Below are 144179 nucleotides of genomic sequence, written 5' to 3'. Positions count from 1 at the left end.
AATAATTTCTCTGCCAAGCATACCCCCTGTATTTAAGTATTTATGAGCATGTGATAAATGTGCACTCTAAAACACAAATAGAATGTGTTTTCTTACATATTAATGAATATTTTGATTAACTAAGCAGATATTAGAATTGCACATCACTTCGGGGTTGTTTGATTCAGAATAGCATCTGGTTTCAGTGATAAAATGAATCATGAAGACTACTTATAAATGTGCTCTTGTGTTTTTCTCATAATTTCCTACGGAAAGTAAACAAGAACTGTTAAAAATGTACCTAGCACTTCTCAGGGGCTACTGTTCTGGCTTCGTCCAACTCTGGTCATGCAGGCATTTTTCCTTTTAAGGACAATGAAGTCCTATCTGTGCAGGCCATAGTGTTACTCATGCTCCGGGAGGCCACAGAACCAGGAAGAGCTCTGAGCCCTGAGCAGATTCAATGTCGCCCCCGTCAGGAGCACCGCTGCAATGGAAAAGCTTCAGTTACCATCAAAGGATGCAGTCAGGCCAGAGAGAGAACTGCTATTTTCAAACACAAATGAACAAAACTACAAAAATGACAGAGAAGTCATTGTTGTCTGTCTAAATGTGAGCCCCAAACAAATCCTCCCTGATTTAATATGAAGTTTCTGGCGTGACCCCAACACTCTCCCTGATGTGCCTTCTACACGTCTGTGAGGCAGCACTGTCTGTTAACAGTGTGTGTCAGATGCAGGGACTTTTCCAGCTGTCTCATGACTCTTAGGCAACATTGCCTTTTCCTGGGACTTTTAGCTGGGCTGACTACGGTCTTTTTAGATTTAGCTTTGGGAAGCTGCCCCCTGCTGGACTTTGGTTGGTGGGAATGGCCTGGACATAGGAAGGGGCACTGCTGTAGTTGGCCCTGAATGGACCCTGGACTTTGGAGCCTCCCGGATGACACAGTTGCTTACCCTCGTATTATCAATCTGAAAAACCTCATCAAGTGATACATTTCCAATCTCCTGACTGTCCTGTGACTTACTTGATAGTATTAAGCAAAGCTCAGGTCAGAAGGATTGTCATAAAATTGTTGACTGGACTCTTTCTCAGGAAAAGTTTAGCATATCCTGGAAACTTTTAGGCTCACACCACTAACTCTGAGAGGTCAAGGGTTTTATGTAGAATAGTAACCTTCTTAAAATTGAGGTTTTAATAAACAGAGCATAGCAGACTCATCCTTGATCTTACAGAAAGGATGTCAAATGGCTGAACCATGTGCTTTCTCAAAGTCAGTGACAGCAGGGATGAGGAAGGGATCGATGATGTAAGAGAGAGCTGAGACAAAGGCCAAGTCAACACCAAATGAGTTGTCATTCTCACTACGCTTTTCATACACACACAAGCGTTTCACTCGGGAAATACCAGAGCAAAAGGAAGATAAATGTTACATGTAGTTCGTTCTGATATAACGGTCACTAGCACATGGTGCACACGCTGCATGAGAACACTTCTGTTTCATTAATCATGCTCTTTTGAAAATGTGACTAAATGTAAGTGATGTCAATTTCCAGTGCTGCTTTTGCTTTATAAGTAGACTTTGAGGATTTAACCCTATTTGGTAGATGCTAATATTTCTGTGTTGGCCATGAGAAAAATTATTATAGTATGCAATGTAGTAAAATATTTGTCTTATGTAAAGAGAGAAATACTCAATCATTTTTATTTACATTCCTGTGCAACTCGGGTCAGTCTGCCCTAAGGAGTTTTATTTTCTAAAGAATAAGCCTATGAAATGACTTTATCGTAGATTCAAGTAACAGCATGAAACAAACACAGCTTCAGGATTTTGGCTATGTGTAGTCCCCTTAATTTTCTAGAATAAGACAAGACTGTTGTTGTAAATAATTTGATAAAACTCTGATTTGTTATTTAATTTTAAAGACCTCCCAGAGTTTGAGATAATCAAAACAAACTTATTTTGTTCTCAGATTAAGAGCAAAATAACAAAATTAATCTACTAGTGATGGGCTTTTAAATGCAAATTAAAAATAAGATATATATCTTTCAAAGACTGATTTTCTTCTTGTCATAAATGACAAATTACTGAAATGCCTTTAGGGATTTATATTTGTATATTGCATTTATAACAGTGATAAATCTCAATTAACAATAGAAGGTTAAATTATGTCTTAAATGTAGGAAAATATAGGAAAGGTAAGGATATTTTTATTTTTATTTTGTTTTAAGGAACCAATAGGGCAGAAATTAGAGTGGCCAGCAGGGGGCTTCTTTTAGGTTTCTTTCCCTTTCCCATAAATTAAAAGCTAATCTAAAAATATAGTTTACTCTTTAGTTTTATAAATAAGGAATAAAGAGAAAAACCAGGGCTGCTAGATTTTCATTGCTTCCACTAGTTTAAGCAGGACACATTTTACTTCTCTTTAGTTAATTCTTCTCTCCTACTTACTTCCTAACACTATTTTTTCTCAAGACCTATAAAGTGATCCCTGCAGTCTGGATTGGCCAGTGCTGCCTCTGCCCCCATCCTCAACCAAAGTTCTATCTTTGCAAACCTTCCAGGGAGGATTTTAATGATGAACTCCCCACCAAATAGAAATCAAAAGTAAATTAAGAGCAAAGAAGAATATTCTGTTTTGATGATTTAAATGGTAGTCATAAAATCTAGTTGCACTCTGAACCTCCTTTTGAGAGGGACTTTCTGAAATCATGGGCTTGAGTATAGTAGTACAATAGGCGGTGAATGGCCATGTAACATGACATTTTAAAAGAGTGCTGTGTTTTCCCAAGAATTTGAGAGTTTGTGAAAGACCTCCAGAATTAGTAAGCAGATGCTGACTCATTTTGTAATATCGCTCCAAATCATCTTTCCATCCTTTCTTACATGCATAAGAAATGAATGTAAGAACCATAATTTTTACTTCCTTTTTGTGCCCATTTTATAAAGGTAGGCTCAAAACCTTGATGAGGGAGCAGAGCAATTAACCAGAGAGTGAATTAAAGGCAAATTGTGATAGTCTGTGTTACCCAAGTGAAATCTCAAGAGAAATTGAAACTGACATCATGTAACTTTAAAAAAATAAGAATTAGGTCCTGACAGAAAAAAAGTGATATAACAATTTTTGAAGTTCCAAGTAAATAAAAAGTCAGAAATTCCAAGTTCGATATGTAAGACAAAAAATTATGTTAGGATTTTGTTTTAATATTGATATGGTTTGGCTGTGTCCCCATTCAAATCTCAACTTGAATTGTATCTCCCAGAATTCCCACATGTTGTGGGAGGCACCCAGGGGAAAGTAATTGAATCATGGGGGCCGGTCTTTCCTGTGCTATTCTCATGATAGTGAATAAGTCTCACGAGATCTGATGGGTTTATCAGTGGTTTCCGCTTTTGCTTCTTCCTTATTTTCTCTTGCTGCTGCCATGTAAGAAGCGCATTTCACCTCCTACCATGATTCTGAGGCCTCCCCGGCCACGTGGAGTTTTAAGTCCAATTAAACCTCATTTTCTTCCTAGTCTTGGGTATGTCCTTATCAGCAGTGTGAAAATGGACTAATACAATAAATTGGTACCAAGAGTGGGATACTGCTGAAAAGATACCCAAAACTGTGGAAGCAACTTTGGAACTGGGTAACAGGCAGAGGTTGGAACAGTTTGGAGGACTCAGAAGAAGACAGGAAAATGTGGGAAAGTTTGGAACTTCCTAGAGACTTGTTGAATGGCATTGACTAAAAGCTTGAAAGAGATATGGACAATAAGGTCCAGGCTGAGGCTGTCTCAGATGGAGATGAGGAACTTGTTCGGAACTGAAGCAAAGGTGACTCTTGTTATGTTTTAGCAAAGAGACTGGTGGCATTTTGCCCCTCCTCTAGAGGTTTGTGGAACTTTGAACTTGAGAGCAATGATTTAGGGTATCTGATGGAAGACATTTCTAAGCAGCAAAGCATTCAAGAGTTGACTTGGGTACTGTTAAAAGGATTCAGTTTTGTAAGGGAAGCAGAACATAAATCTTCAGAAAATTTGTAGCTTGACAATGTGTTAGAAAAGAAAAACCCATTTTCTGGGGAGAAATTCAAGCCAGCTGCAGAAATTTGCATAAGTAGCAAGGAGCCTAATGTTAATCCTCAAGATAATGAGGAAAATGTCTCTGGGCCGTGTCAGAGACCTTCATGGTAGCCCCTCTCATCACAGGCCCAGAGGTCCAGGAGGAAAAAGTGGTTTTGTGGGCCAGGCCTGGGGTGCCCATGAAGTGTGTAGCCTAGGGACTTGGTGCTCTGTTTTCCTGCTGCTCCAGCCATGGTTGAAAAGGGGCCAATGTAGAGCTCAGGCTGTGGCTTTAGAGGGTGGAAGCCCCAAACCTTGGCAGCTTCCACGTGGTGTTAAGCCTGCAGGTGCACAGAAGTCAAGAATTGAGGTTTGGGAACCCCTACCTAGATTTCAGAAGATGTATGGAAATGCCTGGATGCCCAGGCAAAAGTTTGCTGCAGGCGTGGGGCCCTCATGGAGAACCTCTGCTAGAGCAGTGTGGAAGGGAAATGTGGGGTCAAATCCCCCACACAGAGTTCCTACTAAGGCATAGCTCAGTGGAGCTGTGGGAAAAGGACCACCATCCTTCAGATCCCAGAATGGTAGATCTATTGACAGCTTGCACCATGTGCCTGGAAGAGCAACAAACTCTGAACACCAGTGCATGAAAGCTGCTGGGAGGGGGACTGTACCCTGCAAAGACACAGGAGTAGAGCTGCCTAACACCATGGGAATCCACCTCTTGCATCAGCATGACCCGGATGTGAGATCAGGAGTCAAAAGAAGTCATTTTGGAACTTTAAAATTTGTCTACCCTGCTGGACTTTGGACTAGCATGGGCCCTGTAACCCCTTGGTTCTGGCCAATTTCTCCTACTTGGAATTGCTGTATTTACCCAATACATGTACCCCCATTGTATTTAGGAAGTAACTAGCTTGCTTTTGATTTTACAGGCTCATAGGTGGAAGGGACTTGCTTGTCTCAAATGAGACTTTGGACTGTGGAATTCTTGGTTAATGCTGAAATGAGTTAAGACTTTGGGGGACTGTTGGGAAGACATGATTAGTTTTGAGATGTGAGGACATGAAATTTGGAGGGGCCAGGGGCAGAATGATATGGTGTGACAGTGTCCCCCCCACCGAATCTCAACTTGAATTATATTTCCCAGAATTCCCACATATTGTTGGAGGGACCCAGGGGGAGGTAATTGAATCATGGGGCTGGTCTTACCTGTGCTATTCTCGTGATAATGAGAAAGTCTCACAAGATCTGACGGGTTTATCAGGGGTTTCCACTTTTGCTTCCTCCACATTTTCTCTTGCTGCTGCCATATAAGAAGTGCCTTTCACCTTCCACCAGGATTCTGAGGCCTCCCCAGCCGTGTGGAACTGTAAGTCCAATTAAACCTCTTTTTCTTCCCAGTCTCTGGTATGTCTTTACCAGCAGTGTGAAAACGGACTAATACAAACATAGAGAAAACGAAACTTTGATTGTTGGTATAATACAAGCAGTGCAGCACAGACTGGCTTAGGATCATGTTTCCCAAAATGGAACAAATGGCAGTGGGATATGGGTTATTGAAACCACAGGATGAGCCTGCAGCTTATTCCTCTTGTGCCAGTTTACATGTGGACTGGGAATAAAAGATTAGAAATTCCAGATGCCTTTATGCTATCTTAATAGAGTCACATTATGACGTAGAATATAAAATGATTTTAGTTGTGGTCTGACATTTATGTCCAAATTGTTGAAATCCTCAACCCCAAGGTGATGGTATTAGAAGGTGGGGCCTTTCGGAAATGATTAGGTCTTGGGTGGGGTGGGGGGACCCTCACAAATGGGATTAGAGTTCTTATGGTAGACATCAGAGAGAGACTCCTTACCCCATCCACCATGTGAGTACATAGCAAGAAGATCTCATTGATGAGCCAGAAAGTGGGCCTACACTAGACAGCAAATGTGTCAGTGCCGTGATCTTGGATTGCCCAGCCTTCAGAACTATGAGAAATAAATTTCTCTTGTTTATAAGCTACCCTATTTATGATATTTTGTTATAGCAGCCCATACAGACTAAGACAACTTTTAAAAGATGAGTCTTCAAGACATTTTGAATATGTAAAGGTCTGCTATAGCTTGACTCCCTTAGGTATATTAGTTAAATAAATGCTTCAACAGCCCAACTATGAGATTTCTCATCTTGGCAGAGTGGTTGATTGAGGTGACCTCTGATAAGTCAGTTAGTTTTTCATGCTTTAGTCAAATTGGTCATAACTTTTAACGTAGTTGGGGAATTATTAGAAAATTAGAATTATAGAGTTGAATACCGTATTACTTTAAATGATTCATAAAGTATAAAGGTATAAACATCGCTGTAAGTGTGTTCATTCAAAGTTTTAGGATCTACTGCAGAGGAAAAGAAGAGAGGGGCTGGAGGCAGAAATATCATGACCTACTGCAAAAACATAACTGTGATTTATATGAGCTTACGTAGCTTTGTCCTTTACCATACCTTAGTTCTCAGGGTTATCCTTCAAAACAGGGAAGAAATGCATTTTTATTACTGGGTGATTTAACCAGTGGCCAAGATTATGACTTATAACCTTGGATTTTAAGATTGTCTATGGGCATAATTTGAAGATGAAATTTAATAGGGTTCCTCTAGAGTCCTAAAAGAAGAAGTCAATAAGGGAAGAGTTCTTTTATCTAGTAGTGGTTTATAAAACAGTTCCTGGGCATGACATCACAGTGCAATGTACTTGGTTCAGACTACTCCTCACTATCTATTAGTACAGCTACACCAAACAAAAGATGCCCTTTGATATTATAATGAGTCTCTGATGGGCATTAAAGGAAATGTGCAAAAATAAAACCCTCAGTATTCTTTTTTTAAAAAATACTACATTACTCCCCTTTTCTCCCCATTCATGTTTCTTTTGCTCTTACTTGAATGGGAATGAGAAGTGAAAATTAATGTATGTAATCGTACATACATTACATACAAAAGATAAACGTAGTTATCTTTTGAATTTTCCTTGCTTGGTTATTATATTTTGAAAAACTTTGACAGAAAAATGTTAAGAGAAAAATGCCTGAAAGGTAGATCAGTCAATTGTAAGGTACTCACTTTTAATTAAAATGTTTCTGATCTTTTTTTCAAGTGGGGGCTTTTCATATCTAATTACACTTATTGGCAGAGAAGAGGTAGTTGATTTTCTTTCTCTTATATTCCCTCCTCACTCACAGTATATTTTCCAATATTTTGTGTTGCATGCCTCTTTTAAAAAACCCTACACTCAATTATATGCTGAAAAGCAACTTTAAGATTATTATAAGGTGATTATACTAATGGATCTAATTTTACATGCCTTTCTATTTCATGCCCTTTGGTAGTGACCTCCCTATTCTTATTCTAAGTTGGCTATGTGACTAGAACAATGGGATTTTAGTGGAACAGATGCAAGCAAAAGCATGAAATGTGTTTCTGCATTTCTGCTTTCTTTTGTAGACTCCTGCCCCTGCCATGAGAACATGCCCTTTCCAGTTTGCAGGAGAAATATAAGAGAAGTCCAACGAAAGAGAGCTGAGTTTCCCCAATGATGCCATCAAGATGAACTAACTACAGTTAACCAGCCAGCTGATAGCAGATGCATGAGTGAGCCCAGCTGAGAGCAGGTGAGCATGGCCCAGAGCAGCAGAACTGCTGAGCCAGTCCCTTAGTTGAAACAAAATAATAAGTGATGGTCTTCAGCCATTCAGTTTAGAGTAATTTGTTGTTCAGCAATAGTGTATTGATACAGGATCATTTGTTCCAGAATTCCCATATTAGAGACGAGAATACTGAGGCTGGGAATCTACATTTTCCCAACTTAAGAGAGCTACCAAAGTCCCCAAATTTTAGAGTTGACAACTTGACTTATAAATTATATAAAAGTCAGAGCACCTAATTATTGACAAACTTCTCAATCCTTACCAGCTAATTCCAGATGATAATGTGTAAACAATATTTCCTGGATTTATTTTGATTAGTATTACACTTAAGGTTAAAGATTTTGTCAAGCCTAAGCATTATAGAAATTGTCATTCATGTGAAGTTATTCTCTTGTGCAATGGAAAAGCTTCATTTAGTGTGCTGAGTTTGTAGTTGCGTTTGACGCTTAATGGGGTTAGCCCTGTGAAGCATATTGCAAGTGTCCTCTAGAGACTGGACTGGTTTCCAACTGATTTCAAGTTGCAATTCAAATCCTTGTCTTTCACAAATAGCAACTACATTGTGTCAGTTGATGACCTCGCAAAAACTACTGTAAATAAAATCTTAAACTTTAAAACTACAGTAAAGGTTACTCTGTAATATATGTGAGACCAGCAATCATGAATTAGGAGAGTTTCCTTTCAATTTTGAGTCAAGGTTCAGGATCCAAAATATAGAATTGTTTACTGAATTATAGCTTATGGCATTGTATTTGGATTGAGAAGTATAGAGATTCAGAATGATTTTCTCCTCTAATAGCTTGCTGTTTAATGGGAATTTTTTTTATTAAGCATAAATCTCATTTTCTTTAAAATACTTTAATATCCTAGTATAGTAGATTTTTAACAGTCTAAAAGTTTTAAGCTTTTTAATTTTGGTCTTGGAGACAGACAATAATTAACACTCCTTAAATGCATTTTTCTTTCTTCTAATGATGACTTGCCTTTGAGGACCAGGTTCAAAACATACAGCACTGAAATTGAATCACTCTGATTTTCATTTATTTATTAAGTGTTTGCCTTTGTGCCAGTTTTGCATTGTCATCAATTGGCTACAATAAATCTATATGTGCTCTGAAGAAAGTTGATTTCTTTAGTCTTCCTCTCCCAGACTGTTATTTTTTCTGTGTGATAAGCTTTAAAGGACTTAAAGGGATAAAATGTAAAGAAATTGTTTTGAGCAGAAAAGATATGCCTAATAGTTTGAAGACCTATGTTCTTCTGTTACCCAAATTCAAAAGAACCAATATGGCTATCATTGTAATTATTTTGTTATTCTTAAGCATAAGTTATTGAGTCTTTCCATGAGACAGCAATTCATCTTAACATAGTCTAAATCTAATAACAATCTTCAAGTCTTTATTTCAGATCACTTTTCCCTCCTGCTTGGATATCTTTCTCCTCAAATGTTGATATTCATTAGGAAGAAGAGAACAAAGACAGAGTTCTTTAATAAGAACGTGATAAACTTCCCTTAGGTATAACTTACCTTACACAAAGGGTGGATTTCTGTAAACTAAGGTAGAAATTAGATTTTTTATGTGTGAATGGAGAAATCTGTAAACACATTTTGGGGACATATTAATGTCTAGATTCCAGAACAACTCCTTTTAAAAATAAATATCTCTTACAAAATTTTATTCTTAAAAATTAAAAAAATTGAATCTACAATTTACTATTGCTAAAACCATTTACTTCAACATTTTAATTTTCCTTTTTTCTCACTATTCTTGAACCTATTAAAAGAGGAAAAATCAAACATGTTGGAACAACAGAAAAAATAAGGAAAAACAAAAATCCCTAAGAAACAAAATATCTAGTGTCTTAATTATATACTGCTATGTAATAAATTTCCCCAAACTAAATGACTTAAACAGCATACTTATCTCACAGTTTCTATGGACTGGAAATGCAGGTAAAACTTACTTGGATTTTCTGCTTAGGCTCTTCCACAGGCTAGAATCACGGTGATATCTGGGGCTGAGGTCTAATTGCAAGGATCAACTGTGGAAAGATCCACTTCCAAGCTCACTCACTTGGTTGCTGGCATAATTCAATTCCTTGCAGGCTCTTGGTCAGAGGGCCTCAGTTTCCTGCCGACTGTAGACCAGAGGCTAACCTCAGTTTCTTGCCACCTGGTCACTTCTACATAGCAGCCTGCTTCATCAAAAACAGCAAGAGAGAGAGAATCTGCAAGCAAGAGGAAAGTCAGTCTTTTGCAACTTAAGGACTGAAATGACATCCCATCACTTTTGTTATATTCAATTCATTAGAAACAAGTCATTAAGTCCAGGGCATACTCAAGGGAAAGATATCACACAAGGGTATGAGATTATATAGGAGGCAGGGATCAATGGGGCCTGTCTTAGGAGTCCATGTATTACAGTTAGAGTGGTTCAGTTGTTATTGTTTTAATATTGTCTCCCTTTCATAGAAATACTTAAAAATATTTTGCTTATCTATCACATTTAATTACATACACTATACCGTTACAGCCAAATGTGAATATTGTAAGGTATGTATGCAAAAAATTACAAAAAATTTGCTTGACATGGTTAAGCATCCTCTCTAGAGTACTCTTGCAGGGTTGGAGTCCAACTGTGTTGGGGAGCTGTTTTCAGGTTTTGCCCTACCTGTGCTTTGTTCTTAGCTATGAAAAGAAAAAGTGGGTTATAACTTTCTGCTGTTCTCAAGTATGGATCAAATATGATATGGAAAGCAATAAAACTGAGAAATAAAGAGATGCAAGGCTCAGCATTATTTGTACTTGCAACTTTGGAGGAACAAAATTTTTAAATTCATTGTGTGTAGCATTGCAATAACTAGAGCTGTAGAAAGAGTTAATATTCTTTGCATGACATCTAAATGTGAAGAATTTCATATATCGAGAATTCTCTGTAGTTAACAATATAGGCTCTGGTAACACAACGAGCAGGTAATTTCAACACACACTGGCACAGAAGAGCAGATCTGGAACTATGAAGGAGAGGAATCTAGACCCATCAGGTAAGAAACATTTCTTTCCACCCTTTCTGACAAGATTTTCATGGACTTCCTAGTATGAAGCTAAGGTAGACATTAAAATGCTAAATTCAGTGCTGATTAAAATCCAGTTCTTCTTCCCCTTCAGTCTCATAGGAGGTTACACTTGTCAACTCTCTGCAGTTTGCAAAATTATATGACTTCCTAGCCAATGGATAATGAACAAAAGTGACATGTGTTACCATCTAGACCAAAGTACAGAAGAATGGGTCTGAGCTCTCCATATACTTTCTTCTTACTGCTATGGTGACCAGTGATTTTTCAAATAGTAGAGTCTATGTCCACCTGAGTTCTTAAGTGACTGTATAAGGAAAATCCCCTGCCACTGACCAGTGATGGACATGTGGCATGTCAAAAGTGGTAACTCTTTTTTATGTTAAGGACCTTTATCTTAGTTTCCTATTGTTACCATAACAAATTACCATGAACTAAGTGGCTTAAAACAAAGCAAATTTATTATCTTATAGTTGTGGGATCAAGAAGTTCTAAAATCAAGATGTTGTCAAAGCTGTATAGTGCTACTAGATGCTCTTGGGGAGAATCTATTTCCTTGCTTTTTGCAACTTCTACAGGATACCAGCATTCCTTGGCTTGTGGCCCCTTCCTTCATCTTCAAAGCTAACAGCATAACATCTTGAAACCTGTGTTTTCCTCTCTTTGTCTCCCTGTTTGCTGCTTCTAATTTCACATTTTCTTCTCTCACTGTGACCTTCTTGCCTCCATCTTATAAAGACCTGTGTGATTACTTGGACCCACCCAAATAATCCAGCATAGTTCCCCATCCCAACATCCTTAACTTAATCTTCCAATCCCTCTTGCTAAATAAGGTAACATAGTTACAGGTTCTTGAGATTAAGATATGGACATCATTGGAGACTATATTAGGCCATTCTGCATTGCTATAAGGGAATACTTGAGACTGGGTAATTTATAAAGAAAAGGGTTTATTTGGTTCATGGTTCTGTAGGTTGTGTGAGCATGGCACCTGCATCTGTTTGGCTTCTGGTGAGGCCGAAGCTTACAGTCATGGTGGAAGGCAGAGAGGGAGCCAGTACATCAAGTGAACTCGCAGAGTGAGAACTCATTCACTACCATGAAGACAGCACCAAGCCATTCTTGAGGTATCAGCTCCCATGACCTGAACATCTCCCACTAGGCCTACCTCCAACATTGGAGGTCAAACTTCCACATGAAATTTGGAGAGGACAAACATCCACGTCATATCAGAGATCATTATTTAACCTACCATATCCTTGGAATTAGGGGTTTATGTGTTACTGCAGCATAGTTTAATGTATGCTGAGGAATATGGAAGCCATAGTAAGTTAATACTAAAATCTCACTGGACATTAACTATAGAAGTATGCCCAAAGTAGCTATTTAGTAGACATAATCAGCCTCAACTTTTCTGTGTCATCATGAGGTTGCAAATTATAGAACTTGCTTACGAAAATTATATGCAAAATGCAGAAAACTGAGAATTGTCTATCACCCTCTGGTTTCTGGTTTCTAGGATTTCCAGGCAAGAGAAACACCAAATGACACCAAAATATGAACTATTCCTATTTGAGTATTTATATATCACACATTACATGTGATGAAGTCACAACATGACTTAGGATATTAGGTATAAGATCTGAAACAAGTGAAAATATCTTTCTAAAGTATATCTAATGACAGCAATAATCACATTTTGTTTATCAGATTGTTTTCTATCTGGACAAAATTTTTTAAATCTATTGATAATACCTTATATGGCATTACATAATATAATTACATAATGTAATTATGTATGTTCAACTGTACTATTATTTTATGTTCTACTAGGTGGAATCTTATGATATGCAAGTTTTCATTTAAAAAAGCAATTATTTCTGTGTATACGTCTATATAAGACATAAGCAGATCAAGACAGATGATTAGGATATATGCAGCAAGACTACAATAAAATTTTATGGGTTTGAGTATTATCTCACATATGAGAAGAAGCTAATGGGTATGGAGCTTATGCTAATATTTTATCATTTCAACTCCAGAAGATCATGTACTCAAACACTGATTTATTCATGAATCCATCTATCCTTTCAACATTCCTTCACTATCAACTAGGAAGATACTGTAGCTCATCAGTAAGAATATATAGGTTTTGGAGAGAGATTGACACATAAATTTCAAACTCAGCCTCACCACTTACTACCTGCGTTGAGCTAAGTAAACACAGTCTCTCTGCCCCTTAGTCAGATATAAGTTTGATAATAATGTTTACAGTTAAGGATTATTGTGAAAATCAGAGATAATGTATATCAAACACTCGGTATGCTGTAACCATTCAACAGATGATAATAGAAACTCTGGTTGTTATTTGCCAGAAATCAGGCTGTGAAGATGTAAAACACATAACTCCTCCGTCTAAATAACAAAAGTGGAAGCAAATGACTACAGTGTAGAATAGAGTTACCAATAAGCTACGGATCAGAGAGAAGAGAACGATTCAGTTTTTGGGAGAGTCATAAAAGGTCTGCATGACAGATGACTTTTGAGATGGCTTAGAAGGAGTAAATTGGGTTTCTGAAAGAGGAGACATTTTAACTAGGAGCAATATGTGTAGTTATGGGACATGTGAAAGGAGAGAGAGAATAAAAGAAACCTGAAGTAATTCGGTTTATCTAGAGCAGAAAGCTTTTCAAAACTCACTTTTCAGGTTTCACGAAGAATTTAATGCAGATCTACCATCAACCAGGCAATCCGATTTCCAGTATATACCCAAAGGAATATAACTCGTTCTAACAGAAAGACACATGCACCCATATGTTCATGCCAGCACTATTCACAATAGCAAAGACATGGGATTAATCTAGATGCCCATCAATGGTGGATTATGAAGAAAATGTGGTACATATACACAATGGAATACTATGCAGTCATAAAAGAAAATGAAATAATGTCCTCTGTTGCAACATGGATGAAGCTGGAGGCCATTATCCTAAGCAAATTAATGCAGAAACAGCAGACCAAATACCCCATGTTCTCACTTATAAGTGGGAACTAAACATTAAGTACACATGGATACAAAGATGGGAACAATAGACCCTAGGGCATACTTGAGGGTGGGAGGATGGTGAGGGTAAAAAAACTACCTATCAGGTACTATGCTCACTACCTGAGTGATGAAATCATTTGTATACCAAACTCCAATGACACACATTATAGCCATGTAACAAGCCTGCACATGTACCCCCTGAGCCTAAAATAAAAGTTGAGAAAAAAGAAACCCTTCCCTTCCTCATCATTCTGTCCTTTCAAGAGTGCAGTGTGGCATCAGAGGGCCTAAGAATCAGAAAAGTCACCCCCTCATTCTCTAATGCTTTGACTGTACTGAATATATATATCCTAAATATATAACATCTACCATTTTTGTAACCTTTTTTGTTTGCTTTTCCTCTTTACTAGGTTGTAAGTTTCACAAGTTTAGTGACCATCACTTATTCATCATTATATCTCTGCCATTTACCAGAAGAGATATTAGGTAATTATAATAAAGATTTCTCGAATGAATGCATAAATCTTGTGGCCATGGTAGAAGACTAGAAGAAGTCTGAGTGAGTTAGCTAAGCAAAAGATTTTATTTTGTTCTTATATTGTTAACAGAGAGACATATTCAAGGAGAAGATTAATTGAGCAGCTAGGAAGGGGGCTGTAACCTGTAAAGCCACAGGGACAGAGCTGCCCAAGATCATGGGAGCCCACCTCTTGCATCAGTATGACTTGGATGTGAGACATGGAGTCAAAGGAGATCATTTTGGAGCTTTAAGATTTAATTACTGTGTTGCTGATGTTGGATTTGCATGGGGCCCATAGCCCTTTCATTTTAGCCAATTTCGGCCATTTGGAATGGGTTATTTACCCAATACCTTTACTCCCATTGTAACTAACTAGGAAGCAACTAATTTGCTTTGGTTTTACAGTCTCATAGGTGGAAGAGACTTGCCTTTTCTCAGATGAGACTTTAAACTTGGACTTTTGGGTTAATGCTGGAATGAATTAAGACTTCGGGGGACCATTGGAAAGGCATAATTGGTTTTGAAATGTGGAAGAAACATGAGATTTGGGAAGGGTCAGGAGTGGAATGATATGGTTAGACTTTGTGTCCCCACTCAAATCTCATCTTGAATTATAATTCCCATAATCCCTAAGTGTCAAGGGAGAGATCAGGTGTAGGTAACTGAATCATGAGTATGGTGTCTTTCATGCTGTTCTTGTGATAGTGAGTGAGTTCTCTCCTTATCTGATGGTTTTATAAGGGGCTTTTCCTCCTTTGCTCAGCATTTCTTCCTGCTGCCTTATGAAGAAGGTGTCTTCCTTCCCCTTTGCCTTCCACCATGATTGTAAGTTTCCTGAGGCCTCACCAGCCATGCTAAACTGTGATTCAATTAAACCTCTTTCCTTTACAAATTACCCAATCCTGGGTATTTCCTTATAGTAATGTGAGACCAAACTAATACATAGACCCTTGGTCTTGGACTTCACAGCATCCTGAAATGTGAGGAAATAAATGTTTGCTCTTTATAAATTACTCAGTCTCAGATAGTCTATTGCAGCAGCACAAAACAAAGACATTCTATTACAAGGAGAACAGATTATTATTAAATTTATGCAAATAAATATATTTACAGAAAAATAAAAATACTCAAAAGTATCCTCCAATTTCTGACAGGATTAGGTAGAGAGAAAAAGATAAATGCTTTATTTTTGTTGACAAAGGTTTAATCTACTTAAAAAAACTTAAATTTAAAGTCAGGAGGTACATGTGAAGGTTTGTTACATAGATATATTGTGTAGTGGTGGAGTTTGGGCTTCTAGTATACCCAGAACCTGAACAATGAATATTGTACCCAATAGGTCATTTTCCATATCTCACCCCTTCTCCCAACATCCTCACTTTTGGAGTTCCCAGTTTCTATTATTTCCATCTGTACATTCATGTGTACCCACTGTTTATTCCCCACTGATAAGTGAGAATGTACAATATTTGATTTTCTGTTTCTGAGTTATTTCACTTAGGATAATGGCCTACATCTCCATCCATGTTTCTGCAATAGACATTATTTCATTTTTTTATATGTCTGCATATATAAAATGCACACTATATAATATATATATATATAATGCACACATATATAAAATATACACTATTTCATAGTGTATATATAGCATATTTTCTTTATTCAATCATCCATTTAGGGTAGATACTTAGGTTGATTCTGTGATTTTGCTATTGTGAACATAATCTACCAAATTGTTTTGATTTCTAGATAGATGGAGATAAAAGAGAAAGATTCCTTATGTCCAGAAAATAGAATACTAAACAACTAGCAATATTTTGAGCAAGAGTCACAAGCAAAATCAAAATAATTTTTCATCAGTTCATTCAATTTCATGTAATTCTTGTTTTGCTTGATCTTGGGTTAGTGATTTTATGTACCTATCAGCATCTCCATAACTTCTGAATTTTTCTTTACTTAGGTGAGTGGTATAATCTTAAAGTTATTTAAGTGATGTCATCAGAAGCCTGTACCCCACAGTATCTCTCACAGTCCTTTCTAAGGTTCTCTGAGGCAGTCTCTTTTGTTAAAGACACAACACTTTATGGCTTATACCTGATTTTTAAAAAATTGTTTCTTTACATCTAAGGAAGAAGATTTCTAACTAAGCTACAAATAAAAAGATTTATATGTTCTAGGGCTTCTCGATTTAGAGTTATGTGCCAATTGTTTTACACCGGCTTTGGGATGAGTCCCTCCTTATGAATACACAGTTCCTCATTAGTCCCATAAGCCTTCAGAGGGAAGGCTTCTAAAATAACTCCCATCAGGTCCTGTGTTAGTCCTTTTTTATGCTGCTGATAAAGACATACCCAAGACTGGGAAGAAAAAGAGAATTAAATGGACTTACAGTTCCACAAGGTTGGGGAGGCCTCAGAATCATGGCGGGAGGTGAAAGGTACTTCTTATATGGTGGTGGCAAGAGAAAATGAGGAAGAAGCAAAAGCAGAAACCCCTGATAAACCCATCAGATCTTGTGAGACTTATTCACTATCATGAGAATGGCATGGAAAAGACTAGCCCCCATGATTCAATTACCTCCCTCTGGGTCCCTCCCAAAACACATGGGAATTCTGGGGTATACAATTCAAGTTGAGATTTGAGTGGGGACCAAATCGTATCAGGCCCTGAATATCAGCCTCCAAATCAGCCAACTTCTGATTATTTACAGGAAGGCCTAGAAAAGGGTCTGGCCATTTGTTATGTTGGTGAGGAGAATTTTTTTCAGGGGGCCATCTGGCTTGTGGCACAACTACAGAATAACTGTCAGTGGAAGGGTTTATGGTCTGTGTGGATTTCAATTTTTGTTGTAAATGTGATTTCTGCCATTTAGTTTTGCCAAAGGATCCTTTTAGGCTCACTGTGATACTTTTCTTCTTCTTTTGACTTCTCCATAGGTACAAACAAGACATTTGTTTATAGTGGGAGCTCTCTAAAAATCCTTTTAAATACAAAAGCTTTTGCAGATCACAGGATCTGTCATCTGCCCATTCATGATTTAGGATCTCCAAAGGTATACCTGTTCCAAATGTGACTAAAAAGTAGTAAGACTTTTTGTGGCTTAACAATGGACATAAGAGGTATTCCCAGAAATGGTGCAGAAGATACAGCCCCTATAATCTAAGGTCATTTCTCAAGTCACTTCTATAAACACTTCTTCTAAGTCTCTTTCTCTGATGAAGTTGCTGAAAAGTAGCAATGGTGGGTATAATGCTAGCAACAAATGGAATGCCTGGGCTACCCAGATTTTTATCCAGCTAACTACAAATTCTTGGGATTCCAATCTGATGTTTGGCCATCTCTTAGCACAGACTTGGCAACCTGTACTCCTGGCAGGCAGAAAACCAGAGAGAGAGAACTCTCTTACTAAATCCAAGCCAAACTTTCAAGACACAAAACAAGACAAACAGGGCACAATGACTATCCCTGTGAGCAAAAGGATCTATAACAAGAGCACCCAAACTAAAAGTCATAATACCCAAATAACTATTTCCCATAAGTGTTTGCTCCATCTAATCTAAATATCGTAAAGAAAAGACAATGATATGGTAGGACTAGGAAGGGAAGACCATGGTCCCTTTAAACGATATGGAAGGGGAGAGGGAAGTGCGGTGTGGGCCCTGCTGAGGGTTGTACCCCCACGGACGTGGGCGATGACAGGCACTCCTGCTTTTGTGCCCAAATGTTCCATTTTCCAAGACCACCCTGGCCTGCCACGCCCCCATCCCGGGTCTGTAAAAACCTGAGACCCTAGCAGGCAGACACACAGGCGGCCAGATGTGGAGAGGAGCACATCAGCGGAAGAGGACACAAGCACCTGGATGGAGACAAGATGTCCAGGGGAGCACGCTGGCGGAGAAGAGCACGCTGGCGAAGGAGAGCACCCTGGCGGAGGGGAGCCGGTTGGCGGAGGGAAGCAGGCCGGCGGAGGGGAGCAGGCCGGCAGAGGGGAGCACGCTAGCGCAAGAGAGCAAGCCGGTAGAGGGGAGCACGCTCGCGGAGGGGAGCACACCGGAGGAGGGGACCAGGCCAGCGGAGGGGAGCACGCTGGAGGAGTTGAGCAGGCCGGCGGAGGGGAGGAGGCCGGAGGGGAGCACGCCGGCGGATGGAGAGCTGGCTGGAGGAGGAGAGCAGGCTGGAGGAGGAGAGCAGGCTGGAGGAGGAGAGCAGGCTGGAGGAGGAGAGCAGGCTGGAGGAGGAGAGCAGGCTGGAGGAGAAGCACACCAACAGGAGTCAGCAGGCCATCTACCAAGCAAGTGTGGCAGAGTTTGGTCACTTAGACGGAGGAGAGCCAGGGCTGATGAGTGGCCCAACTCCAGTGGAAGACCATCTGCTTTCTGGCTGCCCCATCAGCAGACAGCTACTTCCACTCAATAAAACTTTACACTCATTCTCCAAGCCCACGTGTGGTCCAATTCTTCCACTACACCAAGGCAAGAACTCAGGAAACAGAAAGCTCTCTGTCCTGGTGACAAGGTAGAGGGTCTGACTGAGCTGCTTAACAGAAGCCCTCCATAGACGGATGGCAAACGTTTAAGCGCCCTGTAACACCGCCCAGTGGGGCTTCAGGAGCTGTAAACATCCACCCCTAACAGTGCCGTGGAGTCAGAGCCCCACAGCCTGCCCATCTATAAGTTCCCCTAGAGGTTTGAGCCGTGAGGCACTGAAGAAGCAAGCCACGCCCCCATCACATGCCCTGGGAGGGGACAAGGGAATTTTTCCTGTTTCAACAAAGACGAGTTCTTACTGCACGCACTCAACTGGACACTGAGCAGAGATCAGCAAGGAAATTTCTCTTTGGTGTCTTCGTCAAGAGATCCTGAGATCTCAGCTGCAGTCTTCAGAGTGACTGCGGAGTCCCAACCATCCCATCTTCATTGCCAAAGTGTTGGGGAGGGAAAACTATTCTTGGACTCACTTATGTTCCTGGCTTTGAGGTCTGCAGATTAAACTGACAAAAGGCATTAGCAGGAGAAATAAAAACTAAAGTTTATTTATTTCTGCGTATGGGAGCACACAAAAGCAGTGACCTCACTAAAAAGCTAAAGTTAGGGGCTTATATGCCTAATTTGAAAGAAAAAGTGAAGGGGAGAGAAAAGGCTTTGATGAGAAGAACATACATGTTTAGGAAAGACACATAGATTCTTAGGGGAACAAGTGGGAGGAATTGTATTGTTTCTGTAGGTGCAAGTGGTCTTTTTTTTTAACCTTTTCATAGCATCAAACTCCTTCAGAGGGGTATTCATGATAGTTGAATTCTTTTGAAAGTTTTTACTTCTAGGTAGATAAGGAGAATTCAGAAAAAGGCTTCGCAGTTGTATATCCTGGATCTCTCCACCACAATCCTATGACAGCTATTACCCATTTTCACTTCTGGGTTTGCTATACACGTAATACATTTGTATACATAATATAAGACATAATTCCTGAAAGTCTCATAACTAATGACAGTGATGCTTTATGTATTAAATAAAGCATATATTATTTATATTTTAAACCATGGGGTAGTTGAACTAATTAGATGTTTTAGTTATGTTTATCTTTTTTAACGCATTACATGCCATAGGGAATGTGTGAAAGAAATCAGAAACCATGGCTTACATTTCAGTTCCTCATGAAGCTGTGTAATCTTGAGTCTGCTCTTTGAAGTTGTTTTTGTATTTGTTGGTGAAATGAGAATAATGATAATCTTCTTGCAGGGTTGATGAGATATAATGAGATAAAAAAAGATGAAAGAGCTTGGCAGACTGCTTCGTGCATAGTAGGCATCCAGTACATTTCAGTTGAACCTAAATCTAGTGGAATCCAACTTCTCACGATGGCAACAAACTAAGCTGCCTATATTTTCTCTGGTTTCCATTAGATCCTTGTCTTACTTATAACATACTTTTAATCATAGAAGGGATGCACTAATGTATGCTACCTTTTTTTTACCAAACATTTGATATATCATTATTGTACACTAGAACCATGTTATCTGTTTTAAGGTCACTGTGCCATGCTGTCACTAAAAATCAGTCAAGTGGAAACACACCATCATTTACAAGCGCTAGATAGTAGTTTGGCAAGGTGGAAGCTTATACATTTAGGTCATAAATTAATAGCTAAGTTAATCTTCCTTTTTTAATTAAGAAAAGTCAACCAAGCATAAATGTTGATTAAACAGATGATGGTACCAAAAGCAGCATATAGGTAATATATGGTACACAAATTATTCAGCCCGCGTCTCTCCATGAAGAGCAAAGAAGAAATCAAGGTGATTATCTAAAAGATATAGGCATAAAATCTAATAAACAATTTTTTACCTCAGCCACATCTGTGAACTTTTTGCATGAATTATCTGTTTAATTCCTTCAATAATCCACTTAGCTCTAAGAAGTTTTATCTAAACCCTGTTACTGTCAGTCATTAAAAAATGACAGTTTTTCCCTTCACTATTTTATACATGTGAATATTAAGACAGTAAACGTCAAAGTGACTACTAAGCTCCTTATAGGAGATACTGAGAATAAAGGCAAAATATGAAAACAAATTTTCACACTGCTCACATTATTTTGGTTGGGAATTTTTCTGTTGCTCTTGATCAATATTTCTTAGTCTTGGGCAAAACCTTAGCGAACCAGCATCCTAAATTATTTCTGTAGGGTGTAAATTCATCTGCTGTTCCTCAAAATAAGTTATTTATTTTCAGAGAAAAATCAATGTTGAATTTGCAACTTTATCAGGTTTAAAGGCAGGTTAAATTCAGTCACCAAAGTATTGTTTCTCATTTATATTCTCTGTCTATTTCAATTCAGGTATCTGTGAACCTTGGGAAATCTTTGCTTTTTTTTTCTCTCACCTTCCTTCTGGTCTTTCAGTCAGAGAGGAAAGGGATGTAATGTTTATTGTCTAAGTGCTACACATAAATTGAATCATTTCATGGGCTCAGACCTAAAGAAAAGAAATAGACTTCCCAAAAGAAAGGAGTCATCTTGTTTCTCTCCAAGAACAAAATAGCTTGTACTCTGTTTATTTGGTATTCTACTCCATTTGGTAAGTGCTCTTTTCCTCTGGCTTTCAGTTTATGTTCAAACATCTACATGCATTTATCAGATTGCCTTTAGAGACTGCCTGTGAGGACAGGCATTTGCATTCACTTTCAATGATCCCAGCATCTTGGTATAGCAAACATCCACACTGTTAGGAAAAGCATCAGTCTATACTTAAAGTATACAAGTGTCACTTGAAATCTAAGCTCTTAAATAAGAGGGAAAACATCTGGCCTTACTCCTTGTTCTTATACTCCCACAGTCTGAAGACTTGCAGAAAATTTCCTTAGCAAGTAACCAAACAACTATGAAGTATAATAAAATGTACTCACTAATGGTGGATACTCACTAATGTACCCACCATTGATTTTAAAAAATGTAAAGTATCCTTTGAGTACTATAGTTTAGTTTAAAATGATCAATTGTGTAATGCAAACTTGGAAGAGCTTAGAAAAGCATGAGTAAGGGTTAAGTGAACAATATTTTCAGAGGACTTTTGCCGAGTTTCTAAAAGTATACAATGGTTTAAAGGATATATAATTCTGACTAATTCTTTACTTGAAAGTGGAATGAACTTGACTCTCCTCAAGCCAGTCCCAATTAGATCATATTAATGAAGGTTTTCATTGTAAATTCAGTTTTCTGTCAAGGATACTACTTTTCCAGATACTTATGTGACTTTCTTCTTTATTTTCCTTTTAAGTTCCCACTCAAATAACACCTAGATATAATAGAATCCTCACATTCCAAGAGCACGCTTTCATTCTCACCCTCGCTTTTTATTATTTTCTCCTTAGATCTTACTGCCTATATGACATATTGTGTATTTATTTGTTTGTCTCCGGTCTTCCACTAGATGCAAATGTTATGAAAGCAGAAAATTTACTGATTTTGTTCATTCTTTTTTCCAGTGCCTACAATAGTTCCTGGTATATAGAAGGTATATACTAAATATTGGGAGAGTGAGGGAACAAATGGGATTTGCTGCAGAAGACTAAGGAAAAGACATAAATGAATAAATAACTAGTAGAATGTTAGCACAATCAGAAAAAGGGCCATTTCTTTTCATTTGGATGTTTCAAATCTATTTGTTGTTGTTGTTTTTCTGGCTGGGCTTGAAATGTAGGCATTCAGCCAGGAGGCTGTATGCTGACTAATGAGATAGCGATACCCATTTAGCCCAGCAATATTCATACATTCTATATGCATTCATTTTTCTCTAGTGACATTTTAATATATTTTGGTGAAGATATTCCCAAGATAATGAAGATATGTTGAGTGAGCCTTAAAAGTGATGAGTCTTTTTTTCCATTATCAAAGACAAATACAGGTGTGTAATGTATGCAGAGAATTAGAAGTAGGGAAAAAAATGAAGGAATCCCAAATAATGAAAAGAAATTAAAGCTCTCCAATAATTGAAAGAAAGGCCAAACTGAAAACATAAATCTCCAGGCTCTGCAAGGATTTATACTGATGTGGGGCACGTGGACCAATGGCTTTCATGATGTGATCCATTTTGAAAAAAATGTCATTTCCATTGCCAAGTAGAGTTCATGGTTTAGTGAAAATTTCATCTTCAGTCTAATCACATGAGCCAAATTCTGGCCCTATATATTCTGATGTGAGGAATGAGTGTTTTTAGTTTATTTGTGAGATTCCAAGCATAATATCCAGGAGGGTTAGTCACATCACAGCTAAGGTAAGATTTTGTTAGATTTGTGTTAGACCTTATTGTAGGCACCAAAATTTCTTTGTAACATTACTTGAAAAGGCATAAGAACTGTTTAATAAAAGAATGCTTTGGCTCTGCCCAAATGACCAAGAAAGACATTAACTCACGTATAACACAGTCTTGATGGTCAGACCAAAAGGTATGTGATTGTCAGTTATTTTCAGCAGAGACTCATAGAACAACAAAACAGGGAAGAATCTGAACAGGGATTGGACTTTAAAGAACAAGTATCTTTGATCAGTTTTTTAAAAATGATCATGGGCTGGCCACAGTGACTCATACCTATAATCCCAGCACTTTGGGAGGCCGAGGTGAGAGGATTGCTTGTCTCTCCAGGAGAGACCAGCCTGGGCAATATAGTGAAACCTCATCTCTACAAAATGTTTTAAAATTAGCTGAGCGTGGTGGCAGATGCCTATAGTTCCAGCTAATTGGGAGGATGAGGTAGGAGAATCACTTGAGCTCGGGTGGTGGAGCTTACAGTAAGCTGAGATCATTCCACTGCATGCCAGCCTGAGAGACAGAGCAAGACCTTGTCTCAAAAAAAAAAAAAAAAAAAAAAAAAAAAAAATATCATGATTCAGTAAATTAAATTAAAACTTTTCTTCTAATACTGGCTATATAGTAACAATCAGAGCAAGTAGTTTACACCGTTTCTACTCAAGGGTATTGATGCTTAAAATGAATCCAGCTATTTTATTGGAGGATGGGGGAATCTGTCTAGATAGTAAGTTAAGCAGTAGTAGCTAATGCAACAAATACACAGTGTAGGTCATTCTACATTTGTAGGTCTGCTATATGTTGGGTTCTATGTGTTATGCAGTAAAATTTTACTTCAGCCTTTTTCCAAAATTCAGGGGTTGGGCTGTTTAATGCAGTAACTAATGAGTTGATGTCCAATTCTTCTGAGTAAGTGAATATTCACAGAAGCAGAGGTGAAAAAAATGGAGGCCACAGAGTAGGTGTAAAGTAGATACACAGATCTGCATTGTGGCGGTTCTTGTTGAGCTGATATTTGGATCAGCAGTGAGACTGCTTGGTACCATTTCAGAAGACAACAGCCACCTAGCTGGTCTTCTGTTGAAAAACTCTCTACTTGATCATCTGGAGGAAGAGACTAAAAGCTGCAAAGTTGAGTCAGCAGGCTTTTCAAAACTCAGGAGGTGAAGTTGTTATACTCAAGAGGAATGTATTTTTTAAGTTTAACAAGATGGATATAAATCATAATATCACTCTTGAGAGATCATCTACACGTGTGTCTGCCTACAAGTCTCTCAATTATTGTTTTAGATTTAACCAGGCTTTGTTTGTTTGTTTATTTACAGGAAGTGATACATATACAAATTGACATAGGAAAATGCCACTTGTATAATGTTGTAGCCAGTATTTTCATCTGCTGTTGTCTGAATTCTCCCAAAGTGGTTAACTTCAAAATGCAAACTTAAAGCATGAAAAAATAAAACAGTAATCTGAAATAAATACACATTTGAAAATCTTATCCTTTTACCCTATCAGATGGTAAAATGTTTGCCCAGATATGTAGAATAAGTTTTCTAATATGATATTTAATCAGGGTACTATCTTATTTTGGGTTAAATTAATATAATTATACTATTTATTTGGAATGAGATAGACAGAATTCAGAATTCAGAATAGAAGACCAAATATAATTAGGTCCCAGTGAACTCCCAACATAATTTTCTCTAACAGTCGCACATGAAAAGGAAAACCAAAGCAATATAATGCTTGTTTTCCTGAAACACCATCTGTTATTTTGTTTGAATTAAGCTCAGTGCTCTAAAGGTTATGGATACTGTGCAGTAATTAGTACCATTATGGGGAATGTTCTTACTTCTATGTATTGGATTTCCCCAGTTTTACAACGATATAATTCCAAATTGGTCCTTCACCAGAGGTGTAACTAAATTTCTTTCTTGTTCTAAAATATAGGCAACACATATTGTGTTATCAATTTGCTTGTTCTGGAATGCAAATAAAATAGAAACTTGTTTTGTCTATTTTCTAGATAACTGTTGTTTTCTATATACCACATATATAGAGACTTTGAAGAAAGTGGTTATCAAATTGTTATTAAATATCTATACTTACATTAATTTCTCTAGCTGAGAGAAATTCTTTCTTTTTAATTATAAGAGAATTAGATTCCCTTCCCCAAAGAGAGGCCAACAAATTTCAAGTATTTTTATATACTGTATAAATATAAATGAATCTTTGTACATCATTTCGCTCCCTGTAGAGCAAGGCTAAAATGCCCTTTTGGAACAGTTGTGCAGAAATATTTAATTGCATGGCATGTGGTTATGGATATTTTATATAGAGGCTATATCTATCTCTTAACTTACAATTAAAATGATAAATTTAAGATTCATATGTCTCAAGTATTGTTCTTATAATATTAAAAACATTACACTTGAAATAATAAAAAAAGAAACTAAATGGTGTTTATATTAGACCAAAGCAAGTCAAAATCAGGGCTTTTATCCTGACTATGAATTCCAATAAAGTAGAGAGTATCTACAAATTCACAAGACTCTGTAGGATAGGGCAGTGATCTGGCCACGAGCTTCATCAGAGTCAGTGCTATGTCATTGGGCTCTCTGGTCAGTGTCAGAGATTGCCACCTGGTCAATTCATCTATTGGCAATAATGATAATAACGTTAAGTGTATACACAGTATGTACCGAGTACTTTACATAAATTAACTCATTTAATTATGACAACAAACTCCTTATGGTAGTAGCATTATGATCTCCATTTCACAGGTGAGGAAATTGAAGAAAGATACTCAGTGGACCTGAGGAACTAAGTGGCATATCCAAACGCAGGCAAGAGAATGCCTTAAGATGAGTCTGTGCTACTAGGCCCTTCCTAGAAAAGGCAGTCGGCAGTTGAGATTTGCCTTGTGATTGCCTTAAAGGGCAAGCTTCATAAAGAAAGACCAGTACACAATCAAAGGCTTGGGCTCTATCATAATAATAGCAAGCCCTCAGATGGAACTTGCTGTCTGTCAGGCACTTTACATATAGCAATTTATTTAATCTTCATAACACCCCTAAGAGATAAATAATCTTTCTATTTCATTTTACCGTTATGGAAATTGACACATAAAGAGATTGAGTAGCTTGACTACGAATGCTATAATGACAAAGGCAGGCTTTGAACTCAGGCAGTCTCATGCTAGACTCCATGTTCTTTGCCATTATGGGATATTGTGTCGTATTTGGGGAACTGAAGATCTTAAGTAATATATTAAGGTTTGGAAGAAAGAAGAGGAAATATAGAAAATGCCTTTTAAAATTAAAATTCAATAAATGAGAAAAATATATCAAAAAAGTATTAATGACAGTAATTAATGGGCATGCTATAATTGAGTCTATGTTTGCGCTCCTGTTTAGTTAGTACTTGCTATGGGTTAGATCGTGCCCACACTTCTCCACTAATTTATATGTTGAAGTCCTGTCCTCTGTTGCTTTAGATTATGACCTCATTTGGAGAAAGGGGCTTTACAAAGGTAATTATGCTAAAGTGAGGTCATGTTAGGGGACCCTAATCCACTGACTGGTGTTCTTACAAAACCAGGAAATTTGGTCACGGGCAGGTACAGAAGGAAGGCAATGTGAAGAGACATAGGTAGAAGAAGGCCGTCTACAAGCCAAAGACAGTGGCCTGGAGCAGATCTTTCCCTCACAGCCCTCAGAAGCAATGAACCTTACTGACATTATTTCAGACTTCTAGCCTCCAGAACTGGAAGGCAACACATTTCTGTTCTTTAAGCCACCTGGTTTATGATACTTTATTGTGGCAACCCTAGCAAACGAATACAGTATTCTTGGATGAAAATTAGCAGAAAATAATTTCAAACAGCTTAGCCAAAAATTCTGATTGAATGGAAGCGTACTGGGACACCTCATAGATTTTTAAAAGTTTGAATAACCAACCTTTAGTGTACAGAGACTGGAGAACATCAGGATCTCAGGCCACAGACTCAAGTCTCTCTCATTCTCTTTCTGTCTCACAGACTCTCTCATTCTTCTCTTTCTCTTGCAGATGGTCTGACATGGTTTGGCTCTCTGTCCCCACCCAAACCTCACGTTGAATTGTAATCTCCAGTGTTGGGGGAGGGACCGGGTGAGAGGTGATTGGATCATAGGGACAGATTTTCCCCTTGCTTTTCTTGTGACAGTGAGTGCTCATGAGATCTTGTTGTTTAGCGGTGTGCAGCACCTCCCCCTTAGTCTCTCTCTTGTTGCCATGTGAAGATGTGCTTGCTTCCCCTTCACCTTCTGCCATGATTGTAAATTTCCTGACACCACCCCATCCATGCTGCCTATACAGCATGTGGAACCGTGAGTCAACTAAACCTCTTTTCTTTATAAACTATCCAGTCTCAGGTAGTTCTTTATAGCAATGTGAGAACAGACTAATACACAATCTTTCTTCACTTTTTACTCATGACTACTTCAAAGGAGATAGGTCCTCACACACTATCTAGCACTTACAAGCAAGTTTAAATCTCAGTTCTAAACTCATAGGAGACAGGATCTGATAGGCTTGACTTAAGTCAAGGTCTATCCCTATTCCAGCCAGCTATGGCCAGAGAAATAGGGCCACAGAAGACAAACACGATCTAGGAACAGGACCATATTATGACTTTTATGGGCCCGAGGCACTTTTGTCCTCATGGGCCCCAACCTCATACCCACACACACAAAAAAAAACCCTAAAACTTATGTTTTATCATGACATTAATATAACAATGTTACTATATAGTAAAATATTCTCTTTAACATGAAAGATTTTTTTTTTCATGTAAAAGAAATTAAGACATTTTAATGAGCCCCTGAAGTATTGTGGACCCTAGGCACTGGGCCATCTGTTCCTAATGTGGCTTTTTTGGTGAAGTGGACTTTTTAAAGAACAAGGGGATTTATATGGATAGCGACGTGTTCCTATTTACTTATACATTTGTAAAGCCTTTTGCTCCCACTCTCTTTCTATGAAACATTTGTAACTTGTCTTGTTGACGATGATACAAGTAATATCAATGCCAGAGAGGATATTTTTCCTTTTCCGTTCCTCCATCTCAGTGCCTTTCATATTTACAACTTAAAGTTGTTGACTTCCACTTCCTGATTACCATATGGTGTCAAGGGTATTACTTAAATATTTATTAGGGAAAAGGCTTGGGGTAACCTAAGTAAGCTCCTGGACTGAGTATTTTTTGCTTATACTGGAGTATTTTTTCAAATCTTTCTCCAATACAGGGTTATGTTTTACCACCTATGTCCATGATAACTTGTCACTGAAGCACATGTTACATTACTCTATTTTCATAAGTAAAATAAATCAAGAAGCCTGCAGCTTCACTGGGAAATATATATATCTTGCTTTTAAGATGATATTTAATTGTGGGTCAAACTGAACAATGGTAAGGTGCATTTTCTGTCCTGCAGACATGTAAGGGACTTCTAAGACATATTCAGCTTCCCTATTATGTGCCATTTTTGAGTCCTTTTATCTGTGCTAACAATAATGATATCAAGGAAATAAAGGCAGGATGACAAGTCTGCAATTATTTGCCGAGTTTCAAGTTGAAAAGGTTGGACAGGTGAATAGATTGAGTATGAGCAATACACCTCAGAGACTGTTTTCTGGAACTTTCAATGGGATTGCCATCATATGACTTGAAATACCAAGTGAAGCATACCTTTGGGGGAACAATCACAGTGTTTACAGAGTTGTGGGTTACAGAAGTAGTTTTATAAGAAATTGGGTGTCTTATTTGGAGATATCAAATCAAACTAAGGCTCTCCAAAATGCCACTGCAGCTACACACTGGAGCCTTTGCCACTGATAGTGGCTACTGGTTTCCTTGCACCATTTGAAGCTGTGCACACAAATGTGCACTATATTCAGCCTGAGAACTGCCATTTTAAGAGCAAAGAATCACCTTCATTCAAATGGGTAAAATATGGAGCAGAATTATTACTGCTTGGGGCTCATTTGATCTGGAAACATGGTAGGTATGATGATTCATTTTATGTGTCAACTTGGCTAGGCCACAGAGTGTGTAGATATTAGGTCAAACATTATTCTGGGTGTGTCTGTGAGGGTATTTTTTGATGAGACTGATGTTTGAATTGGTGGACTGAATAAAGCAGATTGCTTTCCACAATGATGGTGGCCCCGACCCAATCAATTGAAGGCCTAAATTATAGAACAAGGCCTCACCTTCCCAGGAGTAAAAGGGAACTCCTTATGTCTGATTGCTTCAAGCTGGGATATTGGTCTTTCCATTCTTCAGACTTGAATTGAAACATTGGCTCCTCTTGGGTTTAGAGCCTGTAACATATAATATTGGCTTTCCTGGTTCTCAGGCCTGTGAACTCAGAGTGGAACTTAACCTTGGATCTTCTGGTTCTTTACTTATCGACTGCAGATATTGGGACTTGCCAGCTTCCATAATCCCTGGGCCAATTCCTTATAGTAAATATATCTATCTATACAGACATCTTGTTGGTTCTGTTTTTCTCTAGATCCCTAATATAATAGGTACACTCTAAGCCAAGCTTAGTCGAAGTTTTTTCTTTGTAACACTTCAAATATTTACCTTTCATAATTTGACCCAAGTGAACATAACACGTTGTAGGCTCTCGAAAGGATTTATTACCTGGGAAAAAGGTGAAATAGTAGAGTTAACACTTCCATGATCAGGAAGCACTTCAGAACAGAAGTCTTTGTTGCAGCTTAGCCATCCTATTTTGAAACTGGACTAGTTTAGATCTTCCAAACTAGTGAGCAGTAGCATACTTCTGTGTGGTGACTGGACTACCTGAAAAGTTGAACATTAAATGGCAGAGGAAAGCATGTGGGGAGGGTGGGGAAGAGACTGTGGATGTGCCCTGAGGGCCTCCACAGGAAGTGGTATCTTCCCTTGTCTGTTCTCTAGAAGTGGGCATGGTGCAGCCACCCATGCGCCATTGTGTGGCACTCCACCCCACAAAGATGAACTTGTTAATCAATGTGAAGCTGGCCCTGAAGCTGAATAAAAGGCAGGCTGATATTGCAGTGGCCCTAAAGCATCCTGTCCTCTGTGTACAAGGACAGCTCCTGCATCTTCCTGGGAGGGCTTTGTTATGGACTGACTGAAGGTGATGTCATCTGTGCAGCCTCTCAATAAGGGGCGATATATGAACATTAATCTTGTACAGGACAGGAAGGCAGGAATGTGTCTAGAGGATTCTGTTTTGCCTGCTATGAAGACCAGAGGAGTACCATTTTGGCCATTGACAATTTTAATGGAATCAAGATCAAGGGAAGAACTAACTATTTGAGCTGATCAAGAATGAAATTACAACTTCGTGCCTCCCTCCCTCGCGTGACCCAAAGGACTCAAATGATGCCATGAGAGAGTTCTGGGAGAAGGGTTGTGGGGCCCAGAGTCCCTCACCTAGTTCATCTGAAGGCTCCAGTGATTAAACACTCTCACAACAGCACAGCTGAGAAAAACAGGAAAACAAACAAACAAACAAAAACAAAAAAACAAAACAAAAAAACCATCAAAGAGAAGAACATCATTTGAGTTAAAGACAAGGAGGGACAGAGAAGTCATCATCCACTCTGCCCGCCAGAGACCAGATGAAAAAAGATAAGGACACACAAAGTTGCAATAAGCACACCAAGATGGAATTAGAGTCCAGATAGGGGCCGAAGCCCTAACTAAGTCGTTCTGTGTCCAGGACAGCAGCTGCAGACCACAGCTTCCTGCGAGCACAGGAGGACCTAGAGAAGGGGTGAGAGGAAGGATAGTCAGGATTCTGAGCCCAGTGCTTTGGCGGTGGCAGGATGAGAAAAGAGAAGAGCAAAGATAGGGACACATTTCAGTTGATTTGAAAGCATAGCCACACGAATTCTCCAACCCCAGGAACCATAAGCCAGACCAGGCTGCAGCCTGCTCACATCCTCAGATTTTGAAACGAAGTGTGATATTTAAAATGCAATGGGATGGACCTTGTGATTTTATAATTTCTGTAAATAAAGTATCTGGGGCAGAATTTCCTTAAATTGAGATTTTTTTTTTTTTTTTTTTAATGACTATTTAAAATTTGCAATAGTTGAAATTCCATTGAAGAGTTTATATGGCATCTTTTGTAAAGTCTCTGAAATTTTGATGGGTAAGATTTCTTTCTTTCCTTCTTTCTTTTTTTTTTTTTTTTTTTTTTTTTTTGAGATGGAGTCTCACTCTGTCGCCTAGGCTGTAGTTCAGTGGTACAACTTCCGCCTCCTGGGGTCAAGCGATTCTTGTGCCTCAGTCTCCCAGAGTAGCTGGGATTACAGGCATCTGCCACCATGCCCAGCTAAATTTTTGTATTTTTAGTGGAGATGGGGTTCCACCATGTTGGCCAGACTGGACTCAAACTCCTGACCTCAGGTGATCCATCTGCCTTGGCCTCCCAGAGTGCTGGGATTACAGGCCTGAGCCATCATGCCTGGCCTAACATTTTAAGAGCAATGACCTATAGTAGTTCCCACGTAGTCATTCCTTTCCCATAGTATTCTGCTTAAATATTACTCTAAATATTACTATTTTTGACGTAACAGGACATGCAAAAGGTGGGAAATACTGGACTAGATAATCTCTACAGTTTTTAATTTAGTTCTAAGCTTCTTAGGCCATGAGGGGAGAATGTCAGCCAGCATAGTGGGAAAATACTGCTACCATACGGTTTAAGTAAGGACTAACAAATATTTAGGCTCCTGCTCTTGTATGATTTTATAGATCGATAAAAATACAAGATTTATTGTTTTTATTTTTTCCACTGTAACTTTAGCTAATGATAAAATCAAAGGCAAAGTATATTTCTGTGGAGAGTAGTATCAGTTGAGATACATGACAAATCATGGCAGATTAAAAAGATAATATCTCTGGCTGGGTGCAGTGGCTCACTCCTGTAATCCCAGCACTTTGGGAGGCCGAGGCGGGTGGATCACTTGAGGCCAGGAGTTCGAGACCAGCCTGGCCACATGGTGAAACCCTGTCTCTACTAAAAATACAAAAACTAGCTGGATGTGGCGGCAGGCACCTGTAATCCCAGCTACTAAGGAGGTTGAGGCAGGAGAATTGCTTGAATCTGGGAGGCTGAGGTTGCAGTGAGGCGAGATAGTACCATTGCACTCCAGCCTGGGCAACAGAGTGAGACTCCATTTCAAAAATAAAAAAATGAAAAGGGAGTTTCTCTGATAACACATTCCTTCTACTCTTCTCTTTATATATTTTTAACTATATATAGAGATATATACACAGATATATATATATAAAATATACATAAAATCTAAGAGAGCATAATATTTTATTCTCTCTCAAAGGGTGTTTTATCGGCCAGTGATCTTGGGATATGTAAAGTGATATAGAATAATTGGAAATGCAAAGTGTTTCCTGGATTCTGTTAGTATTTGATGTTTGATTGATGAGCGTTTCATTCCCATTTGCAATTTCACATTCTGCATATAGACAGAGCTGCATATATGAGCTCGCAAAGGTTGCTACTTAGGATAGAAACCTCAAACTAACCTTTTGGAAATTGCCTGTTCGTTTTAAATAAGAAGAAAATCACCAAATTATAATATCTTAAATGGTTTGAATATATCGTGACTTTGGGCGAATCATTCTCTACACAGGAAATTTATTTGGCCTAAAAATTGTTTTAAAAAGTCTACTAATTTTTCTCTAGTCTATATGAAAGTTACTGGTAATATAAGCAATGAGAATATTGCTAATCAGCATTTACTGATCAATGAAAGTAAAGCAAGCATTTACTATAGATTTTAAAGATCTTTTATTTTGAATTGTAGTTTGCTCAAAAATTAACTTAAAACAGAAAATACTTATTAGAACTTAACTGTTTTTACTTTCCCACATTTACTTTTAATCTATGCATATTTCACATAGTTGCAAGTTCTTTATTAATTTGCTTGTTCATTCATTCAAGAAATATTTTCTTAAGTTTCTATTCAGTACCAGGTGCTATAAAATAGTTGGTATTACAGAATGAATATGCCTGACCACAGGTTATAGGCGGTGAAAAAGATGCACACATAAACCATTAACTTAGAATAATGTAAAGAGTGCTTTCAAATTTATGAAAGGGAACACAGGAGAGTCAATGGGGCAAATGAGGTGAAAAATAGACCAGACAGGGCTTCTGATAGGTTGTGGAATCTAGGGGAGGTGCAAGTAGTTCCATGTGAGAAAGAGTACGGGGTATGCTGCATAACGAAGAGAAATGAGGCTATAGAGAAAAGGAGGGGTGTGAGAAAGTTCTTGCATGCTATACAAACTATTTGAGCATCTCTTACTTTGAAGGAGTCAATGATTTTAAAGAGAAAGTGACATGATCAGAAATAGATTTTTGAAAAGCACATGTTAGGAAGGTAGAGGATGAACTGGAAGCAGATGAGGAGGGTGGCAATTGCAGTAGTTTAAGGAAGAGATTATGAGGGCCTGAACTAAGACAATCTGGTGCAGGAGATAGAGAGGAACTCAAGATTTAAACAGATATTTAGGAGATAATTTTAGGGGGAAGGAGAAGATTCCCAAATTTCTGACTCAAGAATACGAGTAAAGGAGCAAAGTATATGTGATTTTGGGGTGGGTGGGGGAGAGGGAAAGGAGTGGTAGGAAGTGAGGGAAGGGAGTGTGGTGGCAGAAATGGTGACTTTTGTTGAAGTCACCCAAAATAACCATTTGACAGTGGCACAGAATTGAACAATTAAGGGATTATTGGTGATCAGAAGATTAGCAATTCACAAGAAGGATGAGAGAGAACAGATAGCACTGAGAGGTGAGCAAACAGAAACAGCAACTTCAAATATTGTCTTTTGCTTATTTCATATAACAATATACACCTTTCCATAATTTTAATAGCTATATAATATGCCACATAATGAATATAACATAATTTAGCAAACATGTAGAATTATTTTTCTCTTAAAATTATTAGTAATGTATTGAGCATGTTTATACATATGTTTATTTTGATGCTGTTGTTTATTAGTTTCTTCAGATATTTTCTCAGGAACTGCACATCACTGGGTGAGAGAATATGAGTGTTTCCACTTTTTGTTTTTTTCCAAACCATTTACCATCATTTATGCATATGATATTATGGAACATATTCAGTCTTATGGAATATGGTGAGTGAAATAAAATGACAGAATTCTGAACTTAAATTCGTAGCCATGGTAAATATGACTAGATACACATTTTATTTGGTCTGAGGCTAATCATTTTTCTCTAATGTCATCCATTTGAAACAAAGATGATTCTAGAGTTAGACTCCCAGCAAAAGTCATTTCTTGATTTCATAATGCTATTGCTTGGGTGCACACGTACATTACTTGTTATGTAGAATTCTAATAGAAGGAAGCAAAGTACTCATTTAATCAAACCCTGGGAAAGTTAAATTTTATTCTTGCTTCTGTTAGGTGAAACTGAAATTGACTATATCATTTGAAACTTCATCTGTGAAGTCCCTGGTGGTTTCCTAGATGGCTTCACAGTTGAGTTGCCTCTGATTGGAAGAGCAGGCAGGTTCTATTTCTGATGCTTTTTATTTACATGGGGGACTCCATTTATTGTCTAAAACGTGGGACATTAAAAAACTGCAGTTTCTAAATTGAAGATAAGGCATAAGTTAAATACAGTATCTGTTATCAAAGATGCTTACTTTATAAGAATATATAATTTTGGGCGAGTCCATGACATAAAATTCAATAATTTGCGGTGAAATAATTAAGTTGCCTTGACAAGCCCAATGTTGATTTTACTGTCTTCTCTTTCCCCTAGTTTTTTTGTTTTTCAGTTTGTACAAGACGAAGAAGACACACGATATGTGTTTGGCTCATGTGCCTGAATATGGCTCCACAGGGAAGACTTGATACAGCTGAAGCTATTGCTTTTTAGAGACCTTTTATTTTTGAGCAGCTGCCTTAACAGCCTTCGTCTTGTTCCACACATGAGATATATCTCTGGAATAGGAAGAGAAAAAAGACATGCCTGAGCAATAATTTTTGACTAAAATTTAAAATTGCAAAACCAAAACCAGAGATAGATGTCCCTGAAGTTGTATTTTTACAGTACGTGAGACACACAATTTTCTTGTCCTAGTTTGAAGGCATTCCTTTGGTCCCCAGGATTTTTTTTAGTTTCATTCACATAATCAAACTCTTTTTTTTTTTTTTTTTTTTTTGCCATAGACTAATGCATGTTGGTGTAATGATCTGAGCCCCTATCCAGAAGGCATCTAGAAGGACCCATGTGCAAAAATAGATTTCAGGGTTAAACATTCTAAAAGACAATTGAGTGCTTCCTTTCTTCTCCCGCCCTTAGATGTAAATGAATAGCCTCTGTTCACCAACTCTTAATGTAATATAAGGGATAAATTATGCTTGTTTATTTAATTGTGCTTAACCAGAGTACTAGGTTGGAGTCAAACCACAGATTTATTTGTGAGAGGTGACAAGATGTGGCTTTTAGCCTGTAATACCCAAGTCATCTGGGAACATAACTGATGACAGTGCCAACACCTTTCAGGAATTCTGGAGGTGCCTTTGAGTTCAGAAATTCATAGGTTCTCTAGAAGCAACAGTAGCATACTAAATTTACACATAACATTTCAAGCAACATTTACATCATTGCAGTGGTTATAATTAATAAAAATTATATTAATTGCCTGTTTTACTCCTTATAGCTGATTGGCTGAATTTACCAGTGGGTTTGGTACGTTCAACAAATGATCCAAATTACCTTTTCGTTTCAGTTAAGAAACTAGTCAAAGCAAATACACTTTGATTTGCTAAGAGGCAGAGATTCTCCCTAAGTGACAATGTCCTTGGCCTTCTAAGCTAAAACCTAGATGGAACTATAATATATATTTTGATGCTTTATCTCACTTGAGGTTTTTATTCTTTAACTGAAGGGCAGACTTGGACCATAAATACATAGAAGATAAAAATATATTGAGCTTAGGAGTTTGGTCTGCTCAATGGATGAGAATTTTATATTTTCCCTTATAAGCATAATTTTCAAAGAATTGCCTGTAATAAATGTGATAATGGAAACCAATACAGGGGAAATGTGGACTGCAACTCTGAAAAGGTATCAAAATACCTGATAGTTCAACACAAGGGCTAAACAATATTTCAGGGATGTGGCCTCTCTTCAGTGGCTTGGTCACTCTAGTGAGACGAAATTGGAAAAGGATAGGCATAGAGAATCCCCCTCTGACAGGGTTTGCCTTTGGGGTCTGCTTAAAGCCATGTTTGCTAGTAGAAATCTTGAGTAACCAAATATGTTTTATAATGCTATGTCATATTTAAATTCTGATAAGATTAACATCTTTAAATAAGCTTGGACACAGATTGAATTTGTACAGGCAACTAGACTGAAGAATAATCATAGAGCAGAAATAGATTTAGATGTAGTATTTTTATATTATAAGCAGTTACTTCTCAGGATTAGTATTCTAATTCATTTGATTTAATTTGTAATAGGTAATATTAAAAATAAAGACTTTATACTTCAAAACTCCTTAACTGAATATTTTCATAGGAATAAGCATAGTTTTTGTCTTTAGTAATTTTAGTTAGTAAGTAATGATTAGCAGACAACATGGTAATTATATTGAAATATTACATGAGTGCCAATAACAAAGCTTTCTGATCAAATGCTAAGAAATATGTTGTGTAAAAGGATCTCACATTTTTTATCGTGGCTTTTTTCTACAATGTGGTTGACAAATATCTGGCATATTTTGTTATATTCTTTTGAATTTTTTTCAAGCAAGACTGTTCAGTATTTTGTTAGCATTGATATAAAAGGAAGCAGACCATTGTTAACATTAAAATGTTACTGAGATTTCAAAGGTAGAGGACATTATTGTTTCTTATTTTCCTTTATGATACAGTGTTCATAACATAGTGCTCCTAAAACAGAAAGCATTTTTTGGAAAATAAGTTTAGTGAATAGCCAATTTCTTACATAAAACTTACAAAAGTCATGCCATCTAGGCTAAGCTATTAAAAATATCAGTACATCAGTAACTACTCAGTATATTGACCAACCAGAGCTTATCCATTTTTGGCCATTCTCATCTAGATATACACTTTCAAGCTAAAGAGAGATTTCCTTCCTTTTTCAATTGGTTGTGAATAGAAGTCATCAATTTTTTCTGACTTTCATCTTAATGGTTTGAAATAAAGAGTCAGATGCATGGCTTTTCAATTTCTTTTACTACTTTATTTTATTACTTGATTATTTTAAGGTCAAAAGATTTCCATTTCCAAAATACATAATAGAAATAATAAAGCAGTAAAATTTGGACTTAAAATAATATGGACATTTTTCTTACAAGTGTCAACATGATTTACAAATTATTAAAAAGGCAGTAAAATTTGAACTTACACAGCATAAACTTTACTTAAACTGTCAAATACACGGTTTTAAAGCTATTTTATTAATCTATCACTAATAATTATTTTTCTTATCAACAGAGAAAGTGAAGTTTCGTAAGCCATCACTAGAATTGGAAACACTAGATTTTATATATTAATTTGTTTTCATTGACCTAAATTCCACATTTCTGCTGTGTTCATCTAAGGTCATGTCCATATAGTCAAATAGCTGAAGGAAAGGTGAGATTTTTTTAGTTAAATCAAACTCCAGCTACCGTTTTTATCTAAATTATCTGGAGAATTGAGTAAAGATTTTTTTAAGGCTGTCTGTAGAAGAAAATTACATCAATTTTTCATTTAGCTGGAGAGGTCCTGACCACGGTGTCTTCTGTTGAATTTCTGCTCAAGGTAGGATTCCAAAATCCCTGTGAAATGTGAAAGAGAGTTCCTCATATAGGTAATTTAGCATCTTCACAAAAATTCTGTCATGATTCATTTGGAAAAGAATACCTTCTCATGTCTAAAGTAGTTTTTCATGAGAAAAGTGTTGTATAAGAAAAAAAAATGGCCTGATCTTAGAGGAAAATGCTATTAAAAATTGTGTTATGGAAACAGATAACATTTTCTTTATCTTTGTGAGTTTTTTCAACATAAATTTTGGTCAGAAAAATCTTCTCAAAATAGAATAGAGTCACAAATAATCGGTACAAAAATGGTTTTGTTGAGAACTGTTAAGTGAAAAGGCACAAAAGAAGCCTTCATCTATGTTTGCAAAACTGTTCTCATCCCTAAGAAGCTTGTAGTGTTTGGTTTTTCTAGAAAGCTACCGCAGAAGTGGTGCTGTAGGGGATTGTGAATTATTTTTGCCAACTGATATTCCTTAATGGCAGCAGGCTTCTCAGAAAAAAGTGGAAAAATAATAATTATATAGCATGTTCTACATATCATCACTCTATTCTCTAACACTTAATGTTTAATGTACATGAAGAGTAGCCAATCGTGATATTAACAAACTTATTAACACCTGTTGACAAAGATCTTTGAAGACAAATCTACACATAAGCTTTTTCGTTAGCCAACAACAGGAATAGTTTCCTTAAAAGGATACAGCTATTTTGAAATTTCCTCAACCATTCCATCCCAGTGGAGGGAATTCTTACATGGTAGGACTGTTTGGCCAAAGTGCTTGAAGCATTAGGACACAACAAAGATGGTTTTGAAATGTTTTCTTGCTCAAAATACATTTGTGGCTAGGACACTGCTAGTACTCATTTACGTTCCATGCCCGAACTGTTTAAAACACTGTATTACAGATTTCTGATTCTGTGTTGGTCAATTTGGAAATCCATGTGTCAGTAGTAAGTGTGCTGATTAGTAGAGTGGGTAACTTCTGGGAACTCCCCTTTCTATTATTGACAATTTCTTTGTAAAGCAAATGCTAATCCAACAGGCTATTAATAAAGACTGGAACTCCCTTGTTCATTAGACACGCAGTAGGAAAATGGGTAACATAGCTGTAGAAATATATTTGCAATATGTTCTCTTCACACAATTTGCATATAAATACTGCTTCCCTATTTACTCAAATTAGCGATGTGTAATGGAGCACTCATAGTCTTTTTGTAGGTTCCCATGACCTAATTGGCACTCATTTCAGACAACTGCCATTGTAGATATTGCTATCGCCATCTTTTGCCATTAAGTTTCAAAGTTTTCATCATGGCACTTTTAATATTTAGAAATTTCTTTTTTTTAATCTTTGGCTTCCAGTTGAAGACTGTTATTCACCCCGGAGAACTCATCATGTTGGGGACTTTCAGTTGCTACTTTAAAAAGGATGCTTCACTGAAATAGGTCTCATCCCATCGGGAACACAAGCAGCAGGCCGGGCGCGGCGGCGCAGGCCTATCATGGCAGCTACTCGGGAGGCTGAGGCAGAAGAATCCCTTGAACCCGGGAGGCGGAGGTTGCAATGAGCCGAGATCGCGCCACTGCACTCCAGCCTGGGCGACAGAGAGAGACTCCGTCTCAAGAAAAAAGAAAAAAAAAAAGAAGAAGAAGAAAAGGAAAACAAAAGAAAAAAGAAAAACAAGCAGCTATTTATGCATCTTTTGGCTTAAGCCAAAAGAACCTCAAATGAAAGAAACAAACAGATGCCATTAGAAAATGCACTAAAGACATGATGAGAGTTTATCAGAAATAATAATAAAAAGTCAAATGTAGCACATCCTACGTACCTGGCACTGTTGTAAGAGCTGTGTCTATATTAACACATAAGTGTTTGAGGTAGGTACTGTTATTATCCCTATTTGCCAATGAGAGGAAGAAGGCAAGAGAGCTTAAGGAAGTTTTCCTAATTTCCCAGCTAGAAAGCAAGACAGGTACAATTTGGTGCTAGGTGATTAGGCTTCAGAATCATCCCTCAGTCATCATATTTAATTACAGGCTTCATGCCATTAATGTTTTTGCTCCAAAGTCTTCATTTGATTGTTTTTTTTTCTAACTTGTTATTTTTTGAGCAAACATTCTTATGAACTTTCTTATTTTTAATCTTCTTTATTGAGGCTTAAAAATATTTTTAAAAAATAGTAAAATGAATTTGCTACAAAACTGAGCACTAACTTTTGAGAGGTTCTAAGCTTTCATTTGTTTCTGGTCTGAATCATCAGTCACAAAAACTGTATAAGACTGATCTTATATTATTGCCACGTTCAGGTCTCTAGAAATAGCTATTGTAGGACATGACCTATCATTCCTATGGATTTTATTGAATGATGAGCTCAGCTGCTTGTACAAATCATTTTATTGGCCTTCTCCTTTAATACTTTTATCAGCAAATTAGGAAGCAGTATTTCATTTTGTGGTGTTACTCAAAATAAGAGGATTTTACATTTGCAAAATACGTTTTTATATCTTAGCCCATTATCTATTAAAAACAAAACCGCTAAAATTTTGCCATTTATAATGGTTTTCTAAATCGGAATTATTTTCCAAATCAATAAATGTGATGTTATCACTGTCTTAAGATGCTTTAAAAAAATGAAGTACAGGAGACACGCTACAGCTAGAATTTAGCAAATAGCAAAGGGAAGACAATGACCTCTTGATTGTTAGATCAAATGCAGTTGAATTTTGACCTATGTGTGATGGCCTTGTCCACAGTCAATGGCTAAATTGATCTATTTTTTGATGATTTTGGGGTTTTTTTATTAGCGTTGAAGATCAATTTTTGCCTTATTGCTCAGGTTGTCATGTAGTTTATTTGATTTTGTCATTGGAAGATAAAGGATTGCTCACTTATCAATCAAGGATATGTCCCAGATAAAGATAGACAATAAGGGTGTTAGATAATGTAGTTGAAGAAATCGCTGATGTTGAGGAATATAACTTATTGGTATTTAACCATCTTGGCTATTATGTTTACCACATTTTGTCGATAACAATGTGCAGCACGCGACTTGTTAAATGTCTCTTGGTATATGACGATGCTCTAGAGTCTGTGCCTAGTCAGGCAAAGAGTCTTATAGCTTTGGGTTTATAATCTGTGACAGAGAAAGCAAGCATAATTTTAAAATGTAAGTTTAAATAATGAGTATATTTATATGTGGAAAGGTATAGTGATAAGCGCACTTTGTGGTACCAAGGACAGTTTGAGAATATCTAACAAAGGGAGTTGGAAGAGGTCACGCTGCCTTCTAGCTAGTCAGAGATAATTCACTGATGGAGGCTATTTTCTAGATCTGTTAGAAAGAGAGGGAAATAACTGGTAGTTGGCTTTATTTGAGATAAGAAAAGGCATTCTAGGAGTAGCCTACAACACGGGAAAATACAGATGTGGAATGCAATGCAGCACAGGAGGCCAAGTAAAATGTGGACCTGGAAATAGACATCAATGAAAAGAAGATAGAGCTAAAAATTGAAGACTTACCTTAATTCTCTGAAAGAAAGCGGCCTTTGAATAAAGCCAGAGAGCTGTGGAAATACTGTTTGTAGCTGGAAATAAATGTATAGAATATGTTAGCTTTAAATTAAAGTCTTATCCGGTAACACATTTGTCATGAAGTATATTCCAGAGCACTTTCTTAACCTGTGTTTGAAGTACCTGGAAAACACTCATTAAAATTTTATTTATACTTGGTGATAGGCAGATTATTCCCTAGAACATTGTCTAAATGCTGCTGAGAGATGTAATTTGACTAGTAAATTAATGGTTTCTGGTGATCTTAATGTTAACATCACATTTGGAGGCATTGCTCATCAGGGGTGCAATATTGTGTGTCACAAGATGCATGAGACAAAGGCACTTAATGAGTTTTGGCTGAGCTGCACATATTGTGCACAATTCTGTTCAAACTGTTACAGGCTTTCTGCCAAGCTATGTAGGAGAAATTGTCTAAAAGAATAGTAGAAGAAATGGTCCCATCCCCTGCTGTGCACCCTTGTGATTGGTTTGCCAACAGTTGGAGAAAATTTTGGTATAGGCAGTAAACAGTTAGTGTCAGTTCATAGAAGAGTAGTCCTCTCAATAAGATTTATGAACAGGAAAATAGCGACTCTGGTATAGGATTTCCTTCTTTGTGTAAGTGCGGTTTTAATAGGTAATGGCTACTCCTATTATTCATTATTCATGCTTATTCACATTCTAAATAAATATTTCCTGTGATAAATTCCATTTGATATACTTCTACAAAATGAGATGGCTAGATACATTGCAAGTTTAATATTCCATTTTTGTAATATGTTAAAAATTTAAAATTATTCATATCTTCATTAAATTTTAAACATAAATAAATAACAATTAAAGTTGTTGCCCATTAATAGTCTGCAAATGAAATGTGGCAAAGGCTGTTCTCCTGCATCATCTACTGCTTAGAGGACATACATATATAAGCATTATTCTTCAGCTGAAGAATCATTGTACAATAGAAAGATAAGTTGTCTATAAACCTTTAAACTTAAACAACTGGAATAGTTTTCTTAAAATGTTTTTGCAAATTCTTCAGCATATTTTATTTGCTCTCATCAGCACTTGTGTATTATCTAAAAAATAGCTATCCCTACTTTATCCATGTATACGTATTTTACATAGTAACAAAACCTCACATTTTTGTAATATCATTACAGAATACATTAGCTGACATTTACTTAATGTTTGCTATATGCCAGGAACTATTCATAGTGCTTCACATACATGAATTCATTTAAATCTTATAAAGATCCTATAAGGTAATTACCATTAAACGCATCATTTTGTAGAAGAGAAAACTAAGAAACTTGTCTAACTCTCAGCTAGAATCTAGTGAAGTGAGGATTTATTTCCAGTAGCTAACGACTGAGTCAGGCTGGCGCACCACTATGTATACCAACATTTCCAGATTACTGGAAATAAATGTTTGTGGTAGGTAGAATTGAATAGTCAAATGTTTCAAAATGAGAGAATCTTTTTAAGAATGTATATGTTCTACCTGAAAGAACATAATAGTTGAACTAAGATTTGAAATAATTATTTGCATTCAGTACTATTTTTTCTCTTTTATCATTTAAACATTTTTTAGTAGACAGTTCAGTAACATTAAGTACATTCACATTGTTTGGCAAGCATCACCACTATCCATCTCCAGAAATTTTGCATCATCTCATATTGACCCATTAAGTTCCATTGTACCCTCTGTGTAACACCATTCTTCTATTCTGCTCTCTATCTTTATCAATTTGTCAATACTATTATAAAGCGATTAAACAGTTTACATTCATTTCAAATTTGTTAGTATGCTTATATTTTCAATTCTCATTCAGAGTACAAAGGTAAAATTTAATTCAATTTCTGTCTGGATAGACACAAATTTCCTATTAGTAAAGTCTGATTAATGAGACTTTACTAAGAATTCCAAAATGTTACCCTCCTACAGTACTGCTGGTGGTGACTTGGATGTTGGTGATACCATTTGGGCATCTGATAACAAGAAAATTCTTCTCCTATGACTTGTCTTGACCTTCAGAAATATTCTATTGAGTCTGGCAACACTTGCAAACCTATTTTGAGATTCTTTCAATCCTCTTACCTTTTTGATTACAAGCAAACACCATGATTACCAATCAAGAAGCAAACGATAGATGTCAGGGATTCTGGCTGTCTCCCCCTGATATGTCCTAGACCACTTTTGTTTTATTTTGCATTTTTGTTTTCAGGAATGATGAGTGCTGGCAAATAGAGAAGGATGTTTATTTTGAACCAAATAAAGCAATAAAGTTGGAAATTACTGCCTCAAACCACCTAAGAAGGATGTCTTTATTTTATTTAAGAATATAGTAATAATGGTAGCCACATTCATGTCCAGTGAGGAGAGCATCCTCATATAAATACATAGAGTCTTACTTGGATCCTCCACAAATTTATGTGAGATTGAAAGGAATATTATCTGATAAATTCAGATATCATTACCTCATCTCGGCTAAGCCAATGAACAAAACACCAATGATGAAATGAGTCCAGGATGTGAATCAACAGACCAGGTATCTTCCAGGGACCATTTTTTGGGGCTTGGGATTTCCTAAGTAGTCCATTTAGTGGCCCTGGGAAGTTTGCCACATCCCATGTGAAAGCAACATGGTCTCATGGGCCCGATGTAATAACTGACACATAATCCATTCCTGATTTCTTTTCTGTGTAAGAAATTACAAGAGGAAAAAAAAATGAAATCTGGTAATACTTTACATAAGTATACTATAGAACATCCCTGACAATAATGTTTCTTAGTAGGGAAAGAGTAAATAATAAAATTATAGGCTTAACATAGAGTAATCTCTACTAGCTCACTACTACGAAGAATGAAATAGATAATTGGTTCATCAAGATTCCAGTGGAGTGTATAAGTTTGTGTGTGTGTGTGTGTGTCTGTGTCTGTGTGTGTGTGTGTGTTGGCAGAGCTTGGAGAGTTGGGATATACATATCAGAATTACTTGTGAGACATATTCAAACTATTCTTTGCTACTTCCCACTCCAGTTCTCTAGGAAACAATCTAGAATCTTTTGGGCGTGGGAATCTGTATTTTTTGTAGAAGTGCTTTTAGTGGTTGTGGCACTCCCGCAAAACATACTTTCACACATTCTTACACGCTGACACACATAGGCACTGACATCCATTGAGAACCATTGCATTAACTACACCAATGTAAAAGGAGAGAAAAAGAAAGGCTAGTCAGCGGCAGGTCTAGCCTAGTTACTTTGCTACACATTTGGAAAAATAGGAGCAGGTCGAACTGGGGATCTCAAGTACATTTGCACCAACAGTCTTAGTAATACTGAGAACTAGAGGAAGTTGTGGTAGGTACGAAAAAAAGAGAACATGCTGAAAACATGCACAGAGCCATGCTAGGAAGCATCAGTGGGCCTATGACTGGGGCCATAAAGACACAACCTGTGGATTTAACGACATTAATGTAGATCCCATGAAACTAAGTAACAAATCAAGTTAATATGTTTTAAGGCAAACATTGAATTATTTTGTTTTCAGAGATTTGCTATTAATAATTTATTTTTATAATTGTTCGATTAAAATATATCTGTATGATTCATTCGACATGTATGCCTAGGATCACCAACTTGTCATATTTTGCTCAGAAACTGCCCAGTTTCGCACTGAAAATCCCATGTCTCTGGAATCCCTATAGTTTTGGGCAATCTGTGATGGTTGGTCACTTTAAACTAAAGACACATTATTTATAACCGTAACTTTAGATGTTATGAAACACATATTAATGATGCTTTTCTCTTGTGTATTTTGTCTGTTTCCAAGTTCAACTATAAGAAAACAAGTAGTAAACAATATGGTAAACTTTCTTTTGAATTACAAAACTATAGTTTTGAAGCAGATATTTTTACTTTCAAAGGAAGGAGACAAAATGTTATTGCAAGTAGTTGCATTTAATGCTTAAAGTGATAGTTCCTAAATTGAATGCCTGGCTGGTGACCAGATGTTCTAGGAATGGATCTTAATTGATTATAATGTCTGGCCTCAAAATGCACATGCATGTGTTTGGTAAATCTGTCTTTTGGATGTATGTATCTTCCTTACAGATAATTAACTCTGATGGAAAGGAAAAAGGAAGAGGTGTTAGAGTCATTGTTCTTAGACAACTGAATGAAATCTGTTTCTTTTTTTTTTAATGGAAGTGTTTTACACCATCCATTGCACTTCAAGCATTTCTTTAGAACCTTATACATTTTAATACATTAGGTTTTAATTTTTATTCAACTTAAAACATGTTCTAATTTTATTTTTAACTTGCTCTTCGCATGAGATATTTAGAAGTGTATTTTTAATCTCCAAATATTTGTGGTTTTACAGATATCTGTTATTGATGTATAATTTAATTTTATTAGAGTCTGAGAAAACACTTGGTATGATATCAGTCCTTTTTAATTGGTTAAGGTTTGTTTTATGTCTATCTTGCTGAATGTCCACTTGAAAAGAATGTTTAATCAGCTGCTAGTTGATTAAGTCAGATGATATTGTTATTGAAGTCTTGACTCGTAATGATTTTCTGTATACTTGTTTATTCAATTACTGAAAAGGTTGTGTTGAAATTTTAATCAATAGTTGTGGACTTGTGTATTTTTCCTTTTAGTTGTATCAGTTTTTGCTTCATGTTTTTTGGAACTCTTTTGCTAGGTGCACATCTAGGATTTTTATGTCATCTTGGTTATCCTTTACCATGATCAATTTTCTCTTTATTCCAACTCATATTTCTGTTTTTGAAGGCTACTTTGATATTAATATAACCACTCTAGCTTTCTTTGGAGGTGGGCTTGCATGGTAGATTTTCTACATCAGTTTTCTTTTAACCTTTCCATGTTTTTATATAGAGAGTTTGTGGTATACAGCATATATTTGGCTCTTGTTTTATTATTTAATTTGACCATCTCTGTATTTTACTTAGTATTTTTAGACCATTTGCCTTTAATGTAACCACTTTTATGAGGTCTGGTTAAAATCTGCCCAGCCTGCTAGTTGTTTCCTATTTGTTTCACCTGTTTTTTCTTCTTTTCTGCCTACTTTTGAATTTTTATTATGATTCTGTTTAACCTGACTATTGGTTATGATTTAGACCTCTTATTACAGTAGTACAGTCTTATCCATGATTCCACTTTCTGTGGTTTCAGTTACCTATGGTCAACCATGATCTGGAAATATTAAATGGAAAATTCCACACATAGATAATTTTAAGTTGTGCACCATTCTAGGTGGCGTGATGAAATCTCACATTGTCCAGCTCTTGCTGCCCAGTATGTAAATCATCCCTTTGTCCACCATATTCACCCTATATATCTACCCACCTGTTAGTCATTTAGTTGCTGTATCAGTTATCAGATGGAAGAACACAGTTTATACAGGATTTGGTATATCTGGGGTTTCAGATAGCCACAGGAGGTCTTGGAATGTTATCTCCTGCTGATAATGGGGGACTACTGTAATTAAATTATTTTTAGTGCTTTTTTAGGGTATAACAATATAAATCTTTATTTAAATATTTATTTTATTAAATATTTATTTATTTACATCAAATTATAATTGTATACATTTATGCAAATTGGTGTTTTGATATATGTATACATTCTGGCATAATTAAAATAGCTAATTAACATATTCATCACAGCTGGGCGCGCGGTGGCTCATGTCTGTTATCCCAGCACTTTGGGAGGCCAAGGCAGACGGATCACAAGGTCAGGAGATCAAGACCATCCTGGTTAACACGATGAAACTCCGTCTCTACTAAAAAAATTAGCCAGGTGTGGTGGCGGGCGCCTGTAGTCCCAGCTACTCAGGAGGCTGAGGCAGGAGAATGGCATGAACATGGGAGGCAGAGCTTGCAGTGAGCCAAGATTGCACCACTGCACTCCAACCTGGGCAACAGAGCAAGACTCTGTCTCCAAAAAACATATATATATATATATATGTATATATATGTATATGTATATATGTGTGTATATATATATATCCTGTTTACCTATCAGTTTTTATAGTGAGACATTCAAAATTAACTCTTAGTTATTTTGAAATATGTAATACATTGTTATTGACTATAGTCACCTTACTGTGCAGTAGATCTGAAATCTTTTCTCTTCTCTGTCTGAAACTTTACATTCTTTGATCAACAGCAACTTCCCATTCCTACTGTCCCTTTATTACCCAGCCTCTGGTAGCCATCATTATATTCTCTACTTTTATGAGTTCTAATTTATTGGATTCCACATATAAGTGAGATCATGTGCTATTTTGTCTTTCTGTGCCTGGCTTATTTACTTAGCATAATGTCCTTCAGATTCATTCATGTTGTCACAAATGACAGGACTTCTCTCTTTTTAAAGGCTGGGTAGTATTCTATTGTGTATGTGTACCATATTTTTTTTATCCATTTATCCACTGATGGATATTCAGGTTGTTTTTATGTCTTGGCCATTGTGAATAATGCTGCAATGAACATGGGAGTGCAGATATCCTTTTGACCTATGAATTTCAGTGTTTTTGAATATATACTCAGAGGTAGGATTACTGGATTGTATAGTGGTTCTACTTTTAGTTTTTTAAAGAATTTCCATAATATTTTCCATAATGGTGGTAGGATTTTACGTTTCCACCAACAATATTTGAGTTCCCTTTTCTTCACATCCTCTCCAACACTTTTTGTCTCTCAAAATTTTTATAAAAGTCAACAGGTGTGAGGTGATATCTCACTGTGGTTTTAATTTGTATTTCCCTAATAATGCTAAGCATTTTTAAAACGTACCTATTGGCCATTTGTATGCCTCCTTTTGAGAAATATCTGTTTAGGTCCTTTGCCCATTTTTTAATTGGGCTATTTGTTGTTGTTGCTTTTCTATTGAGTTTTTTGAGTTCGTTATATATTTTGGATATTAACTTATTAGATGCATGGTTTGCAAATATTTATATTTCCTCCCATTTTGTGGGTTGTTTCTTTTGTTGTGCAGAAACTTTTTAGTTTGATGCCATCCCACTTGTCTTTTTTGCTTTTGTTACCTGTCTTTTGGGGTCATATCTAAAAAACCATTGCCCAAACCAGTGTCATAGAGCTTTTTCCTATGTTTACTAGTAGTTTTACAGTTTCAGTTCTTATATTTAACAGTCTTTAATCTATTTTGAGTTGTTTTTTGCATATGGTATTATATTAGGTTCCAGTTTTATTCTCCTGCATATACAGATACAGTTTTCCAGCATCACTTATTGAGGAGATTATTCTTTCCTCATTGTGTGTTCTGGTCACCTTTATTAAAAATCTGTTGATTGTAAATAAGTGTAATTATTTCTGGGCTTCTATCCTGTTCCATTGGTTGATGTGTCTGTTTTTATGTTGGTACCATGCTATTTTATTACAATTGCTTTATAACATATTTTAAAATCAGACAGTGTGATGCCTCCAGCTTTTTCTTTTTGCTCAAGATTATTGTGACTCTTTAGGGTCTTTTGTGGTTCTATAAGAGTTTAAGGATTATTTCTTCTATTACTGTGAAAAAAGACGTTGGATTTTTTTTTTTGTTAATGTGGGAGACAGGAGTTTTATTATTACTGAAATTAGTCTCCCCAAGAATTCAAGGAGCAGAGTTTTCAAGGATAATTTGGTGGGTCGGGGTGAGCCGGTGAGCCAGGGTGCTGATTGGTTAGAGATGAAATCATAGGGAGTAGAAGCAGTCTTCTTGCACTGAGTCAGTTCCTGGGTGGGGGCCACGAGATTAGATGAGTTAGTTTGTTGATCTGGGTGGTGCCAGCTCATCCATCACATGCAGGGTCTGCCAAATATCTCAAGCACTGATCTTAGGAACAGTATAGAGAGGGTTAGAATCCTGTAGATTCCAGCTGGATGACTCCTAAACCATAATGTCTAATATTGTCACTAATGTTAGTCCTACAAAGGCAACCTAGTTCCCAGGCAAGAAGGAGGTCTGCTTTGGGAAAGGGTTGTTACTGTCTTTGTTTAAACTATAAACTAAGTTCCTCCCAAAGTTAGTTCAGCCTACGCCCAGGAATGAACAGGACAGCTTGGAGATTAGAAGGAAGATGGAGTTGATTAAGTTAGCTCTGTTTCACTGTTTCAGTCATAATTTTGCAAAATTATGGTTTCAATCCCTCCCTTTGTGTTTTATAACAATTTAATCTTAAGGTGTATGCTTTGAATATGGGAAAAGGCCATCGATCGCTCTGGCCACAAGGTGAGAAGAACGGAATTGCTTTGCAACTGTCTGAGCATACTCATGCAGGCATGGCTGGGCTTTCAAGGCTAGCATGGTAAAAACATTATTATGTCCATCTACAGTTTTAGTACAGTATTTAAGTGAACTGCATACTATAAGGTAAATAATGAGTCCTAGGATGAGGAGTACAATTCCTAATTTTAAAAGCAAAGATTTGAAAGCATTAGCTTGGAGACTTCTAACCTACAAAGAATTTAGAATTTAGTCTAAATGACAGGAAAAAAACTTCAAGAACAGCTAACGACAGTGTACTATAGTTTTTCCTTTGAAGCATGATTTTTTTTTCTCTCCAGTCTCCATTTAAAAAAAAAATCATGATAGAATTGATTTACAGTTTATAAAATAAAACTTCAGCCTTACTGTACTTGGTCTGATTATTTGCATAAAGTGCAGCAAGAATAATTATGTTTCATGTAGGCTTTAATTGGCTTTGATGGAACTCTATTCTATGAAGCATCTCAGATAAGACTTTTTAAAGGCCAAGTCCAGCCATGGGTCTGTACCCTCGAATATCTTTGAGTTGAGCAAATTCCTCTCCTCTTGAGGTCCCAAGATAACTTGGGGTTCCTGCATCTGTTAGAAAGTGACATTCTTTACTTATCACAGGTCAGAAACCTTGTACAGGGACTCTGTGCACAAAGTATGAGGCCAGATTCCCCAATGGGCTCTAATTGGCTCTATAAGTCAATTTTGATCTTTGATTCTTTAAAGGGAGCATGGCATTCCAGTCAAAGCCTTGGTAAAATGACCAATTTCTCCAAGTGTGTCCTATTATAAAAGAAAATAGATTCTTGTTGCACTTGCACAATTAGCTATACTACCATAAATACAGAATATGCAGAAATAGTTCCCACATTCTGGATAAATCAGGTAGAGAGAAACAAATATGCTGTAAATTTTGTTTACAGGATTATATTATTTCACTTGTTAAAAGTTGCCAATAGCTCTAAAGAAATAAGTTATCTTGACTCTGAAAACAAGAGATTTAGCCGTGTTTAACACACTGGTTTTCTGTGAGAGTCCTAGAAGTTTTTTTTTTTTTCCTGTATTTGAATAGCACAATTTTTAAAGTATCAGGGACCTGTACTCAGAGTCTTATATCTGATTATAAACTGCCTTTTGAAAAGGACCAAAGCAAGACAAAATGTTTGTGGATGACAAAATAATTAGGATAGCCACTATTAAAACTATGACTGACTAGGAATTTTGGTTACTTTTGTGGCATACAACAATTTTACATGACAATATTAATTATTAATAATGTACACTAAATCATATCAGAATTATAGAAGTTTCCCATAATTTTTGGAACATGTACTAATAACATATTTATACAAAATGTAGTCCAAAGAAAACCAAATACCATTTACTCTTCTATTTGGAAGTTTTTCCTCTATTCTAATGTCACAAACTCCAGAGTTAATAATCACAATCCTGAATTAAGAGCACCTGTTAAATTTTATAGCTGATTATAAAAACGTATTTTAAAGAGGACCAAAAGACGATAACAATTGTCTGTGGATGATAAAAACATTTTAGGATAGCCATACTAATAGGTGTGGTGATAATTCATTGTGGTTTTGATTTGAATTTCCCTGATGACTAGTAATGTTGAGCACCTTTTCACAAATTTGTCAGCTGTTTGTATATCTTCTTTGGAGAAATGTCTATTCATTTCCTTTATCCATTTTGTAATTAGGTTTTTTTTTTTTTGGTTTTGTTTTTCTGTTTTGTTTTGCTATTTAGGTGTATGAGATCCTTGTATATTTTGGATATTAACCCATTTCATAGGTTGCTATTTTCTGTTGCTTATAACAGAATACCTGAAACTGTGCGATCTATTACGAAAAGAAATTTATTTCTTAGCGTTATAGAGGCTGAGATGTCCAAATAGAGGGGTATATCTGGTGAGAACATCTTGCTGGTGGGGACCCTCTGCAGAGTCCTGAGGTAGTGAAAGGCATCACATGGTAGTGAGGGGACTGATCATATTTGCTTAGCTCTCTCTTCCTCTTATAAAATCACCAGTTCCATCCCCATAACCCATTAATCTATTACACCACTAATCCATGAATGGATTAATTCATGTATGAGGGCAGAGCCCTCATAATCCTATTAACTTTTACAGGCCCCAATTTTTCAATACTGCCATATTGAGGATTAATTTTCTTACTTATAAAACTTGGAAAACACATTAAAACCATAGCAGTTGCCTTTTTGTTTTGTTGTTTGTTTCCTTTGCTATGTAGAAGCTTTTTAGTTTTACATAACTCCCACTTGTATATTATTGCTTTTGTTTCCTGAGATTTTGGTGTGATATCCAAAATATTATGGCCAAGATCAATGTCAGTGAGCTTTTTTTCTGTTTTCTTCCAGTAGTTTTATTGTTTCAGGTCTTACATTTAAGTCATTAATCCATTTTGAGTTGGTTCTCCTGTATGGTATAAAACAAACACTCAGTTATATTATTTTGCATATGGATATCTAGTTATTCCAACACCATTTATTGAAGAGACTGTCCTTTCCTCATTGTATATCTTTGGATCCCTTGTTGAAAATTAATTGACCATACATGCATGGGTTTATATCTGGGTTGTGTTTTCTGTTCCATTGGTCTATGTCTCTTTTATGCCAGTAACATACTATTTTGATTACTAGGGGTTTGTAACATAATTTGAAATGAAGAAGTGTGATGTCTTCAGCTTTCTTCTACACTTGCTCAAGATTCTTTTGGGTGTTAAGGGTCTTTTGTAGTTATATATTAATTTCAGGATTTTTTCTATTTCTATGAAAAATACCCTTGGAATTTTTGATAAGGATTACATTTAATCTGTAGATTGCTTTGGGTAGTATGTACATTTTAACAATATTAATTCTTCTAATCTGTGAACATGGGACATTGTTGCATTTACTGTGTCCACTGTAATTTTTTATTATTTGTTTTGTAGTTTTAGTATGCAGATCATTCATCTTCTTGGTTAAATTTATATGCAAGCATTTTATTCTTTTCAATGCTTTTTAAATGGGACTCTTTTCTTAATTTTTAAAAGTATAGTGTGTGTTGTTAGTGTATAGAAATGTAACTGAATTTTGTATGTGGATTTTGTATCCTGCAACTTTACTGAACTTGTTCGTTAGTTCCAACAGTTTTATGATAAATAATCCATTAAAAAGATCATAACCATAACCTAGTTGGATTTATCTGAAGTGAAAGACCTCTACAATAAAAAGTTTAAAATATTAATGCAAGAAAGTAAATAGGATACAAGAAGAATGGAGAGATAGTCCGTGTTCATGGATTAGATGAATTAGTATTGTTAAAGTATCCATACTAGACAAAGCAATCTATAGACTTAATTCAATTTCTGTCAAAATACCAAGGATTTTCTTCACAGAAATAGATAAAGCAATCCTAAAATTTATATGGAGCCACAAGAGAACCAGAATAGCCAAAGCTATGCTGAGCAAAAAGAATGAAACTGGAAGAGTCACGTTACCTGACTCCATGTTATACTACAGAGTTATAGTAACTAAAGCAGCATGCCACTGTCATAAAAAGAGACACATTGACCAATGGAACAGAACGGAGAACCCAGAAATAAATACATACATCTATGCTGAACTCTTTTTTGACAAATGTTCCAGGAGTATACTTTGGGAAAAGAAGTCTCTTCAACAAATGGTACTGAGAAAACTGAATATCCATAAGCGGAAGAATAAACCTAGACCTCTACCTCTTGCCATATAGAAAATCAGATCAAAATTGGTTAAACACTTAAATCTAAGAACACAAACTATGAAATTACTACAAGAAAGCACTGGGGAAACTCTTCAAGACATTGAAGTGGACAAAGACGTCTTGAGCAATACCACACAGGCATAGGCAAACAAAGTAAAAATAGACAAATGCGATTATATCAAGTTAAAAAGCTTCTGCATAGCAAAGGAAATAATCAACAAAGTGAAGAGAAAACCCACAGAATTAGAGAAAATATTTATAAACTACCCATCTGACAAGGAATTAATAACCAGAATCTGTAAGGAGCTCAAACAACTGTATAGGGCAAAAAAAACCCTAATAATCTGATTTTAAAATGGGCAAGTAATTTGAATAGACGTTTCTCAAAAGAAGCCATACAAATGGCAAACGGGTATATGAAAAGGTGTCCAAAATAATTGATCATAAGAGAAATGCAAATCAAAACTAAAATGCAGTTATCTTCTCACCCCACTTAAAATGGCTTATATCCAGAAGACAGGCAATAACTAATGTTGACGGGAATGTGAAGAAAAAAGAACCATCATACATTGTTGGTGGAAATGTAAATTAGTGCAACCACTATGGAGAACAGTATGAAGGTTCCTCAAAATAATAAAAATAGAACTACCGTGTGAACTAGCAGTTCTGCTCACAGTTCTATACCCAAAATAAAGGAAAACAGTATATTGAACTGATACCAGCCTTTCCGGGTTTATTGCAGCACTATTTACAACAGCCAAGATTTGGAAGTAGCCTAAGTGTCTATCAATAGATAAAGAAAATGTGGTACACATACACAGTAGAATATTATTCAGCCATTAAAAGTGACATTCAATCATTTGCATTACTAAGTTATTAGTAATTATGTTATTATGGATGGAACTGGAGGTCATTATGTTAAATGAAATTAACCATGCACAGAAAGACAAACATTGCATATTCTCACTTATTTCTGGGAGCTAAAATTTAAAACAATTGAACTCATGGAGTTAGAGACTAGAAAGATGGTTACCAGAGGCTCTGAAGGCTGGTTGGAAGAGGGGATGCTATGGAGGAATGTGGATAGTTAATGGGTACAAAAATAGTTAGAAAGAGTAAGTAAGAACCGGTATTTCCTAGCACAACAGAAAGACTATAGCAAAAATAATTTAATTGTTTATTTAAAAATGACTAAGTGTAAAATATGATTGTTTGAAACACAAAGGATAAGTGCTTGAGGTGATGGATACTCTATTTACCCTAATGTTATTGTTACACATTGCATACTTGTATCTAAATAGCTAACATGCCCGATAAACATATACACCTAACAAGTACCCACAAAAATAAAAAAATAGAAAAATTAATTTAAAAATCCCTTTTAGAACTGCTTTTGTTGCATCTCATTAGTTTTGTTATGTTGCATTTCCATTTTTGTTTTTTTCCAAGATATTTATAATTTTATCATTCAATTTTGTAATAAAGGACCCATTTGTCCTTTATTTTCAGCTTGTGTGTGTCCTTTAAGCTGAAGGGGAGTTTTTTAGAAGTGGTATGTAGTTAGGTCATGTGTTTTGAAAATCCATTCAGCCACTATATGTATTTGATTCGTGAACTTAATCCAGTCATATTTAAAGTAAAAATTGATAGGTAAAGACTTTCTTCTAGATATTGTATTCTCGGTGATCTTTTTTCTTTCAGAACTTTAAATATATATCATCTCACTCTGTCCTGGCCTGCAAAGTTTCTGCTAAGAAATATGCTTATAGATTTATAGTAGTTGCCTTGTATATGAAGAGTCACTTTTTTCTTATTGCATTCAAAATTATCTGTCTTTGACGTTTTACAATGTGATTATACTGTGTCCCAGTGGAGACCTCCTTATATTAAACATATTTAAGACTCTTTAGTCTTTTTGAATCTGAAAGCTCATTTCCCTATACAGATTTGAGAAATTTTACATCATTATTTTTAACATAAAATAAGTTTTCTCTGCTTTTATCCTTCTGTAGCCTTCATAATGCATATATTCATTTTCTCGATGGTGTTTCTTAAGCCCTGTTTTCTTTCTTCACTCTTTCTGATGTTATTGTTCTTCTGATTGGATAATTTCAAATGATCTGTCTCTGAGTTTGCTTACTCTTTTTTCTGCCTGATCAAGTCTTCTGTTGAAGCTCTCTATTGTATTTTTCACTTTGGACACTGGATTCTTCAGCTCCATAATTTCTATTTGATTCTTTTTTATGATTACTATTTCTATTGAACTTATCATTTTGTTCATGTATTGTTTTCCTGACATCGTTTATTGTCTTTGTTCATTTGTAGCTCACTGAGTTTCACGACAGTTACTTTGATTTCTTTTTCAGGCAATTTGTGTATCTCTATTTCTTCGGAGCTAGTCATTCAAACTTCATTTTTTTCCTTGGGTAGTGCTTTATTTCCTTGCTTCCTCTAGTTTCTTGAAGGCATACATTACTGTCTTCACATTGGAAGAAGTAATAATCTCCTCCAGTCTTTACTGAATGGTTTATGGAGTGAAAGACCTTTGCCGGGAGATGGATAAAAGATTCTGGGGTCTCTCAGACCTTCTGTGCAGATGCATCCATTTCTGCTGCACTTCTCTGGTTCTTCTTGAGGGGAAATTTTTGTGTCATGTACCTTCTCTCAATCTTGCAAAGTCAGGCCTGGTTCTGAGAGTCTCTCATTTATTTTTGCTAGGCCCATGCACTGAATTGTTCAAGGTTGTACACCATTTTCTAATCTACCACTTGAGCCAGCTACTAAGATCTGTACCTGCTATTGTGATCATGTGCTATCACACATGTGGGAACATGCAGGTACCATGAATGGTGATGTACTGCATGACATCTTCCAGAGGGGTACATATGGAGTGCTGGATGTATATGTTGGCTTATTGGATAAGTTCATAGGCTAATTGTCGTGTGGGGTTCATGAACAGACCTCTTGGTGGTGTCCTTATGTGGGTTAGCATTATCTGTGGCTAGCTATTGAAATTAGCATTTCATTTGCTATGATTTCCTACCCCTTCTCCCTACTTCCAACTTCCCCCAGGTAATTCAGTTGTTCCTCTTCCCTCAGTGTTTTGGTGGACAACATTCCCAAGGTTGGGGAAACTGGACACTTACTTCTCTCTAACTTTTCCATGTTGGAGAAATTGTGGGCTGAGGGTGCCTCTCTTATCACCAAACTGTGCTACATTTGGAGAGAGGTCATGTGAGTAAAGTGAAACTGTTCCTTGTACCCTTCTGATTGGGTTCACTCGGGTTTTGTGCTCCACTGGAGTTCTGGAACCTTTCACCTGGACTTTGGGGTTCTCACAGAAGTATTCTTATCTGGGTTGTTGCCAAAATTGGCATTTCTTTGTGGGGCATGAGGGTTGGACCTTCTAATTCTTCCATCTTCCTGATGTGACTGGCTACTAACTTTTGAAGTTGATTCTAATAATTTCATGTGACTGATGTCACTATGGCTTCATGTTATGTGGAAAATATTAACATACATTCTGTGCAAGTAACCTATTTATTATCAACTTCCTTGAAAAATACTTTGTTATACATTAAAAGTGAGAATTCTGAAGCTATTACTGTTGAATTTTTTTGAAAAATAAAAGTGTTTACAAACAATAACTAAATAGCCTTATTATTATACCATAAAAAATAGCAAAAAACCATAGCAAGCGTTTTCCTATGCTCTATGGCAGCATTGCTCAGCCTCGAGTACATATAAATTTCACACACCTCTAATCTATCATTTTGCATGTTTCCATTAACCTTTCTTGTGAGGCCTTATGGTTAAAACTATACATTGAATATGAATTTTGTTGGTCATATAGTTTTTAATTCAAAAATACGTATTTGATTTTTTGCAAAACTTCTTCTAGTTTTCTGTATTCTGCAGATATTTTCAAACTTGGTTTTAATTTCTTTAAACATTGTAAACATCTGTGTCTGATAAGCTTATATCAGTATTTGTATAGATTTATTTGGGTGTCTGTTTTTTCTGCAGGTTTACGCTCATGGTAGTGGTAGTGGTGGGGTGTGTGCATGTGTGGGTGTACTTAGTTTAACTCTGTGTTGTTCATTGGTTTTGAAATTCTATGAATGAAGAGTTCGAGTCTCAAGGTAAAAATGTATCCTCTAGAGAAGATGTGTATCTGTTTCTGACAGGTATATCAAGACACTACCACTCTGGAAAGCTAAAAACCAAATTCTCTATTTAAGTTTTTCTCATTATTATTATTTTTTTAATTTATTTTGTTTTCTTCATCACCCACGTGATATAAGTTTGAGCCATAAGTGCCCAAGAGGTTGGCTCGTGGCTTCAGATTTATAATCTCTGAGGACTGCTTCCTTTTTCTTTTCTCTGCTTATTCTGTTAAAAGAAAAAAAAAAAACTTATTTTCAGGTCCTTGGGGGTGGGGGTGTTTACTTTTATTTCATCTTTATCTTGGTAGTATATTATTTTGGTATACTTGCTTAATATTAGAGTGCCTTATTAAATTTCAGCATTTTGGGTAAGCCCAGACTTTAACTTTTTTTCCTCTCACCCTATGAGACCATTAAAACCAGCTGAGTTTATCACCAGCTGAGGGTTTATACCCTGGTTACTTCTATGGTTGCTCATTTTAAGTTCATGTTTTCTTTTTGTAATTTTATTTTTACAGTGTGTGCCACCAAGCCAGGCTAATTTAATTTAATTTTTTTTTGTAGGGATGGGGGTCTTGCTATGTTGACCAGGCTGGTCTTGAACTTCTGGCCTCAAGTGATTCTCTCACCTTGGCCTCCCAAAGCACTAGGATTATAGGTGTAGACCACTATGTGTGGTCACATTTTAGCTTAATGCTTAGTATCTCGTTATTCCTTTTGATACTTTTAAGATGTTTTTCATTTTTTAATCTTGCCTGTACAGTTTATAACAATTTTTAAAAACTGGTTTAAATAAACGACTGCATCATTACCTTATGATCTATATATATTTTTGGAGTGATTTCTGTTGGCAGGGAAGAGTGCCAGGGCTGGGACTTTAGGATAACCCTTCTCTCAAGGGCTTATAATGTATTCTTGTAAAGTATAAATAATAAAGATGGTTAGTTTTATTTAATTTCCAAATATGTGGTTGGTATAAATAAGGGCTATTGGCATTCAAAGGAAGACTTATTCTCCAAGGGAAATGACATTTTAAGTAGGTCATGTGGATGGACCTTAAAATGGTGCTAGGTGGGTGGAGACATTTCAGGCAAAAGACGTGGGATAAAAATAAAGTGTAAAAGCAGAATGAACATGGGATGTTCTGGGAAATAATGAGCACGACACTTTGTCCCTTGCTTAGCATGATACTCAACATATAGTTTGGCTTAATATTTCTTGACAGTGAATGAATGGCTAAATAAATGAAGTCTTATGTGGCTTAGAGAAACTAAAGCATATAAACAATTTCAGAGAACAGGTAAAATCAGCTTGTCAAAGACTGACTTCTGTCTTGAAGTTAAGAGCATTGTTAAATGATTTAGGGTTCGAATTCTGGTAGCAAATTTCACCTCTGCTACTAACTAACTGTGTGGCAAATTGTGTAATCTTTCAATGTTATTTTCCTTATGTGTTATATGGGGATAATTATAACAGTACTTAATGGAATTATTGCAAATGTAAAATAAGATAGGACATGTACAATTCTAAGCAAAATATTTGGCACATAGGGTATACTAAAATATTTTTAATTGCAAATACTTGGAAGTGCTTTTAAAATAAGGGATGATAAACTTGTATAATTAAAAATTTTAAATGTGAAAATCTCATTAACTTTTAAATAGATATTTACAACTATTGTTATTGTGTTACTAAAATTATTAAGTATCTTTCATAATATTTTCAAGATTAATCATTATATATTGAGGACATCCTATAAAGACAGGTATTTTCATGTTCATTCTTTATTCCAGGTTATTACTTAGAAATATATCTCATAACAGTAGATAGGGAAATATGTTTTAAACAGCTTAGATTAATAAGCAGTTGAACAATTACACAAAAATTATTTTTTACGCCGGGCGCGGTGGCTCACGCCTGTAATCCCAGCACTTCGGGAGGCCGAGGCGGGCAGATCACAAGGTCAGGAGATCGAGACCACGGTGAAACCCCGTCTCTACTAAAAATACAAAAAATTAGCCGGGCGTGGTGGCGGGCGCCTGTAGTCCCAGCTACTCAGGAGGCTGAGGCAGGAGAATGGCATGAACCCGGGAGGCGGAGCTTGCAGTGAGCCGAGATCGCGCCACTGCACTCCAGCCTGGGCAACAGAGCGAGACTCCGTCTCAAAAAAAAAAAAATAATAATAATAATAATAATTTTTTACTCTTTCACTTATATGTGATTTACATTTGAAACTTTTAATTAGTTTTTTGTTATGTTTGGTGATTTGGACTTTTTGACATCATTGCCAAATATTCAATCTGTGGATTCATGTTGTTGATATATATCTAGTAGGTGATCCATTCTTTTTGTTTAACTTATTTGGATTTAGGAGGACGGACTTCTTCCTAATTAACCGTAACTCTTAGTGTAAGATTCTATTGCAGATTGACACGGGCAGTTTCTTTTACGACACTGTTTACTTGGCATTTAAGAAAGCACTTCATCATTAAGCTAATAAATTGTCAAATGATAGATTGCTACAGAAGCCAGAATTTGGCTTTCACAGGAGAAAAAACAGATTTTTGCAAAAATTAGAGTAATAATCATGAAAATTATTGAATATCTAGAAATGAATATCTCATTTCAATAACATACAGAATAATGGAAAATTACATAAATTTCTTGGACCTTACATATAGTAATAAATTAGTAAAGAAGACATATTATCATGATGAAAGAAACATTGGTCACAGAGTTAGAGGTATCGTAGGAAAATTTCACAAGTTCAAGAACATCAGAAAAGGAGACTTAATGATGTAGTTGATAAAAGCTTCTGTTATGGAGACGAGCATTTGTGTTCCCTTTTAAATTAGAGTTCATAGAAATTCAGCATTATTTGTTGAGCTACTTCTACTTTTGCAGTTAATAAGAAAGTAGATATATTAAATATAGCCCTGGATTTCAAGGTGTAACAGTGGATAAAACAAATATGTAATGGCTGATAAAATGAAAAAAAAATCTTGTTCAATCACCTTACTTCATAAATAAAAATTATGTGTTATTTTAGTAACTCATAGAGATCAACTTTAGAGATGATAGAATTTTATGGCAGAGTTGGGGCTCAATTACAGGTTTTTTAACATTTTTAATTTACTGTTTTTTCTACATTAAACAATGAAAAATTGCTGTGCCTCATTTTCCTAGTCTGTAAAATGGACATCATTATCATGCCTTGTCCATGTTATCATAGTTGTTATAAGGATTAATTAAATAATACTTGTAAAGCAAGTATTAAGAGCATATTAAGGACTCAATATGCAAAGCTACCATCACAATCATTTTCATTTTTATTATCACTGTCATCACTATCATTTTGAATCCTACATTGTTGCGTTAGTTCATTTTCTACTGCTATAAGAGAATAACTGAGACTGGGTAATTTACAAACAATAGAAGCTTATTTGGCTCATAGTTTTGAAGAATGGGAAGTCCAAAGCATGGTTCCAACCCCTTGCAAGAGCCTTCATGCTACACTATTCTATGGCAGAGGGGTGGTAGAGTAAAAATATGGAAAGGCACATGAGTGCTTGAGACAGAGAGAGAAAAAGGAGGCAGAACTCTTGCAGTAACTCACACACTCCCACAATAAAAGCATTAATCCACTTACATTTCAGGGGTCCTTCTTTTTAGTACTGTAACAATGACAAATTTCTAACACGTTAACTTTAGGGGAACGTATTCAAACCACGGCAGTTGTCTTATTCCATTCAGGCTGCTGTAACACAATAGCGTAGACTGGGTGGCTTATAAACAACAGAAATGTATTTCTTGTACTTCTGGAAGCTGGGAAGTCCAAGATCAAGATGCGAACAGGCGCATAGATGGCCAACTTCTCACTATTCTCACATGGCAGAAGGAGTGAGGGAGCTCTCTGGGGTCTCTTTTATTAGGATATTGATCCCATTCATGAGGACTCTGCACTCATGACCTAATCACTGCTTAAAGGTACCACCTGCAAATACCATCACAGTAATGATTATGTTCCAACACATGAATTCCGGGGGACACAAACATTTTCAGTCTGTTACATGTCTGGCATAGGATGTATTCAGACCTGTAGGAGTTTAGATAAAGAATGATAATGAAGAATGGAGAAGTACATTATCACTCACATGGGTCCTGAACTACATACAGTACAGTGCAGTGATAAAACTAAGGATTCTAGAGCAAGACAGGCTGTCTATAAATCCTCTGCTACTTACTAACAGTAGAGCCATGGACAATTTAGTTATAATTTTTAAAACTTCAACCTTCATCTGGGCATGGTGGCTCATGCCTGTAATCCCAGCACTTTGGGTGGTCACTTGAGGTCAGGAGCTCAAGACCAGCCTGGTCAACATGGTGAAACCCCGTCTCTACTAAAAATACAAAAATTAGCTGGGTGTGGTGGCAGGTGCCTGTAATCTCAGCTACTCGAGAGGCTGAGGTGGGAGAATCGCTTGAACCTGGGAGTTAGAGGTTGCAGTGAGCCATGAGCGCTCCACTGCACTCCAGCCTGGGTGACAGAGCTAGACTCGCTCTAAGAAATAAATACATACATACATACATATAAATAAATAAAAACTTCAGCCTTCTCCCATTTAGAGTAACAAAATCTGTGCTCAGGTGTTTCAAGTACACAAGCTTGCATTTATTATAAAATACTTATTATATGTTAACTTTTCTATCACTACTAACCAAGTAAATATATCAAATTTGCCAAATGGTTAATCAATTCAAGTCAGTGTGGCCAGAGGAAAAATTTGTTCAAACCAGTTTTTATTATATACGTAAAGCTTAATTCTCAAATTTTAGTAACATCAAGGTTGGATTTTTCCAAGGCCACACTGAAATTTTAGGACGTCTTAATAACAAGTACAAAAATTCATTTGATATTTGCTTTCCATTTTACTTTCAAACTACGTTTTCTTTGTCTTCTCTATGTGAATCTCTCAATAAAAGCATTTATAATGTTGAACAACACAATTTAATAAGAACTTTTTTGTTTCACAAATTAGTGTGATAAGTATTAAAATAATATTGAGTCCAGGTATGGTGGCTTATACCTGTAATCCCAGTGCTTTGGGAGGTCAAGGTGGGAGGATTGCTTGAGCCCAGAAGTCTGACAGCAGCTTGGGCAACCTAGTGAAACCTTGTCACTAAAAAAAAAAGAAAACAATTAGCTAGGCATAGTGGCACATGCCTGTAGTTTCAGCTACTTGGGAGGCTGAGGCAGGAGAATTGCTTGAGCCCAGGAATTTGAGGTTATAAGGAACTATAATCATGCCACTGACCTCCAATGTGGGCGATATAGCAAGACTCTCTCTCTAAAAATTAAGAAAAAATAAGTAAAATAAAATATATAAAAATAATAATGCCCCGAAGTAACATAAGTGGTAATGATATAAATATTAATATTATACTAGATTTTCTCTATTGTGATTATTAAAAAATTGGAAAAGTTTGGTGACTGTTGTGATAGTCTAACAGAAGCAACAAGAACACTGTCTTATCACCGGATATTACATTACCCAATGCCTGTAAAATGAATTACATATCACAAAAAGTAGATTTTTAACCTCCCAGTCTACAAAGGGAAATTTTATATTGATAGATATTGATCCTTGATATGGTTTGGCTGTGTCCCCACCCAAATCTCATCTTGAACTATTCCAATAATCCCATGTATCATGGGAGGGACCTCGTGGAAAGTAATTAAATCATGGGGGCAGTTTCCCTCATACTGTTCTCATGACAGTGGGTGAATTCTCACAAATGCTGATGGTTTTATAAGGGGCTTTCCACCCTTTGCTCTTATTCTGTCTCCTGTCATCATGTGAAGAAGGACGCATCTGCTTTCTCTGCCACCATGATTATAAGTTTCCTGAGAACTCCCCAGCCATGTAAAATGTGAGTCAATTAAACCTCTTTTATTTATAAACTACCCAGTACTGGGTATATCTTTATTAGCAGCACAAGACCAAATCAGTTAAGTTATATATAATATAATATTATATATATATATATAAAGTAAGATTCTTTGATATTACCAGAAATTAGAAGGTGCCTGTGATAAAACATTGACATTAATGCTAAAGAAAAATTAGAAGAAGCAAGGAACAAAGAACATAGGCTTATTTTTGCCTCTGTTCTTTGAAGAATAAGATCTAACAGACACAACTTTAACAGTGAGGATGTATTAAATATCTGTAGTTACATAACAAATTACTCTAAAATAGCAGCTTAAAACAACCACGGTTTATTATTTTACAGATTTTGTGGATCCTGAATCTGGAAATGGTTTAGCTAGCTGGTGCGGCTCAAGATCTGTCTTGTTTTTTCAGTCAAGTTGTTAGCCAGGGTTGCAGATTCATCTAAAGGCTCAACTGGGGAGGATCTTCTGAGTTCATTCACATAATTGTTGGCCATCCTCAGATCCTCACAGGGTGTTGGATTGAGGGCCTTGTTTTATTTCTGCTTGTTGACCAGAGGCCTCTTTCAGTTCCCTGTCATATTGGCCTCTCCATAGGGCGGTGCACAACATAGAAGCTTGCTTTCCCTAGAGTGAGTGATCTAAGAGAGAGGGGGGTGGGTGCCCAAGGCGGATGTCGCCAAGATTTTTAATCAAGACTTGGTGAAAATAAAACTTTTATAACCAACTAATATTGGTAATGACATGCCATTACTTAAGCCATATACTACTGGCCATGAAAACCAACCTTGTCACAAAGTGGGAGGGATTCTACAGAGGTGTAAATAGCGGGAGGCAGGAATCAGCGAGAAATTGGCTACCACAGAAGGAAAGTAGTTTCCTTTAACCTCTAACAAAGAAAATGTTGCTGCCCTACTTTATTTGTAAGGCTCTTGGGGCTGCATTTCCTTCCCTTGGATGGTGATTTTGGTGATACTAGTTAGTAAACTCAATGAAGTTCTTATCTTCCTAATTACTTAGCATAAAACAAGAAGGTTCTGGTCTAAGCAGATATTTGCTTATTTTTTTTTTTCATGAATTTCTAGAAAACTTAGCCTGTTTGGCCAGCCCTTCAAGTTGCTGAATCTCTCTTATAAAGCAAATTGGAAAGAGGACTTATTCAAAATATTTACATAAAGTATATAAGGTAGTAGACTTCTTTTGTGCCATTTCACCTCTAGAGTCCACCTTTACAGACCTGTTTATCTGCACCCAAGGCTGGGCTTCAAAATAACTATTTTGCAATTTAGGACTCCTTAGCTCTCTTTTATGAACAAAAAGTGAACTGGCTAAGACCCAGATTGTTTTAAATAGGCTTTTTAGTGGAGATCACAGTGGTTATCTTGGTGGCTAGTTGACTTGTATAATAAGATTTGAAGACTTGGTGAAAACAATAAGTTTAACATATCAATTAGTGCCTTATTAAAGTAAATCACATTTGGGTAGTTGGAGGAAATTATTTTCATTTAAATTTTGTATATTTTTCACTCAGAACAGATGAATGAAAGAGTATTTAGCTTCCCTCCTGATTCAATCAGATTTTTTTTTTAATTTTTTATTTTTTTATTTTTGTTATCCAAGCTTTAATGCTTGCTGTGTAATTGATTCTGCGCATCTGGTGAATGGCAGACAAGCCACAACCTCAAGGTCTCTTTCCAGAAACTGCCATATCTCTTTGCATATCTATTTAGCCTGCATTTTTGTACTCAATATTAGGTGCTATGCAGATATTCCAAGGGAGTAATGATTGCTTTTTCTGTTTCCTTAAGTTGCAGATGACTTGAGAAGTGGCAAGAGACAGCATAGCCTTTTTCTGAATGGGCTTTTTTCAGTTCAGTTAACCACATGTGATGGATATTATTATTGTTCCCAATTGTCTGCTCCTTTCAGAAGAGGTATACATCCACTCCTTTTGCCATCTGACTACCAGTGCAATCCACTAGAGAGAATACACCTCCAGTGCCATTGGTAAGCTTGGACTTGTGACTTTATAAGGGGATGTACATGGACATAATATAAGCCATGTTTTAGCAGATAGAGTTCTTCATCAGCCGAGCCTGGGTCCCAGCATAAAAAGATACTTGCAGCAGAGCTGAGCAGAGTTAACAGCTACTCTCAGACCTGTGAGTCAAAAATGCATCTATTGTTGCAAACCACAGTATTGAGATTTTAGGGTTGTTTGTTTTCACAACCAAACCTATTAACACACTGTATAAACTGTGAAATGATAATTTCCTGTGATGGGCCATGCAGACACCTGTCATGGCTGCCAACCATAGAATAGGTTATCTCTTTGCATGCTCTTTAAAGAAAGAACTGCTGTCACCATCCATTACTTCACACATTTGAAGGTAATAAGCAAGAGAACTTTCAACTGTGAAGAATATCTGTAAATGAATATGTTTTCTATTTCTCTGTAAAAGATGATCAATAGACTAGGTGTGGGTGAGCAGCTTAAGTTGAAAAACAGAAACACGTGTGGAACCTGTTAGCCTATCCTAAGAGCCTGCTCTTAGACTGTTCTCATTAAAGCAACTATTTAGAAGAACCATGGGAATGTCATTCATTCACTCAATCATTTGATTGCTCATTATTATTATTTCCATGAGAACTAGGAAGACATTAACAGAAAAAGGTGGAGTCTTGGCTTTTAGAATAAGAAATAAATTCTGAGGAGAGATAGAAAGATCCACTAATTCATCCTAACATCACTCTCAGTTTTGTAGACTGATTCTTAAGCCAAATATTTAGCATTTCCCATAGATTGAGATAAACCTTAGAATGGTTAGCATATTTTAGGCCCTTGTGAAGTATTGGGTAAGTAAGTAGTTTTCTCCATTATTGGTTACGGTCATCATCTATGTTTTTTTCTCCATAGCTAAATCTAGTAAAAGTGGTAAAACAAAGAATATCGGTATACCTGTTTTAGTTAGTTAGTAGTGAAGACAAAGTTTAGAAATCTATATCCTATTTCCCAGAAGAATCTGCAGGTTGGGTGGTGATGGTAACAAAAACATCCCAGGTTAGAAGTAGGCATAGTGGTTTCGTTTGTTTTTTTTTTTTTTGAGACGGAGTCTCGCTCTGTCGCCCAGGCTGGAGTGCAGTGGCCGGATCTCAGCTCACTGCAAGCTCCGCCTCCCGGGTTTACGCCATTCTCCTTCTCCTGCCGCAGCCTCCGGAGTAGCTGGGACTACAGGCGCCGCCACCTCGCCCGGCTAGTTTTTTGTATTTTTTAGTAGAGACAGGGTTTCACCGTGTTAGCCAGGATGGTCTTGATCTCCTGACCTCGTGATCCGCCCGTCTCGGCCTCCCAAAGTGCTGGGATTACAGGCTTGAGCCACCGCGCCCGGCCCATAGTGGTTTCTTAAGAGAATAAGGTCAAAGGGCAAATATCCGGGACATGTGAGGAAAGAGTAGGCGTTTTCTGGGAATCATTTCAAACTGAGAAGAGGGGATTAAGTTTTAGAGAATTTAGCCTATTTGGTCAAATTGATAAGTTTGAGAATGGCCCCCAGGTTTTTCGTCTTTTCCCCTTAAAATTTTGTTTAAGCATAACTTACATGTAATGAAATGCCCCCATCTTAAGTGTATAAAAGTTTTTGTATTAAGTGTATTAAGTTTTTGAAAAATGTATAACTCATATATACCACCAAATTAAGACATAGAATACTTTCACCACTCCTCCAAAAGTACCCATATGTTACTTCCAGTCAATTCCTCCATCCCTGGGCCCAGGCAACAAACTATTTGCTTTTCACAATAAAATAGTTTAGCCTTTTAAAAAATTTCATATAAATGAATTTTTAATGAAATCTTTTGTGTTTTTCTTTTGCTCAGCATATTTTTGAGATTCATCTATGATGTTACTGCATCAATAGTTTATCTTTTTCTGCTGTAGTGTTATATTCCATTGTATGTGTATACCACATTCTATTTTAACCATTTACCTGAGGTTAGAAATTTTGTTGGTTTCCAGGTTTTGGAAACTGTGAGAATAAAGCTGTTTATGAACATTCAAGTAAAACCTTTGTGAACATATGTTTCCATTTCTGTTAAACAAATATGTAGGAGTGGAATCTCCAGATCGTATAGTAGGTATGTATTTTAAACCTTTGAAAAAAATCATCAAACTCTTTTCCAAAGTAATTGTACTATTTTGCATTCCTACCAGCAGTGTATGAGAATTCCAGTTGCTCTGTTTCCTCTTCATCACTTGGTATTGTCTTTTTAAATTTAGCCATTCTTGTGAGTCTGTGCAGTCTGACTTAACAATATAGCATCTTTTCATGTACTTATTGGTCATTTGTATATCTTCTTTTATAAAGTGTCTGTTTAAACCTTTTGGACATTTTAAATTGTGTGTGTGTATGTGTGTGTGCACATGTTCTTATTTTTAAGTTTAAGAGTTATTTATATTTTCTACATATAGATCCTTTGCCAGATTATGGATTACCCAACTTGTGGCTTGTTACTTCACTTCTTAACATTTTTCAGTGAAGAGTAGAAGTTTTTTATCTTAATAAGTTCCAATATATTCACATATACCATTTGTTTATAGTTCAGATTTTTTGTGCCCAGTCTAGAAAAGTTTGCCTTCTTCAAGTTTGCAAAGATTTTTTTTTTTTTGTTAGAAAGTCACAGTTAGCCTGATGAGCCACATTGAGTTTTATTTGTGTGTGGTGTCAAGTGAGGGTTGAATTTTCAGCTTTTTCAATATACTTATTCAGTTAGTCCAGCATTATTTGTTGAAAATATTTTCTTTCTCCCATTTAATTACCATCTATATTGAAAATCTATTAACCATGTCTGTATGATTCTATATTTGAGTTTGCTATTCTATTTTGTTGATCCATATATCTTTTTAAAAAAATGTTTAGTACTACCTTTTCTGATTTCTGTCAATTTAGTCATCTTTCATGTTTGTTTTCCAAAATTGTTTGGCTATTTAATTTCCTTCTGTTTCCATAAAAACTTTTATTTTTTTATTTATTATTATACTTTAAGTTCTAGGGTACATGCGCACAATGTGCAGGTTTGTTACATAGCTATACATGTGCCACGTTGCTGTGCTGTACCCATTAGCTCGTCGTTTGCATTAGGTATTTCTCCTAATGCTATCCCTGCCACCCAACAACAGGTCCCAGTGTGTGATGTTCCCACCCTGTGTCCAAGTGTTTTCGTTGTTCAATTCCCACCTATGAGTGAGAACATGTGGTGTTTGTTTTTCTGTCCTTGCGATAGTTGCTCAGAATGATGGTTTCCAGCTTCATCCATGTCCCTACAAAGGACATGAACTCATCCTTTTTTATGGCTGCATAGTATTCCATGGTGTATATATGCCACATTTTCTTAATCCAGTTTGTCATTGATGGACATTTGGATTGGTTCCAAATCTTTGTGATTATGAATAGTGCCACAATAAATATACGTGTGCATGTGTCTTTATAGTAGCATGATTTACAATCCTTTGGGTATATACCCATTAATAGGATCGCTGGGTCAAATAGTATTTCTAGTTCTAGATCCTTGAGGAATCGCCACACTGTTGTCCGCAATGGTTGAACTAGTTTACACTCCCACTAACAGTGTAAAAGTGTTCCTATTTCTCCACATCCTCTCCAGCACCTCTTGTTTCCTGACTTTTTAATGATCACCATTCTAACTGGTGTGAGATGGTATCTCATTGTGGTTTTGATTTGCATTTCTCTGATGGCCAGTGATGATGAGCATTTTTTCATGTGTCTGTTGGCTGTATAAATGTCTTCTTTTGAGAAGTGTCTGTTCATATCCTTTGCCCACTTTTTGATGGGGTTGTTTGTGTTTTTCTTGTAAATTTGTTTGAGTTCTTTGTAGGTTCTGGATATTAGCCCTTTGTCAGATGGGTAGATTGCAAAAGTTTTCTCCCATTCTGTAGGTTGCCTGTTCACTCTGATGGTAGTTTCTTTTGCTGTGCAGAAGCTCTTTAGTTTAATTAGATCCCATTTGTCTATTTTGGCTTTTGTTGCCATTGCTTTTGGCATTTTAGTCATGAAGTCCTTGCCCATGCCTATGTCCTGAATGGTATTGCCTAGGTTTTCTTCTAGGGTTTTTATGGTTTTAGGTCTCACATTTAAGTCTCTAATCCATCTTGAATTAATTTTTGTATGAGGTGGAAGGAAGGGACCCAGTTTCAGCTTTCTACATATGTCTAGCCAGTTTTCCCAGCACCATTTATTAAATTTGGAATCCTTTCCCCATTTCTTGTTTTTGTCAGGTTTGTCAAAGATCAGATGGTTGTAGATGTGTGGTGTTATTTCTGAGGCCTCTGTTCTGTTCCATTGGTCTATATCTCTGTTTTGGTACCAGTACCATGCTGATTTGGTTACTGTAGCCTTGTAATATAGTTTGAACTCAGGTAGGGTGATGCCTCCAGCTTTGTTCTTTTTGCTTAGGATTGTCTTGGCAATGTGGGCTCTTTTTTGGTTCCATATGAACTTTAAAGTAGTTTTTTCCAGTTCTGTGAAGAAAGTCATTGGTAGCTTGATGGGGACAGCATTGATTCTATAAATTATCTTCGGCAGTATGGCCATTTTCACCATATCAAGCCTTCCTATCCATGAGTATGGAATATTCTTCCATTTGTTTGTGTCCTCTTTTATTTTGTTGAGCAGTGGTTCGTAGTTCTCCTTGAAGAGGTCCTTCACATCCCTTGTAAGTTGGATTCCTAGGTATTTTATTATCTTTGTAGCAATTGTGAATGGGATTTCACTCATGATTTAGCTCTCTGTTTGTTGGTTACTGGTGTATAGGAATTCTTGTGATTTTTGCACAGTGATTTTGGATCCTGAGACACTGCTGAAATTGCTTATCAGCTTAAGGAGATTTGGGGCTGAGACGATGGGGTTTTCTAAATATACAGTCATGCCATCTGCAAACAGGGACAATTTGACTTCCTCTTTTCCTAGTTGAATACCGTTTATTTCTTTCTCCTGCCTGATTGCCCTGGCCAGAACTTCCAACACTATGTTGAATAGGAGTGGTGAGAGAGGGCATCCCTGTCTTGTGCCTGTTTTCAAAGGGAATGCTTTCAGTTTTTGCCCATTCAGTATGATACTGGCTGTGGGTTTGTCATAAACAGCTCTTATTATTTTGAGATATGTTCAATCACTACCTAGTTTATTGAGAGATTTTAGCAAGAAGGGCTGTTGAATTTTGTTGAAGGCCTTTTCTGCATCTATTGAGATAATCTTGTGGTTTTTGTTGTTGGTTCTGTTTATGTGATGCATTACGTTTATTGATTCGCGTATGTTGAACCAGACTTGCATCCCAGGGATGAAGCCAACTTGATCTTGGTGGTTAAGCTTTTTGATGTGCTGCTGGATTTGGTTTGCCAGTATTTTATTGAGAATTTTCGCATTGATGTTCATCAGGGATATTAGTTTAAAATTCTCTTTTTTTAGTTGGGTCTCTGCCAAGCTTTAGTATCAGGATGATGCTGGCTTCATAAAATGAGTTAGGGAGGATTTCCTCTTTTTCTATTGATTGGAATAGTTTCAGAAGGAATGGTACCAGCTCCTCTTTGTACCTCTGGTAGAATTTGGCTGTGAATCCATCTGGTCCTGGACTTTTTTGGTTGGTAGGCTGTTAATTATTATCTCAATTTCAGAGCCTGTTATTGGTCTATTCAGTGATTCAACTTCTTCCTGGTTTAGTATTGAGAGGGTGTATGTCTCCAGGAATTTATCCATTTCTTCTAGATTTTCTAATTTATTTATGTAGGGGTGTTTATAGTACTCTCTGATGGTAGTTCGTATTTCTGTGGGATCAGTGGTGATATCCCCTTTATCATTTTTATTCTGTCTATTTGATTCTTCTTTCTTTTCTTCTTTATTAGTCTTGCTAGTGGTCTATCAATTTGGTTGATCTTTTCAAAAAACCAGCTCCTGGATTCATTGATTTTTTGAAGGTTTTTTGTGTGTGTGTGTATGTCTCTATCTCCTTCAGTTCTGCTCTGATCTTAGTTATTTCTTGCCTTCTGCTAGCTTTTGAATGTGTTTGCTCTTGCTTCTGTAGTTCTTTTCATTGTGATGTTAGGGTGTCGATTTTAGATCTTTCCTGCTTTCTCTTGTGGGCATTTAGTGCTATAAATTTCCTTCTATACATTGTTTTAAATGTGTCCCAGAGATTCTGGTACATTGTATCTTTGTTCTCATCGGTTTCAAAGAACATCTTTATTTCTGCCTTCATTTTGTTACTTCCCTAGTACTCATTCAGGAGCAGATTGTTCAGTTTCCATGTAGTTGTGTGATTTTGAGTGAATTTCTGAACCCCGAGTTCTAATTTGATTGCACTGTGGTCTGAGAGACAGGTTGTTGTGATTTCTGTCCTTTTACATTTGCTGAGGCGTGCTTTACTTCCAACTACGTGGTCAATTTTGGAATAAGGTGTGATGTGGTGCTGTGAAGAATGTATATTCTGTTGATTTGGGGTAGAGAGTTCTGTAGATGTCTATTAGGTCTGCTTGGTGCAGAGCTGAGTTCAAGCCCTGGATATCCTTTTTAACCTTCTGTCTCATTGACCTGTCTAATATTGACAGTGGGGTGTTAAAGTCTCACATTATTATCGTGTGGGAGTCTAAGTCTCTTTGTAGGTCTCTCAGGACTTGCTTTATGAATCTGGGTGTTCCTGTATTGGGTGCATATTTTTAGGATAATTAATTCTTCTTGTTGAATTGATCCCTTTATCATCATGCAATGGCCTTCTTTGTCTCTTTTGATTATTGTTGTTTTAAAGTCTGTTTTATCAGAGGCTAGGATTGCAACCCCTGCCTTTTTTTGTTTTCCATTTGCTTGGTGGATCTTCCTCCATCCCTTTATTTTGAGCCTATATGTGTCTCTGCATGTGAAATGAGTCTCCTGAATACAGCACACTGATGGGTCTTGACTCTTTATCCAATTTGCCAGTCTATGCCTTTTAATTGGGTCATTCTGCCCATTTACATTTAAGGTTAATATTGTTATGTGTGAATTTGATCCTGTCATTTTAATGTTAGCTGGTTATTTTGCCTGTTAGTTGATGCGGTTTCTTCCTAGCATCGATGATCTTTACAATTTGTCATGTTTTTGTAGTGGCTGGTACTGGTTGTTCCTTCCCATGTTTAGTGCTTCCTTCAGGAGCTCTTGTAAGGCAGCCCTGGTGGTGACAAAATCTCTCAGCATTTGCTTGTCTGTAAAGGATTTTATTTCTCCTTCAATTATGAAGCTTAGTTTGGCTGGATATGAAATTCTGGGTTGAAAATTCTTTTCTTTAAGAATGCTGAATATTGTCCCCCACTCTCTTCTGGCTTGTAGAGTTTCTGTTGAGATATCTGCTGTTAGTCTATTGGGCTTCCCTTTGTGAGTAATCCAACCTTTCTGGTTGCCCTTAGCATTTTTTCCTTCATTTCAACCTTGGTTAATCTGACAATTATGTGTCTTGGGGTTGGACTTCTTGAGGAGTATCTTTGTGGTGCTCTCTGTATTTCCTGAATTTGAATGTTGGCCTGCCTTACTAGGTTGGGGAAGTTCTCCTGGATAATATCCTGAAGAGTGTTTTCCAGTTTATTTCCATTCTCCCCATCACTTTCAGGTACACCATTCAAACATATATTTGGTCTTTTCACATAGTCCCATATTTCTTGGAGGCTTTGTTCATTTCTTTTTATTCTTTTTTCTATAAACTATTCTGACTTCATTTCATTCATTTGATCTTCAATCACTGATACCCTTTCTTCCACTTAATCGAATTGGCTACTGAAGCTTGTGCACACATCACGTAGTTCACGTGCCATGGTTTTCAGCTTCATCCGGTCACTTAAGGTCTTCTCTGCACTATTTATTCTAGTTCGCCCTTCATCTAATCTTTTTTCAAGGGTTTTAGCTTCCTTGCGATGGGTTCGAACATCCTCCTTTAGCTCGGAGAAGTTTGTTATTACTGACTTTCTGAAGCCTACTTCTGTCCACTCATCAAAGTCATTCTCCATTCTGCTTTGTTCCATTGCTGGCGAGGAGCTGCAATCCTTTGGAGGAGAAGGTGTGCTCTGGTTTTTATAATTTTCAGCCCTTCTGCTCTGGTTTCTCCCCATCTTTGTGGTTTTATTTACCTTTAGTCTTTGATGATGGTGACCTACAGATGGGATTTTGGTGTGGATGTCCTTTTTGTTGATGTTGATGCTACTCCTTCCTGTTTGTTAGTTTTCCTTCTAACAGTCAGGTCCCTCAGCTGCAGGTGTGTTGGAGTTTGCTGGAGGTCCACTCCAAACCTGTTTGCCTGGGTATCGACAGCAGAGACTGCAGAACAGCAAATATTGCAGAACAGCAAATATTGCTGCCTGATCCTTCCTCTGGAACCTTCATCTCAGAGGGGCACCCGGTTGTATGAGGTGTCAGTCTGCCCCTACTGGGAGGTGTCTCCAAGTTAGGCTATACAGGGGTCAGGGACCCACTTAAGAAGGCAGCTCAAACACCATGATAGGAGAACCACTGCTCTCTTCAGAGCTGTCAGATGGGGTTGTTTAAGTCTGCAGAAGTTTCTCCTCCCTTTTGTTCAGCCATGCCCTGCCCCCAGAGGTGGAGTCTACAAAGGCAAGCAGGCCTAGTTGAGCTGCAGTGGGCTCCACCCAGTTCAAGCTTCCTGGCTGCTTTGTTTACCTACTCAAGCTTCAGCAATGGTGGACGCCCCTCCCCTAGCCAGACTTGCTGCCTCGCAGTTCAATCTCGGACTAGCAGTGAGCAAGGCTCCCTGTGCGTGGGACCCACTGAGCCAGGTGCAGTATATAATCTCCTAGTGTCCCGTTTACTAAGACTGTTGGACAAGCACAGTGTTAAGGTGGCAATGTCCATATTTTAAGATTTTAGGAGACTGGAATTTTATTGGTGGAAAGATTTTATATTATAGACTCTATTTGTATAATTCACATAAGTATATTCAATTTCATTAATTTTTTGTGTGTCAGTTTTGGTAATTTGTGTCTTTTAAATAATTTTATCATGTCATCTATGTTGTCAAATTTATTGGTAGAAGATTGTTCATAATATTTCCATGTAATATCAATTAATATTCCTTTATAGTTTCCTTTTAATATTAGTAGGTTCCACTCTCATATTCCTTTTTTAATTTAGAAAACATTGTAATTTATACCCTATTTCTGTTTTTCTCGACTGGTCTAGCTAGAAGTTTAATTGATCAATATGATCGGTCTTTTCAAAGATTTACTTTTTGCTTTCTTTGATTTTCTCCATTGTGGGTCATTTTCTGTGTTATTGATTTTCACTCTTGGTTTTATTTGTCTTCCTTTCTTACTCTTTGAGTTTGCATTTCTCTTCTTTACTACCAACTTATGACAGGAGTTCTGAGCATAGATATTAGATCTTTCTTTTTTTATATATAAGCATTTAAAATTATAGATTTATAATATATATATTGAACTGCTTTAGCTGCAGTTTTAGTCTTGATAAGTTAGGCTCTGATTTTTTTTAGTTCAAAATATTTTCTAAATTTCTGTGGGACCTCTTCTTTGATCTGTGGCATATTTAGAAGTATTTTATTTAATATCCTTATATTGGGGGATTTTCCAGATTTTTTTTGTTAATATTCGTAGGTTCTGCTCTGATATTTCTTTTGTAATTTACAAAATATTTTAATTTACATCCTCTTTCTATTTTTTCTCGATTGGCCTAGCTAGAAGTTTAATTGATTGATATAATTGGTCTTTTCAAAGGTCTGGCTTTTTGCTTTCATTCATTTTCTCAATTCTTGGTCATTTGTGATGACTTAAATTTGCTGTAGTCAAAAACCATATTTGAATTATTTTAATATTTTAGAATCTGTTGAACAATAATATGAATATACTTCATGCTACTGAATTGTACACTCAAAATGGTTAACATGGTTAAATTTATGTGTTTATTTTACTACAGTAAAAATGTTTGCTATGACTAATTATAATAAAATTTGAAACTGTCTATTGAAAAATTGCTGAGACTTCCTTTATGTCTCAGGTCCACCAGGTCTATGGCAACTTTTTCATTGTCAATGTATATTCTGTTGCTGTTGGCTAAAGTGCTTGATAACTATCGATTAGGTCCAGTTAATTGAGACTGTTGTTCAAATCTTCTGTATCCTTACTGCTCTTCTGTTTAATTTTTCTGTAGATTAGAGAGAAATTTTGAAATCTCTAACAATAATTGTAGACTTTTCGGTTTCACCTTTTAAGTCCATTAATTTTTGCTAAACTTTGTTGACGCTTTGTTCTGGAGTACATATCCATTTAGACTTGCTTTGTCTTATTCATGATTGACCCCTTTATCATCATGAAATGTCCCTCTTTTCCCAAATAATAATAGTTCTTGTTCTAAAGTCTACTTTGCCAGATAATAATATCCTAATCCAACTCCCTAATACTTATCGATTGTATTATATATATTTTTGCATCCTTTTATTTAAATCTATCTATGCCTTTATATTAATATTTGAAGTCTGTTTCTTGCTGTGTCTTTTTTTTTTTTTTTAAAGAAAATCCAATCTACCCATGTATCTTGAATCTAACCATCAATCTGATTGGGTTAAATCTGTGATCTTGCTATTTTTTCTAATTTTTTCAGGTTTTGTTTGTTTCTTTCTTCTTCTTGATATCTTTTTGGTTGAGCAATTTTGAATACCGTTTTATCACCACTCACCTTGTTATCTACACCACTTTATTACTTCAGTGATTGCTCTGTGCATAGGGCTTATGAATGCATATTTAATTTATCAGAGTCTATCTTCAAATCTTACTACATCATTTCTCTGCCTCATGACAGTATACTTCCATTCCTCCTTCCTGTTCTATATGCCACTTTTATACATTTACAACCTCTATGTATTACAAACCCTAGCATATTGTTTTTATTTAAAAATTATCTTTTTTTGGTGGGGGGGTACTTGTATTATATTGACAGTACATGAGAAGGTAGGGCTCTCTAAGCTGCTTCTCTTCTTCAGGGAGTCTGGGATAGAAACCTTATTGGGAGTGGGAGCTTTTTAGTGTGTTTTGAAATTGAGTTGGGTCAAGGACTCCCCAGCAGCTGAAAACCTCTTTATTATTCTCTTGTTATTGCTGGGACTAGCGGCTCAGGGCTCTTCTCCTTGGTGCCCATGTTGACTATAAGGTACACCACTCTTGCTGTAATCAAATTCATTATTATACCAGGAAATGAGCTGGACAAAGTGGTCCTTGAGAACAATGTCAGCCCCAGCATCGAAAGAGAAATAGTAGGCACCATTGTTAATGTCAAAGGAGACAACCTGGTTCTCAGTGTGGCCCAGGATGCCCCTTACAGACCCTCTGATACCTGCTATACTATTTTCTTGATGCCATCACAATTGACAGCTTTCTCCAGATGGTAGACTAGGTCCACAACCAACACACTGGGGACACGGACACGGAAAGCCATGCTGGAGAACTTCCCTTTCAGCTGGCATGACCTTGCTCACAATCCTGGCAGATTCAGGAGATGCAGAGATGATGTCCTGGGCAGCCCCACACTGTCATGCCAGTTCCTCAGATGGGCCATTAACAGTCTTCTGGTATCAGTGATCATATGAACTTTGCTCCCTTCATGATGCCAGAGTTATCCTGGGTGACTTGTCAGAGGGCAAAGGCAATTGGTGATACCTGAGGCATTCCTGACAATCTTGAGGGAGTTGTCATACTTCTTATGGTTCTTGGAGTCTGGGAGGGAAACGATGTTGAAGTTGGGAATATCATAAATATGAGGGCTTCAGTAGAAGGGATAGATGTGATGATCCCTTTGGCCCCACCATTTAAATGAGCCCCAGGACCAATGGACTCCACAACATATTCAGTACAGCATCATCCCATTTGATGTAGGCAGCATATGGCTTCTGGAAAATAGAGATGGACTTCCCATTGTGGACAAGCTTCTTGTTCTCAGCCTTGACTGTGCCACTGAAATTGCCATGTATTAAATCCTACTGGAATATGTACACCATGTTGTTTATACAATGAAGGAGTCATTGATGATGACAGTCTCCTCTTTGTTGAAGTTTTAAAGCAACCCTAGAGTCCAGGTGCCCAATGTGGACATATCTGGTGACTTGGACTTTTACCATTATGTCTTAGGTATGTGTCTGGCACTTTACAAGAACACACGGCTGTTTGTGGAACAGAAAGGAGCAGAGAGCCAATTATCTTTTAAGAAACTTAAAAAGGAAGACAACCTCATTCTATATTTATTCATATATTTATCATTTTTGGTGCCCTTCATTCCTTTGTGTAGATTCAATTTTTTATCTGGTATAGTTTTTCTGTGCCAAAATAAATTCTTTTAACATTCATTTTAGTGCAAATCTGCTGGTGGAAAAATTTTGCAGCACATGGTTATATGAAACCTTTATTTCATTTCTTGGAAGGATAGTGGTGCTGCAGCCCCAGGGTTTTAACCAGCAGAGGGCGCTGTGCCTCTCCGGAGTTTAGGATGAGGATAAATGCTGAGGTGCTTCCAGCAGACCTCCCGGTTTTCAATGAAGCTGGAGTCCTAGTCTTGGCGCCGAATTTGCAGACGCGTTGTTTCAACTTAAGGCTTGATGAGAAAACACAGAAGCTGTTCTCCACAGCCTACTAGATAAATAAAAAAATATATATTACTAGGAAGTGGTAATAGTTTACTTGAAATAGATCAATAGGAATGTATGTGTTATTCAAATATTAATTGTTTTTTCCTAGCAAGAAGTTTACTAGTGTGTTATGGCTTAATTTTTGTTCCTGAAAAAGAATTGGTCGAGGTTTGCTTTCAGGATAAGAGATAGGTCTCTTTGTCCTCGCAAAGGCAGTACTTGATACTAATGTTTTCATCTTGAAAATGCCCATGACTTTTTCCTACTTTCTTAGAGGTAGGTAGCTACAGCCATTACGTTAGTGATTTGGACCTGGATTCCAGAGTACGTGGTCATTTGTCTGAAGATTATGCTCTACTATTAACTTCATTTTAATATATGAAGGTGATGCTTTTTTGAAAAACAGAGAATTCTATACTCTGGTATGTTACAGAAGGAGGCTTCACACCTTTAGAAGCCCATGAAATATTTCGCATACAGAAACAACCTTTGTAATGATAAGTTGATGACCTGTTCTTATATTATATAATAATACAAAAATTGTAGTGAATTTTGCCAGCATATTTGTTCATCGTATATGGGAACTCATGAATGATGAGGTCACCTTTCTGCATTCTATGACAGAGATTTTGCCTACTATATTCGGAAGACAATCGCTATCAGAGAGGCAGCTGGCATAGTCTTTGGTAGACCTGGCTCCACTACATACTGGTTCTTTGGTATTGGTAAGGTATTGAATCTTTTAAAACATCAGTTCTCTTTTCTGTAACATTGGAATAACCATAGTATTTAGCTCATACAGTTATTGTGAGTTTCTTGAGCTAATGTGTGTAAACCACTCAGCACAGCATCTGTAACATTTTGACTCAATAAATGTCGAGGTTTATCTTAATTAGCTTTTATGTTCTGTGAAAGAAATACATGGAATTAAGCCACAATTATCATCTCTACTCTATGGATACTTCAGGAAGCATGGAGAGAATGCAAAGAGGTAAACAGTTAGATGGATAAATGTGAATGATTTTCTAATTTAATGGAATATCCTAACTCTGATAAAGACAGAGTGCACACGATTTCTTGAGGAGTTTTCTGTTGTAAATCAGGACTAATGGTACAAGGCAATAGAAAAGCCACTGGGTTTTGTATCAGGAGACTTTGCTTTATCTTGGCTGTATTACTTTCCACTACCTAACTTTTGCAAAAACACCTATTATCCTCTTTGGTCATATATGGAAGATAAACCTCTTCTAGGGTTCCTTGACAGCGGTGGGAAAGTTTCTGATGCATTGCCTGGGAGGGTCACTGGCGGTCATGAATAGATGAAGTTATACTCCTGAAGCAACTGGACTTCACCTGTTATGGACTGAATCATGTTCCTCCAGAATTCAAATATTGAAGGCTTTACCCCAGCACTTCAGAATGTGACTGTATGTAGAGATAACAATCTTAAAGAGGTAATTAATGTCAAACGAGGTCATTGGAGGTGGACCCTAATCTAATACGACTGGTGTTCTAATAAGAAGAGGCGATTAGGACACAGACATACCCAGAAGACCAGGTGAAGACACCAGAAGAAGACTGCCATCTGCAAGCCAAGGAGAGGGGCCTTCAGAAGAAGCCAACCCTGCCGGGAGTTTGAGTGTAAATGTCTAGGCTCTAGAACTGTGAGAAATACATTTCTGTCGCTGAACCCATCCAGTCTCCAGTACTTCATTATGGCAGTGCTAAAAAACTAATATATCACCTGTCCCCTTTGCTCCAGGTCTCCTTGTCAGCATAACTTCTCTAAGAAACTGGGGGCTCTACTGTGTGGATAGCGTTCATAAACTCATGAGTCCCTTTCATCCTTCCCTTACATAAAAAGAGTTAAATGTATCATCTTTGTCTGCAAAATGAAAAATTCCTGGACTGAACTCACATTTGAAAGGCTCCGTTTTCCTGTAAGTGCTGAGGTCTGACAATATGTCACGTATTACAGTCTGCCAAGCTGTGGCAGTGGAGCTATCTTGTGGTTTTTCTCCGCACCCTGTGAGCTAAGTTGCCTTTACATAGAAAGATCCTTCTGAGGCAGGAGCACAAAAGAAAGAGACAGGTACTTCTTTCTAGTTTCCAGAGGTTATGTAAATATTAGATCTTGCTGTCTTAGCCTACAAGAAAAGTGAGTGTGCCCTCAAGACAAATGTACTGAAGGAGTGCTTGTAGGTAGAAGCCAAAAGGATCATCCAGACATTCTGAATGTTACAAAAGCTGGTGAAGACCTTGTGTTCTGAATGTTAAATTACCAATTGGTTCTTTTGCTGTCAAAGGCAGCAGGCTGGTTTCAAAGTGGGATGACTGTAACAGCATTTGAAATTAACACCCAGTATTTGTTTACTGTTGCTGCTGTAACAAATTACCGCAAATTTGGCAGCTTAAAACAATACCCATTCCTTATCTTACAGTCCATGAATCAGAGTCCAAGTACAGCATGGCTCAGCTAGGTCCTCTCAGATCAGCACTTTACAAAGGCTGAAATCAAGGTGTAAGTGAGGCTGGGGGCTTCTTATCTAGAGGGTCTGGGGAAGAATCTGCTTCCAAACTCACTGGTAGTTTTCAGAATCCAGTTTTATATTAGAGTCTCTATTTCCTTCACACATGGCCCCCTTAATTTTTAAGTCCAAAGTAGGAGGTCAAATCCTTCTTATGCTTTGAACATTACTTGTCCTTCTGCTACCAGCCAGAGAAAAACCTGTGATTCTAAGTACTCATGTGGTTAGACTAGGTCCACCTGGATAATCTTTCTTATTTTAAAGTCAGCTGATGAGTTACTTTAATTATATCTTCAAAGTCCCCTTTGCCATGCAATTTGAAATATTCCTGGGAGTAACTGAGGACAAAGGTTACAGGGGCCAGAATTCTGCCTACCACACATCCTCAGGTGACATTCTTTTAGTTTACTTAAATGAATTTTTGTTTCATTTCTAATAGTTATGAATGTATAATAGCATGAAAATAGTTACATTGTGACTTGCATAGATGCACCAGTCTTTGCATTTTTATTTTTTACGCTAAAGTCTTCATTTTTCCTCTATAAGCTACATACCCAGTCCCATTTCAATCTTCTCAATACTAATAGGCAATTTCCACAGTTAACTCTGGGCTTCCTGTGTAACCAGTTTGTTATTTTGTCGTTGGTCATGACGCAGGGCTCCTTAAAGGTCTTCAGGTATGGACACGGGTAGAGACAATTCATTTATCCTAGTTAGAAAATCCGCCTTTATGTCACTGATCCTCAAACTTTAGAGTAGATGAAAATCACCGGGAGAGCTTGTTTAAACTTCAGACTGCTGGGCTGCGCTTCTGAATCTCTGATTCAGTATCTGTGAGATAGATCCTTAATAATTTGCATTATTAACAAGTTCCTGGTGGTATTGTTACTACCGATCTAGGGCTCACATTTTGGAAACTGCTATTTTACTTCTATTTCTCCACTTATGAAAAAGCACAATGTGTTGCTTTGTGTTTTGGGTGATACCTGCAACATATGTATGGCTGTAATTATTTTACACTTACCCCATCAAAGAATGTTCACACAATAGAGGAAACCTGAGGGGAAAAATGTGACATGGAAAGAAGGGAGCTTATTATTAATGATATTTAGGGCATTTCCTTATAGGTACCAGGCAAAGATGAGTTTGTTTTTAATCCCTCATTTTTTTGCTTTAACTAAATAATGACCTATGAAAATTAAACATAAGACAATATAAGGAAGGGTAAGAAGGGAGATCCAAAGAAGAAAGCAAATTGTTAACATTCAAATGTTGTCACTGGAAGTAATGTTTCCAAAAAGGTTTTTTTGAATCTGATTTATTAGGTTGGTGCAAAATTAATTGTGGTTTTTGCCATTCCTTTCAATGGCAAAAACCGCAATTACTTTTGCATCAACCTAACACATCTCATTCTTCATGTAGCAAACTAGATATTCTAAAGATATTTTTGTTAAAACTTTCCTTCAGAGTATGGTAAAGTACTTTTGCCCGTGGTATAATTGCCCACACTGCATAATTTCCATTCTGAAATGTTGGTTATTTCCTTCTCATGCCGGAGGATTTACCAAAAGATTCTTTACAGTGACGCTAGGGAATTTTCAGCAAATTAGAATATTATTTCTTGCAGATGACATTTATTTGTCTCATATTACGACATTTTTATGAATGGTAATGATCACTAATTCTAATGAAGATGACACTGATAAAATGCTTTCCATATTTCAAAATAGTAAAGGTAAAAACTGGAATCTGTAAATGGGAACATTTAAAAACCATTCTCTGTCCAATTTGTCGAAGCTGAAAGGACAAACAATATGGCAAGACTATATATAACATGCACTAGGTGTGGGTTTTGGTATATGGGGAGCATAGAAACCAAATGGAAAATTCAGGGGTAGAAGGAAAGAACTCTGATCAAAGACAAAGGAAAAGGTGACAATATTGAAAAGGGTTACTTTGCCTTTTCCCGGTGTTACAGTGGCTTTCCAATTCTCTTCTCTGATCTGTTTTCCTCAGTATGGCTCCAACCCAGCTACTAGCTTCTCAGAGCCCAGTCGGGAAAAGTAGGAAAATATAAACCTAAACACGTCCCAGATTCTTCAGTGTCCTTTAAAGTTCAGGAAATCTGACTCTCAGGTAAGTCCACCCCAATGTCCTGACCATGCCTGTTCAGAAGAAAAAAGCACCAAAGGCCATGGATGAAGGCAAATGTGTTTCACATATTGAGATTGTTAAGGAAGTCCAGGATCTATGTGCAATTTTACTACTTAAATTTTATACATGTGTTTTGAGTTGAGTTTTAATAAACCGACAATGATACATAAACCATTTGTGGCAAGAATAGATGTAGGAATGATGCCTTATGTTAGTATAAAACCCAGCTATGGGCTTGTCTCAGGCTTCATTGTCTGGGACAGTTCATTACAGAATAGGCAGACAGGTCTGTGTCCTGTGTAGGATAGATTATTTTGTTTTGTTTTGTTTTGTTTTTTTGAGATGAAGTCTCGCTCTGTTGCCCAGGCTGGAGTGCAGTGGCGCAGTCTTGGCTCACTGCAACCTCCACCTCCCAGATTCTCCTCCCTCAGCCTCCCAGGTACCTGGAATTACAGGCATCCACCATCACGCCTAGCTAATTTTTGCATTTTTGGTAGAGACGGGGTTTCACCGTGTTGGTCAGGCTGATCTCGAACTCCTGACCTCAGGTGACCCACCCTCCTTGGTTTCCCAAAGTACTGGGATTATGGCGTGAGCCACTGTGCCTGGCGGGATAGATCTTTTTTATATAGAAGTGACAATGCATTGGAAGCAAGTGAACAAAACTGCCAATCAGTAAACTCTGGGTTTGCCTCTGATCCTAATGATTTACAGATCCTGGAATAATCCGCAAAATGCTCCCTTACATACACACAGCAAGTTGGAACATGTGTGTGTGCGCATGTGAGTGCATGCATGTGCGCGTGTGTGTGTCTGCACGTTTGAGGGCATGCATGTGCGTGTGTGTGTGTGTCTGCACGTGTGAGGGCATGCATGTGCTTGTGTGTGTGTGCACGTGTGAGTGCATGCATGTACTTGTGTGTGTGTGTGTGTGTGTGTATTTTGTCAACGGTGTCTCCTCAGGAGCTTAGAAGTTGAAAACTCCATTACAGAAAGAAGTCAGAAACAAATGTGTGCTAGGTTCTACTATATATTTTCTTTCTTCAAGTAATACATTGCTGCTATAGATTCTGGAAGCAGACAGCATTCATACACCATATTCTGAGGTTAAGTGTCTGACTCATCAATGGGAGTGAATTTACATGTGTTGAAATGTCTTCCAAATCAAAACACAGGTCTGTGAGATGAAATAGAGAAGCTCAGAATATGTGTTTAAAGTCCTGTCGAATAGGTTTGCAATCTATTTGTTTGTTGTGCATATGATGTGACACAGTTCCTAGTCACCTCAGAGGCCCATTCCAGTTTGAAGGTTTTTATATTTGGGGAGAAAGGAGGGCTCTGAAACTGACTTAGCCTCTAAGAAACATGGTAATTGAAAGGCAAAAGTGAATGGAGGGGACAAAATATGCTATGGCATTGAAGAATATTTTACAGGGAAGTAAGTACAGCAATGTTCTTGTCCACAAGCTTCATGAAATACGACTGGCTAAGGACACGGAAACACTAGTTTGAAGTTTTTGTGATGTGTCAGGCACTAGACCAGGGATCTACATTTGATTCTATTATCAATTAATTTGTAAAACTGAGGTTCAGAGTGGTAGAAAGATTGAGAATAGATTGTAAGTCTGGTTGTATCAGGTTCAAAGCCCACTCTTCATACTGAGCGACTGCAGAAATGTGAATGAATCAGCCACTAATGACCTGGACAATTTTTGCAGAAGTAACAGTGTTCTCATATCTAAAACAATAGATCACCTCTAAGGTTTATTCGGAAAGACCTGAAAACATAATTGCATCTCTAGGAAGTTAAAAAGATTTCATAAGGTCATTGGCAAAATCTCCCTTACTACTTTCAGGCTGAGAAGTAATTTCCCCCAACTTTGTAAAAGCCCTCACACCGATTTAATTTCAGTTTATGCAAAGCCCTTTGGGTGTAAATAAATGAGATGCTTTAGTAAGGTATTTTCTTTTAGAAAATAGGTAGCATGACAAATAACAGGACAATTGGCAACAGAAATAACTTTCTTGGTTTTACTTATTCTAGATTGCCTAATTTATTTTCACTCCTCAAGAGGAATAAGGAACATTGAGCATGGCCCTAATTAAAGTCTTGTCACGAGTGTCACAATAATTTAGACCTACGTGGAAGTTTCGATTCCTGTTGCAAGACTCTCACAGAACTAGCCCCTGCCCGCCTCTCCAGCTTGTCTCCCCCTACTCAGTTGAAGCCACATCAGCCCTTCTTGCTGTTCTTTAGACACTCCAGGCCTCAGAATCTTTCTATGCTTTTTTGTTTGGAATGCTCTTCCCATAGATCTTTCCATTTCCATGGCTTATTTCCTTTACTCAGGTCTAGTACAGAAGGCTCCTCATTATATTGGAGATGTTTCCCCACACCATCTAAAAGAGTGTGCTCCATCTGCCCCTTCCCACCCTCTCTATGCTGTGGCTGTGCTCTATTTTACGTTATAGAACTTACTTCTTACCTTATACTATATTGAACATTTCTTTTTATTTATTTTCTCCTTTACTTCCTCCCGAGACTATAAGCTCCAAGAGGGCAAGGAGCATGCTTATTTTATGAGTCTACTGTAGCCCCCAGAAAAAGCCTAGTAATTTCACTGCCCAATCAATGTTGTATTTGCAGCATGAGTCAATGGAATATGTGGTTGTGAGTTTGTTCAATGCCGTTTGACCTGAACAAAGCTTCTGGAAATTAAAATCCAAGCAAAAGGGCTAATCAAATTATTATTTACTTTTTCTCTGTCCTTGCCTTAAGTCACGGACTGAAAATTCCTGGGATAGGGTGAAACACAGAAGCTAGCATCATTTTTTATTTAATTAAAAAATGGCTCCTTTTTTAATTATAAAGGAACCATTTTAAAAAGTGGAGCCATTTTGACTCCATGTTAATGAAGGAAAATTGACATCGCAGTTGGGTCTCAGCTCCTGGCGGTGCTGCTCCTGCCTCGCAATGCAGCAGGAGCATGTTCCCCTGCACCCAGGCAGGTGGCGCCACTTGTCTGGGCAACTGGGGCATCTCCTACAGGAAGGTCAGACACATAGAACCATTAATGGGACAACATGGAGGAGCCCTTTTCTGTACAGTAGGTCTTCAGGAGGAAAAAGCGTGTAATGGTGGATACTAGAGTCAGGGATTGGTATAAAACCTACTCCCAGTAGGCCAATAAATGAAGTAACTGATTTTGTAAGTGATAAGAGATTGAGAGGAGAAAGATGAGGGAGAGGTGGAAGATTGCGTGTGTCTTCCCATTGCTCATTTATCTGTCCCTTCATGCTTGAGTCCTACCGGAGAGAGGGGATGGTTCCTGGAATGCTTCAGTGAGTCTCAAATATACGCCCAGCATGTAGGTTTACTCTCCCAATTTTCAGAGTATGCTGTGAAGAAAATGTTCATCTACATTCATGACATTTTGTTTCAAAATGGATCATTTATCCAACACATTATTGAATGTTTACTATACAACAGTGTGTGTACTAAGAACTAAGGCCACAGAGTGTAATGAAACATCATTTCTCTCTGCAAGATGAGGGCATATAAATGATGTTATAAATACCATGTAAGTGGTATGAACAAGATGTTATGGGCTCCCCAAGGAGCATGTGTCTATAATTGGGGGAATTGCGGAAGGACTCAGTTAGATGGTGGTATTTGAATTTGAAAGATGAACAGGACTTCTGTCAGACAGAAATGTCAGGAAAAGGGCATGCCACACAGAAAAGCATGTATCAAAACAATGAATTGGATTTTGGTAGTGGTTAAGAATTTTGGTTTTTATATATGTATATGTGTGTGTGTGTGGTGTGTGTGTATCCACTTGAGAACATTATGGCATAATGATGGACATATTATATGTCAAGATTTGTTCAAAGAAATCTCAGCCACTCTATGTATTGCAAGTTTGAAATGTTTAATGCAGGGAATTAGAAGTTTATTCTCATTGGATGGCTTTCGGGGAGATAAAGACTATCTCACTGCAGAATATTTATTGAGGTGATTTTCAAGTGTTCATTCATAATGTACTTCAAATCTCATGACCACCCATGTGTCTGCTCACAATATCTGGGGAATAATGGCCTCCCAGTCTTTGGAATTTAGATTTGGAAGCATTTGCTTTCCAAGTCTTGTGTGATGCTTCTCAATGGTGACTAAACAAAAACCACATGGGGAAGAGTACTCCCAGCATTTTCTTTGTTGCCATCTGCTTTCTGGCAGTGGAAAATAGACCTTATGGGGGCTAAAGTGGTACAGAAATGATAGCAGACAGTAAAGCTCAGTGAAAGGCAGGTAAGATTGGCTGGAGTCCCATTGTACTGGCTTTCATGACCTCTTATGTATTTGCACTTCCTCTTGGAATCATTGGGGATATTATTGAATGTTTTAACTCAGTGAATGAAATGATTAACTGAGTTTTGGAAAGATTAATCTATACTTTTACTATTAGAAAAATAACTATATATTTAAAGAGGAAAAAAATAAGGAATGCAGGAGAATAATGTGCTAGCATTGTTTTTATGTTCCTATGAAGATACCTGAGACTGGGTAATTTACTAAGAAAAGAGGTTTAATTGGTTCATGTTTCTACAGGCTGTACAAGAAGAATGGTGCCAGCATCTACTTCTGCTGAGGGTTTCAGGAAGTTTACAATCATGATGGAAGGCAAAGAGGGAGAGGGCCTATCACATTGTGTGAGGAGGGAGGTGCCACACTCTTTTAAACAGCCAGCTGTTGCATGAACTACCAGAGCGAGAACTCACTCATTACCATGGGGATGGCACCAAGCCATTCATGAGGCACCTGCCACCATGACCCAAACACCTCCCATGGGGTCCCACCTTAAACAATAGGGATTACATTTTAACATGAGATTTGGAGGGGACAAACATTCAAACTATATCCAGCAACATATGACACTCTGACATTCAAATTGTATGAACTTTAGATTAAAGGAAATAAAAATAGAAGTCTAGTAGAAAAATCAGTTGCTTCCTGAGCTTTATACGTTCCTTAACAGCCAAGTTTTGGTTCTAAGAACATTAAATGAGCACCTAAACACTAGCATTGTGCTTCCAGAAAAAAATCAGTCTGTTCATCTCCACTTTCACTCTTCGCAATCCTTATTCAACTGATCAGAGACAAAATTCTGTCTAGAAAGGTCACCCATGGATTTCTGTAGCAAACACTTTTAACCAACTACTAAATGTTTGTTCCTCTTGCATAATATAGAGGATGATAGGAAGTGGCTGCCCAGACAAGGACTATCATTTCCACCCCCTTTGCATCTAGGTGGGACCATGTCACTGAATTCCATTCAGTGGAATGTGGGTGAAAATATATCAGTTCCAAAACTGTCACATAAAATCTTCCACCCCTTCCAAACTCTTTTCCCATCCACCCACTGGATAAAACTTTCTTGAATAACCTGGCACTCCACATAATAAAGGGAAAATTCTTCATGAACTTGGGTCCCAGGACCACCTTTACCCTCCACACCACACTGCTGCAACACCACCTCCAACTAGACCTTACATGAGCAAAAACAAAACCAACGCCACTACCACCAACAACAAAACACTCATATGTTATTCAGCCACGGAGATTTTGGAGCTTTTCTATAACCACAGCTAGTAATATTTTCTCTGTGTTTCTCTGTGGCAATATGTACCACATCTTTAGCACATGATACGGCTATTTAAATGAGAATGCCTTTGGATACTTGAAAATATAGATAAGGAATTCAGAAGGGTCTGAAAACAGAATTTTGGAGTTGTTAGCACATAGGTAGTAATTGAAACCATGGGTGTGGGTAGGATGATTCAGGAAGAATGGGCAGCATGAGAAAAGAAGGCCAAAGAAGAAATCTTGGGAGTCAAACAGTAAGGTTGCAGGCAGAGAATGAAGCAATAGCAGAAAGTGTGGCCAAGAGAATAAACTATATTCTGTCCTAGGATTCATGAGGATTCAAGGGAAGGAAGACTGTGTCAAAGGCTAAGGATAAATGTTTCACTGGAGTACAGAGAACAAAAGAAAAAATAGATAGCTGTGCACTGAGGAGTGAAAAAGGGAAGTGAAAGTAGAAACAGAAACTGCAGCTGATCCAAGAAGTGCAGCAGTAAGGGAAAGAGATACATGCCTTCAAGGTCAGCAAAATAAGCAGATTCATTTTAAGGATGAGGACAAGTTAAACAGGTTTGTAAGCTAAAAGAGAGTAGCCATGACAGAGGATACAGTGAAGATTCAAAAAATGATGGTGAATATTGAAAAGGCCTTGGAGGACACATAATAGAATGCGAAGTCCACAAGGAGAGGGGCTTTGCGTCTTATTTCACACTGTGTTCCTAGGCTTAGAATATTCTGGCATCAGAAGGCACTCAATAAATATAGAGAGGAAGAAAGGAAGAAGATGAAATCAGGAGTACAGATTAAAGTGTTATCTTTGGAAGAGAGGCAAGACATCCTCTGGGACAGAAGGGAAGGAGGAAAAGCTGGGGAACATGCAGATAATACAAGAGGTGCGGTTTGTGACTGATGGCTGCTATTTTCTCTGTGAGGTAGGAGGCTTGGCCATCTGTTAAAAATGAGTGGGTGAGTCCAGCTAAGTGATTTAAGAGGAATGGTAAAGGTTTGTACCAGCTACTGGCATGAATAATATGGTTATTTACTTGAAATAAAAATATGAGATGATACTAGCAATGCATGCATTGTGAAAATTGATGCATTCATTTGAGGTTACTTACTGATTTACAGAAAATAAGTCACTGGATGCATTCAATCACTTATAAGGTCGGGGTTAAGTTTAAGACATAAATGTAAATTTGCACATTATGCAGAGTAAAGTCAATATCCTATTTGGTATATTGCACAGTCTCTGACACTGTGTTACTCTTTTGCTGTGAATTTTTAAGGTCTACCTTAATATATCAATAACTATAACATTGTGTAATTATGAACTTCATCATTTGGATAAAATTATGAATAAAAGCAATTGTCCGGAATTCTCTGATTTAGTTGCTATATCTTAAATAATGCCTTTTATGAAGAAAATGTAAGTGGATAAATTATATGTAAATACTTTAATTTTATAGACTAGAGGTGGCTCTGAATATGTAGATTTCATAATGTTAAATATCACGAGGATTTCTGAGACCATAAAAAAGTTGTTTGATTAAGCATTTTAATATACCGTCAAGTCATGTATATTAAGCAAAAGCAAAAGCTTAATTACTCTTTTCCAGACTGAATCCAGACAACTTTGGACATTGCTTCATTTGAAGAATTTTTACTGAGCACTTACAGACCATTGACATAGTGAAGATCAGGATGGCATAGTTTTCCTGTCTTCATGGAGATGAATGAATGAACTGTATTTTTTATTAGCCTAAGCATGAGTTCTTCCCAGATTTCCTCCATGAACCCTAGGCTCCTACCTCTTAACCATTTTATGAAAAGTCTGTGGTGAATTGGGGTCCTCCAGTTATTTGACAATATCTGATTTTGCCATGGTCATGTGGGAAAAGTAGGGATGTGAGCAAGTCATAGTTTTACTTGGTTGGAAGATTCTTCTAATTATGTCAAGATGAAAGGTTTTATACCGCGTAGAAGGCAGTGTGAGAAAAGTGGACAGTAGAACTCACATTTTCGGGGCCAGTGGCTATATTTTAAAATGTGGAGGATACATATTTGACTGCTCAAATACAATGATCTGCCATGGATCTATACTTTTGGGCTGCTGTCCTTTAGGCTAAAGCAATTATAGGCAATGTAATGAACATCGTTATCTGTGGATGTCCCTTTGATTGTCATTGTATTATGGTTTACACTGGGATGGCTCTCTCTTTGAGGAAAGATGCTGTTCCTCCAGGGAGATAAAATATAAAAAAATGAATCTTACCTATAAGCATACACATTTCCCACTCTCAGTATACAGTGGCTCTGGAATTTCATGCTTCGCTTGGGAGTTGAAAGTTTGCATTTATAATTTTATATTCTTGTTAGGGGCCAGGTTATTGAGATTAGAATGTGTTTATTTTTCAGTTGGAGTGTGATGATCAACATCCCCTATGCTAAACAGCCATGTTAACCAAGATAATTTAATTTGGAATGATTACTTTTTGCCTTTGACCTGGAGATCAAAAGGTTCTATCATAGGTACAAATAAAGTAAAAAATATATATATATTTTTTTCTGTGAATGTTACAGATTTTTTTTTTATTGTGGTAAAAAACACATAAGATCTTTCCTCTTAAATTTTGGATGTATGGTACAGCATTGTTAACTATAAGCATAATGTTGTAGAGCGGATCTGTGAAAATTTTCCCTCTTGTATGATTAAAACTTTATGCTCACGGAACAGCAATTTTCCCATTTATCCCGCTTCCTAGCATCTAGAAACCATAATTTTACTTTATATTTCCAAGAGTTTGACTATTTTAGGTACTTCATATAGTGGAATCATGTAGTATTTGTCTTTCTTGTACTGGCGTATTTCAGTTAGCATAATGTCCTCAAGGTATATCCGCGTAACAGAATTTTCTTCTTTTTATGGCTGAATAATATTCTATTGTATAAATATATACTACATTTTCTTTATCCTTACATATTGCTGATAAACTTTTAGGTTGTTTCTAAGTCTTTTCTTTTTTCTTTTCTTTTTTTGAGATGGAGTCTCGCTCTGTTCCCCAGGCTGAAGTGCAGTGGCACAATCTCAGCTCACTGCAAGCTCCCCAGCCTGGGTTCACGCCATTCTCCTGCCTCTGCCTCCAGAGTAGCTGGGATTACAGGAGCCCACCACCACAGCTGGCTAATTTTTTTGTTTGTTTGTTTTTTCAGAAGAGACGGATTTCACCATGTTAGCCAGGATGGTTTCAATCTCCTGACCTTGTGATCCGCCCGCTTTGGCCTCCCAAAGTGCTGGGATTACATGTGTGAGCCACCATGCCCGGCCAGTTGTTTCTAATTCTTTTTTTTTTTTTTTTTTTTTGAGACAGAGTCTCGCTCTGTCGCCCAGGCTGGAGCACAGTGGCCGGATCTCAGCTCACTGCAAGCTCCGCCTCCCGGGTTCCCGCCATTCTCCTGCCTCAGCCTCCCGAGTAGCTGGGACTACAGGCGCCCGCCACCTCGCCCGGCTCGTTTTTTGTATTTTTTAGTAGAGACGGGGTTTCACCGTGTTAGCCAGGATGGTCTCGATCTCCTGACCTCGTGATCCGCGCGTCTCGGCCTCCCAAAGTGCTGGGATTACAGGCTTGAGCCACCGCGCCCGGCCTCTAATTCTTATCTATTGTGAATAACGCTGCAATGAACATGGAAGGGCAAATATCTTCCATGTGCTGATTTCAGCTCTTTTGGATAAATGCCCAGAAGTGGGATTGCTGGATCAAATGGTAGTTTTTATTTTTAATTTTTCTATGAATCTCTATGCTGTTTTTTTTTATAGTGCCAACATCATTTTATATTCTCACCAATAGTGCACAAGGTTCAAATTTGTCCACATACTTGCCAACACTTTATTTTATTTTTTTAATTTTTAATTTTTTATAATGACCATCGTAAGGAGTATGAGATGACACCTCAGTGTGGCTTTGATTTGCATTTCTCTAATGATTAGTGATAAATATCTTTTCATATGCCTGTTGATCATTTGTATCTCTTCTTTGAAGATAGTTATTTTATTTTCTGCTATTGAGTTTCTTGTATATTTTTATATTAACCCCCTGTCAGATATATGGTTTACAAATATTTTCTCTCATTCTGTAGGTTGCCTTTGTACTCGGTTGATTATTTCCTTTACTATGCAGAAGATTTTTAGTTTCTGGCTTTTTCATTTGATGTAAATCCATTTGTCTATTTTTGCTTTTGTTACTGTGCTTTTGGTGTCATATCCAAGAATTAATTGCCGAGACGAATGTTATGAAGATTTTACCCTATGTTGCCTTTTTGGAGTTTTATAAATTCATGTCTTATGTTTAAGTCTTTAATCTACTTTGAGTTGATTTTTGTGTATGGTATAAAATAAGTATCCAATTTTATTCTTTTGTATGTGAATATCTGGTTTGTCCAGCACCAATTTTTTGATACTATCCTTTTCTCATTGTGTTGTCTTGGCATCCTGTCAAAGATCATTTGACTGTATATGTGTGGGTTTATTTCTAAACTCTCAGTATTGTTCCATTAGCCGGTATGTCTATCTTTATTGCAGTACCATGGTCTTCTGATGACTGTAGCTTTGTAATATGTTTTAAAGTTACAAAGTTTGAGGCCTCCAGTTTTGTTCTTTTCTCAAGATTGTTTAGGCTACTTTGGGGTCCTTTGTACTTCTGTACAATTTTTAGAATTGTTCTGTCAATTTCTGTGAAAAATGTCACTAGGACTTTAATAGGGATTGCATTAAATGTGTAGACTTTGGATGGTATGGACATTTGAACAATGTCTTCTAATCCATGAACATGGGAAGTCTTTCCATTTATTTGTGTCTTCTTTTCTTTTTATTTATTTTTTTTTTTTTGAGATTATGTTGTGCTTTTCATTACCAAAAATAAACACTTTTAAAAAGACAACTTCTGTTAATCAATAAATATCTCTTTCTTTCTGTGTTTTTTCCAGGCTACCTAATTAACTGCTTTGTGCATGTTCCTCCCTGGAGATAGTGTTAAGAGGTCAGGGCCAGAGCCTTCATTTAGGTGAAATGAAATACTTCTGTGTATGTGGGAGGGGCCCTTGCTCCTGCTGGCCGCTGCCACCGCTACCACCACCACCAACAACAAACTAAATAATCAGGTATTGGTGGTGAAGGGGTTTGTAATTGCTGGGTAGAGAGTGAAATATTGTGTTTACATCGTGGGGAGGGCACAGCCAGGGTCTGATGTTATTCCCAGAAGGTTACTTCTCAAATTAAAGACACCTGGGAATTTGAAGGGCTAGTAGGCCAGCCTTGGGGAAAGAACTGGAAGGGTTTATAGGCCCTTTGAATGAAGGCTGTGACATTCAATCCTAAAACCAGAAATCTAAGGTACAATTGAAATTATTCCTTTTGGATAGAAAGCATTTAAAGTAAAGAGCTGAACTAACCAGAAGAGAAGTCCGGTTGGCTCCCCTACAGCTGCATTAGGAAACAGGCTAACAGGGATGTTTTGGGATCTGTGGAGCACTGATGGCAATTAGCAGTTAGGGCCAGTAAAAAACTGTCCCGCTTAAAAGCCGCTGGCATCCCTAGTAGTCTATTTCCTGCTTCTAGTTGGTACTGATGACCTGCCAAGAAGCTCAAGCAACAGTAGACTAGATTTCCAAAAACTAGAAGAGTCTCAAGAGACACCCCCCAAATCCAGCTGCTGGCTTAAATCCCCATTCTTGCTGAAGCAGCAAGCTGCAGCTAGTTTATAGTTAGCATGTCACTCTGGATCTCGTGGCTTAATTGAGTTTGTAAATCCCTCAGCTTCTTCTTCAATCCAGTGAGAACTAAGAGGACATTGTTTAAGGACACAGAGAGCCATAAGAATTCATGTTGTAGTAAAACCTTTCTGGCTTGCCCTTGGGGTCACAGGGCACCTGTGACTCATCCTCATCCAGCTCCAAGTGCTCACTCTTGGGCCACTCCTTGGGTTTGGGGTACACTGCCTGCCTCATGGCATTGTCTGGATTGTATTCAAGTCACCCCTGCAGTAGGGTTCAACTTAACATACTCCTTGCTAAAGGATTTTTTCGTATAGGCTCAAAGTCTCAGCTCCTGGCCCTTTCTCAACTTGATGATGAGAATGTCATCCTGCTCCACGTAGTCATTAGGGTCATCATCTTGGTTCACTGGAATGACCTGGGGGCTGTTGGAGATGAGGTCTCAAGACACGACATGTCAAGTCTGCTTTTCATTGCACTGCACATCGAGGGTGAACTCCACCAAGCACTCGCAGAACTCTTCACATGGGAAGTCCTGGGAGGATAGCAGCTTGTCTACAATGTCATCACTAATGAGGAGAACTAATCTAAGTTTGCGAGCCATGAACTCATCATGAATAACTGAGGAATTGGCATCAATTTGAACCCAGTCAATGACTATTATGGGCACCTCAGCGAGAAGACACTCCGAATCGAAATAGCCACTGCCGGGCTGGTGTTCTGGATGATGAACTTGACATTGTGGGCTGGTTGGCTTAAGGCATTATGTCCCCTATTTGTGTGTGTGTGTGTGGGCGGGGGGGAGGCTAGCAATCTTTTTTAGATTTCAGTGTCTACATATTTTATAATACTTCTCAGTTTAGATTATTACTAAGAATTTTATTCTTTTTGATTCAGTTGTAAATGGACTATCTTCTTCATTTTTGTTTCCAATTGTTCATTGGTAGTGTACATATACTCAACTGATTTTTGTGCGTTGATTTTTTATCCTGCAACTTTGCTTAATTGGTTTATTAGTTCTAATGGTTTGTGAACGTGTGTGTGTCTCTGTGTGTAATTGTCAAGGTTTTCTACATATAGCATCATATTATCCGCAAACAGTGAAATTTTCTTTCTTTCTTATTTGGATGACTTTTAATTATATTTCTTGCCTAATTTCTCTGGCCTGGACTTCCAGTAGTATGTTGAATGGAAGTGGTCAGAGTGGGCATCCTTAACTGATTCCTGATCTTAGAGGAAAAGCTTTTAGTTTTTCACTGTATAGTATGACATTCACTGTAACCTGTATTATGTTGAGGTAATTTTCTTCTATTCTTAGTTTATTGAGTGTTTTTATCATGAAAGAGTGTTAAATGTTTCAGATGCTTTTTCTGCATATATTGAGATAATAATGTAATTTTTATCCTTTATTCTGTTAATGTGGTGTCTCATATTGATTATTTTTGTATGTTGGCCATCCGTGTAACCCAGGGATAAATCTGACTTGGTCATGGTGCGTCCTATACATTTTGTTATGTTCTGTTTTCATTTTTGTCTCAAAATATTTTTCTAAAATTTACATTCTGATTTATTCTTTGACTCATTGATTATTCAACAATGTGTTGTTTAATATCCACATATCTAAGAACTTTTCCATTTTCCTTTGCTTTCCATTTCATTCCATTGTTGTTGGAAAATATAATTGGCACAGTTTCAATCTTCTTAAATTTGTTAAGGCTTGTTTTGTGACTTAACATGTGATCTATTCTGGAGAAGGTTTCATGCATGCTTGAGAAAAATATGTATTCTGCTGCTGTAGGATGGAATGTTCTGCAAATGTCTGTTAGTTCCATTTGATCTATAGTCTGGTTCAAATCCTCTTATTTATTTATTTCCTTATTGATCTTCTGTCTGGATGTTCTATCAATTATTGAGAGTGGTGTATTGAAATTCCCTACTGTTATCGTGTGGTGTCTATTTCTCTGTTAAATTCTTTCATTGATTGCTTCCTATATTTGGGTGCTGTTATTATGGGCACATGTATACTTATAATTGTTACATATTCCTGGCAGATTGACCCGTATATCATTATATAATATCCTTGTCCTTCTTTGTCTTTTTGGCAGCTCTTGACTTAAAATCTACTCTGTCTGATATAAATTTGACCACTCTTGCTGTCTTTTTTGACTACCATTTGTGTGGATTATTTTTTCCATCCTTTCACTTTCAGCCTGTGTGGGTCTTAAAGTCCAAAGTGCATTTCTTGTATACAGCGTATAGTTGAGTCTTGTTTTCTTTAAATCCATTCAGCCACTATATTAGTCTTTTAATTGAGAGTTAAATTTATTTACATTTAAAGTAATTATTGATAGGAAAGGACTTACTATTGCCATTTCTTAAATTGCTTTCTAGCTGTCTTGTAGCTTTTTGACTCACTGTTGCTGTCACTGTCTTACTTTGTATTTTTCTGACTTTTTTGTAGTTGCATGTTTTGATTTCTTTCTCATTTTCTTTTGAGTATCTCCTATAGGTACTTTCAAAACTTACATAAAACATGTTATTGTTAAAATAATCTACTTTACACTGATAACTTCAATTCTATACAAAAACGCTTAACTTTTACTCACCTCCCCTACACTTTATGCTATTGATGTCACAAATTGCATCTTTTTCTATTTCCTCAGCTTTTCTTTATCTGGGAAAGTATTTTTCCTTAATTATTGAAGGATAGTTTTTCTGGATACAGTATTCGTGATTGGCAGGGTGTTTTTTTTCTGTCAGCATTTTAATATATCATTCCACTTCTCTTCTGTCTTGGAATGTTTCTTCTGAGAAATCTGGTGATAGTCTCTCGTTCATAACAAGTTGCTTTTCTCCTGGTGCTTTCAAAATTGTTTTTCTTTGACTTTTGACAATTTGATTATGATGTTACTTGGTATGTGTTTCCTTGAATTCATCTTAGTTAGAGCATGTAGTTTCTCAAATCTAGATGTCCATTTCCATCCTTACATTTGGGAAATTTTCAGCCATTATTTTATTAAGTAATGTTTCTGCCCTGTTCTCTCTCTCTTCCCTTCTGAAACAACAATAATGCAAATATTGGTCCATTTGATGGTGCCTCATATGTCCCTTAGGTTTTCTTTATTCTTTGTCATTCTTTTTTCATTTTGTGCCTCTAGCAGATAATTTCACATGACTCGTATTCAAGTTTGCTAATGTTTTCTCCTGCATATCAAGTCTGCCATTAAACTTCTCCAGTGAATTTTGCAGTTTATTTTCTTTTTCAGCTCCAAACCTTCTTTTTTATATTTTCTGTATCTTTCTTGATGCTTTATTCTGTTCATTTGTTATTTCTTTGAGCTCACTAGGCATCTTTATGACAATTATTTTGAATTCTCTTTCAAGTTGTCCACATACCTCTTTGTAGGTCCAGTTTCTGGAGATTTAGTTTATTCCTTTGGTTGAGCCGTGTTTCCTTGTTTTTCATGCACCTTGTAGCTTTATATTGGGATCTGTCACTTCTCCCAGTCTTCAGACTGACTTTGTTATAAGACCCCCACTAAGTAGCCCAGAAAGCGATTCTGGAATCCTCTGGAACTTTTTTGGCGGTATCTGGGCCTGTGCATGCAATTTCTCAGAGAGGTTTACTGTGCTTTTTGTTTCCCCTCAGGAACTCATTATCTTTTCTGATATCTGTCTGTGGCACCACATGTTCTCTGATTCTACAACTGCAAGTTTCCCACTCTCTTTTGTTGTCAGTGGCTGGCAAACATCCAGAGCATGCCAGCTTCCTCTCAGTACACTGAGTAAGGTGAGACAGATATCGGTTTCTCAGAAGCTGGTGTTCCAAGAAGCTAGAATGACAGACTCATTCTCTGCTCCTTTCTCCCTCCCTGTTGAAGGAGGAGCCTTGAGTTGTGCATCTTCTCTTGATTTTACTGAGATATGGGGGCTATAGCAAACTGCCTACTGTTTTTGTTTTGTTTTGTTTTGTTTTAAACTTTTGTTCTCAGTGGCTCCAAGGCATCCAAACTATGCTCGTTCTGTCAGTGCTCCAAGTGAGGCAAGACAGAAATTAGTCCCTTGGGCAACCCTCTGAAGAGCCAGAGTGTCAACACATGCTCCACTCTTATCCCTCCTTGCTAAGGAAGAAGTCTTAAGTTGTGCACTTCTTCACCCAATTGTGCCATGCTGTGCCAACCATATCAAGCCACCTGCTGCTTTCCATTGTCCTCAGTGATCCCCAGGCATTCAAATTGTGCTAGTTCTGTTGGCACACCAATCAAGGAAGTCAGAGACCAGTTTCTTGGGCAGCTCTGTGAAAAGCTGGGATGTCGGAGGCATGCTCAATTCTTTTCTCCCAGAGGTAACAGATGTGAAAGAGGCATTCTGTCTTGGCACTGAGCTGTGCTAACTTGGGGGAGAGGCTGACACAGGTAAATGAAATTGCTCTTCTTACTCAACTCGATTTGACTATTCCCTACTTTGTGCACACTTGGAATACTACAACATCTTAATTGGAATCTGGAATTCAGGTAAAAATGTTTAGTGTGTCCATTTGTGTGCAATTAGTGTTTCTGAGTGGGAATGAAGGCTGGGACTTCCTATTCAGCCACATATAGTTAATTATGTGGATAATTAACTTTGTTCAGATCACTCATGTTATCAAGAAACTAACCATTAACAAAACTCTCACTTGAAAAGTATTTTTCTGGAAAAAATACTTTTTTATGTAGTGTCTAGGTGTACAATCTCTCACTTGGTATGGAGGAAGTCTTGTTTACGTTGAAATACATAGTATGAATAGGATGTAATTAGGTAAAAGGGGCTATATCCTGGGCTCTTCACTTGGAAGCTTTAATTTCAGCAATTTGAACGGATCTCTCATTGTTCTGAAGCATCCCTCTCCCAGGAGAAGATGGTTGGGTTTAGTGTAGGGGTGAAGACATGTTCGGAAGAGGGAATTTTTACTTAGGGATTGCAGAGTTAAGGTTTTAACAATATATTTCCAACTTTTATGATACAACATACAATTTTTGTCATTTTAAGGGAAGATAATAAATTTTATGTCCAGATATTCAGAAAAGGGAGGAATTGTTATTTTGTTTATATGGATTTTCCTCTTTCTCGTTTGCTCCCCTTCTTGCTGGGAGCTCCCACATCCATTTCCTTCATATTGGTCTACTTGTTGCCATCTCTTCCTGTTGAATGCTTTCATGAATTTTATGTTTCCCCTTGTAGATTGTCATGCAAGCACTGCTTATTATTTCTTGTTTATCTTTCTTCTCCAGTGACCATTGTGTTTTCCTTTTCTCCTTTATCTGACCCTCCCTTTCTCTTCTTTAGAATAGTTGCTTACTGCTTACAGGAGTGCTTTGAATGCTAATGCTCTAACTCAGACACTGATTTTTAAACAGAATCCAAAGATTACATTTGAGGCTGGCCTGACTCAGTATCTGCCATATGCCACTAAAATAATCTATTGTTTATTACTGTTTTATTGTGTTCTTATACAGTTTTATACTGCTTGGGTGTGATCTGGCACTGTTAGCTTTATCCACTTCAAAATTAACCAAGCCATCTGGAGGAGTATAATTTAGAGGGGTAGCACATGGGTTTGTGAATGCTGACATCTTGATTGTGCTCTGAGGGTGTCTCTTATGTTTCTTCATACACCAGTTTCACCCAAATAAAGCACAAAAATTAAATCACACATCTACTCTCACTTCCCCACATATACATTTTGCAGGCTTCACTGAAATATCAAGAAAATGAAAACAATAGACTTTGGAGTTCCTTTAAATCATAACAAGTTTATGGTATTTAAATATATTCAAGCATGAAGTGATATTTAAACAATGCCTTGATGGTTTTTTCCCAATATAATTTCTCATATTTTTTTCTCATTTTATTGCCAACTATTTTATTTATTTGTTTTCTCCCTCCCTTTCTTCCTCTTTTTTCCTTCCCCTTTCATTCCTTTCCTTTCTTCTCTTCTCTCCTCTCCTTTTTTTTCCCTTTTTTTCTCCTTTCATCTACAAATTCTTGTGAAGCATAAATTGTTAGCCAGAGTCAAAGATTTCAGTGATGAACAAGATGGGCAAGGAGATGTCTGGTAGGAGGACACACACAATATATAAAGACTTAAATAGTAAACAAGATATTATTTTCTATACTTAGTTTAACAAAAATAAGTTACAGTTCTTTGAAAGCGATTGATGGATGAGAGTAAGGTAGCTATTTTTCTACAGAAAGTAAAGTAAGGCATCTTTCAGCAGGTAGCATCTGAGCTGACACCTAAATAACAAGAAATAGTCAACAACAAGAGGACCTAGGACTCAGTATTTCAGGCAGACAAACAGCAAATGTGAGCTTCACAGGGTTGAAGAACAATCTAGGAACAGTGAATGAAAGGAAAAAGGAAAAGACAGGAGTTTAAAGAGGTAGGCAGGGTTCCGTTCATGTTCACAATGCTGAAGGTCACGAGGAAGGGGTTAGATTTCATTCCAGTTGTAAGAAGAGACTATTGGAGGATTTTAGGCAGGGAAGTGATGTGATTTGATTTATGTTTTAAAAAGATCACTATGACTTCTGCATAGTGGATGAGGAAAACAAAGCAAGACACATTAAATGGTTTGTCCTAGACTACAAAGTCAGTCACAGAACAAGAACCCTTGTCTTCTGACTCCAAATCCAGCCCTTTTTATCATTTACCTTGTGACTTCATCATTTTCTATTTTTTAAAAATCATTTTGTCCTCCAGACATGATCTTCATTTCTATCTTCTCAGATTATTCTAGCAGTTACTAAATTACGTTTTTATTTATTCTTCTCACGGATTGACCTTGCTAAATTATGGAGGCATGTTGTATCGTCTTTATTAAGGTATGCCCTTTAGTAAGGGTATGCTTAGGGCAGGTTGTATGTATAATTAAATGTAAAATTATGACTCTGCAATAAAACACAACAGATTAATAACTTTCCTACTGAGAGGAAACTGAAAAGTAGGACAATAGTAAAGGAAAACTAATTCTTTATGTTTGTAAGTGATTTTCATCAATGGCTTCCACCAATTCTATTTAATTTTCCAAATAAATAAAATTTAATTAACGTTTTATTTTCTTTTATAAAGTCAGCTCTTGTCTAGAGAAGTTTGGGGGTGAGGGGGATAATCCATGCATAATTTAAAAAGTGGAAATTTTAGATGAAGCATGGATACTGTGTTTCTATCTTAATTTAGATAAAGTAAAACAATGAAACTGTGACCAGTCTTCGCATTCATTATTTTTTCATTAATTTGTTTACTCATTCATTTCTTCATTCAATAAAACTTTACCACATTCTTATGTGCCAGGCATGGAAACTCTCATGTATTTGACTTCTGACATGCTATTCTTTTTTTCTTTGTCCATTTCTTATTCCATTGGATAATTTACTTCCCTGACTCTTTCATGTGTCCTAACAGTTTAGCTGTGAAGCCCATCTTGCATATCTATGCAGATTAAACTTGTAAAATCATGTTTTCCCCTGTCAATCTCTTCCTATGCTTCCCGAGCTCCCTGTGCCCACACTCCTCTCCTTTTGTTGGAGCAACTTGATCTTTACTGACACATTCAAGCCCAGTTCATTCTCTGAAACTTGTCCTGCCCTTAGTCTAGGGTATTTAAGGAATCCTGTCTGAGTAATTTGCAGGACATGACATCAAAAGTCAACCTTACTGCTACTTCTGCTTGTGGTTCCTTCGTTTTCTGTTTGAAATAATGATGCATTTTCTTTTCTCATTGGCTAGCTCTCCATTTGAAATTCTGTTTTCTCCCAAGTAAAGCATTTCATTAGGCTGATAATCCTAGCTTAAACTGTAGTCTCCTATCTGGGCCAGACTTCTCCATCTAGTCTCTGCACATCATTTATTTTGAACACTTCTGTCTGTGTTTCACTACAGAGATATTACCTTAGGTGAGACACTATTTCTTGCTGTATAAGCTGAGAAATATTCTAAGGTATTTCTAGACGTTCATCTCCTACTCAGAGGAATTCACTACAATCTGTTCATCTTCCTAGTTCCCTCACCATACAGACACTGACATCTCTAAGATCACAAATTAATTTCTTTTTGGCATATTCAGTGGGCTTTTATCAAAGGCTCCCCTATGTTAGAATCTCTGCACATGTATCTTCTGTAATTCAGGTTTTTTCTGGTTTTCATCTCTCCTCTGGATCCTTCATGGGTTTCATCTGTGTGGTTTTTCCTTTAATATTGATGTTTTCCAGGCTTCTGTCTCTAAGTCATTGGGCAAAATATTTTTTGTTGATACATGATAAATTTAAATGTGTTTGTGGTACATGTGACATTTCGATACATTCACATAATGTGTAATAACCAAATCAGGGTAATTTGGATATCCATCACCTTAAACATTTATATTTTATTTATGCTGGAAACATTGTAATTATTCATTGCTACCTCTTTTGAAATGTACAATAGGTTATTGTTTACTATGATTACCAATTTACTTAATACTAGGGATTATTTCTTCTATCTGACTGTATTTTTATACCTCACTTTATCCCTTTCTTCTCCCTACCCACTTATCATTTTTAATACTCTGTGGGTGATCTTGTCCAGTCTCTTGTTTCAACTGCTGTACAACCCTGCCTTAATCCCCATGCTCTGCATTTATATATTCAACCTTCTGTCAACCACTTATCATCACATGGATCCTAATATTTTGAAATCTGAATGTGTCATCTTCCCTCTAAATTGCTCCTCTTCCTAAATTGCTGTCTAATCCTTTTCCTTTCCCACAGTTCCATATCTACCCATCCATAGTTCTAATACTTTTAATGCTTAAGTGTTTCTCAACCTTTTCTGCTCTTTTTCTTTTATCTCCACTACCTAATTCTGGCTGGATCATCAGCGCTGTCTTTACTACTCTATCTGCCTTTAGTTTTGTCACATTTAAGCCTGTCTTCTACACCTCTGCTTGGCTAAGCTATCCCTTTCCACTGCCTCTATTGCCAGCTCTCTTGTAGTCATCTTCACCTCAATGCCATTTCTCCATTATTCCAAGATGACCACTATGACGCTGGAATTCTTGCCTAATCTCTCCCTGTCGTGCTGAGTTAGGCGTCCTTCAGCTATACTCAAGGATATTACATGAATATCTATATTATCTTAATCATCTGCTCCTTTGCATTTTCAATGTTACCTTGCCTACCACTCCTCACAAAATATAGCTCAGGTATCACTTGTGGGCTGCTTCATTTTCCACTACGTTTATTTCAATAAGGAGGTAATATGGATGCTCTTAGTATCTTGGCACTTATTTTTCTTATTCTTTTTTTTTTTTTAAGGTGTTTCACTCTTGTTGCCCAGGCTGGAGTGCAGTGGTGCAATCTTGGCTCACTGCAACCTCCATCTCCTGGGTTCAAGCGATTCTCCTGCTTCAGCCTCCTGAGTAGCTGGAATTACAGGCATGTGCCACCATACCCAGCTAATTTTCCATTTTTAGTAGGGATGGGGTTTCACCATGTTGGTCAGGCTGGTCTTGAACTCCTGTCCTCAGGTGATCCACCTGCCTTGGTCTCCTAAAGTGCTGGAATTACAGGCATGAACCACTGTGCCTGGCCTATTTTGCTTATTCATAAACATCCTACTAAACATTTTAGAGCTAGTTGTATTGGGAGGTTTATTTTCTATGTGGATGGAGCAGTTTAAAAAAGCAGAAATAAGTGAAATCTTCCAAGTGATTTAAAAAAATTTTTAAACCCATATTTCCACCTATTACAATGCAAAAATATTTACTATAGATGATGACTAGCCTTCTTTATGACAGTTATTTTAATTTCAAAGGAATTAAAAGAATATAACTTTTCTTGAAACATTTGCACTTAATCATGCTGTCAATTCATTATATGATTTTAGATTACTTGCTTAAAGTTTCTATTTCTTCTCCATTAATACTAATTATTCCTAATAATTATAAGAATTAATATTGTATCAAACTTAGAAATTCTGCTATGGAAGCTATTTTTTATAGTGTATTATGATTAATTCATACCATGCCCATGTAAACTTTTAATTTTTAAATGTGACACTACTTATCTATTGAATACTTGCCATGTGCTGGGCACTGTTCTTGAATGCTTTATGCATAAAAGCACATTTAATCCCATCATAGCCAAAAAGTGTTATTACCTTGATTTTACAAATGAGATAACTCAGATGTGCAGACCTTGAGTAACTTGGCCAACCATACCTGTTATGGATCGAATTGTGTCCTCCCAATATTCATGTGTTGAATCACTAACCCCTGATGTGACTATATTTGGAGATAGAGTCTATAAGGAGGTTAATAAGGTTAAATGAGGTCAGAAGTGTGAGGCTATAATCCAGTAAGACCTATGACCTTCTAATAAGAGGAAGACCCACCAGGCATGCACATGCACAGAAAAGAAGACCGTGTGAGGGCACAGCAAGAAGATGGCCATCGGCAAACTAAGAGGAGAGGCCTCATTAGAACCCAACGCTGCACCATGATCATGGACTTCCAGCCTTCAGAGTTATGAAAATAAAATTCTGTTGTTTGTGCCACCAAATCTGTGCTATTCTCTTATGGAAACCATAGCAAAATTATACAATACCCAACAAGCAAATAGCACAATGGAATTAAACCCATAAAGCATGGCTTCAAAGGCAATGCTTAACCACTATACTGCCTTTAAAAATTGTCCTAACCGTTCAAGTTCAATTACAGAAAGTGTATAATAATTAGATGTTAATACTTTTATGCTTAACTTTATATTCTATTTTAAATGCTTATTTTCTTTTCAATAGTTAATATTTTCTGGACAGCAATTCTGGACTATTTTCTAAATTCTCTGTTTTCTAAATTCTTATGTCATGCCCTCTGTCATAAGAATGTTTATACCCTTTGATCTTACTTCTAAAAATAAATCCTTAAAAGGTGATATGGTTTGGCTCCGTGTCCCCACCCAAATCTCATGTTAAATTGTAATCCCCATTGTTGGGGGATGGATCCAGAGGAAGGTAATTAGATCGGGAGTTGGATTTTCCCCTTGATGTTCTCACTATAGTGAGTGAGTTCTCAGGAGATCTGGTTGTTTAAAAGATCTGGTTGTTTAATACTTCCCTGTTTGCTCATTCTCTCTCTGTCTCCTGCTCTGACGTGGTAAGATATGCTTGCTTCCCCTTCACCTTCCACCTTGATTGTAAATTTCTTGAGGCCTCCCAGCCATGCTTCCTGTATAGCCTATGGAGCTGTGAGTCAATTAAACTTCTTTTCTTTATAAATTACTCAGTCTCACATAGTTTTTTATAGAAGTGTGAAAATGAACTAATATAAAAACTCGGTACTAGAGGAGCTGGGCATTGCTATAAAGACACCTGAAAATGTGGAAGTGACTTTGGAACTGGATAATGGGCAGAGGTTGGAACAGTTTGGAGGGATCAGAAGAAGACAGGAAGATGAGGGAAAGTTCAGAACTTCCTAGAGATTTGTTGAGTAGTATTGACCAAAACACATGATATGGACGATGAAGTCCAGCTTAAAGTGGTCTCAGATGGTGATGAGGAACTTATTGGGAACTGGAACAAAGGTCACTCTTGCTACGCTTTAGCAAAGAGACTGGCAGCATTTTGCTGCTGCCCTAGAGATCTATGGAACTTTGAACTTGGGAGAGATGATTTGGGGTATCTGGCAGATGTAATTTCTAAGCAGCAAAGCATTCAAGAAGTTACCTGGCTGCTTCTAAAATCCTATGGCCATTTCCATAAGCAAAGATAACTTATATTTAAAAGGGAAGAGGAACATAAAAGTTTGGAAAATTTGCAACCTTACCACGTGGTAGAAAAGAAAAATCAATTTTCAGGGGCTAAATTCGAGCCTGCTACAGAAGTTGCATAAGTAAAGAGGAACAAAATGTTAATAGCCAAGACAGTGGGGAAAATGTCTTCAAGATATTTCAGAGACCTTTAGGGCAGCCCCTTCTATCAAAGGCCTGGAGGCTTAGGAGGGAAAAAAGGTTTCATGGGCCAGGCACAGGACCCTGCTGCTCTATGCAAACTCTGGACAAGGTACCTTGTATCCTAGCTGCTCCAACTCCAGCCATGGCTAAAAGAGGTGAAGGTACAGCTTGGGTCATTGCTTCATGTGTTGTTGGACCTGTGGGTGTACAAAAGGAAGGAGTTGAGGTTTGAAAAACTCCACTTGGATTTTAGAGGACGTATAGAAATTCCTGGATGTCCAGTCAGAAGTTTCCTGCAGGGGCAGAACCCTCATGGATAACCTCTACTAGGGCAGTACAAAGTGGAAATGTGGGGTTGGAGCCAACACACAGAGTCCCCACTGGGGGACAGCCTAGTGGAGCTGTGGGAAGAGGGCCACTGTCCTCCAGACCCCAGAATGGTAGATCCAATGACAACTTGCACCACAAATCTGGAAAAGCCACAGGCACTCAATGCCAACTTGAGAAAGCAGCCACAGGGCTATACACTGCAGAGCCATAGGGGCAGAGCTGCCCAAGGCCTTGGAAGCCCATCCCTTGCTTCAGTATGGCCTAGATGAGAGACATGGAGGCAAAGGAGGTTATTCTGGAGCTTTAAGATTTAATGACTGCCCTGATGGATTTCAGACTTGTGTGGGGCCTGTAGCCCCTTTGTTTTGGCCAATTTCTCCCATTTAGAGCAGGAACATTTACCCAAAGCCTGCACTCCCATTGTATTTTGGAAGTAACTTGTTTTTTACTTCACAGGCTCATAGGTAGAAGGGACTTGGCTTGTCTCAGATGAGACTTTGGACTTGGACTTTTGAGTTAATGCTGGGATGATTTAAGACTCTGGGGGACTGTTGAGAAGGCATGATTGATTTTGAAATGTAAGAAGCCCGTGATATTTGGGAGAGGCCACGAGTGGAATAATATGGTTTGTTTCTGTATGCCCGCTCGTTCATGTTGAATTGAAATCTCCAGTGTTGGGGTAGGGACCTAGTAGGAGGTGATCGGATCATGGAGGCAGAATTTCCCCTTGCTGATCTCATGATAGTGAGGGAGTTCTCACAAGATCTGTTTGTTTAAAAGTGTGTAGCACTTCCCCCTTAGCTCTCTTCTCTCTCTCTCTCTCCTGCTTTGCCATGGTAGGATATGCTTGCTTCCCCTTTGCCTTCTGCCATGATTGTAAGCTTCCTAAGGTTTTCCAGTCATGCTTCCTGTATAGCCTGCAGAACTGCTCTTTTCTTATAAATTACCCAGTCTCAGGTAGATTTTTGTTTGTTTTGTTTTTTGATTTTTGTTTTTTTAAGATGGGGTCTCACTCTGTTGCCCAGGCTGGAGTGCAGTGGTGTGATCTCGGCTCACTGCAACCTCTGCCTACAGGATTCAAGCGATTCTCCTGCCTCAGCCTCCCGAGTAGCCGGGACTACAGGTGCGTGCCACCACGCCTGGCTAATTTTTTTGTATTGTTAGTAGAGATGGGGTTTCGCCGTGTTAGCCAGGATGGTCTTGATCTCCTAACCTCATGATCCACCCACCTTGGCCTTCCAAAGTGCTGGGATTACAGGCGTGAGCCACTGTGCCCAGCCAGGTAGCAAGAAAATGGACTTATACAAAATTTTATAGCAGTGTGAAAATGGACTATTACAAAAGATAATCAGAGTTTGAAAAAATAATTAATATTTAATTACCTAAATAGTTAAATAAGTTATTATAACTTTATGAATATAATGTAACTATTGAAAACCATCTATTTGGAGACTATTTTATGATATGAGAGATGCTTATAATTTTGTATTTAAAATATTACAATATTGTATATACAGCACCATTCCAATTTTGTTAGTCACCAACAGATATTTGCATAGATGTACACATCTATACATATTTTGCCTAATGTACATATATTTTGCATATACATATTTTATATGCTCATTTATCCATACATAGATGCATAGTAAAAGACTAGAGAAAAATATACCAATATCTGAAAAGTAGTTAACTCTAGTGGTAGATTATGTGTGATTTTTATTATCTTCTTTATAGACTTTTTGTATTTCTCATATTCAGAATAAACAACAAGCTTGTATTAGTCTGGGTCCTTCATAGAAACAGAACAAATAAGATATTGGAGAATACATACATATGTGTGAGTGTGTGTGTAAACTGGCTTACATGATTTTGGAGGCTGAGAAGTCCAGACCCAGGAGAGCATATGGTGTAAGTTCCACTATGAGGCTGTGCACAAAGGCAGGAAAAATTTAATGTCCCCAATCAATGACATCCAGGTAAGAGCAAGAGCAAATTCTCCCTTACTCCACCTTTTGTTTTTATTCAGTCTTCCAATATATAGGATGAGGTCCACTCACACTGGGGAGGGTGATCTGCTTTACTCAGTCCACCAAGTCAAATGTTAATTTCATTTAGAAACACCCTCACACAATAACATTTATCCAGATATCTGAGCACTTCTTGGCCCAGTCATGTTCACACATAAAATTAATAATCCCAGTGCTTATATTGTTTTTATAATTAGAAAACTCACTTTACATATTCAGGTGCTTCAGTGTTGGGTGCATCTATATTTATACTTGTATATCTCCTGGATTAATTGACCCCTTTATCATAATATAGAGAACTTCTTTGTCTCTTGTGACAGATTTTGACAGAAAGTCTATTTTATCTTGCACAAATATATCCACCTCTGCTCTCTTTTGTGTACCATTTGCATGGGATATATTCTGCCATTCATTTACTTTCAGTCCACTTACATTCTTAAGGCTAAAGTGCTTCCCTTATAGTTGGCATGTTGTTAAATCTTGTGTTTTGTTTTGTTTTTTTAACCCCATTCACTACTGTGTCTTTTGATTGATAATTTAATCCATTTACATTTAAGATAATTACTGATCTGCAAGAACTTACTGTTGCCATTTTATTATTGCTATTTCCTTTGTTCCCTTCTACCAATCTTGCTGTCTTCCTTTGTGATTTGATTTGTTGAATTTTTATAGTGTTATGCTTTGATTCCTTTCTTTTTATCTTTTCTGTATCTACTAGAGGTCTTTTCTTGGTGGTTACCGTGGAGTTTATACATAACATTTTATGGTTATAACGTTCTATTATAAGCTAATAACAGCTTAACTTCAATTGCATACAAAGTCTCTACACTTTCACTCTGCACCCCCGCCATATTTTATGCTATTTATGTCACACCTCATATCTTTTAATTTTATAAATCCATTAACAAATTGTTGTAGCTATAGTTATTTTTTATCCTTTTGTCTTTTATCTTTTATACTAGAATCACAAGTTATAGTCTTTGAAATAAAATAGATTCAGCAATTTTTCTCAGTGAGTTTTGAATTCCTCCAAATGAACTCTGTCAGTTTACTGTGAGACAGCCTCAAGCTGCTCTAGGCTCTATGGTTCTGGAACACTAGTAGTTCCTTATTATCTCAGTGAATGTTGTATTTGAAACTAAACCTAAAGGGGGACTTCTGTGTTATTTTCTCCTTCAGATCGTGTAGACTTCAGTTGGCAGAGTTACTCAGTATTATTTACTTGGAAAATCCTCTGTAACCTAAAATTCCTAGCTCTTCTGACACTAAGGATGATAATGGGACACCGAAATCGTAGCTGCCTATGAAGGGCTGTCCCTCTACCCCATCATTCCCTCTGAGTCTGATGCTATTAGCCACTTACAATCTTAATAAACTAAATATTTTTTGGATATTTGGATTAAATTTTACTAAAGTATTTAATAGGGAAGAATAATATACTGCTTTTACAGTTTAAGTATACCTTTTTCATGGTTCTATACCCTAGAAAACCAATTATATGCCTCTTTTTTAATGTGTTCTTTTCATACAATATAACCATGAGCATCCCACACCTTGTTTCTTCCTCATGGCATGCATTTTTGAAAGCATAGTTTGTTTTTAATCATATATAGTGTTACTTGAAGAAACTTACTCTTTGCCTATGCTCATCTCCAGCATTTTAAATTCATAACCTTAATGCTACCTTAATGTTGGTTTTCAAAATTCCAAAGTACTGTAAAAAGAAAGCAAGAAAGTAAAAAATAAAATAAAATATACAGAAATGTGGAAGGAAATGCAACCAGTTTGGAGAGAAAACAGGGCATGAGTGTGAGATTTGTAAGAGTAATCTCTAAGAATCCAGCTGTAAAATGGCATGACTGAAGATATGATGTACTGGTGATTGAAAATATCATATATTTTACATTAAGAAAATTCAACATAGATATGGGATCAATTTTATTTCTTTTCCTTCCAGGAGATTCATATATCTGTAGAGTTTTTTAGAAAGAAAACAGAGAGAGGAACCAATCTACATTCTAATACTCCTGTTTCTAAGTAATCTAATGACAACTCTTATAATTAAGTTTTTTTTAAAAGTCAATGTGCTGAAATGGGAATCATGAGATCATCCAGCCATTTAACATCTCAGTTACATAAGTGAGACTTCTTCTTAAATTAATTAACCAGGGAGGGTACACACAGAAAGCACAATGAGTCAAATCTTTTCATCACAAACTTAGGTTAGCTGCATAGTTTTGAGCTTTTTGGAAACTTGTCAAAATGAGTTTTTACCTATCACATTATAAGTTGGAAAAAAAAAACTAGCATTACAGAGTAGCCTCGTTGAAATGAATTTTCAGATAAAGAAGGATTAAATACAACAGTTGGTGAGGAGTTTGCTGAAACTTCTTGAAATTTATTTCTTCAAATTTTTCATGCATTCATTCAATATATTTGAGTGTCCATCATTTATTAATAACCCATTCGTTCATATGTTATATTAATTAGCTGTATTAATTTTTTTAAATGGACTTTACTTCATTATTTGAAATATTTTAGGTGGGGTGTACTAACTGGGAAGGGAATTTAAGTGTGTTTACTGGATAAAGCACTTGCCTTATCAAATACAGCTCACCCAGTACACAGTGCAAGTAACACACAATTAAATACTTCAATCATAGAAAGTGACTTAGAGAAGCAGAGATCAGAGAAACAACTCATATGGAATTATTTGTTACACAGAAATTCTATAAGCGAATCAAACAAGCATTGTTTTCCTAGTGAATATCTGCTAAGACATGGAGATAGCTTTGTCATAGAGAATTATCTTAATGGAAATTTCAAGATTTTAAGCTAGAACACAAGCAGGGAGGTAGCAGAAACTTCCAGGAACTTGGAACAAATAAGAGTACCTTTTGTTTATAGAATTTGTACTTTACAAAATGAGTTCACACTCATCGTTTTAACAACACTGCAAAGTAGGCATTGGGAAAGCTAAGCCAGAGATTTTAATTAGAAAGAACAGCATGGGGTAATTTGGTAGTTTTAAAATTGTATTCTAGATCAGTGCTTCTCAAGCTCACTGTGTACACATACCACCTGGGGATCTTGTCACATGGTAGCGTCTGAGTCACTGAACCTGGAATGGGGCCTGAGATTGTTCATGGCTTTCATGCTCTCAGGGGATGCGAATGGCCACTTTGAGGAGGAGCTTTGAAAGAGTCCTAGGAGTCACAGTTTTTATTGCCTGGTGGGGATGGGAAGGGAGGTGGGAGAAGTCAGGTGGAAGTCCCTAAGGTTCTTGCTTCTCTTCACCACAGTGATATCATTTCGATCTGATAATATATTAAAGTTGCACATGGGGCTTTACTTGAGGAATTTTTTTTTATACTTACTATATTTTTTTTCAGTCTTTGAAACCAAAGAATTGTTTTCAAAGTCTTGGGGGAAAAATCACTAGGTTCCCATCATGTCTCTGGCAGTATCTAGCCTCAGACTCACTGAGGGTGTTTGCTCTTCGCTAAAGTGAGTGAAATCAAAAACAAAATCTCCAAGACAATAGCCACCAATATTATAATTTCTACATCACTTCTAAAGTAAAACTGCTAATAAGTAGTAAGTCAGAGGTTAGCCCCAGATCTTCTCTGTCCAGGGATTTTGACACTGTATCACATGTTTATTCAGATGTTTCTATCAGTCAGGAAACAAATCTGGCCCTTTTGTTCCAGATGAGTAATAGAGGAATCATTGCCTTTGCTAGAGGATTTTATTTAAGAAAAAAATTAGAGGGTAGTAGCACCTGTTGGAAAAGAGAATGTGATGAGAAAGGAGAAATGCGTGCCCCTTCCTATTTATAGGTGATTCTTGGTTATCTGGGAAGATGCAACATCAACGAATCATAAATATGGAATGGGGAGGACCTGGAAGATTTTCTAATTTGAGTATAATGTTGTACTTACAGATGTTAAGGAAGTAGTCCCACGGTGACCCAGATAGTTAGTGGCAAATTAGAGTAGGCCTTGGATCTCCTGATTCTTATATGAATTCTTCTGCATCTTTTTTAGTCCTGTAACAAATCTCCCACCAGTACTAGTAATATAAAGTCGTTGTGTTTGGTTGAAGGTTTCATATATTTTGTTTTTCCTTCACCCCCTGCCTCCAGTTCTCCTAGTACGCCTGTTATTTGATGAAGATGATATAAATAGGAGCAGAGCAGCACATAGTGTAACCATGAAAGGCCAAAGAGTATACACTGGGGGCCTGAATGTCAACCAAATTGCATAATCCATGTTTATCTTCGTTGTAGAAATTGCCATAACCATGAGTTCTTTAGATTCCTTGATGTTCTTAGTACATCCTGGTGCAAGAACCCCTCACTGAGATAGTAGGGAAGGAGTAGAATTTTGTGATAGGGTAATGTGAAGCCATGGTGAAAATAAAAGATGGCATTGAAGGAGCTTTTGTATATACAATAAAAAAACTTAATTCAATATTTTAAAATTTTGTTATTAATATACTTATTACTTCAGCAAAGTAGACAGTATTTATTGAGAAGTTAGTACCCAGTAGACCCTGTTCTAATGCTTTATAGATCTAATATCTTTTAATTCTCAAGTGCATCCAGTTTCAAGTGCGTATATTGACAGAGTGATAGCTAAAAAATATGGAAAAGACACTTCACTCATAGGCTTCTGCCACTACCAGATTGATTTTTCACTGACTCCACAGTTGTTCATCTGACTGCACCAAATCATGTGGTTTCTCGGGCATCCTGTGACCCATCTTGGTCTGTCACGTTAGACCTCTCACCTTTTATCTGGTCTTGAAATATACAGCCTGCAAAGGCCTCTGAGGTCTACGTTTTATTGTTGTTGTTTGGTTGGTTTTTTAGGACACAAAGAACTATTTAAAACACATCACTATTTTCTGTTTGTTTGTTTTTTTTTCCACACATCCCCTAGATCAAGTACAAACAATAGAGTACATTTTATTTTAGGTGTACTAATTCTCAATTCAGTATTTTTGACATCAATGATTGAAGTGTCCTAGATTTAGCTGTTATTGTTCCACTTTAATTTTTATTTGCTACAGGAGCATGATGGTTCAGGTTAAAGGATCAAACTAGTTGCTTTATCAGATACACCCTTACATTCCCTTTCTCATGCAATACTGAGCTATCAGGCACAAATGTTAAACTTAAAATATCTACGATGTTTCCTCTGAAAAAAGGAGTTCTATGAGGTTGAGAACTGCTGTGTAAAATACTGTATATTACTAACCTGTCAGAATGTCTATGTGTTTTCTATCTCAAGAATACTGATATTAGAGAATGCCAATCTTCCCTCCATGAAAGTTATTGTATGTAGGTTTTACCTAGGATATATCAGGGACTCAAGATTCAGCACTGAATGCAACAGATGATCCTGCCTTCACAGAGATAACATTCCAGTGAGAAGATATACATTATAATTGTATGGACATGGATCATATTCTTCTTAGTCCTCTCCCTGTTTCCATCTGCTTCTTTGATAAGACATTTTATTTCCTCAAATAAAATTTCCCTGAAGACTCCAGGAATAGTATCAGGTTATCAGTAAGATTCATTTGGAATTTACACATTTGTCATTTTGTGTTGTCGTCTACCTTTTAAAAAATGTGCAAGTGTCCATGTATGTTTATTGTGGCACTATTCATAAGAGCAAAGACTTGGAATCGACTCAAATGCCTGTCAATGACAGACTGGATAAAGAAAATGTGGCACATATACACCATACAGTACTATGCAGCCATAAAAAAGGATGAGTTAATGTCCTTTGCATGGACATGGATGAACTGGAAACCATCATTCTCAGCAAACTAACACAAGAACAGAAAACCAAACACTGCATGTCCTCACTCATAAGTGGGAGTGGAACAAAAAGAACACATAGACACAGGGAGGGGAACATCACACACCAGGGCCTGTCAGGGGTGGGGGACTAGCGGAGGGATAGCATTAGGAGAAATACCTAATGTAGATGAAGTGTTGATGGGTTCAGCAAACCACCGTGGCACACATGTACCTAAGTAACAAACCTGCACGTTATGCACATGTGCCCCAGAACCCAAAGTATAAAATATATATATATATAAAATTCATATGTAATATGTATTATTCATATATATATTATATATAGATGAATGAAGGTAGATTTTACTTAATAAGCTAATTTCTCATAGTCTATATTATTTCTTATATTTATGTTATTTCTTTTAGTCTATATTATTCTTGTAGTCTATATTATTACAACAATAAAACATATATAAAGTTGAAAAAATGTGCAAGTGTCTTTTCTCCATAATTAGATTTTTTAATTTCTAAGGGCAGGGATCGCCACCTACATGGTTTTATTACATTTTATTTTGCAAATATTTACACATACAAGGAAAGTATAAAGAAAAATAAAGTGAACACCAGCTTAGCAAATAAAACATGGCCTGTACATTTGACGTGCCGTATGTATTCCTCTCTGATCACGTCTCATTTCTTCCTTGCCTCTAGAGGGAGCCACTGGTATTTATCTTCCACTGTGTTTTAGTACAATAACTGCAGGTCCTCTTAGCTGTATATAACATCCTTCTGTAAGTTTTAAAAGTTTATATGCAGAATCTTATACCATATTGTTGTATGTTCATTTGACATTTTCTTCCAACATTTATGTTTACGGGAATCCTACACATTGTCAGTCATGCCTGTAGTATATTGCTTTTCTCTGCTACATATTATGTCATTATTTGAGCATAGCATAATTTATTTATTCTCCTGTTCTTGGACATTTGGATGTTTTCCTATAATTTTCTAATCTTCTAAGTCTTTATATCCATAATGTCTTGTGGGTGAAAGATATTAAAGACCACTACATGATTTTTATTCCAAATTGTAAGCCATCATCGTATTACCTTCTCCTGTTATGGAGATCAGTTCATCTCATTTAGTTTACTGGATGTTTTTCAGTTTAAATATGTCTTCATGGTAAACCGGAATAATGCCAAATCCAGTGACATTCCTCTACAGTTTCTAATAGTTAGATTTCAAGCTGAGATCACAAGCAGGAAGGGTGACAGCTAGAGTAGAGATAACATTTTCAGGGTCATTTCAGAAAAGGAAAGGTCCAAATAGAATTGGATTAGGAATTGAAATATGGTGCCTAACCTGTAGTGAGCCACTGCTGCTGAATGTCCTTTTTAGGCAAACAAACATTGTTATTGTGCAGTATTTCAGCATCACCTTCTGGACAAGACTGAACTCGTGAGTTATTTGTAAATGAATTACAACATTCACAGGTCTTTTTTTCTATAAGGAAACCTTCCAGAATTGTTTTAGAGGCAGCCGTTGGCTCATGGTTCATGTAACTCAGTGCTCTAGAGGACAAACTCATAGGCGCCAAAGGACAAGGGAAGCTGGTTTCCACTCCATTGTGTGGGAGATGGGTAAATGTCTGGGTTTTCCGGCGCAACTTGATTTAACCTACTGGGCAAGCCACAGAATTGGCTTAGGACTGTCAGAGTTTCTCAATATTAAATACAAATCTTGTAGAAAATATAAAAGTGCCAAGAAAACAAAGTAGTTTCATTAATGACTGGTGTCCTCCTTTCCTTATATTTCAAAGTTGTGATACAAATCAAACAGACAATGTAGAAATTCAGATGCCAGTGAGATGTTTTTGTTTGGCATTTATCTCAGCAAATGAGGGAGTGATGTCATATCACAAGAGAGGTGCAATGATAAGTGTGAGAGCAAGTCATCCCTTAACTAGGGAAGATTAATGTGCTGTTCCAAAATGGAACTATTATACATGCTGTTTACTCAATAGAAGTATGAAAAGTGAACAAATGGAGCTGTCAGACAAAGTGCTGATGACATACAAAATATTGAAATAAACAGCTGATGATGCACGAAGCATTGAAAGACACATTGATACCCCTGTCAGCTTCACTGCTCATTTATTTCCATGTAGTTGTCCTCTTCTGAATGTGATACAGCTTTTGCCGTTAAGAACCTTCCATACTGGGTCTTTAGAGTGACAAAGTCAGAAAGTTGGGCAACTTTCCATTGGCTATAAATTAATAGAGATAAATGAAAAGATTTAAAAAAGATAAGTCAAATCAATTATCATGGTTTATGAGGAACAATTTTAACTGGCAATTAATTATATAAGCAAGAATGGTAATAGAAGTAATAGGCTAGCTGCCGAGAAACCTGTTGTCTTTTTCAGTGCACTCAGGACGAATACATTTCTTAGAATTCTTTGCAGTTGAGTTAGGGCCATGTGCCTAGTTCAGACAAGAACTGAAAGTCAAACCCAGGCTTAGTACCTAATATCTCTCATGAGGTCTTTCATTTGCTTGCTCTGTGTGTGTGGAAGTGAAACCCTCCCAACTGGCAGAACCTTATAATGAAGGAACTTAGATTCCTCCGGTATCCTTTGAAGGAGAGACATCTCCGAAAGCTGCCCAATACCTTTGGACTTCCTATGAGCAATAAATAAAATGTTATTTTATTCAAACTGAGATATAGGTATTTGTTAGAGCAGCTAACATTTCTATCTTAATATAGTAATCAAATAAAGTTCATTCAAACTCATATTTTTGTCTTAGACTATCTGTAAATTCATTTAGCTACTATAATTTTAACTGGGTCTTCCTACATTTGAATTGAAATAAATCACAAGTAAAATTTAAGAAAAATGGAAAATGGATTTAAGAAACAGGACCTTCCCACTCATCTGAGAGTTTTAATTTCTGTTTCTCAGAAAACTTAGAATTTCTTAGAATTTAGATCACTCCTTCGTAAATAATTTTTTGAAGTTTCTAAATCATTTTGGCCTCTAAAATAGAATATACAGTTAAAAATGAATGCTAGTTTAAAAATGTTTTGTTATGGATAAAGGAAGAAATCATGAAAGACTTTAAAATGTGCCGAAAAGGTTATGTTTACTCATACACTCTGGGTTCTCCTGTTCCATGACTATTCATGGATTGTCTCTACCTTTTGTTGTCTTTGAGCTAATTTACAACTCTTTCAATTGTATGTGACTAACAGCAGTGCAAACGATTCTTATCCATAGCCATACAAATAAATTTTGCCCATTGGAAATACAATTAATCTCCTTCTCCAAATCCTTTTCTCGCTCCCACAGAATGAGTCATTTTGTATTCACTTGTGCATTTATTTAAGCATTTTTTTTTGTACGTGTAGTACTTTGATTTCGTCTTTGAAGGGCTTGTGACATTGTAGAGGTTTCCTCATTAATTGGTGAATTAAATAAAATCTTTTATATATGTTTATCTTATTGTATTGGATGGATTAAACAACAGAACTTTCTTTTTTCAAGTTCTGGAGACTAGAATTCTGAAATCAAGGTGTTGACAGGGCCATGTTCTTTTTGAAACCTAAAGAATCTTCTGTTGCTTCTAGCTTCTGCTATTTGCTGGCTGTCCTTGGCTTACAGATGCATCATTCCAATCGTTCTCTGCCTCCATTATCATAGGGCCATCTTCTCCCTATGTTTTCTCTGTCTCTTCTCTTAAATGCACTATTCATATTGGATCAAGGGCCCACTCTACTCCAGCAAGATCTCATCTTAACTAATTACATCTGCAATGACACTATTCCCAAATAAAGCCACTTTCTGAGGTGCTGGAGGTTAGGACTTCAACAGACTTTTTGAGGGGACACAATTCAACCTGTAACAATTTCTTACACTAGAAACTTGGTTCATCCAATCTATTTCTTTCCATTGCAATGTAAGAAAATAATTTAAACAACAACCTCACAGACACTAAGTCTGATAGTGTCTCCCTGATTTTGATCTAATAAAAATCTTGGTTGTACTTGACATATGATTTTATTTGCATCCACTTTTATATAGGAACTGTCTTTTACATTATTACTAAAGTAACCATCTTTTGATCACAGTTCATTCTAAATTTCTTAGAATGTTTCTTGCTCAGTCTACTAAACTGAGATGTAAACCCAGCAACTGCTGTGGACTCTGCTTTACAATATGGCTTGGGGACAAGAAGGACCCTGTGAGTCTGTGCTAACACAGTGGCCACAAGCCCCATGTGGCTACTGAGCATTTGAAATATGACTAGTATGACCAAATTTTAAATATTGTTTATTTTTTATTAATTTAAGTTTAAATAGCTACATGTGGCTGATGGCTGCTGTATTGGACAGCACCTCCTAGAGTAGTGCTGCCTTATGGCACTGGTAAAAATGCTTCCTAAATGAAGTAACTGAAACCTGACTCAAACTATGTAAAAAGGAAAGAAGGAAGGAAAGAAGGAAGGAAGGAAGGAAGGAAGGAAGGAAGGAAGGAAGGAAGGAAGGAAGGAAGGAAGGAAGGAAGGAAGGAAGGAAGAAGGAGGAGGAGGAGGAGAAGAAGAGGAGGAGGAGGAGGAGGAGGAGGAGGGGGAAGGGGAAGGGGAAGGGGAAGAGGAAGAGGAAGAAAAAGTAGAAGAAGAAGAAGTTGTCAGGATATATAGTGAGTCACAGACCTCAAGAACAGAAATTTATCTGGGACCAGGAATAATTAAAACCAGGTACCCAAATGTCTTCAAGACTCTTGGCTCTGCTTGCTGAGCATCTGTTCACTTGATATTTGTACGAGAGTGATGATTGTGTCCTCTTTTAAAAACTACCCTTTAATAGTTTTGAAGTTTCCACCAAGATGCCCAGTGAATTCATGTAACATAGTCTGGTAGGCCACACTGCTGGAGAAGTGCACCTCACAGGCAGCCTAAGCCCAGACACCTCTCTTCTTGATTCCCAGAACTGACTCACAAGCAGCAATAGAACTATAAATTTACTTAACCTCTGTTTCTGTAATTCCTTTTCTTTTCTAACGATTTCGTGTTTTGTTTTTGTTTCTGGTCTGTTCATGGCCAATGAGTTATGCACTGGTGGTAGCGATAATTGGGAATTTGTTTTTACGGTCTGATTATTTGTGATCTCTGAAGATGGTAGATAGAGATATATTCTCTGTTGGGTAAGAAACAAGAGGTAAACTAGTTTACTAATGTTTTTGCTTGTTTGTTAATTTGTTTATTTCTGTGCTTGGAATACTTAAGAATTTTGTCACTAGAAAGGAGTATAGCTATTTGATATTTGAACTGAGATTTTTGTGTTTCTCTGTTTACAGTTGACCTGTGGCTAAAGTTTTAAATCTGAAACTATACAATCTCGGAGACTCTGTATGTTTATATTGCTATAATTCAGAAAAGAACTTTAACTCTTTGTGCTAATGTAAAAGATTTTCCTATCTTTAGATGACATTTAATTAATTAGACTGCAAAGCCTCTAAAGTTACAGGAGCTGTATTCTGAGTAGATTAAAGATACATGAAAATGAATATTACTAAAATGTCTAGGAAAATAATAAAAAATAAACTTCTAATAATTTAAATGTGCTTGAATTAAAGCATTCTTACATGAGTTAACTTGGAAATGGTGTAAGAACTCCGATTTCTATAATAAAGGTAAATCTTTGGTAAATGAAACTAGATCTATAATTTTAGTTTACTAGCAATACAGGTCTTCTCCTTTTTATCAATGCTAAGTAATGTATAAGCATGCATTTTACTCTATTTAGGTTTGTTTTTCTTAAACTTACCCAAGTTTACTGATCAAATAAGTTAACATACTATTATATAATGTTTAATATTGTAAAAAGGACGCATTTGTATATATTTGATTATTCTAACAAAGTTTTATTTGAACAGTAATTGTGTTATAATGTGCCAGCTGGAAGACAATTTCCAAGCTCTTGGACTGAGTGGATTGCATTAAATTGATTAAATTGGATTGATTTGTGTGGATAATCTTTGGATACCCAGAAATTTTCAAGTAATGTGGAATATTGAAATAATGGTTACCAAGCATAACTGTATGTGCATTCCTTTTTAATGCTACAGAAAGGCTATTATCTTTGTCCCTGTTAATGGAGGTTCTCACTTTTGTCTAACTAAGAAAGTGTAAACTGGGTGAGGTGGTTCATGTCTATAATCCCAGCACTTTGGAGGTTAAGGCAGGAGGATCATTTGAGTCCAGGAATTTGAGATGAGCCTGGGCAACATAGGTAGACCCCATCTCTACAAAAATTAAAAAATTAGTTGTGCTTGGTGGTGCAGGCATGTGGTACCAACTCCTTAGGAGGCTGAGATGGAAGGATTGCTTGAGCCTGGGGGGTTGAGGCTACCGTGAGCCATGATTGAGCCACGAACCACTGCACTCCAGTTTGGGTGACAGACCAAGATCCTGTCTCAAAAAAAAAAAAAAAAAAAGAAAAAAAGAAAAAAGTATAAAAGGTATTTGTGTGGCTGTTGAAAGACATATTCTGTGTGCCCATGAGCTTCGCTAATTGGCTAAAATACTTATATATGACAGACACTCAGCTACTCTAGCTTTCTCTGTGAGAATTTATTAAATGTTAAAATTAACACAAGTAATAGAAACTGCCCTTGAAGCGATGATGACCCAAAAATGAGCTGTGCATGGATTTTAGAAGAAAAAAAGAGGACTTTTGTTTTAAGGTAACAGTTCTCAGGCTTTTGAAACCTACTGAGGAACTCAGAGAACTTTTGCTTCTGTGAGCTATACATATCAATATTTATCATATTCAAAATTTAAACAACTTTAGACATTTATGGATTCATTTAAATATAGCCATGATGAATACATTGCATGCTAACATAAATATCTTAGTATTATTATGAAATAAGTTTTTACTCGTGAGCCTCCTGAGATCTGTCCTAAAGTAAAATGCCAATTTATTCCAGAATGTGAAAGAATATAAAGAAGATTGAAATTTGAGAAGTGATTTTTTTAGGCCGAGCACGGTGGCTCACGCCTGTAATCCCAGCACTTCTGGGAGGCCGAGGGGAGTGGATCATGAGGTCAGGGGATCGAGACCATCCTGTCTAACACGGTGAAACCCTGTCTCTACTGAAAATACAAAAAATTAGCTGGGCATGGTGGTGGACGCCTGTAGTCCCAGCTACTTGGGAGGCTGAGGCAGGAGAATCACCTGAACCCAGGAGGCAGAGGATGCAGTGAGCTGAGATCTCGCCACTGCACTCCAGTCTGGGTGACAGAGCAAGACTCCATCTCAAAAAAAAAAAAAAAAGAAAGAAAAGAAAAGTGATTTTTTTCCTTATGGTTCATAATACTTGAGCATAAAACAAGCTATTGAAAGTGTTGAAATTTTAACAAAATATACTAAATTTTGATGAGTTTCCTTTTTTAGGTTACTGATTATCTTTGCCAGCAATCTGAAAGGTTCTTTTTGACCTTCTGTGTAATTCATGTGGATAGCAGCAGAGATTCTCTATTGTACCAGCATTATTTTATGTGCTTTATGTTGACTAAATTTCTTGATTATGTAATATGAAAAAAAAGGAAGAAAAGTTCCTCACTTATAATAGAACTAAGTTTTTTTTTTTTTTTTTTTTGAGATGGAGTCTTGCTCTGTCAACCCAGGCTGGAGTGCAGTGGCATGATCTCAGCTCACTGCAACCTCCGCCTCCCAGGTTCAAGTTTTTCCCTTGTCTCAGCTTCCCAAGTAGCTGGGACTGCAGGAGCACACTACCACGCTCAGCTAATTTTTGTATTTTTAGTACAGACAGGGTTTCACCATATTAGTCAAGCTGGTCTTGAACTCCGGACCTAAGGTGATCCACACGCCTTGACCTCCCAAAGTGCTGGCATTACAGGCATGAGCCACCATGCCGAGCCTAGAACTAAGGTTTTCACCACCCTGCTAATTTCGATGTTTATTTTTGTTTTATTGTCATTTTACTTAAATAGGTAACTAATTATTATTTCTCAGGCACCCATCATCTTATCCCAATCTTGGTTCCAAATCTCAAGACATTATGATTTTAGCCTTCTCAAATTCAGGTCCTAAGTATGGAAAAAATAAAATAAAAATTCAGACTATCTTTTACATGCAAACTATCTTTGAGGTTTCCCAGAGGGCTCCTAGAAAACAATCACAAAAATTTGTTCTTTTGCTCATAAAAAGAGGCATTAGAAATACTGAGTTTTGTTTGATTTGCTACTGTTATAACAATTGCATGGGAAAATTGTCAAATTTGGAAAAGCACACTTTTCTCTAGGTTAAGTTTGTAAACGTTAATGTTATTAATCCAAATATTTCAGAAATTGTATGCTTTATGTGAAGTCCTTGGAGATTTGTCAATGCCTTGCTTTCCATAATATATTTCAGCTCTGGGGAAACCCTGATCAAGATCATTATGAAATAGTTCTGTCGGATTTTTTAGCATTTGTCAGAATCCTATTGTGCTTATGTGATGACATTAAGCAATATACACTTATCTGTTATAATTTCAGTTTTTACTTCAAATGCTCACTTGTCTGCAACCTTGCTTTTTTCGTTTGAGTCTGTTGGGAGACATGGCGTTTATGGGCTTCTCATACTCCTTGCCGAGATTTCAAGGACCTGGTTGCTGTTTTACCTGGGCCAGTTCCCAAGGCTGTGTCCTCATAAGTTTCTTTGAGGGATGAAATAAAACTTCCATCTGAGGCAGAGATTAGGCTTGCTTACTGCTTACTACAGAAGTGATGAATTTCCTCAAACTCAGTGTTCTTCAGACTGTGACATAAACCCTATGCATGCACAGCATCTATCTGGACCCTCTCTGTCACCCCTGTGAGACTTAGGTACAAAAGAAACTAAATTCAACTATATTCGTTTACGTCGCTTGCTGTGATGTAAGTAATAAAGTCCTCTGTCTCTGATCCAGGAGTCTCATGTCTTCTGTTCGTACCCAAGAAACAGTAAGAGCATATCTTAGAGCTATCTTAGTGGTTTGTAAGTAGAGTAAAATCAATTCCCACACCCAACAAAAGCTAGAGTCTTCTAGGCTAGTGCTTCTACACTGGAGGTGCAGATTGGATTGCCCAAGAGTTTTCTACATGCTTAGGCCCCACTCCAGACCTACTGAATTCTTTACTTGACATTCTTGGCATATTATGTATATTACATGCTATATTTCAAGATTTTTTCTCATTAAAATCATTCATCCAATTTTGTAAATCAGATATAACATTCCGTGATGTTTCTGAAAATAGATTTGATCATTTTTCTCAGGAACTTTTTTTTGGAATGGTTTTGTTATCTTTGTTTTTCATGTCACTGAAATAATCATATACTCCTGTCAACTGCATTATTCAACTCTACAGTTGTTCTATACTAGGTAGAAAAATCTCATAAAATTTTCACGTTTGAAAATTATTAGTAAGAAATTAACTACAGCCATTAATTCTCTTCTGTCTTCAGATAGTATTTGTTTTACTCTGATGATCACACGGAGTCTCTGCTATAAGCTACAAGGAAGATTTTGTGAGTTCAGCTAAGAACGAGAGCTTTGGAGCCTTCAGGAAAAGGCTTGAACTGCAACCTGTTAACTTATCAAAGCTGATCTTGTATTGATTAGAGCAGGGATCAGCAAAGGATGGCCTGCTTCCCCGGAAAGACACTGCCTGTTTTTGTAAATGTTTTATTGAAACACAACATGTCCACTTATATTTGTATTGTCTTTTGTGACTTTTCTTTTGCTAAAATGGCAGAGCTCAGTAGTTGTGACAGAGAGTATCTGGCCTGCAAATTATTATTTTTTTCTTTTTCTCTTGTCCATACTGCAGTGCAGTCACAGCTCACCATAGCCTTGAACTCCTGGTCTCAAGAGATCCTCCTGCCTCAGCCTCCTGAGTAGCCAGGATTATAGGCACATGCCAGCATGCTCAGATAATTTTTTGATTTTTTTGTAGAAACTGAATTTTGCTTTGTTGTCCAGGCTAGTCTCGAACTCCTGGGCTCAGGGTATTCTCCCACTTCAGCCTCCCAAAGCTCCTGGCCTGGCCTGCAAATTCTAAAATAGTTAGATAAACTGAGATTTTATAGAGATAATTTGCTTTCAGATTCTACCAGTGGATGGGACTGGGTTTCTCGTATTATTTTAGGTTGAAAACTAGACAGCTTCATGAAACTGGTAACACAAGATTCAGCAGTGCAAGAAATAATTAAATAGATCTAAATGAGCTAATGAGGAAATTTTTATTATAGTAATTTGTTTGTTTGAAATAGTGTTGTTTTTTCTATTTTTTTGAATATATGAGGAAGTCCTATCTTTTCTAAGCCATTAACAACCCACAGAAGTTTAATAAACTGCCTTTGTAAACTGAAAAAAAATTTGTAAATGGTAGCTGATTTATAATGACTTATGTATTTCAAAGCTTTTACTAAGTATCATTACTTTTCATAGTAACATAGTTACGTAAATAGATTCAGTACAATCTGTCCTCTGTTTTACCAGGTTATGTTTGGACAAATCAACTATGCAACCAAGGTGAATATCATCTTTGAAAATAGTACAAATATAATTTGATAGGATAAGTCACTTTTAAGGAACTAATGTTGATTTTATGTGTGGAGTTGATGCCTACAAAACCTGCCCGGAAATACTGGCTTACAGGGTTTTGGTCTTACAGATGGCAAGGTGGTCACTTCTTTGTAGAATAAAAGCTTTAAACAATTTGAGGGACCCCTAGAAGAGAGGAATTCCCTCAAATCTGTAAGTTACTACAGTTGAAATTTGATGTAGGTATTTGCTTGGTCTTGATTTTCCAGTCTTAGGAGAATGAATAAGAGATGTTTCTAAATGCACAAATACAATAGTTGATACAGAGAAATCCAGAAATTAGTCATATGTTAAATAATCCCGATATAATGAGATAAATGTTGGTACTTGCATGAGGCAGAAAATATTGAGAAAGAAATTATTTCTTATGGAAACTTACAGACAGAAGTTAAGTTTGTGTTCTCACTGGTTGTTACACATTACATAGCTCTAGATTCTCAAAACAGTCTCGAAGAGATTTGTCAACACTCTTGCTACATCTTATTAGCAATCAATCAGGCTAAAAATTGTGGGTGGAACCAATTATTTTGGTGATCAAGAATACTCCTTATTTGAGATAAATATGATCTTAAAGTTGAGCGTCGTTGGAGACTGTATTAATTTCTTATGCTACTATAAAAAATTACTACTAACTTAATGGCTCAAAACAACATGAATTTATTATCCTGCAGTTCTGAGGTCAGAAATCAGAAATGGGTCTCACTGAGACCATTTTGCAGAGGGCAGAGCTGCATTCTTCTGGAAGCCCTAGAGGAGAATTGGTTTCCTTGACTTTTGCAGTTTCTAGAAGCTACCTGCCTTCCTGCACTCGTGGCCTACCTTCTCCATTTTCAAAGTCAGCAATTGCATAAATTCAGTCTCTCCTTCCATTATCACATGTCCTTCTCTTACTTTGACTTTCCTGTGTTTTCTTTCAATATAAGGATTTCTGTGATTACATTGGGCCTATCCAGATAATCCAGGATAATCTCCCAACCTCAAGATCCTCAATTTAATCACAACTGCATAGTCTCATTTGCCATGTAAATTAACATATTCACAGGCTCTGGGGGTTGTGGAGAGTGGGCATTATTCTGCCTAGCACAGAGATGATAGGAAACAGTGAGAAAGACTGAAAAGATTACTGAAAAGTGAGAAAGAATGAAAAGTAAGTGCTGCCTAAACGTATTTTTTCAGGTCATCTGATTCTATGGTGTTTCTACAACTTTCATTGCCTTTAAGCTTTTTAACCACTCTGTAAATTGCAAATAAGTGATACCAACAAAGGATTCCTGACTATAGACATGTAAATATATTTTGTCCAGAGGAAATATAATTCCTTTCCTGTTACCACCAGCACAACCACACCCTTCATAGAATAAGTGAGATTTGTAAATTCATTTCTACACACATTTAATGCTTACAAGGATTTATTCATTTGAAATCTCCTATAAACTGTATAATCTCCTTAAAAATTAATAGTAACATCTTATTGTTTTCCTTATAAATTAATAAACTACAAACAATCTTTGACCTAGGTTCATTTAATAGTTTTATAGAAGTCATGATTATACCCTCTCTTAAAACTTATCCTTCAACATAGGGACTTTTAATCACATACAAAAGGAGATAGCATAGTATTGTGTTGGTGCAAAGATAATTGTGGTTTTTGTCTACTTTAATGGCAAAAACCACAATTACTTTCACATCAACCTAATATAATGAAGTCCCATCACTCAGCTCCAAGAAACATGAGGCTAAGGCCAATGTTGCCTCTCTATACTTTCTTCCATTTTCTCCCTCCTATTATCCTGAAGTGAATTGTGAAGACCATATTATCTCATCCATAAATATTTATTGTGATTCTTTAATAAGGACTCCCTTAATATAGCCAAAATATTAGTATCTCACCTAAAGTTAATAATTTCTTAACATAATCAAATATCCAGTGTTCAAATTCTCAATTGTCTCATAAAAGTCATGAATGCATTTTTTTGTGAATTGCAAATTTCTAATGTATCATTCATTTGTTCTTTATTAGTTAGAATATCTGTGTAAAGAAAAACATCTCCTGATCTTTTATTCTTTTATTAGATTATCCAGCGGTATAATTTATGTAGACAAGGCAAACAAATGCCTTATTTCTTTTCTTTATTTACTGTATCCCAAAATAATAAATTATTTCCCTAGAATCTGGTAAGTATGACACAATAGATGTTTTCTCCCCTCCCTCCCTATGGTTCTCTCTCTCTCTCACTGTGCATGTGTGTGTGTGTATTTTGCCATCATTATGAATGCATGAACAAACATATTTAATGTATTTGAATCATTTGCAGTTTTTATTCTTTTACATAACAATCTTTGGCCAGTGGGAGTCCTTTTAAGTCAGCTCCTGAATCCTCTTGATGTGATCCTAGTCACATATAATAGTGTTCTTGTTCTATGGTATGATAAAGTATCCAGGCTCATCTTGTACTTTTTCCGCCCCAGGTCTGGAATCAGCCTGTAGGAAATGGTATGTGTAGACCATGATAGAGGTGTTTTTAATTATTTCTTAATTTTTTGTAGAGATAGGATCTTGCTATGTTGCCCAGGCTGATCTCGAACTCCTGACCTCAAGTGATTCTCCTGCCTCAGCCTCCCAAAGTGCTAGATTACAGTCATGAGCCACTATGCCTGGCCTGATAGAGGTAGTTATTGCTACCAGATGGGCCATTTTTTTCTAGGCAGTTTCAGAGTTATTAAATATATATGTATTTTTGATACATATATATTATATATTATACATATTTTAAACACAAAACACATTAAGAATTTATACTTTTACCTCTAATTCAAATTCACAGTTATTAGTTTATATGTAACCTATTCTATCTGAACTATATATTTTCTTTATCCCGCACAGAGAATCCTAGTTCTTAGGTATATTACAGATGCTATAATCAAAATACCATGAGCAAAATCCAAATACCACAAGCAAAAGACCAATTAGTCTTTTTTCTTTATCCTGCATTACCCAGAAAGCAATCTGAGAGGAGCAATATAATATTAGCAATGATATGCATATAGAAATAGGTTATAAATTATTTTGAAAAAAGCTATTTTTCTTGTCTGTACCAAAATATATCATGTATCCCATAAATATATACACATATTACGTACTCACAAAAATTAAAAATAAAAATAAGTAGATAAAAAGAAAGATCTTTTTGACCTTAGGGCATACAGCACTAGAAACGTACAAATTACTGTATTTTTAAAACTCTTAGGAAACTTTCCATTTTGTAACTATAGAGTCAACAGAATATTCACATATGTCAGAGTCCTGAAAGTTATCTTGAAAAACAAATATAAAATTGACAGAACCGTGAGACAGAAGTCATCAGGAACTCTGATAATTTTTTTGTACCCTCTCTAAGCAAATAACGACTAGCTATATATGGATTTTCTTTTTCACATTGCAGGGAAAGAAACTTCTATTTTGTTTAAGCTGTGCTACTTTTTGTTAGTGTATTATATACAGTAGAAACTAATTCTATTGGATACAAAAGATAAGAAAATCAAATGGAATTTAATAATAATAGATAAAAGAGGAATTATTAACTAAGATAAAGATACACCAAAAAATTATTGAAACACAGTTTGATCTGTAATGTAGAATTTGAGATGTGTGTGATTTTCTAATTCTTTTTTTTTTTTTTTTTTTTTTGAGACAGAGTTTCTCTCTGTCACCAGGCTGGAGTGCAGTGGCATGATCTCTGCTCACTGCAACCTCTGCCTCCCGGGTTCAAGCAATTCTCCTGCCTCAGCCTCCCGAGTAGTTGAAACTACAGGCGTGTGCCAGCGCACCCAGCTAATTTTTTGTATTTTTACTAGAGATGGGGTTTAACCATGTTGTCCAGGGTGGTCTCGATCTCTTGACCTTGTGATACTCCCGCCTTGGCCTCCCAAAGTGCTGGGATTACAGGTATGAGTCACCACACCCGGCCCTAATTCTAAATGTATTTAAATTAGAAATTGCCAAACAATAACTAGAGGAAAAAAGAAGTCTTTGAAATGTTAGAAATTAATTGTTAGACTTTCCTAGTTGCCTTTTATGTTGATTTTCATGTTTACCTTATATATATATATAATTTTTATTATTTTATTTAAATTATGTTTTATAATTCTAACTAATCTTTAGATTTTATGTTAAAATTGAGTGAAGATAAATCCTCATTTTCAGTGAATATCCCTAAAAACTAATAAGGGTGTGCATGTATATTTTTAGTTATCATTTAAAGAATATGTATTTTTTTATTTTCAGCAATTTAATTTCCACTATGTTTAATTCAGTGATGTCAGAATTCTTTTTCACTCTGACTCTAACAAGTATTGACAGTCTTTAAGTTTTACAGTGATATTAGGGATAAGAGTAATGCCAATAACTATTTAATCTCATTTCACTGCAATCTCCACCTCTGAGGTTCAAGCGATTCTCCTGCCTCAGCCTCCAGAGTAGCTGGAATTACAGATGTGCACCACCATGCCCAGCTAATTTTTGTATTTTTAGTAGAGATGGGGTTTCGCCATGTTGACCAGGCTGGTCTCAAACTCCTGACCTCAAGTGATCTGCCTGCCTCGGCCTCCCAAAGTGCTGGGATTACAGGCATGAGCCACCGGACCTGGGCTCAAGTTCCAGTTTAGATATGACTTCCTCCTTCCCATTCCCTGCTTACCCCTTTAGATAACTTCTCATATTCAATTGTAACTGCTTCTTTACCCATCAGTTCTACTTCAGACTGAAACTACACCTTGTTTTCAATGTAAATCTGTGCCTCCTACAGGCCTTGGTAGTAATTGTTGCTTAATTAATAATAACCTGGTAACAATTAGCCAAGGTCGCTGAGCATCTCTGACAGATAGGAAGCCTCCTGAGGATAAGAAATCCATTTCTGGTACCTAACACTTCAGAAAAGGCACTCCGTAAGTATTCAGGAATCATAAAGAAATATAAGGGAAGTCAACTATGGCATCCTCATGGGGTGCTAAAGCCCCAAGCTTTGTTTACATGTAACTTTAGCCAGAGTAAAATTGCTTTCTACTGTTTCAGTTTAATTCATCAAACATTTAGTGAGTGCTGTGGGTTTCTTTAGAATTGCAAAGATAATTAAGAGTAAGAGCCTCCTCTTGAAGCATTTAGACACCGGTATGGAAACTCCTGCAGGTGACCAACCACAAGAAAGTTATCCACCAAAGGCAAAACACATCTAAAGATGAGTGTGGTTTAAGGGGTGTTGCAGCACCTAAGATATTTATTTCAAGGCTACGCCAATTATCATTGCAGACTATCCTGGATCATTTATAGCTGTACCCTGGGAATCCTTCCTCTTTAGGAATTCCAATAAAGCTTGGGCAGTTTTCCAACCAAAAATATCTGGAGTTGATAAAAATTTAAGAAGCTCTTCAGTAGCAACTTTATTTCTCATTAGAAATCGGTTTAGGACAGAAATACCATTTGACCCAGCAATCCCATTACTGGGTATATGCCCAAAGGATTATAAATCATTCTACTATAAAAACACATGCACACATATGTTTATTGCAGCAGTGTTCACAATAGCAAATACTTGGAACCAACCCAGATGCCCATCAATGATAAACTGGATAAAGAAAATGTGACACATATACACCATGAAATACTATGCAGCTGTAAAAAAGAATGAGTTCATGTCCTTTACATGGACACAGATGAAGCTGGAAACCATCATTCTCAGTAAACTAACACAAGAACAGAAAACCAAACACCACATGTTCTCACTCCTAAGTGGGAGTTGTACAATGAGAACATGTGGACACAGGGAGGGAAACATCATATACTAGGGCCTGTTGGGGGGTTGGGGGGGAAAGGAGGGAGAGCATTTGTACAAATACCTAATGCATGCAGGGCTTCAAACCTAGATGACGGGTTGATAGGTGCAGCAAACTACCATGAAACATGTGTAACAAACCTGCATGTTCTGCACATGTGTCCCAGAACTTAAAGTAAAATAAAATAATATATATTTTTAAAAAAAGAGAGAGGGAGAGAGAGAAATAGGTTCAGGATTGGCCAGACTTAATTAGCATAGAAACCCCTCCCGCTTTTGTCCATCAAGGTAAGTTATGTATCATTTCCTGTTGGTCAGTGGATCCATGTGAATCAACAACCATGTGCATTTGGCCCTATGCTGTAAAATTTGAGCACTGCCAGAGGTGCCAGTAAGGATAATGACCTTTATCCTGGCCAGAGCCTCCAGTTGCAAATGACTGCAATACCGTAATCTGACTAGAGATTAGAGAATCACGGGGTGCAATTTTCCATAGTACAATTGCATTTTTATTTTTCCTGCCAATGATGAAAGGCTTCTAGTTGTGCCTAATTCGAGAATATGAATTTTCAGTGACCGAAATTTAAATTTATTACCAACAAAACACACATCACCGGTACCCTAAACTGAATTAGAACCTACAGTTCGCCTGGGCAATAAACGAGTTTGCAAACTTATTTTAACTGCTAAGAACTTTTCAGCATAGTTTTTATTTTTTAATGTTAAATTGGGAATTAGATGGGCAGGGTAGTAATTCTTAATAAAAATTGCTTGGCTAACTTCCTATGTTTCACTAAAAATTTATATCCTAATATTATTTTTCTATATTCTGCAGGCATGATATAAACTGAGTTACTTAAGGACCCCTGCTGAAAGGTAGAAATTACCATAGGAGTGTCCCAATTCTTACCCATCCCTAAGGCAGTATATACAAATATAATCTGAAGAGATCAAGAGACAAAGGATTAGGAAAGAGGCAAAGGTTAATACATAATGTTAGCTCGTATGAGCGACAGAATATTTTGCCTTTCTCATCATATAAAGCACCAGCACAGATGTTTCCAAATAATGGCTTGTTCCACAAAAAATGTGTTCCTTTAATAGTGAGAGCCATATTTTTGTGTTATGCTGGCTTACCGCACATTTAAAATTGACATACATTGGAGCACTTCAAATTTATATCTTCATTTCGGCCATTCATTTAGTAGGTCAAATCATCATTATATTTCACTGGGATGGGGGATTTTAATTCATTTAACATTTTAATCTTTCATCAGTTTTTCATTTCAGGGGATTTCACAGCATATACGGGATTTGTATAAATTTGGGTGCAGTAAATTTATTCTTTTAACAGTTTTATTCTTTCATCAGAAATTCATTTAAATGGATTCCACTATATATCACTTCCACTTCCAGTGCAGCTTTAGGTCAGGCTGTAATTGATGCAAAAGCAATGAGGTATTAAAAGAGATAGGAAATATCTGAAATTGGAAAGGGTTCAAGAAGTGGGCTATTGTAAGGGCATTACACTCCTCAGATAAGGTGGGGAGGAGAGAATAATATAGCATTTTGATCTGAAGCCTTGCATGCTTTATAATTTCAATTCTCAACAAAGTCAAAAAGATCTATTTTATCTAAGCTTGTGTCTTTAAAACAAAATTAAGTGCTTCAGTGCCCTGAAACAGCCCCCATATGGCAATGTGAATGTACATGCTTGTCTTTACTATCCATTTGAATTAATAGCACAGCTTCTTTCCGTGAACATTCTATCTTCTCCCTCCCCCCGCCGACATTCATTAAATGACATCCAAGTGATAAACATTAATATAATAAACACAGTAGCTCTGGAAATAACCCAGGGAAGAGGCGCACTCTATCATGTGTTCATATAGAGGTAGATGAAAATCACCAGTAGTGCATTATAGTCAGCGATGGAAAACTGCAGTATGAGAGATGCTTTTACCAAAGAGCAAAGGTGCTAGTGCTTGTTTTGTGTGCATCAGAAAAGTGAAGGGTGACCTTGAGAAAGTCCTCTTTGCTCTCTAGGTCTCTGAAAAGGAAGTGACTGCTTTTATAGTATCTACTGTAAGAGGGTGTTGATGTCTTAGATTGGCAAATGAAATGTGCTATAGAAATGACAGGTTGAAGTCAACCTTGATTTGAATTTGTTAATGTCACTTTGGAGAATATACTACCTCAGGAAGAAAAGAAAAGAACAAAAATAAGAAGGAAAGAAGGAAAGGAAAAGGAGGAAAGAAAGGAGGAGAACGGGGTTTATCTTGTGATATTGTCATTGTTGCATTTACTACATTCCTTTATAAGATTGACAGTTACTTATAGTCTTCCCCTAGTTTATTGGCACCGTGGAGTGCCTGTTATGTCGAGTGTCTAATAAACATTTGTTGAATTGAATGAAATTGTACTGAATTAGAAGAATATCAATAAGGCTGAGAAAGATTATGCAAGCCCATCCTTTGCTACCCCTACCCCAAACCACTGCAAGGTCATTGTATAATCTAGTGTTAGAAATATGAAGTCAATTGACTTATCACTCTGTTCATAGCAAATGTCCTTTTACTGCATCTGGCTACAGAGAGAAGGTGGCTGAGAGAAAAAAGGATGCAGTCAGATTAAACATCTAAATTAATATTTCTCATGATAATGCTGATGGATCATGCAAGATCGTGGGAGGGATATATGAGGGAGGGGCATATCTTATTTCCACACTATGTCACACTGAGCTCTCTTGTGGCTCCTGTTACCATATTATAGAGGGTCTAGTTCAGGGCCATCTATAGGTTTGTATTTATGGCACTTTTACATAGAGGTTTACAAGTAAGTTGGGAGCAATCAAAAGATTTGCCGATACATTCAGGGTAACTCTGGTTGGTTCTAGATTCCACAAAACATCCTAAAATTGCCCCAAATATAAAAAGTATGGTATATTTCATTTTATGTTAAAAAAAGAAGCTACCCTTTTCAACAATGGCCTAGAAGAGAAAGGGAGAATGCCAAAGATAATAATGGTTTTGTTTTTTGTTCACCCCACCCCCAGGGCTTCAGGCACATCTGTGGACTGCATGCTGTCAAGTCTGGTCAACAGTTTTTCAAGTCTGTTTGGGTGAGGCTCCTGGTCCTCCAAAGGACACCATATGTCCCAAGAAGTTTATTACAGTAACGTGAGAGCACCTAACTGAAGGCTAATTTTATTTGGATTTAGCTTATCAACGTAGCTGTCAAGCTACAACTCGGAAGGTGAATTTCACTGTGTGGACAATTTTGTAACCTTTCAAATGATAATTGCCTGAATTCTTATGCAGGCATATATTGATGGAGGCTGACAGATGTTAAAAAGAGCAGAACCACAAGCCACACCATCGAACTGAAGATAAAAAAATTATCTTTCCACTTATCCTTTCTCTATTGCTATTTTTGTAATGTATGAATTTTTTCTTTTAAATGCAAAATATGAAGCAGGGCCCCCATTCATCTAACTGATCTTGCCTGTATGTTTTCTTTCACTTTGGCTGCTCTTCCGATCTGCAATCTCCCACCAGCAATTTCAGATCAGTGTGCTTCTCTAGATAATTGTCCAGCTATTACTCTTTAAAAAATATTTTGTTAAGATCTTCCATTAATATTTGAGTAATCTGGTTCAGGAAGAGCTAAGAAAGTCTGACAAACAGTAATCATCAACTTCAAAAAGGCTAAGACTCACTGTGTATTAAAGTGAGCATCATGAGTGTGTAAGGAATCAAAGAATTCCTTCTGAGCTCTTGAAAATTCACACCTGCATGGTGCATCTCTTTCTATCCTTTTACTTTCAACCTGCATATGTTATTTTTAAACTGAGTTTCTTGTAGATAGCATCTAGTTGAGTCATATGTTTTATTCATTCTGCCAATCTCTGTTACTATATTGTATATTTAAATTATTTACACTATAGGTAATGTGATAGGGCTTAAGTCTGCTATACTCTTTTTGTTTTGTTTTGTTTTGTTTTTTTCTATTCCATCTGTTTCTCATCCCCGCATCTCCCTTTTCTTGCCTTCCTGTGAGTTAGTTTGCCATTTAGGGAGGATTTCGTTTTGATTTATCTAAGTTTTTGAGTAGATTTGCTATGGATTGAATTGAGTCCTCTCCAATTTATATATTGAAGCTCTGGCCTTCAATGTGGTGGCATTTGGAGATGGGACTTTGGGGAAGTTATTAGATTTAGAGAAGGTCATAAAGGTGACAACACGCTCATGATGGGATTAGTGCCCTAATACAAGAGGAAGAGAGACAGCTGTCTTTCTGTCTCTCAGCTCTTGCACAAAGAAGAAGTCACATTAATACACAGCAAGATGATCACTGCCTACAAACCAAGAGAAGAGTGAAACCTCAGAATGCAATCTACCTTGCTGGCACCTTGATCTTGGACTCCCCAGTTTCCAGAACTGTAAGAAATAAATTCATGTTGTTTAAGCCACCTAGTCTATGGTATTTTGTTATGGCATCCAGTGCTGACTAATGCAATATTTCTTTGCATAGTTTTTCTTTCTTTCTTCTTCTTCTTTTTTTTTTTTTCCTTAAAGTTTCTCATGGTCTGGCTCTATTGCCCAAGCTGGAGTGCAGTGGCATGATCACAACTCACTGAAACCTCTGCCTCCCAGGCTTAAGCCATCCTCCCACCTCAGCTTCCTGAGTAGCTGGGACTAAAGGTGCACACCACCTCTCCCAACTACTTTTTGTATTTTTTGTAGAGATGGGGTATCGCCATGTTGCTGAGGCTTGTCAGGAACTTTTGAGCTCAAGCAATCCTCCCACTTTGGCCTCCTAAAGTGCTGGGATTACTGGCGTGAGCCACTGAATTCAGCTAATGTATAGTTTTCTTAGTGATTGCTCTAGGTATTATAATCGGCATATAAAAGTTAACCCAGTCCACTGGTATTGACATGTTACTACTTCCAGCGAAATGTAGAAACCTTATTTCCACTTAGGTCTCTTTAGCCTCCCACATTGAAAATACAATTAACTTGAATATTTTCTCTTTATTAATTGGATTTTTGCTTCGATCATCAAATATGATTTTAAAAACTCATGAGGAGGCTGGTCTACTTACTCTTATTTTTACTCATTGCATTTTTTGTTTCTTTCTGGAGTTCCAAATCTTACTTTGTTATCATTGCCCTTCTGTCTGGAGAACTTCCTTTAACCATTCTTTAAGGATAAGTCTGCTGATGACAACTTTTCTTAGATTGCCTTTGTCTGAGAATGTATTTATTTCCCCATTCATTCTTGAAGGATATATTTGGGGTTGACAGTTCTTTCCTCTAGGCACTTGAAGAACATCAGACTTCTCCCTGGTCTCCATGGTTTCAGATGAGAAAGCTGTCATTCTAATTGTTGTTCCACTATGGTAATGCGCTGTTTCTCTCCAGCTACTTTCAAGATTTTTTCTTTGTTTTTACTTTTCAGAACTTCAATTATATGTGTCTTGGTGTGGAGTGCTTTGAGTTTATTCTACTTGGGGTTTTCTTCGCTTGTTGAAACTGTTGATAGATGTTTTACACAAAATTTAAAAAAATTTTAGCTCTTACATCTTCACATACTTTTTTCATTCCACTCTCTTTCTTCTCCTCTTATGAGGTTCTGATGACACGAATGCTGGATCTTTCATTATTGTCACACAGATGTCTGAAGCCTTGTGTGTGTATGCAAGTATGTACATGTTAGTTTTCTCTCTGTTGTTCAGATTGAGTAATTTGTTGTTCTATTTTCAAATTTATTTATTCTGTCCTCTGTCATGCTTATTCTGCTACTGAGCACTGCCAGAGAAATTTTTATTTCAGTTATTGTACTTTTTAGTTCTATAATTTCCATTTAGTCTTTTGATTTGTAGTTACATATTTTGTTTCATTTTCATTTGCTTCCAGGGTATTCATAACTGTTTTCTGAATAACCTTCACGATGACTAAGAGAAAATTCTTATTAGTTAATTCCAATATCCTACTTTTCTCAGTGTTGGCAACTGCTGTCATTTCTCATTCAAGTCATGATTTTTCTGTTACTCTTGCTTAGTATTGCTGGTGATTTTTAATTATATCCTGTGTATTTTGGTGGTTATGTTAGAATACTCTGGATCCTATTTAAGTTTTATGCTATATTAAGCAGTTATCCTCTCTAAGTGATAGGCCCTAGCCTACATTTAGTGGGCTACAGTTACTCTCCCAACTTAGCTTTTTGAGCCTTTATAGTCAATTTTGGTCTCCTTGGTTTGCTTGGTGCTAGTGGACCTCCTGAGATTCTCTTTGTGCTGGCCACCAGGCCAGGCCACCTAGAGTCTTTAAGCAAGGAGAGGGAGACCCCTGGTTATGGGTTTGATACAGTTTCATAGGATTTCTGTTGTTGGTAGGGTACCCATTTAATTTCTGCCTGACATGATTGCCTGGTATCTCTTAGTCGGGGGTCAGGAAGAGGGAAGAAGGAGAGTCTTGATCATGGAAGCAGAGGATAATTTCCAAGGCTGCTTATTGTTGGCAAGACTCTTATTTAATCTGCAGGGAGTCGGGGAAGGAATCTACTTACTTGGACAACATTCTGCCACTGGTTTAGGTCAGAAGATGTTGGGTCTGGGTTCTCCTTCTGCAAATGGAATGAAGGATGTGGTGTTCAGAAGATGCCAGGTTGCTGTGTTTTTCCTTCATTCCTGGGGCCTCTAGCCAGTTCACCCTTCTTTCATCATTTTTCAGTGTCCTTCTATGGTTGCTCTATATAAATTTCAGGGTTTGTAATTGTACTTAGGGAGAAATAGAGAAGGAAGAATCTGCACCATCTTGTTCATATCAGATGTTTTTCTTCTGCATTTTTAAATGTTCTTGAATACATATTTTGATAAGTCAGAAGTCATCTTTTAGGTTTTCATTACAAACCCTTTGCTTTTAGGTACTTAGAGATTTTGAATTAAGAATAGGCTTGTTAGGAAAAGACTGAGAAGAAATCTCATCAAAACTTTTTAGTAGTTTTCATTTGGGTGGTGAAATTGTGGGTTACGCTTATTTTCTACACACTAAAATTTTTAAAAATTCTATGAACAATATTACTTATTTCACTAGTAAAATGTTATTTAGCAAAAGTAAAAGAGGAAACATGAAAAGAGAAAAACATTTATTAAGCATGGTTATACTATAAAGCACTGAGAAACAGAAATAATTACAGGATTTTTTTTCTGGCACTAGACTCCTGGCTTTCTGTACATCCATGCTTACAAGATAACATCTCTAGAACTAGAGTTGGCCAAATAAAAGAGGATAAATAAATTAAACAACAAAAGTGTTACTAGAAGTCAATGGGGGAAAAAATAACCATGTTATAACTGGTGCTTGGTCAATTGGATATTTATCTAAATACAAGTCTCTACACAGACCTCTCATTACACATAAAAAAATTCTAGATGAGATGCTGACTTGTGTGTAAAAGGCAGAACAATAAGTCTTTTAGAAGAAGTGTAGAAGAATATACTAAAGATCTTTGATTAAGCAAATATTTCTTAAAGAAAGACCAGAATCAATAAACACAAAAGAAAAAGAATGATAACTGTTACCATTTTAGGAATATCTGTTTACCAAAGAAGACCATTTGGAAAACAAAAGTCAATCTACAGACTGGGAAAAATATTTGCAAATCAATAAGTAAAAGGCAGAAAATCCACATGTAAAAATGAGCATCCAGAAAAGAAGATCCCGTAATGATTAGTAAACATATGATATGGTGTCCAACTTTGTCAGTCATTAGAGAAACACAAATGAAAAATCACAATTTGATACTACAACATGCCTATAAGAATGGCTAAAATGATAAACAGATAATGCCAAATATTAGTGAGCAAATAGAGCAACTAACTGTCATATATTGCTAGCAGGGTGTCTATCAGTGCAACTACTTTGGGGAATATTTGATAGTATTAATTAAAGTTGAACATTTGTGTATCCTATGACCCAACGGTTTTAATCCTAGTCAGATACTAAAGAAAAATGTGTACATATATCCACCAAAAGATACTAAAAAAAATTCATAGCAGCATTACTAATAATAGCCTCAATCTGGAAACCTCCAAATATCTATCAATTATAGAACTAATAAATACATTATGGTATAATCACATAATGGGATTCTATACAGCAATAAGAATGAGCAAACTACAACTACAGCCTCAATATGGATGTACTGTATAAACATGGAATCAAATGAAAGAAGCCAGACACAAAGAAGCACGTACTATACAATTACATTATGTAGTATTTAGAAACAGACAAATACTGATAGCATTAGAAGTCTGGATAGTGGTTATCCTTTGAGGGAAATAATGAATGAAAGAGTGGATAAGAGTATAGGTCCTGAAATATTGATAATGTTCCATTTCTTAATCTGAGTGTTGGTTACATTAGTGTATCACACTTTTAATTGAGCTTACATTTGTTTTGTTTTATTTTTTGTACATAAGTGATTGTTTAATAAGAAGACTATTATATTCTAAAATATAATCAAATTTTATTTAATGATAAAAACAACTACATTTTAGACAGAATGTATAATCAATTTTACCTGTTTATGAAGTTTCTGTTTCCAAGGCCACAGTAAAAGAAGGGACATTAATCAAGACATAGGAATTGGTGGCAGATGCTCCTTGGTCTCTGAACCAGTACTGTAGAATGAAGTAATCAATAGCTTAGAAACTATGTTTCATGCTTCTTCTTTACCTTGAATGGCTTCAAATAAAATCTCTTTGTCCAATATTAGTATAGCCACTCCAGCTTTCTTCTAGTTACTGTTTACATGGTATGCCCTTTTATTTTCAACCTATTTGTGTCTTTGAATCTAAGGAGTGTCTTTGTAGACAGCAGACAGGTGGATCATTTTTTGGCCATCTCCCAATCTCGAATTTTTTATTGGAGTGTTTAGTCCATTTACCTTTAATGTAATTACTAATATGGTAAGATTTATGTCTGAGGTTTTGGTAGTGGTTTTCCATGTCTTCTAGCTCCTTTATTCCTATATTACTGCCCTCTTTTGTGTTAAGTAGATATTTTCTAGTGTACCATTTTAATTCTCCTGTCATTTCTTTCATTATATTTTTTGATTCACTTTCTCAGTGATTTCCTGAGGATTACAAAGAACACTTAATTTATAATAATCTAGTTAAGATTAGTGTCATCTTGAGGGGAAGGGAAAAAGATTAGTGTCTGTTTAATTTCAATAGTATAAAAAACTTTGCTCCTATTTGGCTCTGTTCCCTCACATTTCTTTGTGGTATTATCACGAAGTTGTATCTTCACACATTATAAACCTATCAACTGAGTTTTATAATTATTGATTTGCATAGTTATCTTTTACATTAAATAGGAGAAGAAAAAATGTAAACATATCAAATATATACTCTCTTTGATATTTACCTATACAGTTACCTTAACCAGGGCTTTTTATTGCTTCATGTGAATTCACATTACAATCTAATGTCCTTTTATTTCAGCCTGAGGGACTTTCTTTAGAATTTCTTGTGCAATAGTAATAAATTATCTCAGGTTTTGTTTATCTGGGACTGTGTTGATTTCTTACTTACATTTGAAAAGTAGGTTTGCTGGATACAGACTTCTTGGCTGACAATCTTTTACTTTCAGCACTTTGAATATGTCATCCCAGTGCCTTCCGGCCTCCATGGTTTCTGAATAATTTAGCTGTTAATCTTAATGCATATCTCTTGTACTTAATGAGTTATTTCTGAATGCTCGTCTTTCAACAGTTGTTATGATCTACATAAGTGTGGTCATCTAACATGGCCAACAAAACTTGTGTTGACCACTAATTTTACTATGGAACACCAACAAAGTTACAGCTCTTTTCATTAAGGTCAAGGGTAGCTTTACATTCCTTCGGGCCTAAGTATATAAATATGTCTGTGTCTTTCCTCAATGACATATAAATAGCGTCTGTCTGATCTGACCACATCTGTTGACCCAGGATATATGTCAGTTCCTTTGATTTTCACGTACCATCTGGGTTATTTTCCTCATCGTATTCAGACTGTTTTTAATCTCTCCTCTTGGTGGAGTTTCAGTGATTTGTCCTGCAAAATTTTCTTTGCCATTCTTCCAAGAAAAATCAAATGTCCTTGTGCAAATAAAACTTACGGCGTCATGCTCATTATTATGGAAGTAAGCCAGTGACTTTCTTTCTCTCATTGACTACCTTTCCCTCAGGTTCTTTCTTGCATTGATAAAGAAAGTGATAAGTTCAAGAGCTAGAGGACTTATTGAAGTGATTGAGATTACTATGCATTAACACAACATAATTATGTTGCCAAAGAGATTAGAATGTATCACAGTAGTAAAGAGACATGAACTGGGGAGAAGGATGGGAACATCTGTTTTTGGTCTTCATTGACTGGCTTTCGTTTCCTCTCTTCTTGCCAACAGCAGACCAGTGTGGCCATATTCTGGTAAACTCTCTTTGGAAATAACTGTGCTAAATGATGCATCCAACTTTAAAATTAACTCCCATTTGGAACAAGAGGGTTTATAATAAGTGGCATGGAACTTTGAGTAAAACTGATTCTCACAAATGAAAAGATAAACAGGTTTGGATGAGTTTGTTCCGATATGCTGATCCAAGGCATTGGTTTATAGAGCACATAGTTCTGTAGTGGTCTTTTGTCACTTTCCTTAGGGAGGTGGGATATGTTCAGAGGACTAGTATTTCCTGCTTTCAGGGAATACTAGTACATGAGAGAACAAAAAACAACCAGGCAACTGAATGAGAATGTGGGTCATGGGACTCTCTTCCATTTGACTCTCATATTTGTTTTGTCTTATTTTAACTGCATTAGTGATTATTTCCAATTGACCACATTATTAAAAATCTTAATAAAAATATGAGAGTAAGAAGTACCAAACTGTGGTACCATATTAACAGAGAAGAATACATTAGATTTTCTGTCTTTTTGTTAGATTCAGGATTCTTTCAGAGAAAGATCCAATTACTAAGGGAGAAGCCTAGAACGGTTAAACACTGACAGTTGATCTCTGAATTGGAAAACTTGTATGTATGTTTTTGTAATCCTTTGTTCTAGTAGATGATCTAATATTGCTGCTTGAACTTCCCTACCTTCCGGTAGTTAGCAAAATATTCTGTTACCAAAACTGTTATCTTTAAACAGACCTTGGTTTGTAAACTTGGTATGCGAACCAGAGAGTGTTCAAATACTGTCTTAACTGGCATAATTGCAATAGTCATTATAAAAACTCTTAGATTTTCCATTTATGATTTTGGCATTAATCTTTTTATTAAGATTAAGGTGTCATTTAAAAATACAGTCAAGGGCCGGGCCTGGTGGCTCATGCCTGTAATCCCAGCACTTTGGGAGGCGGAGGCGGGCAGATGGCGAGGTCAGGAGATCGAGACCATCCTGACTAACATGGTGAAATCCCGTCTCTATTAAAATACAAAAAATTAGCCAGGCGTGGTGGTGGGTGCCTGTAGTCCCAGCTACTCGGGAGACTGAGGCAAGAGAATGGTGTGAACCCAGGAGGCGGAGCTTGCAGTGAGCTGAGATCTTGCCACTGCACTCTAGCCTGGGCGACAGAGCGAGACTCCATCTCTAAAACCAAAACAAACCAAAACAAAAAAACAAAAACAAAAAGCAAACAAACAAAAAATAGCCAAGAAAGAACACTTAAATTATATTCTAGTACTTCTTCAGATAAATATTATTGTTCACCACATTGCTACAGATGTGAATATACTGAAGAGAACATTGGAGAGAACAATGAAAATGATTAAAGGGATGAAAACAGATCTTACTTGTAAAGATGAAAGGAATGGGGTTTATTTAGTTTAGAGATAAGAAACCCAAGGGAAGTGTTGATCACTACTTTAAAATTTATTAAGGTCTGTTTAAGAGGGACACACCTAACAGGTATTCTTTCTGTCCATAAAGGACAGAACGAGAAAACAGATCTAACACTTTATTATTATTATTTGACTTGCTGATTAACTACTTAGCAAGATATTAATGGAATTTATTTTCCACTACCTACATCAATCCCTGGCAGTAATTGAAACTCTTAGAGTTGTACATTAATTTTTTCAGGGCCCAGGGGCACCATGTAGTACTCTTGAGCAATAGTGTTATGTACTAATGAGTGCAGGATGACCTAAAGCTGGCTCACTGATCACTGAGTTATAGATCAAAAAATGACTCTAAGAGATCATCTGGCCCAGGCTCCTGAGGGGAATAATAACATAATAGAAAACAGGGGTTTTATTCACTTCATGAAGCTCTCCAGTGATGAGCACTCTATACGCTTTCTCATCAATGAGAAGGAAACACACACACAGACACTAACGCACTCACACACATACACTCATTATATACATTTCCTGAACACATGAAAGCAGGTTGTTAGATGCTGGAGGGTTAGAGTGTGAGAAGTGGAGGGTGTTGACAGAGAAGAATCTGTTGATTCTTTTAAAAAAAGAGACAAGTTAATAAAGAGTTAAGGTAGAAGAAATGATTTGCGAAGCTCATAAGTCTAATTTTTAGTTCTTTCCACATTATACAAATTTATGTAAATGATTTAAGAAACTTTGATTCATAATTAGGTACAAATCAGTGTTACATGCTATGCTCACATATCTCCTTGAACTGGTCAAAAGAACAGGTCAAAGTTCAAACAGCAAAAATAACTAGTGTTATCATGATTAGTAGTAGAGCTTTAAGGGCACTGGTAGACCCTCCTTCTGAAGAGAGTTGAGCTACTGGATTTCATTTTATAACTCATTAATATCTGTGTTTTTCAATAAGATAAATGTGAGATTAATTTAGAGTGCAAGGGGGAAATGAGCTCTGGTAAATTTTGATATCTTCAATCATAAATCCATTTTTAAAAGTTTAAAATACTATTAAGAATCTCTTGCATTATGACTTGAAAATCACTGTTCTGTACCATCATTATTTCTTCTCCTATTTATGAATGAATGTAGGTGGTATCTATAATTC

At 36.8% G+C, this 144179-nt stretch overlaps 2 long non-coding RNA genes and 1 pseudogene across 3 annotated transcripts in view; 1 reads left to right on the top strand and 2 right to left on the bottom strand.

Annotated features, from left to right (window-relative positions):
* Window positions 1–5312, bottom strand: part of LOC139362973 (uncharacterized) — an 8142-nt gene extending 2830 nt beyond the window's left edge. Inside the window, exon 1 of the long non-coding RNA XR_011622678.1 lies at window positions 5239–5312. This is a non-coding gene — a long non-coding RNA (uncharacterized lncRNA). The remainder of the gene's footprint in view (window positions 1–5238) is intronic.
* A 40631-nt stretch (window positions 5313–45943) lies between these two features.
* LOC139362972 (uncharacterized) lies at window positions 45944–135809 on the top strand. 2 transcript variants are annotated; one of them, XR_011622677.1, is made up of 4 exons: window positions 45944–65767; window positions 79058–79163; window positions 82978–83097; window positions 134199–135809. It is a non-coding gene; the product is annotated as an uncharacterized lncRNA (long non-coding RNA). The 2 variants fall into 2 exon arrangements; XR_011622676.1 differs by having other exon boundaries at window positions 79058–83097.
* On the bottom strand, window positions 94503–116249 carry LOC139362504 (DNA-directed RNA polymerase II subunit RPB3 pseudogene; annotated as a pseudogene).
* Window positions 135810–144179: the final 8370 nt, after the last annotated feature.

Source organism: Macaca nemestrina, chromosome 4 (genome assembly GCF_043159975.1).
Source record: "Macaca nemestrina isolate mMacNem1 chromosome 4, mMacNem.hap1, whole genome shotgun sequence".
Lineage (NCBI taxonomy): Eukaryota > Metazoa > Chordata > Mammalia > Primates > Cercopithecidae > Macaca > Macaca nemestrina.
Note: the sequence above shows the minus strand (reverse complement) of the source record. Positions and strands in the feature narration are given on the sequence as shown.